This window comes from Anopheles coustani, chromosome 2 (genome assembly GCF_943734705.1).
Source record: "Anopheles coustani chromosome 2, idAnoCousDA_361_x.2, whole genome shotgun sequence".
Taxonomy (NCBI): domain Eukaryota; kingdom Metazoa; phylum Arthropoda; class Insecta; order Diptera; family Culicidae; genus Anopheles; species Anopheles coustani.
The window spans coordinates 14375394-14478611 of NC_071289.1; the positions used below are offsets into that span (position 1 = coordinate 14375394).

At 45.0% G+C, this 103218-nt stretch overlaps 3 protein-coding genes, 1 non-coding gene and 1 pseudogene across 5 annotated transcripts; 4 read left to right on the forward strand and 1 right to left on the reverse strand.

Moving 5' to 3' along the window:
* The first annotated feature begins 23970 nt into the window (after positions 1–23970).
* Positions 23971–24882, forward strand: LOC131262447 (microfibril-associated glycoprotein 4-like). Its single transcript, XM_058264450.1, has one exon. It carries the CDS (start codon positions 23971–23973, stop codon positions 24880–24882), a length of 912 nt encoding a protein of 303 aa, XP_058120433.1.
* Positions 24883–27909: 3027 nt separating this feature from the next.
* Positions 27910–31603, forward strand: LOC131262448 (equilibrative nucleoside transporter 2). Of its 2 annotated transcripts, XM_058264452.1 has the most exons (4): positions 27938–28032; positions 28127–28828; positions 28893–29440; positions 30285–31603. In XM_058264452.1, exons 2-4 carry the CDS (start codon positions 28255–28257, stop codon positions 30597–30599), a joined length of 1437 nt encoding a protein of 478 aa, XP_058120435.1. In that variant the 5' UTR covers positions 27938–28032; positions 28127–28254; the 3' UTR covers positions 30600–31603. The 2 variants fall into 2 exon arrangements, with proteins under 2 accessions (XP_058120434.1, XP_058120435.1); XM_058264451.1 differs by having other exon boundaries at positions 27910–28828.
* Positions 31604–37379: 5776 nt separating this feature from the next.
* Positions 37380–99514, reverse strand: LOC131266901 (1-phosphatidylinositol 4,5-bisphosphate phosphodiesterase classes I and II). The gene is made up of 18 exons (XM_058269588.1): positions 99251–99514; positions 72978–73124; positions 67877–68014; positions 55718–55851; positions 48885–49070; positions 48016–48213; positions 47764–47946; positions 47500–47680; positions 47033–47402; positions 45329–45483; positions 44426–44645; positions 44080–44237; positions 39798–39968; positions 39203–39719; positions 38146–38963; positions 37956–38065; positions 37709–37853; positions 37380–37604 (listed from the first exon to the last, which is right to left on the reverse strand). The coding sequence occupies exons 1-18, from the start codon at positions 99512–99514 to the stop codon at positions 37380–37382; spliced, it is 4320 nt and encodes a 1439-aa protein (XP_058125571.1).
* LOC131267210 (cleavage stimulation factor subunit 1-like) lies at positions 42092–43394 on the forward strand (annotated as a pseudogene).
* On the forward strand, positions 92010–92209 carry LOC131267907 (small nucleolar RNA U3). The gene has a single exon (XR_009178483.1). It is a non-coding gene; the product is annotated as a small nucleolar RNA U3 (small nucleolar RNA).
* Positions 99515–103218: the final 3704 nt, after the last annotated feature.

The following is a 103218-nucleotide window of genomic DNA, read 5'->3' on the forward strand; positions in this document are numbered from 1 at the left end:
CTTTTTGGCCCGAACGGTCCGGTAATAATTAGCCGGCGCGTAAGAGGCTTGCCGTAATTGCCTCCATAAATCAACGGGGGAAGAAATGTCACCGTGCGCACAAATTGAGCCAATTCTTGTATCCTGGTTTACGGATTGGGCTTCGATATTCGATCTATTGATATCAAACGAGCCCCAGCTTCTCGTTTGATTTCCTTTCCTTCTCAGTATTTTAATTGGCTTATTAGGATTCTGCAAAGCTAACGGTAGTGTTACTGTTTTTACATCAATATTGAACAAGTAAAAGAATCGTAACGGATATCTAATAACAGCGTATGCACCTAATTGTCGAAAGCATTCAACATTGAGCATTGAACGTATCCTAAACCTTAAATATATGGTGTCTCTACGTACAACGTCAAGAAACCTGGAAAGAAAGTCCACAAGTACTACGACACAGATTGGGAAAAGCAAATAATCGCCATATTTCATTTCAACTCCTTCCGACAACCGTACCAGAACGAGGAAAAATATATTACTCCCAGAATTATGGTGTCATGTTCTTACATCCGTCCCAGAGCGATAGGGATGTATGTTTTACAGTCTCGAACGGCTTCATCGTCGCTGGCATAAATTTCCATCCTCGTTCTCTCTCTTTCTCTTTTTACCCACTCCACCCACCGCCATTCTAGCCCGCCATCGCTTGGTAACACTTAATTTATGCTTCATTAAATGAATATGCAGATAAAAAGCAACTTCCTTCGCACCTATTAACGTCACATTTGCAGCCAAGAGAGTCTTAGGATATTTTCGGAGGCGACAGAGCTGGCCGTAGGAAAGAAAAAAAAAGCTCGCACTCCACTCAACGAATGGTCTTCAATCTTTGTGCTTGTTTTTTTGTGTGTGTGTGTGATCCTCCGCTATGATCACCATTCCTCGTTACGGTCAGCAACCGTTGGGAAATGGAATTACTCTTGCGCCCGGAAGCTTTCCCGCTGGGAGTTGTCCTACCGGACACCCATCGGATCCTCCTCCCAGCCAGCATAATAATGAGTCGGTCACGGTAGTCGCTTCGCCTGTGCTGTTTGCTTTGCCATGTCCATGGTCTCTGCATGGTCAGCCATGGTAAACATTGTGATCATCGCATTGGCCCGCGCTACACGCTTGCTCGTGCAGTTTGGTTATGTCCCCAGGGGTGAACGAAGAGAGAGAGAGAGGGCGAGAAAAAAAACCCCTTGGATCCACCCTCCAGCCGGAGGTGATATTGACAACGAATTCAGTTTGTAAAACACCGACAACAATTTGCTTCATAATCATGCATATTCATAAGGACCTTCCTTATGAAGTTTTTCCTTTTCCCGCTCCCGGTGTCGGAGTGACGCTTTTCACTTCCAGTAAGCTTTCCACCGGGGGGAGGGTGCAATCGGTGCTGTCGTTACGATGGTCCGATGTCGACGGCAGAGATTCGAAAATGTGTAAATGTCAAACGGAACTGCTGGAGGGTGTGGGCTCGAAGTCTTTTACAAGATTTCACTTTCGCTTTGCCGGAATTGTGCATTCGTTACAAATATCCTTACTTACCGCGTACTTTGGATCATTGTTTGCGGTGTATTCTTGCACTTTAAAATTTTAAAAAGTGTATAAAATAAACGGTTGTTTAAGAAACCCTAAACAATTGTATTAAAACATGCATCATGCATGCTGATGGATTCATTTTTTAAATTATGTACTTTCCAGAACAACGAAATTTTCTAATTTAACATCAAACTCCCCATAATATTCGTTCACCGTTTGAGTTAATGGTTTTTATTTTCTTCTTATCTAATTCCTTCCCCTGCTTCGAAGGCAAAAGCTCCCCAATCGTCGAGTATCGCCACGAACCGAACATCAATTTCTTCATCACGTCATCGAACCAAAATCAAATCTCCCTTTCATGGCACTGCATAAATAAAAGCCCCACGGACCGGGCTGGTGCGGATCCGTTTCCGTGAGCTGGCCACTTCGGAAGCTGGGTGTGCCCCAAGTGCTATTTGTGCCGGCAGCACGAAGAGAACGATAGTCAAGGTAGCGGAAAGGACATAAAAACCCCCTTTGCCGAAAAAATAAATGAAAAATCGGACAAACATGACACATAACGATGCCGGTCGGGAAATTTCGGGAGGGTTGGGGGTTTTGGAAAAATGAGGATTTTCTCCAGCTTAGGGAAACGAGTGCAAAACGTTGCGGCTGCCCGGGGAAAACCCCCGAACTGCTTCGCATCGGTTCCTGGACCTCGGCTATGGAGCAAATCCCGATGTGCTACGCCCTGCTCGGAATGGATTTGCAGCTCCGAGTTTGGCGGGATCGACGGGGAAGACGGCGATCGACGGGCCAGACGATGCTCCGGAAATGAAGTGTAAAGGAAAATATTAAAAAGCGATGAGAACCGATCGCCATCTTCGTGGCGCTCGTCCACCGTCCCAGGCGGGTTGTGATAGCACATCGGAGGTAAGTGCATTGGGTATTCCAGTGGAGGTATCTACAGCCGGCGGAAAACACTCATGAACATGGTTTTAGCAGGCATTCATGAAAAATATCATTTAAACAAATTCATTGTAAACTATTTTCTACCGATTTTATTTAACATGAAGAATGTTTGCCAATAATTGAAAGAGCTCATTTTTTAATATTTTTACACATTTGTGTTTCATTTATAAACACATCTATTTCGCTCGACTGCGAAACCGGCTGTTTTGGCAAATCGAGTCGTATCTCCTGTTAGTTCCTTCTCGACATACACTCACACACGGGCACATACGTACGACATGTGCATGACGACAAGAAGACCCCCCCTTTTGTCGAGGTGCAAATCCTCGATCTAATACTTTTATCTGTTCAATATATTTTCCTCCCCGTGCACCGCACTGAATTATGCATAACGAATCGAAACGAACCGTGAATACGCTTAGCAGAACAGAACGGTTCGTTACTGAACAGAAAGGATAGAACAGCATGGTTGCGGTTAGCAAGAAGGAAATTGGTTCCGAGCGTTCGTCTTCGGTGCGACGCGGTGGGAAATGAAATGCTTGCCAGCACTATTTGCATAAAACGATGGCACACGAGATGGCGTGCAAGGAACGGGGCAGAACCAGATTCCACACAAAAGTGTGCGCCAGTGTTGTTTTACCCCTGGAGATCGGACTCTTATTGAAAGATCTCTTTTGAGGTAACAATGGAACCCGAAGCGACAGCTTATGACCCATCGAAGCACCATTTATGTGACGGTTGATGGTGCGATTTTCCAAGCGCATGCGATCCTCTTGCGATGTTTGTGATGCAGCTTCGATTTATTTTCATATAAAAACTTACTTTAACAATTCCACAAGCATGATTTCCACCTTTAATTTATATGTTTCATATCAAAGGAGAACCATTTCAAGGAAAAGTAGCTCAGTTGCATTCGTAGTGCGGAATACAACAATAAAAGGTGATAAAATAAACAGCAAAATCAATTGCCAATAGGGTTATTTGATGCCCGATATTTTTTTCAGAAATCGTAGATTACATGTAAAAACATTACATACAATGGTATCACAGTACAATCCCCCGGCAAACGATCAACAATGACAATCCTTACAATCCCGTAGCAACCTACGTATCTCCTGCATCACATTCGGGGCTGCATCCGCCGATTATGGATAGGTGAATTTAAATCCTTTTAACACGTTCAATTAAAATCGAAACTTTTCAATTAAGTGAAATAATCGTTTTAAATGCCATTCCTTCTCAGCCCTCTGGTGCGAGGGCTTTATTATGCCATGGCTCCGAATGGCCGGACGAACAATCCGTTTGACGACGCAAGAGGCATTCAGGGGAGAGAGAGAGAGAGAGAGTATGAAAGGTGAAAGTGGAGGTCCATTATGCAATGGTGAAAATAAAAGCATCAGGTATTAAGAGCAGGTAAAGCGTAGGTTAATGCTCAACGCGAACAGGACAGCGGAGTTCGAGTGCGGGACTACGTTGGCGTGTATAATTAACAGCGTTTTGTTGTTTTCCATTCGGTTTACAATTTCGATATGGTGGCCGCCGGGCACTCCCCCCCCCACCCATGCAACAACTGTCTGGCATGTCGGGCCGAATTGATGGACGGACACGAAGCAGAGAGATGCGTTTGGTGAACGGAGGATGGAGCGCGTGAGTGCAGCGGAAATTAAAATGCACCAAATGCAGCCCGATGCGATGGGCAAAAAAAAAGTGCATGTGGAAGCCATAACCAGATCGTTATTACCGATTGTCGGAACAGCAACCGAAAACCGAACCCACTGCTCCCGGCTGCGTCTGGTTCTGCGGTGTGATGAAACAATGGACAGAAGGAGTCTGTGGGGTGTATTTTTTTTCTTTTTTTGTATGGAGCTTGCCACCGGTCATGGCATAACATGGTCACTGGCAGGAGGAACAACAAAAAGCTACGCCAGACTCTCGCCAGCGAGATGGGTGTGTAAAAAATCATTGAAAACAGGTAACAAATATGTTTTTATAACAAGTAGAGCAATGGTACTGCAGAGCGGGGAGAGGCGTGGAAATGCTTTTGTTTCGCATCATTAACATTGTGTTCGGGTCGCTAGGGTATTACGAAAAAGCGGACGAGAGGACGTACAAACGTTGTGTGCATTTGTGGAATCACGCGATCAGTGGAAATCAATGTTGAGAGATAAGAGAAATGCAATTACGATGTTGCTATTTATATATTGTTAATTTTGTTTTTTTATTCAAAAATAGTTCAACAGGGAAAAACCAAAAACCTTCAAACTTTGCAATGTATTAAAAACTATTTTATTTGGTAAAAAAATTGGAATGGAATATCCGATCAGATTCACAATTCACAATAAAGCGTAATTGTGCAGTGAGAAAATGATTATTCATTCTTTGGTTGCATTTCAAGCCCAGCCCACAATTATTTGATCGTAACGTTTTTCTCCGTATACCTACTTAAATTATTCCGTTTCACGTGCATCATCATAAAGATGCGCGCCGAGACGCAAAACATAAATGCAAATATTTCGCACGCACCGAAATTCGAATTCATTTGGATTAAATCAAAGGCACGCGCGGCTGCACTTTTACAGCCTCGTTGGTGGAAATAAAATTTAATCATAATCCAATTATTTTTTATCCAGAGGATAAAAGAAAACGGTAGCAGATTTAAAAATAAAAAACAGGTGACTAATGCTCGTATCAACATCCGGACAATTGTTTATAGCTTTCCATGTGCATTTATTCATGTGCCTCCTCTGCACACGCCGAAAAGCCTTTCAGCGAACCGATGGGGATGGAAGGAACGAAATGAAAATTAAAGAAAAAACTAAACCTTTGCAGGGGAAATGGAAACAAGAAAAACAAAAAAACGCACACGCACAGCTAGGGACACAAGCTGACATTCGACACAATTCGTTCGGCAATGGAAGAAAATAAAAATACACTAACTAAGGCAACCGGGCGTAAAGGTACGGAGCGTGTTCGCTTTCTCGTACCTTATCCCTCGGCGTGCGCCATGACTGCAAAAGCTATCTTTTATGACCCACCAGTAATAAATATTTCATCGTCCAATCCGGACCCGTTCTGAAGAACTGCCGAAAAATCCTCCAACCAGCAGCTGACTTAGCAGAGGGAAACCAACAGGCTTCGGCATTCGATTCTGGCCAGGGGTGTAGTGAGCGTAAATCCTACCACAAAACGGATTCATCTTGCTTTTCCGAGCGCCGGCCATGGCTCCCGGATGTGGAGCAGTGCGACGGCAACGACCGGCCGGGGATTTGCAACGGTAACTCTCTGAAGAGCACCGATGAAACCGGATGCAATTGAGGTGCCCATGGTGCTAGGCGTAGATATGATATAGCACTTTCCAACCGATCCATCACAATGGAGGGCAAGAAAATGGAAACTCGAATTGAAACTGAATTTTTAGTTTCCCACCGGAACAACTTCCTATCAAAGTGGAACGTTATCATTTACAGGGTGGATACATTTTTTCTCTTTCAAGTCTTGTAAAATAACTTCTAAAGTTTTGCATTGGAAACCAGTAAGCACGCACAGAACGTGGCTTGCAGCACAAATGCTATCACTGGTAAAAAAAAGATCCCCCATATTTGAATGCCTTCAGCGCTTTCAATTTGGCTTTGTTTTCCGGAGTTTCTTCCTTCTTTTTTTCCTGTCGTTCACGCTCATGGTCACTTTCCACACAACAACTTGATACGGCTCGTATATTTTGCCTGGGTTTGTTTCAACTATTCCATCATTTTTCATTTCGTCCATTCATTCGCCACCATTGCCCTGCATTCAAAGCGGATTTGCTAGGCGAGCGCAGTGAAAAACACCAATGGAACTGGCCAGTACCGAATGCCACAATAAGAAATAAACTCCCGTAACAACGGGAGTGAAAGAAAAACTGCGAATCAATGCAGGGGAAGAAAAAAATCCCACTCTCAAAGCTGAGGTTGGGAAAACAGAAGCGGTATTAAGCAAAACCCAGAACAAAAACTACATCGAACGAATGGAAGCTGAATGGTGAGCAATGCAGTGCCTCCATAAATTATTTTCCCTATCTGGAATTAAAACAAATAAAATTTGATAACATAAATCATTACAGATAAAAGAATGCACCATGGGAACAGTATTATTAGCGCTCGCTGCATAACGAATGCTGGATGACACAGGAAGGGGAAAAAATACTATCCAATCACACAAAACCCACTCACAAGCGCACATACACATGTGCATGGAGGTGGCCGAATAGCTGAAATGGTGCGCCACGTGAAACATGACAGGAAACATAAATGGCCACACGGCGGACACGAGTTCGCTAGAGAAAAGCGTTGCTGACAAGTGGCTCTGCGGAAGGCTTGTGAAAAATGCATCCACACAATGAATACAAGATGGGAGGACGCTGGTAGAACGAAGAAAAAAAGGCAACACACAGATGAGTCCGGTGGGGAGGAAAAAAAAGGTGAACCCTGGTGCATCGTTGTGAATAAAAGAAAAGTTTCATATAAAAATCCAAAGGGTGATGAAAAATGGCAGCATGGGAAAAAAATAAAGTGCAGAGAAGCGGACAGCCAAATTGAAGTGAAATTCATAGTCATTATTTTGTTCTCGTTCCTAAACAGACCAACAAAACCAAACTCCGGATGAATCTCCCAGAATTGGTGCATTCATATTGCAACCATTCCCGGCGTCCTTCCGTTTGATGGACGTGCATGTAGCAAATGCGGGAATAACGTAAAAGCTGCTACCTCTCTATTCAGGTCCGACAAAAGCATGTTATATTATGTTGTTTCATGCTTTGTTACGTACGGCTGTAGTGAAAACAAGTCCATAAATGAGCACCCCAAACATAACCACGTGGAACAATTCAAACAGGATACAATTACCAAACCTAACCACTGACCATACACGGACGTTCCGTTTCTCACCCAAAACCTGCAAAAACTATCCGTTTGCTGTCGGTCACCGGGTTCGATGGGCTTTTGTGTTATGTTTTGTTTGCTCAATGGCGTGGTTCTGGTTTTTTTTATTGCTGCGAATGACACCACCGCACTGACTGAAAGAATAATCACCGATATGTTCGAAAGCCGGCCCAAACAGCATCCCTGAACCCCCGCCCTGGAACAAGTGCCATTTTCCATTATCTCCTGCTGGGAGATTATTATTAATCTGTCTACATAAATATGTATACAGTTTTTTTTTTTTTTTGTATGTTACCATCTCTACCCCGAACTCCCCGAGTGCTTTATGTTGCTGTCCGCTTATCGGGCAAACAAGCGACCACTTTTCCGGGATGCGACATTTTTTCAGCTACTCACACATTTCACACCAGTGGAGGAGAGATTAATCAATTTTTGGTTTTATATTGTAAATTGTTTCCTTCGCGTTGACACATGATGGGTAATCTGTTTGTTTGGGCATTCTGAAAGGCATTGACGACTAATCCACGAACTTCAATAACCTTCAATGGAGGTGAATTGTTCTATGATTTTAATTAATTTTAGAAAATTTTGTGTAACATCTGGCCTTGTTAATGTTTGTAATGGATTTTAAAAGAAATTAACATCTTCTTAAAACGCTGTTGCAATTCCTCTAACAGACTCTTATTGGGTGGTAAATATTAACTAAAATAATATACTTCCCTCTTTTGATAATCACAGAAAATCACACTCTAATAAAAATATACCATTCAGTGGACTCTTGGAACATCTGAAAAAGTAAACTAGAAATTGATTTCAACGAAGAGATGAATTTGTCAACTCAATTTTCAACACCAGTTAACCCGTTGCTTCAATATACCTTTTTTACCTTTTGAAAATGGGTGGTTTCTAAGAAACTTCTGTGTAATCCCTTTCCGTCCATCTCTCAGCCTTTCGTCCGCTCTCTGGCACCCAAGTATGTTTACTTGGCGTGAATTTGATTACTAAATCCACCCAACTTCTTGTTGCAATATTTACATAGCGTTACGGTGTCGTTGAAAAATCCATTTCAATTCCGTGCGAAAGAAAAACAGATCATAACACCCCACCAATGAAAACGTTGCCAAACACCTCCGAAGCTGTTCAAGTTTGATTGCTGCGAAGCCGAGGGGGCTCCTCTGGTGGGTGGGTGGATATCTTGGCGGTACGTTGTGTTGCGCGCCACGGGAACATAATTTTCAATTACCAAACATACGTCTATACTGTATTGGGTTGCATTGCAGGGGCGTTAAGAAGCTGGCAGCATTCGAGAGGAAGTAAAATAGAAATCACGCGCGAGAGGCAAATTCAATGAAGCATTCAAAGAAAACATTAGCAACCGCATAAACGTACAGCTTGTGGGAGGAAAGGGCTTTTCTCCCCGTATTTCACCCACCTTCCCGGAATTCAAATATCTTTTGCGTACTTAACAGTGGATAAGGAAGCACTCGGGGAGAAGGGCAAAAGAATAAATATCAATTAGGAGCTAAGGATTTGGGCTTTAATTCTATTATCCTAGTAAATAAATTAAGCATAATCCAGTACGCGGTAACGGCCACGAAAGAAAAGACTGTGGAACTAAGGAGGGCGCACGGAACCTTTCTTCTTACTTCTGTTCACTGAAGATACAACATAGGATGTCTGATGTAGTGAGGAAAAAGTTTGTGCAATCACCGCAAAGCGCTGAATTCAACAAGTATTAGGATTCGGAGCGAGTGAAGCTGCTGGAATTATCCGGTGGATGTAATTTATGCACTCCACCATCCAACATTGAGCCCTGACCAGCTACTGGCTATTGAAGCAGCATGGCAAAGATCAAATCTATTGCATTAAATCAACGGAAAGGACCAGTTCACCAGTAAAGAGCGAGGCGGAAGCGAAGAAAATCCCTCTTTACCCAGAGGGGCCGAAAAAGAGGTTATAAAAAATCTGAGATTTCCCAACTGGACACGGGAAAAAAAATCCCAGCCTTCCAAATCCGGGAAGCAGCTGCTTAACCCCGAACGGTTTGCTTTATGGCACGACATATTTCCACCCAGTTGCTCGCAATAATTTCCACGCTCTACTGGCGCTAACTCAATTTGCTATATATCCCTTTTTGCTTCAATGTTGTGTCGGGAAAAAACTCGCTACCTAACCCTCAGACAAAAAAACGTGCTGGAATCATGCGTGAACATCGCTCTGTGCGTTTGTTACTCGAGGGAGTTTACTGCCGGAAGAGCCTTTCCTTTCCCGGAACGTGACCTTCGATCAAGCCCGGGTTGAAAAACTGGGCAATAAACGACTTTTGTCGGTCCCTCAATGTGTTGTTTCGAACGAATTCGAAGCAGCCATAGTTTTCACCGATAAAAAAAAAGGCAACGTTGTCGGTGTGGAAAGATAACGAAATCAAAATATGCCCACTGCGATGGGATTTTGATTAGCTTTAAAGTTGATCCAATTTTCGCTGGCCCGCTGGCAAAAATGGCGGCCTGCCTTAGGGAGGAACGAAGCACAACTGGCCACTTCGGCTACGATTTACGCTCGGTTTTTCCTCCACCAACTCCGGTGGGAATTTGCACATCGAGAAAAATGCCTTTGCGAAACTTTTCCAGCGCGGCATCAACCACCAGGCGCCTCCATGTGGAGGGGACAATCCAATTCCGGGGCATAGTTTTTGTTTCACTCGTCGCACAAAAGCGGGTAAAGGCGGCAAAAGTTACCACCGACCGAACTGTCAGGCTCTAGCTCCACACGTCCCGGAGGAATTGGATTCCGGAGATCTCGCATTCGATCCCATGCTCACCACTTCTTCCGATCTGCCGATTGATATTAACTCACTTGGTGCCACAAACAAACCAACCACGCACCAGCACTCCACAGTGAAGACAATTCGCTATCGTGGGTAGTATTTTTCCTTCCCTTTTCGCTATCCGCTCCCATTTGGGAAAATCGACACCGGGCATGGGAAAGTTCAGAAATTGAATTATTGACAGCGAACAGTACCACGGGGATTTGCTCGAGGCGCTTCGGGCCACGTTTTCTCGAGTCGTCGTCCTCGGGCACAGTACGTATCGGAAAAGTGATCGTTAGCGAACACCACTTCTCAGGGAATATCTTCAAAGTTGTTTTCCACCGACATCACTGTCCGTTTGATTTTCTTCTCTTCTTCCCGCAGATTTTAAGCATTAACTTTGGCAAAGATTAACTTTTAACAAAGCGCTCCAGAGGATGCCAGCGGAACACATGAAAAAGAAAAAGCTCGTGCGAAAAGCAAAATAGGAAAAACTTCCGAGCACATCAAGATCGATAAAAGGACTTTTTTTCCGCAAAACACATCAATACATCCATCGGAGAATGCGCCAATCTTGGCGCTCCCGATGGATTTCCCACCCCCCCAACGGTCGATTGTTGTTGATGGAAAACTTTTCATCATTTTCACTCACTTGCGCACTTAGTATGCAACGGGTACGATGCGGATGGGACGCGTGTGCGACCATTTTCTTTGCGATTTTCGCCTTTTCCCAACTTGGGCCGGTTGAAGGGCGAAAAACGGCTCCTTCGGAGACTCTATGACTCCCCGCCCTTTGGCCCAACCCCCATCTCCGTCGAGATTTGACGGAAAAGCTTGCAACAAAGGCGAAGTTTTATGATACCTTTCATCATTCATCAATGTGACGTACACGAAGGCAGCACTGGAGGTTTCGTCCTAAGTCCCCGGGGAAAGGGAGAATGAAGCTGGCAGATGTTTGCTGGGGAAAACTGTGTTCATGCATCGTGCAGTGAAATGGTGGCCTCGACCGTCTTTTCTTCTACTTAGAGCTAGACGACCATCTTGGCGACAACCCCAACCCAAGCTAGAAGTAAGTTCTTTGCCGGGAGAAATGAGTCTGAGTACTGATTGAAGGATATTTTCATGTAAATTTTTCCTCATTCACACCACCATTGCATACATGTCGGGGGCTGCAAACATTCTTTAGAAGGTTATGCAAGTAAGTTGCTTCTTTGGCGTGCAAATGAATACACGCTGGAACACAGATTCGTATCCCGTCGGGGAAAGTTGTTTCGTCGAAATTTTATACAAACGGTTTCTTGACAATGGAAAACGAAATGATCATGAATACCTAATGCGTGCGTTTATACACAAAAAAAAGTGAGACGAATCCTTATTCAGCAGAATTTAATTCAAGTTTGAATAGTATGAAACTTGCATAACTTAACCAATCTTTAATCAAAGTTCTGATATAAATCCACCGGAATCATCCACCCCGCATAAATAAGGTTTACCAACCGAAACCGAAAGTAAACATTTTGTTTCAAAGCCCTTCATCCCCCCCCCCCGGTTTAGGCAAAAGTCCATCATCCACATTTTCAAAACTAGCATTTTCCATTAGCCGCATTAGTCACTACAACAGACCAACGGCAAACAAAGCCTGTTTTCTCGTCAACCCCCAAGGGTACATCGGGCGACAAATTTATGCATTCGAATAATTAAAATTAAATTACCCTCAAGTGTAATTCGTTTAACTTTCGCCGGAACTTGCTCCGGTCAATCCGGGCGGCGGAAAGGTTTGTGCACGAATGTTACTCGAGATGCTAGTTTATTAATTGCATTACTTTCGGACCGGCCGAAACGGCAAACAACGGCCAAGCCGGAGAAGGAAATTCCCAAATTCGTTAGCAGCGGATAAATAGAGAATAGTAAAGATTATGGCAAATGGAGCACACTTCATTTGAAAAATCGCAACAGCTCTCGGCAGTACAACGTGCAAAGTGGTTCTTATTTAACCACATAGGTTCACTGCTCATGTGTGTAACCTTACCTGAGCCTTGGATTGCAGATGAAGTTATGACATGTGAGGTTTATGCAACCGAAACTGAATTATACAAGTGCGGCATAGTTTCGCTGCATCAAACAAGCTGCAAATAGGAAAGCAAACACATCCTAGCTTCCCCCTGCATTAGAACCTCGGAACCACGTGGCACGTCTGCCATGCTCAATTTGCACGCCGGCCGCCTTCCTGGGCGGGCATCTTCAGCAGGCAAAGTCAAAGTTGAGCCTCAGCGCTCGGTTGCTCCACAAAACCACAAACATCCGTTACCAACCGGGTGGACCAATGTGAGTGGCGTGAATTCGAGATGGAAAGTAAACCGAAACAAACCTCACAAACCGTGCGCCTTGCGGGCGGTACCGGTCTATACAACAGCGTCCTGCCGAGAAACCAGAGCCATCCAAAGTCGGTGTGCATTCCAACGAAATGTGATCGCCCTGGTCCCCAGAACCACCGAGCGCCGTTTGCCGGCAGATATGAATACACGTTTCGCAATATTTATTTCCTGTCCGCCTGAAGGGCTAGAACCGGTCGGTTGGAAGCATCTCGACTCCTCCCCTCCCGGAAGAGCCCACCAACCGGAGCCGCAAACCGGAGCTCGAGAATGCGACGGCAAGGATCAAATTGCATACCGTTCCGGTTGCGGAGATGCTCGGAGTGTAACGCTATATCTTCGAGGAAGCGGGGCTCCTGTCGTCCGATGTACCGCCCGCTGGAATGTGCAGCACCGGAATGCTGGTGAAGAAACAGGAACAACTTGGAGTGGCGGTTAGACCTCGTGGTTCAAGTGCTCCAGTGGCGTCACTGGGTGCTTTGTGACATTGCGTTCCCGGAACAGTGTTACGGCACGATCCATCCGTTGTAATATCTATTTACCTTGGGTGAGGAGCTGTTTACTAGACCTGAAGGAATGTTGTCTTGAGGAGAACACAATCCGAGCTACACTGTACTTTTGATCGTATTCATCATACAGGAAGCTAAAGAGGAAAATCTAGTTTCTATCATCGCTAAAATCAGTCTAAAATTGATTTGAAAGAGTGTGTTATGAAGTTGGTGAACACTTGCTAAAAATAGGATTCACAAAAATTCATAATCACTTGCTCGTAAGCTAAAATATGTTTGTTTTCTTGACACGCATTATTTGAATTTTAGTCCTCTTTTATCGAAATCTCTTTTAATTGTCTATGATCAACGCTTTTTTAGTACCTTTTTCGCTTTTTTCACTTTCTCAATGAAACAGATTGGTTCAATTTTTAATTTCTATAATTTACTAATTTATGTGACAACCAAATAAATTTAAAATTATAAAAAGGTGCTCAATGAAATCAGCTGAAACAACTTAAAAAGATTAAATGTTCACTTAGCTTCATGAACAGATCTCCATGCACCACTTGACACACTTGTTTCGCTTCATATAACAATTTTCCTTCTTTTGGTTTCACTTCCATGAACGTTTTTGCGACATTATAATTCCATCACCGACTTATTCATACGAGTGGGAGAACCTTGAGGAAGGACGAAATGGTTCAGAGAAAGGACATACGACAAGGTTTATGAAAGTTGCACTGCTGGTTTTGTTTGTCCATTTCCTTTTGCCTCCCAGCCATCGATTCCTCCCCTGCTGCAGCTCGAATTCCCACCAACTTTCGCCAATCCATCTGTCTCTCTCCCTCGGAAAGTTGTGCAATCCAGCTGCACCCGACACGTCCGCCCGGAAGCGCGTAAGTTTTGCGCTATTGTGTGCGGCCATAATATAGTGATGCACGTATGGGTTTGTTTGTTTAGTGCGGGCTGGTGTCGCCCGGCGCAAGTGTGGCGCATTCCTTGGAGTCGATTTGGGACGCCACGGGCCAAAAGTCACACAGCACAACCTCCAAACTACGATTCTTCGCTTCGCAAGCGGCTCGTACAACTCAGTTATACTTTGCACAATCTACTCCGCCCTTAAAGAACGTGGCCAGGGGAAAACCATGGACAAAGCTTTTGAGAACCACCAACTTTTCGGGGATGAACTTTCGAAACACTTTCGCAATACCCGACCCAACGCACGCGTCCGCTCAATCTAGGAATCGCAAAGTTTGGCAGCGTTTGATTTCGTGATTAATTTCCTATTCATTCTCGGGAAACTATCCCCATCTAGGTAATTACTCCGATTGTGCCCCGGGTTTACTGGGAAGGGGGTTTTCGGGTAACTCTCCGGGGAGAAAGTTCTGCGACCAAAGTTAAATATATTCAATCGAAGGAGCGTGCAAGTTTTAGGAGTTTTGAAGGAAAAAAGATGATGGTTCGAGACAATCGATGTCAAAAATTAATGCTCGCAAGCTTCGAAGATGCATTAAGTTTAATTTTAATATAACTAAACTTAAATAATAAATCGTCAGGTACATTATTCATATGGCTTCAACCAGTATGATAAAATAGTGACATTTGAATAAATACAATTTAGATGCTAACTGTAACCGAGATTGTAATTTTCGAAAGCAATCTGAAGCAGCAAATCTTTCTCGCTGTTCGCTCGCCGGTTCGGAGCTGGAATGAAACAATCATTGCGTATCAGCACGATTATCTCCCATGCGTACCGCCCATCAGCGGTTTATTGGGTTTCCAGGGAGGATCATTATATTTTTTTCCCCATTCAAATCCCGTCGGTAAACCACCAATTCGCCGCAAAGCTAAGATAACTGGCGCTTTTCGTTTGCCGGTGCGCCATTTTCATTCCCGTGCTCCAATAAAATGAAACCCCAATTTCAATTTGCTACAGCAAATAAAAATCCACTCGCAAACGGAACGCTACGCCATCTCGCAGGATTTACATTTGATGGAAAGGACAGGACACTTTTCGTTTTTCTTTTCTTTTCCCCATCTTTTCCACCACCCGATGGAACCGAAGGCAAACCGGTGGAACCGTTTTTCGCGAGCTGCCTGCCATCCACTTCAACGCTCCTACCGGGGGTTGGTGCCGCGATGCTTCTTGATTCCGCGAACGGCGAGCTTGATTCTCTTCACGGGGCTCAACTGATTACTGCCGCGCAATGGGGCCGAACTGTCGCGACCAGGCGACATTTTCCAAAACCCGTCCCACACGTAACAAAGAGGAAAAATTACTACCCTTGCGACTGGCCAACAAGAGGAGGGAGAGAGGGGGCAAGGAGACAGAAAAGCTGGCGAGCAGAAAGCAAAACAAAAGTCGAAAGTTTGCTCCCGGGTAGCGGAGTAGAAAGTAACTTTCATTTTCCTACAGCTGTCCACCGAACCAGCCGTCCGTTTTGATATCCCTCCGGTACTCATTGCCCAGCCCCACCTTGCCCGCGCTCTCGAACAGTGACAGTCGCGAGCATTCGTTCCATCATCGGCCCTGACAGACTCATTTGTTGTGTTTCAATGGCGCCCCGAGAAGGCGTTCTGCGCGCCCTTCGATTGGAGACATTTTTCTTCGGCACGCTCTTGCCACTCGATGCCAAAATGGTTGATTACTTTACCGAATGCGAAATAGCAATTTATGCGAATGTCACAAACCATGTCAATGGAAATTTTACCCTCCCACTCCAACCCCCCCGGGACACCTTCGGGATATCCGTTGGAATGCGAATGGGAAGGAAAGAAGTTCCTGGGAACGATTTCTAATTAACGTTTGTTGGCATATACTTTTGCATGGTTCCATTTTCCAACGAACAAGCTTCTCCGGGGGTAATCTGTCTAAGCGAAAAATTTTCCCAAGAAAAGGCACAGGTGGTTGAGGGGTGGAAAATGAAAAATGTTCTTTTAAAATCACAGTTCGGTTTTGGGGGAGGGGAGATATCCACCTTCTGGCGAGGGAACGCTTGTCGAAGAGCTCTAGCATTTCTTGAGATTCAGAAGCAATTTCATTTGATTGCTTGTTATTCTCACCTATGCCCCACGTGGTGGCTTTCCCTACCCACCACCGCTTCCCATATGGGCTTCAGTTCTAGCAAGTTCGTTTAAATTGCAAACGGAAAGCCGAACCGATCAAACCACGTGTGTGTTTCCACAACATACCCGGTTGCCAATGGAATTAAATTCCAATACCGTACCGCACACGACCTGTTGCCATGGTTCCGGAGGGTTGCAAAGAAGCTGGTGCTCATTTCGTTTCACCCGACACGACGATGGTATTACGGGTGGGAAGCTGTGTACCGAGGAACGCCTCTTAAGGTGCAGGCCTTGAGGTAATGTGCGTGTTTTCCCGGTAAAGGTTTCCCCATTATCCGACACCGTTGCCGTTGCGTTTCCTTTAAGAACGATTTCACCATCTCGCAGCCGAGACGAACGAGAAGCTGAAGCCGTGTGTGATGCGGTTCATTTAAATTGTTGACACAATTTTCCTCGACAACAACGGGAAATCGCAGTGGAAATTGGCAATATCGAAAATTCTCCCGAAGGTTCAAATACCTTCGATTGGCTGTTGTTAATGATTTATTAGAAAAAAAAACTTTATAATAACACGTAGCAACTATCAATAAAATCTTCAAACGATTTGCTGCCAACTTAAAATAGCACACAGAAATGCACGATCGTGTGTAGATCGAGCCTCGCTTCATTAAGCTCGCCAAAGCAAGGAAAAAATACTCACCTCACTAGCAATAAGTACTGCAATAAAATATACGAAAAAGCTCAACAACCGGCATCGAAATGGAAACAAATTTCATTCGGCGGTAGTGCAATTTCGAGTTTTATTTCATTTCCGAGCGCATTTCCATAGGCCCTCGCCGGAGTCGCTTCCGAGCCAGCTCACCGTCGAACTTGGTCGCGTAATCAATGGAGCTCATATTGCGCCACTCGTGGCCTGTTCGCGTGCAGTTAAGAAGGGTCTTGCTCCTTTTGATGTTCCAGCCTGCCGGAATGAACATAATCCTTCCGAAAAATAGGTTCGAAACGGAATTTCCAATATCGTGCTCCAAACCCGAACGATATTAAAATCAATCGAACGAGTGAATGAATACGTGCCATTTCGCTATTTTTTTTTTTTTTTTTTTGTTGTTAAACCCTCCTAGACTCAATGAAAAGTGACCCAACCGGCTGTGAACTGCAGCGGGAAAATGCGCGTTTGCGCCTGCAGCAAACTCGAATGTGCTTCATCTAGAGGTCTTTTTTTTGTGCTAGTCAACATACTTTTAGTGATGATGCTGATGAACACAAGCGAACAGCAGTGTGCAGTTGCACAGCGAGGCGGTTGCATCCTTTCAAAGGGAAGCCATTTTAAGTTTCTGAACTTTTCAAATCAGCACTTTCCGCAAGTGCTTGGGCGTACAACGACGCACTCTACTGTGGAACGCGAAAGGCTACGAAAGAAATTGAATTTAGTTTGAAAAGCCTTTGTGGAGATGGTGAATCTGGTGAAAAGAATTGTGTTTCGAATTTGTTTCACCCTCTTACCCTGCATTGTGTTTTGTTATTTGTGTTCCAATGATTTGTTTTCCATTTATTACACAACTTTTGGCTGATAACATATCTGTACATAATGTAGATCTAATCTAATTAAATTTGATAAAGGATCACAATAAAAACCACAACAATGAATCATATTTCATGCTGATTATTATTGCATATTTTTCTGAATTAAGTTATTTGAAGAATTGGGTTCTTATTTTTTCATGTCATGAAGTTTCGGCATTGAGAAAACTATTTCTACCCAAATATACACCCAAAAGTTATTGTAATGAGCATTATCAGTTTTAGATAATTCATTGATAATTCAATTCATTATTGCTTTTCAGCACTTTATAATCATATTTTCTCTTATTTCAAATTTATTGTCATTCCATTTCAATTTTCAAACTTATTGTCATTCCATTTGATCCCTTGCTTTATTATAACCAAAATTGAAATATAAAGTTACTGAAGGCCTTTAGTTAAAAACACAAATTCATGTGCATTCGGTAAAAATAAAAAAAGTATTCTATTTATTTCACCCTTCCTTGGATCAACGCAGTTTAACCTGCATCATATTACCGAAAAGTGAAATTGCTTTCGAAATAATCCACTCCATCAAAGGATGAACGCCAGCAGGATTAACATACTGGCCCAGGAACCACCCAACCATGAGCAAACTCTCCCGAGCTTCGAGCCATTAAGCCCCACAAGATAACCGTCAGGCTTGCGGTGAAGCTAATGGCGCAGGCGGAAAATCATTGCCAACTGCAACTGCAGCAACACCCCTCCCTGTGCTAAGCACCCGGTTCCCGGTGGCAGCAGCTTAAAATCTCCACCACAACGAAGAGCCTAAGTGCAGTATAAGTGGGCAAATTTGCTCACCCTCAAAATCCAACTTTTCTTGGCTCCGCCCGCGTGAGCTTAAGAAGTGCTGGAAGAAAGGACACACTCTCCAAGAAGCTAGCAATCGTGCCATAAAACAACGCTTCCCCTAGATCCTGCCGAGCAAGAAAGATCCGCAACTTTATGGTCCAGCAGTCTTAATCTATTATGAAACTTTGACCACTTCAGCAGTGTGCTGTGTTGTTGGTTTTTTGGTGAGTCGGTCCCGTGCTCATTGCCGGGTCGTAAAGCATAGGCCATCTTTGAGCCCGGGACCGAAAAACGGGACCAACGGACCGAAATCCTGGCGAACCTAGATAAACACATTACGATGGAAACTTTCCGTGCTCCGGCTTCCTCCACACGGGAACTTGCGCTTGTGGTTCCCGAGCGTGGAGCGCATTCGACTAGTTTGGCTTCACTTTCTCATCATCGCTAATTGTAAGCTTCTTCTAAAATTTCCTCCTTAATTCTCAGAAGCACCCCGTGAGAATGGTCCGTGGAGCAAAAAGGACGAGTTTGTTGTTTGACTTTTACTGTATTCCGAAACGAAGGGGCATCTCGGATCGGAAGTTGTTTGTGTTTAGAAGTAACGGCCAGAAACTTGAATGAACTTACACTCCATTTAATTCTACCGTTATTGGGAAAAACCAAAACTAAGCTTGGCGGTGTTATACCTCACAATAAACGATATTTTTATGTGAAGGCCCCGTTAACATCAACCCCCAAGACCGGGACAAATTTCCAATTGCTACACGTACCACCGCCGGCACCATAACCGTAACCGGGGACAATAACCTCCGACATGTACCGTTGATTAGTTCGTGGAACTTACGCGATTGAATCATAAAACCATGTCAAACATGTTTTCGGCAAAGTTTACTACCCACCAAACACCGACGAGGCTTGGGCGAACGTGGGATCTTTGGGAAGTGCTGAGCACCTTCGCCAAAGCTTCAGCCGCCCTAACGAAAACCGTCCGGCCAGCAAGCGGTTCAACATGTAGGTGTCGTTAAACTTTGCCGGGTCTTGCGCAAGGTCTTGCAAGGAAAAGCCTTCTCCCGGGGTGAGATGGAAATAAGCGCCTTCTCCAAACCGTCTCAACGATCCCCTGGAGCGAACGGGAGGAACACATTTTAAACCACAACCTACGCGGGCACCTTCAAGCCAGGCCGTTATCTCTGATAGCCGACCGGAGACTAATAAGCGACGAGCGTGATGGTGATCCCTTCGAAAGCCCTCAGTGGATTAGTGACCCGAAGAAGTACGGCGTTACTGAAAGGTACGAACCGGTGGGGGATTTTGGATGCACGATCGTAAAATCGCCAAATTGGATACGACCTTTGTTTGGAGGATGAAAAAATAAAATCGCCCCCAACCGATTGGGTTGGCGCGAAAGAAAGGAAAACAGTCGCAACATTGCCACGGAAGTGGAGAAAAATCCAATAAAATATTCAAACGTTGTAGTTACGGGACCGGCGTCAAGCAGACGAGGTACTTCCAAACTCAAAGCTCCCATTCTTTTCGTTGAGGTGGGTTTTAAAATTTTATTTTCAATTTTCCATCCCTTTAACTTCGCTTGAGTGAATGTGGGGATCGCGTGGCTTGCCCTCGTGTGTATAATCCTGGCTATTTTAAACCCATCGGCACATCAATTCTTAAGCACCTTCAGGGCAGAGGATTTCTCCCCTTCAAGTGAAACAATTGGAACTGGAGTGGTAAAAGAGGAAGCGGGTGCGAGGGGAGGAGTTTTGGCATCAAATCACCCTTTTCCTACCGCTTTAGATAACAGCTATCGTAGCACCCGGCTTATGCCATCACCGGCAAAACCACTTCACTAAACGATCCTTATCTTTACGATCGTTCGTTCGTGCTAATAGTTGTGCGGGTGAGTGGGGGAAGAGGAAGTTGGGGAAACATTCAAGGGAGTCAATCGGTGCCAAGCGGGAGGCTTTGTGGCGGGCTCGTCGGCGAACCTGCTGGAAAACTTTCCAGAATGAATCTTCCACCAAGAACCCTTACCTCAACTTTGATTGCTCTTTGACATAAAAAAAAAGTTTGCAAACACTGAGTTAAACCTGCCGGCTGTTAAAACGGTACGACTTAAATGGTTGGCATATTTTTGGGTGCATAATTATTCGAGGCTGGTTGTTTGTGCCGCCGAGATTTTAGTGTATGTCGATCGTTGGAGTTGGATATAGATGGAATAAATTAAAATCTTCCTATTTTAAGAGCGATTTAAACCGAAGTATTTTAAAAGCCTTGGTTAATTTTCGTTGTATGGTAATTTATTACAGCAAATTACTTAAGCAGTATTTCTACTGAAAAAAAAGAAGTAAAAATGGTGTTTTAGTTTAGCGTTAACAAATCAAGAGTTAAATACATACACAGTCAAGATATAGAACTTCATACTAAGGCTGCCTCCTTCTAGCTTGAATAATAGAACATTAGGATTAAAAGTGTAGTGGATTGTGACTTCTACCATCATATTGTTACCTTAAAACGTATAGTAAACATAAATTTGAATACAGAAAGCTTATCATGATTTTGTGATTTTGTTTATAGTATAATATTTTTCAACGCTCCATCTATCTGGGTATCATCTCGGACTTGTAAGTGTCTCATATTTTGTTCATCTCCACGATATTTGACAGCAAGTTGCAGCTCTTTCAACCCCCCCCGGGAATCTGATCGTAATTTAATTTCCTTCGGACCTCATGGCGTGCGGATCACATTTCATGGCGCGCTTGTAATGCAATTCTACTCCTTCGGCCAGCAAGCGCAAGCGAAAGGCTGAGTGAGTAAAAGCCGAACCTCAAAACTCTCCGCGTTTGGACGTTCAACGTTTAAAACGGGGGCGGTAGACTGGTTTCGAAATTCCGTTTCAATATTTCATGTCAAAGTGGAACGAACGAAAGAAGTAAGGGAAAAGTATTCACGCAAGAAGGGAGAAGTGCGGGTGAATGAAGGGTTGTTCCACCGGAAGGATGCACATCAATTTGAATCCTGAACCGCGTGAATTTTCACCTTCCGCAACCAACCCGTTTCTTGAACATCCCAACCGATCTTGGAAGGACGGAACAGGACGCACGGTCCAGTGCGGATTGGGCGGTTCAGAAGGGGCTGTGAAACTTTTTTTCCACCCCCAGCAACATGGCAATTGGCATTTGAAAAACTCCCGATAGACAATGCGAGACACACGCGTAAGAAAGCGCGTTCCAGCGAGCCACGGAACTGTCGAAGTCGAAAAGAATACTTGCACTTCAACTTTACTCTTCGCACAGTGGTTGATCTTCGAGAGCAGGATGGTCAATAAGATGTTTTAAGTGATTTGGGACTTATTAAAATTATTTTTCAATGCAAAAAATCAGAAGTGCTATGAATCTAATTTTTTACTGCATTCCGATTTTTTACGGGACCACTGCATAGCTTATGGTTTTTTGAACATACCCAATTTGTTCCATAACAAGGCAAATTATTTTTAAAATATGACAAAGTAAAAACAAAAGTCAAATATTTGTTTTGAAAATAATCACACCACTTAACTACAGGTTAATAAAAGATACATCAAGCTTTTGAACGTCAAAAGGGCAAAACGCAACCAAGTGGACCCAGTTTTGTCAGTCTCCTTCGCATAAAGGCCATTGTTTGGCGTTGGAGTGCGAAAGGAGCAAAGAAACACAAGCATACACACGCTCCCTGACCCGACATCCAACTCCCGATGGGAATTTCCTTGGCATGGCATCGATTTCAATTGGAATGGCGCACGGAAGAACAGCGACCGATGCGACCAACAGCGAAGTCGGCTCCTCCGCTCTTCAGCCTTCGCTCAGGATGTCCCGGTAGCAGATGAATGGGGAAGGAGCTTAAATTTATTACCAACACTACCGGCACAGTCTATTCTACTTTTTATCGTATCTGCGCTCGGTTCCATTCTACTGGAGGCAGAACTTTTATTTATTACCACTTGTTTGCAAGCATCGCGATTCCGATTAATCGAAGAGACGCGTTCCGACCCCCCGGGGGCAGAAGGAGGACGCTGCCAATAAGTTGGAAAAATTGGTGACAATGCTTCTCAAACTCACACCGTAAGGGTTGAGCGAGCAAGGAAGTGGCGCAGCACAGGGAAGCTGGGGGCCAACTAGGGTGGTGGGCGGTGGTTGAGTGGTCTTCCGAAGGAGAGCAAAGTTTTCTCCACCAAAACGTCAAAGACTGCTCGTCGTGTTTTATCGTCTGTCCTTCCGGCGGGGTAGGAAATGGCGGAACGGACCAAATCAACCGATGAGCGAATTGATGGCCCACTGATATCGTCGACTTTATTTCTTTGCTAACTGATCGACTGACCGGCGCTTCCTCCAGGAAGACTCATTACTTTCTTTTCTGTTCTACTTAATGAGCACTGTATAATCAAACACGAGCGGGCTTCTGCTTTGGTAAGTTACTGTTAAATTAAACTACACGAGAATAACCTTGTGGAATAGTAAGAAAAAACTTCTACACTCTAATCAACAAGTCATCCATAATCTTCAACTTCATTTATTTGCTTCCTCAAACTTAGGACTTAAGACAAACGTAAAAGCTTTCGTCGTCTTCGTCATATGAGTCGTTTGAAGTTGGATTTTCTATAGTAAGAAACAATGAAATAAAATTGATAGTCAGGTCTCTTGAACAAGCTTATAACATAATATACAGGGATTTTCAGATGATATCAAAACAGCAGCAGCATTATTTCTAACTGCAGCACATGATATTCCAACTGCGTCTGTTGATTTTATTACGCGATCATGTTTATTATAACTTTGTCAGTTACCTCAAAATGAACTATGATTTTTTTTTAGATAATTTGTTTGATGAAATCCTTTCCCTTTATATCCAATCCATAAGGCATTTATCCATAAGGCCAGAGTGTCAACGTTTAATTAATTTGATTGAAAATATATCGGTTTAATTCTCGCCATAAGGCAATAAAACAAATTGGGCTTTCATCATTTTTCTTGCACCTTATACTTTCAATTTAAACTGAAAGCGCATTGATTAGTTTAATCAAAAGTTGATTGGATAGATGAATATCTTTTACACATACACATATATACTGCCAAATCGACATCATTCCCATTGACGAAAATTTGGCTAAATGCTTGCCCGAGGGACTATAAAACAGATCTGATCTTAGCATTCAATCGTCAGACTTAGAAGTGCGTCAAACCGCGTGGAACTGTGTAGCGCAGCCATGAAAACCGGCGTGTATTTATTGTTCTTGTTTTGTGCCTTGTTTTGGGCCACTCAACTAACCTCGGCGACTGATGGATGTCTTAGTTCGAAACAAGAGGAAATGGATAGATCGTTGAAGGTATGATATTTTAGAACACATAACGAATCACCGGTGGTACAATAGAAGAGGTACAAATAAATACCCGTTCCAGCAGGCGATGGAACATGCTGCCATAACGCGAGATGAACTTCTTCAAAGCAAACTGGTCAAATTAGAGCAAACTATCAACGTCACGGACGATACCTTGAAGGAGGCGATAAGACACACTGAATTCAAGCTTCTGAGTACACTGGAGGCCCTGAAGAACGACCTGATCGGTAAACTGGATAACCTTCAGCAGAAACAGCAAGCAAACCACGCCGGGCTGGTAGGTGACATGCAAAAGTTCCTCGATCTGCAAGCAGACTTCATTAAAAACTATACCAACCAAGTAACGATTCCTGCGTCGTGCAAAGAAGTGCCAACAAAAGTGTCCGGTAAATATACGATCCAACTCGAGCCCCATCAGCACATACCTGTGTACTGTGAGCAGGGTGTATTTGGAGGTGGCTGGATTGTATTCCAATACAGGTTCAATGGATCGGTGGACTTTTTTAGAAACTGGGTTGAATATCGCAATGGCTTCGGCAGCCTTGACGGAGAGTTTTGGCTTGGACTTGAATTTGTTTACAGGCTTACTTCATCGCGAAAATACGAATTAATGATCGAGCTAAAAGATCGCCGGGGAAACTATGGATACGCTAACTACGACGAGTTCAAGATAGGCAGCGAGACTGAATTGTACAGCTTGAAAAAGTTAGGGACGTACGATGGAACGGCACAAGATTCACTTTCAACCTACAAAGGTATGAAATTTAGTACGAAGGATCAGGACAATGATAATAGCGAAAATCATTGTGCCATCAGACACGGCGGTGCCTGGTGGTATCGTAGTTGCACTAGTTCAAATCTCAACGGGCTTTACACGAACGAACCGTTCATTAGATCGAGAGGAATGTTTTGGTATAGTTTTAAAAACGACGAGCGTGATTTGGTACTTACAAGGATGATGATCCGGGAAGTCAATTAAAAATGTTTTAACCAGCATGAGATATGCTCACTGAACAAGTATCAACAATTAATAAACAGGAATTACAAGTAAGGATAAAATACTTACTGGAAATGAAGCTCACACATCTTATGAGTTTTTGTGCGTTTACTGTTATCTGCGAAAGAACAAAATTAATACAAGTTAACGAGTTATTGATTTTGATGGCAATCAGTCCATACCGATCAAATTGAATGTTTTGAATAGGAGTTCCTCATTGCGTGTTGTAGCGACATCTAGGAAAAAAATCAGGAAACTATCATGTAATTGAAGAGTAATTTATAAGAAAGGCATAAATATACTCTTGAATCAAGTTATTTGTTTTGAAAAGCCCTTTTATTTTAGCGGTAGATGTTAAAAACTCATTCAGAGACTAAAAAATGTTTAGTATGCAAGTCTCAGCCTACGGTATTCGAACTGCTAATATAAACGGGAACTCGTAATCAAAACAAATAGTTGTCAAAAAATGTAAACAAATAACAGATGCAGTTTGCAGTAGTGGTGGGGAAGTTGAATCCCTACAGGGATTCGAATCTTTCGATTCAAATCCATTCTGAGATCCGGATCTCAGAACCCGACTCCCTATCCGTCATATCATACATGCTCATCTAATGCCGATTTTTTATATGATGTGTTTAATTCAATTGCCGCTGCCACACAGACCGCGTTCCGCAGCGCGTTGTCAAATTTGACAACGCAGAAACTACTCGATTTGCTTGATCCTAGCGCGTTTTGCGTAGCCGCGAAACCTCTCGCTCTATCTCAAAGATGTCCCGTTCTACCGAAAGCTCTGATTTGTCTTTTCAAAACAATTCAAATATTCAACGTTAACTATGACGGACAACTAAACGAGCGTTCTAATATTCTCGTTTCAATGATAGGGAAACTGTATTAGGTCGTTATAAATTTACACTTATATATGCGACGTTATGTTTTCCATTCTATGAACGACAACGTTTACTGATAATGGTTTTATTATATTGGTAAGACGTGAACGAAAGGAAGGGATGGAGACGTTGTAGTCAAACAAGTGGCTAGAGCTATTGAAGGAATACATGGCGCAGACAAAATGGATCATTCTGGGAGAAATGTGTACGGCTGGTGGGAATAAGGAAAGGTGACCTTTCCAGAAGGATATAGGAAGGGACATAGAGAGGAATATGGGACAGGAGATCCGGAGCGTCAGTGGAGTGCAGGAGAAGTTGGGCGATGAAAGTAGCTTGAGTGTTCCGGTGGCGAGTCTGAATCTAGGATAGCCCCAACAATTGACACCGCGACTCGTAAGGCGGGAGGGAGGAGGCATTGCTGCCGAAAAGACGCCTCACCGCTAGACGCGTGAAGCGTCTCTGCAACCCTTCTAACCGTCCCACGGTAATGACACCTGTTAGGGTCCATACCACGGAAGCATACGCGAGCATCCGTCTGACCCAACAACAGTAAAGCGCCAGCAAGCAGCGCGAGTCCCGCACCTCCGACGCTAGGCGAGATATAAGCCTGCCCGCAGAAGGACAAGGTGACATCCAGCCACACCCCAAGGTCCTTGATAGCCGACACCCGCGACAAAGCTACCCTACCAATATAGTAGTCGTGGGTCACCCCAGCGGATCGACTGAAGGATACAACACAACAATTAAATGTGCAAAGCGGTTGAGGGATTCTTGAAGGAGTATGAAGTCGGAAGGAGAGGATATGGGAAGGAATAATTTTACATCGTCAGCATACAGCAAGTGCCCGTTATTAGGCACCAGACCAAACACCCTCGCTGATCTCCATCAGGTTGCAAGTGTGGATGTCACAGGAGGTATGAGCAAGGCCCGTAGGGCCAGGGGCCACCGACTGAGCCTGGCCAACGAAAACGCTTGGACAGTGCATGATGAAAAGTTTACAGAAGCCTTGAGGAGAGAAAGCGGTCTCTGCGGTGAGAGACATGGAATGGGAAAGGCGGGAGGAACCGGCACCCAGCGCGGATGTTAAAGTACCCCCAAACAAGAAAACACATCGAGGGAGTTAAATAGTTTCTAGAAGTATTTCTTCCATCCTTTTCACCATTGTCAACACGGGAAAGTAAAATCAAATTAAGAAACATTTATTATTCACACGGAATTTTGGAATAATAAACAACTAAAAATATCGCGAATAATCAAAACCATCTTAACACGAACAATAAACAATAACATGGTATCGTTTATTGAATAATTAACTTCATATCAATAATTGTAACGTCCCTTTTTTTGAAAATGAAGGCATTTCTGGTGTTCAAAAAAGTGCTCGATCCAAATTTTTTGACAACGCGCTGCGTTGTCATTCCCATACAAAACGAAAAACCCACCATTTCTGGGTTGAATACTTGACGCGGTTTAAAAAGCTCTGGAGCGGTAGAGCTTGAGATGCTGCGGCTACCGCGGTGTGTGTGGCGTGCCCGAATGAATGATTTACATAAGAATATCAATATAGTTGACATTATTCTTCTAATTGTATTCAAACAACACGAAAAATCTAGTCTTTTTTGGGAACATGCAGACTAACAGATTTACCCGAGTTTATTCTAAGTTGAGTAGCATTTAATATGTTTCAAAAACAATTATGACAACGTTAACATTCAAATTGAATGCATCGTGGGTCACTGAAACAGTGAAGCAAGTCCTTTGTGATGTTTTTCCGCACTTTCCCGGCGGGGACTTTATCGCGGAACGAACATGTTTGATGTTCTGATAACATTTTTCACAAATAGCGCCTCAGATTTGGCTGATATCATGTATTTCAAGCTAGACAGGTAAGTAAACTGGTGCTTTGCGTCCATTACAATATATCTAACGTATTTGAGATATTCAATTGGCCCAAATGAGCTGTTTTATTCACAGGTTCAAGCTTGTAAGAGCCACCACTAGTTCGTAGTGAATCCCAATCAGTCAGAACAGCTGAGTTGAAAATCCATGATAATTGATCATTTTTGTTGCATCTTGCAGTTTGCAGTCTTCGCTTTGTCTTGCGTGTCGACGGATGCGAAAGTGCAGCGTGCATCGTTACAATCAGAAAGTGATTAGAAACCCCGTAGCGGAAGCAAAACGTGTGCCCTTCACTGACTGTATCTAGTGGCAGTGTTGTGTTTGTTATCAACTTGCTTAATCAGCAGTGCCTCGACATAGTAGGCAGGCGGTGGAGATTATCGGACAACCATTTTGAACCCCTTTGTTGTGCGTGAATGTTTATGTTTCGGTCGGGGTAGCAATGTAGTGTGTGATGCTCCTTTGCAATCGATCCGTTTGATGACTCAACATCGTCCCGACACGGCACCAGGAAACGCCAGTAGTAATCGGATCACCGTGTGACAAACGCATTCACGACCGAACAGTAATGGATTATGCAACGAACTCCCGGCCCCTGCTGCAGGACACCGACGATCGGGAAACGGACAGCGACGCGTTCCTGGACAATGCCTATGCGGGCTCTATCAACGCCTCCAGCAGCAACATTCCCGACGCTGCGAGAGAGCACGCCACGGAGACGCGCATCGTCGGATCCGGCCAACAGCTTCGAGTTGCCCCGTCCGACAAGTATAACTATACCTACTTAGTATTCTACCTGATGGGCATGACGACGATGGTACCATGGAACTTTTTCGTTACGGCCGAAGACTACTGGCAGTATAAGTTCCGGAATGTGACCACGAACAACACGTCCCAGTTGACGCCGCGTCAGTTGGAGTTTCAGTCGGACTTGAGTATAGCCGCGTCGGTGCCGGGAGTGATCTTTCTCATTCTGAACGCTTCCGTCGGCCACAAGATACCTTTGCATTTCCGGATGATTGGATCCCTTGTCATGATGCTACTCATCATGATCGGCACGACCGCTCTGGTGCGCGTCAATACCGACCAGTGGCAAGATGAATTCTTCCACCTTACGATGCTGACTGTCGTCGTCATTAACAGTAAGTCGAATCGAATCGAAATTTCCTCATAAAATCCTCACACAACTCACCCTTCCATTTAAAGGTTTCTCGGCCATCCTCACCGGAGGTCTGTTCGGTATTGCCGGTCAGTTTAGTGCCAACTACATGACGGCCGCCGTAAGCGGCCAAGCGCTGGGTGGCATCTTTTCCGCCCTTGCCAACATCATAACCCTCATCTACGCCTCAAATCCCTCCACGACGGCGTTTGTTTTCTTCACCGTCGGATGTCTGGTGCTGCTGTTCTCCCTCGTGGCCTACATCGTCATGTCACGGACGTTGTTTTTCAAGTATTACAGCTGCACGAAGACGCTCATGAAGAGCTCGCTGGAGGCCGATCCGGCCGCGAGGGATCTTTGTCCACGCGCGGAACCACGCGTTTTTACCATACTAGGGAAGATCTGGCTCTATGGATTCGTCGAATGGCTGATCTTCGTTACGACCCTATCGATCTATCCGGCCGTCACGGTGCTCGTCGGGTCGCAGAACCATGGGCGACCGTGGAATGACGTGTATTTCCTGCCTGTCGTAAACTATCTGCTGTTCAACACCGGCGACTATCTTGGGCGAGTTTTTGCCGGAATGTTCGAGTGGGTAAGTGAAAATAAAAGATTATTGAAACTTCTGAATCGTAGTGAGCTATTTTTGTAGTAGGCTAGCAAAAGAAGTAAGGAAGCCTGATTTTGGTTTTATCGTTTAGTGCAGGGATGTCAAACATGCGGCCCGCGGGCCACATGCGGCCCGCAAGCACATTGGGTGCGGCCCGCGACCCCTTTGAAACATTACATCGAAAGAAAGAAAATAACAAATGCGGAGCAATAAGTTAGCTATTGTAATTATATACCTTTACTTTTCTAAAATTTTTACCAAAATACACAATAGTCTTGAACTGCAACATATATTTGATACAACGATTGAGCAACAAACCCTCTCTTTTACTCAAAATTGGTAAATTTTATAAGAAGTAATATAATATGAAAAAATGTGAAAATGTAAAACTGTTAAGATAAAACCACATTGATAAGAACATATTTTCATCACTTCAATCAATTATATGGTTTGGCCCGCGAGCCTATTTTGGGAGAAAATGCGGCCCGCGAACCTATTTTGGGAGGAAATGCGGCCCGCAAGGTGAAACGAGTTTGACATCACTGGTTTAGTGTTTGCGTTTCTTAACAAAATTATCGTAAAAAATTAAACTTTAATTGTACTCATATTCTACTGAATAATAACAATTCACGCATTCGCAACAGTTTTTCTACATTTTAAGACCGGTTCCACATTCCAAATATTTTTAGGTGGTAACCAGTCGACTCAGATGGTGATGTAAATAACATACGAATAAAATATGAATAACATTGCGTGTCGTTAAAGGTTCAAAATGATCCCGTTTTGTTGAACAAATTGCCTCTCTTTCTCTTGTGCCATTTTTCTTCAGCCCTGGAACAATCCCATCCTGATCGGTGTACTTACGATCGCCCGGATAGCCTTCGTGCCGGCGATGCTGCTGTGTAACATTACGCAGCACCACAACTTCCCGGTGCTCATCCATTCCGACTACATGTTCATCGTGCTGATGGCCGCGTTCGCCCTGTCGAACGGGTACCTCGCAAACATCGCCCTGATCGGGGCCCCGCGAGTCGTCGAGGCGCACGAGAAGGAGATGGCCTCGTCGATGATGGCCGCATTCCTCGGTATCGGACTGGCGTGCGGGTCCGCCATCAGTCTGATGATAATCGAAATGATCAAGTGATACAACTTTCCGGAGCGGACCGTTTAGGAAACCGGGCGGTCGCACTCCATTCGTTCATAGACCAAATACATCTACTATATATAATTATACAAATAATAATCTATTTACAAACGCAAACGAAAAGACAGAAAAGGTTTAGCGGCGGTTCCGGGCATGCTGTTTTTTGGGCCCGCTGCCACAACGAAGCAAGAAACCCACGTGAAAAGAAAACAAACCAACGTCTCGCGTCGATATTATGTTAGTTGTAATTGTTATCACACTCGCCATTATCAACTCTTGTTAGACATTCGGGGGCGGTGAAAGTGAAAGATATTTCTTGTTCTTTTTTTGTATTTCCCGTTGTTAGTAGTGTGAAAGCAGAAGGGATGACAGATTTACATACAGGGTGACTTTATTTTTCAACCTTTAACTAGCGTTTAGAGAGGGTGAGAATAGCGAAAACGTGCACCAATATGGTGACAAGAACGAGAAGACGACGAAGAAAAACTGTCCAATATCGGTAGGAATAAAAAATAATGTCTAATGATATACACATGCGTACCATGTAAGGACTCCTATTGAAGCGATTCTCAAGAAGTGCATTGAAGCAAACTGACGCCACTAGCAAGTAAAATGGGACTGTTAAAATTTAGCATCTTTTTTCGTTTGTAGTAGGCTGTTCTTCACTGGAAGAAAACGATTTCAAATGTTCGCGTTGGCATAGAGTATAATAATAGCGCAAAGCTTTTATTTAATTAAACTTTCTGGGGAACAGGGCATGATAGCTAATATAAATTTAATTTATTCAAATTCTCAGTCTTTGGAACATGAAATCAAAATTGATTACGTATAATTAACTTTACCCTAGTGAAGTCAAGTCTAATTTTCGACTGTCCCATTTTGCTTCATAGCGACCAATTTATCTATTGAAAGGGGAGTAAAACAAAATACAGGCAATATTTACATAATCAAACCTGGAGGAAATAAAAGTAATCCAATAAAATAAATCGTGGTTCAAAAACCGCATACGCAAATACTTTGTCCGGCTTATGGTGTACCGTTTGTGGAAGAGTTTTGTGCGTCACTCTCGGCTCGACGGGGGCTGCCCGTGACCGAGTTCTGGCCGGGGTGTGTTGACCCGATTATGCTGGTTCATTACGCCGTACGGGTAGTGTGCAATTATGGCACACTTTGGACGCATCAGTCAAACACTGTTACGCTGATAACGATGGAACCCGCATAAGAGGTGCGATCAGAACTGATCCGCAACAACCCCGTGCGTGGCACCGAAACAACGATTCTTTCATTCTTAACGCGACGAACAATTAGAAGCGCACAATCCGTTCCATTCGATTTGAATGTTATTTTTATTTGTTTAATGTTTCATTTCATCACAACAATAGCTGCTTCAAGGGGTTTTGAAGGAGAACTTTTACTGATTCAAATGTTTGTGTTTCTGTTTCCAGGTTTTAACACCGGTGACTCAACCAATCTCTACGCGGAGTAACCACGGTGTGGTACCGCACCTAGTAAGCCATCTCACTTTGACCACGTCCATTCGGAACTTTTTTCTCCAAGCTTTCTTTTTCAGGAGTTGGTAGATTATTTGCCTTATTCATGGTAACAACACCCAAGACCACCCGAAACGGTATCAGTTATATTGCAAAGAGCGCACGGAGCGACACGCGCCCAACCTGGGAGAAAAGTGTAAAGCGGCCCTTTTTGAAGACACATGAGATCGTCGTACGGTGGATCGATTTCGTCCACTGCGATCGGGTGTGATTTGAATATCGATAAGATACCGGGCCGCCCGCCCCGGCAAAATTGCCCATAACTGCCGTTGGGAAACAGTTCAGTCAGTCACGGTTCGAGTTGATTTTTCAATTCAGTTTCCTTTTCAAATCTGGCTCTGATCGAGCCCGTGCCTCCGTTTTTCCCCTTTTGCCCTTTTTTTGTTTGCTTCAATATGTTTTCAACTATCTCAACATGCTAAATATATCTATATATAAGTTGTTTTCTTTTTATCTTCTTTTGCTATTAATTATCTCATATCTATCGTGTTACACATTAATACTTAGTGTTTCGTTCTAGTGGTATTTTTAATGGTTGTGTTGCTGTAATCCCCGGTTTCCCGCGCCGCAGAACGAGATTTGTCAACTATTTGCTATGAAACACCTTACATAGTTTAGTATAATCAATAGCTATCATATCATCCCCCTTGTAACCCAAACTGTCCCACCTTCCGGCATAGGAGAGAGAGATAGAGAGAGAGAGAGATAGGGAGGGACCTAGAGGGACCGAGTGACCCCGCGAGATAGGAAAGTGAGTGAAACACAGCGGTGCTGGCACCTTCCCAATGATGGTTGGTTTCCCCTGCCCTAACACGTGCCCTCTTCTCCGTGTCCTCCGCATCAATCACATGGTACGCGCCTCGGTTTCTGTGTATGTCACAATTAGATACTGTCGTCGTCCTCGGATGCACGTGCTCCGCGGCGGTTTTTTGTTCCGGCCGCCGGGAGTGTGACCGATTCGTAATGTACAAGAGTGTGTGTTTTTTTTCTTTTTGTTTTGCTTGGATCTCGTTTGGATCCGAGATGAGTTAGGATGAAGGAGATGGAACCAAACCAAACTGCGATACGGGTCAAGGAAGGAAGGGTTTGCAGTCTCGATGACTAGAGGCAGGGGGACAAATCGGTTCGATTGCCGCTTTTTATGCATCTTTGCCCTCGAAATCGATTATTCTAACGTAAGATAAATCGCACCTTTCTACAAGAGCGTACATACATACAAGAGTCATATATTCCAAAGTCTAACGTTAATGGTGTTTTCAATGGTTTCCTTTCGTCCAACGTCTCTTTTCATTTCCAAAGTCAATACAATACAATTTGAGTGTTGGCCGACATTTCTAAACTTCCTCCTTTTTGCCAATCCCAAACATCACGATAGTTTTTTCCTTAGGCGAAACGTGGTGTGTGAAAGCAAAAAACCCGGGATCGTAACATTTCGTTTTACCTATCGTAGGCTCTCTGGTAGAAGAGTCGATTATCGTTACCTTGATAAGTTGATAAGAGCTATGCTTCATGATTGGAGATTTCTTTTGTGCCTTCTCCGGCTCCGGGTTGTGAAAAAGATGGATGAAATGGTGTGAAGTGATGAAATTGATTTTAAACATGAGTTTTGTGTTTATATGGTTTTCCTTCTGCTTCTTCAAACGTTTGTCGTATTTTACGTACAAGGCACATAGAGATAGAAAGTGTAGTTTTTCGGTAAACGGTTTGTTACGCAAAACTTTTGCCCCCAAGGTTTTTCTTCCCTCGAACGCGGTTCAAGGGTCGTAAAAGAACGTGAAACGATACGTAACGAATGGATTAAGAAATTAATGCGTTCAGCACAAGGATGAAACTCTGCTGTCTACGATTCTAGTTAAGTTCAGCTGCCTTATAGAAGTGGTTCGGAGCGGCCGGTGTTTCGGGCTGTGTGCGAACCCCGGCGACCTCGAATTACAATACAGGAAAGCGCTTTGCCTTTCTCATAAGATGACAGTGTGGTTGTCAATGATTGTCTTCGTTTTTTTTCTTTTTACTAGCTTAACACAGGCATTAAAACTTTTTGTTAAAAAATGGTCGCTCACTGCTTGCAAAATTCAAAATAACGCATTGAAAAAAAAAATTAAAATCATTAAATAATAATTTTTTAAATAAAAAAACACTTTAAACATGTTTATTCGAGGTTTCTTCTATGAAGATCCCTAAAACAGTACGACGTATCAGCCCTGATCCGTTGCGCGCCACCGTCTCACGAAGGACAACATTTGGGAAATGTATAATTTTTCTCAACAACTAACTAGAAGATTTCCCTTGAAACACAGACGACGTACACCCCCAAAAAAACACGCACGTGCACATACACGTGGTTCGAAAAGGTTGCCCAACATGCACGTGCCATGATCACCCAGAAGGAGAGATCACCCCAGTTTTCCGGATGGTCGGGTGGAGGGGGGTTTTAGCTACCACCATATGTACACACCTCCCCCTCCACTTCCATCCTCCTCGGGTGATCCTCACGTGCACGCGGCGGTGCTTTCGTCATGCCTTCCCTGTGTTTACCCGGGAGATAGAGGTGGGTTTATCACGTGATTTTTTCTTGATAGCGTTCACCGGAAAATGTTGTCACCTAGTTTAACGGCTAGATTTTTGTTTTTTTTTTAGTTTTTTTTTTTGCTTAAATCTATTACAATCTTACACGCTAGTAAACGAGACATCAACGACGAAGAAGCTGCCCACAAGTGACACGCAGCAGAGCAGGTTCGCACCGCGCTTTGCGTGCCGAATATACGATTTCGAACAGTCACATTTATCGCACAATATGGTAATACATAGTAAGTAGAGTGTTTGTTTGTTTGTTTGTTTGTTTGTTTGTTAGTAAATCCATCGACCAAATCCGTTTTCCCATGATCATCGTGCGCGTTCGGGATGCAAATTGCTTTGCCACGCGATGCAATGGTAAACATTCAATTCAAATAGTGCGTTGCTATGGTAACGGTTTTGTTCAATTTCCTTTCCGATCAATTCATAAGGTTTGCTAATGATTCTTCCAGTTGCAAACTACCCAATCCCATTTGTGGATTCCGTTAACGGCGAGCCACGTGTTCCATCGCTCCGGGAAGCTATAATACGATGAAAGGAAATGATTTTTCCATTACCATTAATCCATCCATATGTTTTGGGTGTTTAGCAATAGATATATAACATCAATATTTATAAAATGCATTACGACTCTATAGAGCTATATCAATAAATAAGTTTGTTGCGCGTGTTGTTTGTGGTTTGTGATAAGTATTGCATCGATCATGCTGCTGCCGTTTTTTCCCTTTTCTTAAGTTATTGCGCGTTTATAGTTATGTGCTACGTTTTCCAAATTCGCCTTGCATTTTTCCCCAAAACAACCTCAATACAAACTTTGTGTTTTTCGTCTTCTTCTATTAAACAGCACAATTTGGTTGAATGGAGTTTTATCCCTGTCTCCTTCATTTGACACTAGATTCAGTTCAATGTATTCACAAACATTCAGTGGAACGAGTATGGATAAGTATGTACGATTGTTAATGTACCGCTGTGATATTTCTGGAGCCGTCGCCAGCGATCTGTTGCTATTCGCATCTCTTCACGATGTACTGATTTGTTTTTGCGTCTAAGCATTATTCTCTTTAGCTTTTGTTAACATTTATCATTCATTGTGTTTGAGTGCGTGTTGATTATGATTTTACTTCTGTCTATGCGATAGGTTTCGCTGTTGTTGGTGTGGTTTTCGTTTTATTTGAATTTTAAACATACATGTAATCGTACGATTGCTAACTGGTTTGTTTTCTTTTGTTTCATTTTTACGTTAACATGGCTCAAATCCTACCTTTCGCTCCGATTCCGAGGTCGAAGGAATGCTACAATTTCAAAATCATCCAACGCTTCATTACGTTAAAGCTTCACTGCAACCGTTTGTTAACTTATTCGAGTATTATTAGAAAGTGGCCGGAGAACCGAACCGGTTCCACAAACATCGTTTAACGTTGATCATAAAAAAGGGAAACAAAGTTTCCCAAAATTGCCAAAAAAGAAATGCTCGGTCTTAAACAAGCAGAATACCGGTAAGCAACAGCTAATTTGAATGCATTGCAAATATTGTCCAAGAAACATTACCAAATTGTTGCTTCGGGAGCATATTGCACGATATGACGGAAGCAAAACCACTGTCTCAAAGCACTGATTATTCGACATGCTTACTAAAGGACTACAGTTAGGTTAGTGGAACCCTTGCTGGAGTTACACGCGATTTTGTTGGGTAACAAAATTGAACGAACAGCAACACAAAACGATAGGCGATGTTTTCTGTTCTCCCTCTTAATATTTTGTTTTTGTTTTGCTAAATGTTGAGATTCTTCTGCATGGTGAAATCATAACTGTCCCAAAAGAGAGGGACCTACCATTCAAATTCAGTTCGAGTTAGATCGGTTCCGGTTTTCTTTTCCCAAAAGAGAAGGAATCCGCTGCGCAGGTTAAGTTTATGCGGGCGCTCTCTAGAAGGACGATTCCGCACTGATGGCCATCGGGAGATCCTATTCTTCTTCCCTTAACTGCCTAATGCAAACGCATATGGTAACATATGTAACTATAGTGGTGAGTACAACTACTTTTTTTTTCTTCTACGCATTTCCATTCGCACAGCTTGTCGCTTAAAATACCCGTTAAGTTCAAGATCTATTGTTAATCGTCTGTTACTCTACTCTAGCGACTCCTTCAGCAGTGTTTCCTACTAAACAAGCTCCTTCCCATTTGTTGCACCAAAAAGATGGGGCCGGTTACTGTTCACTCCCACAATTTCTTAATGCTTTCATCAATCGGTTAACATCTTACATTGCTTCGAGAGAGAAACTATTTGACCAGAACAATAATCGAACCAAAACGATCGGAAAAGCACATGAAAGCACACCTGGTACAAGCACGTGTACCGATCAAACTTATACGCGCTAAGAGTAACTCGCGGTTCTAAAAAGGCAGCCCGCTACCACGTGGCCGGAAAACTACCGACAAGATACAATTATTTACCAGTAATTAGGCCAATCAAGTTTCATCATTAAGTAGCTAGTAGGTATAAGGAGTTTTAAGAGTTGGCATCGTAGTGTCGTAAGTAAAAACAAGAAGAAAAAACAAACGTTACACCTTCCTAACAACCGGTTCACAGCTACGGCCACCGGAACGATGCTTTCCCTCCAATCGTCGTAGGTCCTGTTGTGGTTTACTTTCGCTGCTACGCGTGGGCGTTGTTAACGTTATTCTCGTGGGTTCCGGCAGCAACACCACCACCGGTGGCACAAATATTTCCACTCGACAGCGAGGTCGCCGGTGGATGGGTCGTGCCAGCGGCACCGACCGACGAACAGCTGGTGGTACTGTTGCTGGTATTCAGGTGCGCCAGGAATGTGTCCGAAATGCAGGCATGAGATTCCGCTTCCTTTTCCAGCATTGAGCGTGCCTGCGAAGGAATTTCCACGAAACGACAGCAGGGAAAGAGACTTAATTCCGGTCCTTCGGAGTGCTTCAATAATCAGGAGCACGATTTTGTTGTTCTCCTTTTACCTTCGCCTTGTGATCCTCTAAGCCTTGCTTTACCGCATCGTGTTGACGCTGCAGATCGTCCTGCTTGCGTTCGTACGTGGCCGTCAGTCGTGTCCGTTCCGTGACTCCTTTTTCCACGAGCGTCGAGTCCACCTCCCGCTTCATGCTGTTGGTATTTCGAGAGGAAAAGCGATGGTGTTAGGGGATGGATTATAGCAGCAAGCACACTCATTATGCTTCCACATGCAACCAATTCATTCGTGCTTACCGTTCCAGCTCGTCCTTGTCCTTGTGGACCATCGCCAACTGCTTTACTTCGCTTTTGCGGGACAACTGCAGCTGGCGCATCACTTCACTCGTTTCGCGCTCTTGTTGTGTCTGAAAGGGGAAAATAAAAATCACAGCGTGTTATTGCATCTAAGCAACCGCGAATCGAAACCATCCCCCGTCTCGCTTACCCGAAGCTGCTTCATCTGTGCCTCCTGCGACTGGCGCAACAGATCCTCGGCTAAAGTGTAGATGATTTCGTGATACTTTTCCAGCACATCCCGATAGCTGCTGGCGTGGTCACGACAGATTTGCCTCAGCCGCTCCGCCTGTGCGTCACCCGCCACGTCACCCGCATCGGAGGAGGGCGCACAGGGCGGCACCTTCACGTTCATGTCGGCCATGTTTTTGCTGCTGAATCGCTTCACTAGCTTGTTGCCCATGGCAAACTTGGACTTCTTGACCTGCCCATCGACGCCCAGGTCGGTGCTCTTCTGCGACGCGTGTATTTTCAGCTTCTCCTTGTCGTGGCTTTTCTTCAGCGCCTTCAGTTCCTTCTCGAGCGCTTCGCGCTTCTTGCGTATCACCTTGTCCTCGAAAATTTTCTCCAACGGATCGGCCACGATTTTTCCACCATCGTGCTGATGATTTGCCGCGTCACTCGAACCCATGCCGGATGTGTTGGTCGTAGTAGTGATAATGGGTCCACCACCACCGCCACCGCCTCCCCCGGACAACGCAAATTGAGTGGTGGTGGACCTTGCCGACGGTGACATGGAGTGATCCTGGGAGGAGGATTGTGCCACCGGCAGGGATACCATCTTGGTGATTGCCTCGAGTGGTACCTCCCGGTCTCCATCGTTCTCGCTAGTCCCTCCTCCACCTGGTGTGGCCGACGATTGAGTGCCACCCACTTGACGCTGCTTAGCTGGGCTGCCGCTGTTGGCGTTGCTTTCGCTCGATTTCACCGTTTCGCTCTTTTTGTTAACACCTAAGGATACAACGACAACTGTCCCACGTTAGGAAAAGGGGTAGATCCAATAGGGGAGCGGGGCGGGCAAACAACGCACGGGAAAGAAGCCAAACAAAGAGGGGTACCGGTAGGGGAGAAGAAAACGATAAATAAATAAAGCAACGTCGAAAGCAAACGCAACGCAAACGTAACAGACAAAAACACCGATGGAAATCAGTGAAGTGGCAAACGAGTGAACAACACCCCATGCGAAACAATGTTTCATCCATCCTTACATGAGTCTTCCTCGGTCGGTTCCATGTCCTCCTGCAGGACGGCGAGCTGCTTCGAGCGCTTTTCCTGCTCACTCTGGTACTTGATCGGGTTGGCCAGCGCTTCGGCAAAATCGGACAGCCCGTCGGGGACGTAGTCCTTCACCACGATGCAGAGGAACAGCGTCGCCAGCGGTATTGGTTGGCCGACTTCCGTCCGCAGCGTTAGGTGGCGATATCCCGGACACAGCCCTATCACCGGCAGCACCCGGTGGCCAATCAGCTTGCCGCCCTCCTCGTACGCCGCTATCCGTATGCTGGCCAGCTCGGGCAGGACGACCTTCTTGAACACGAACGGTTCCTCGTCGTACACCGGGTTGATGCCGTTATCGCGCACGATCTTTGTGCGGAATTTTTTGCGCACTGTGTCGGCCGGCAGGCCGAACATGTCCACCTCCACGTACGTGCCCACCTTCTTGTCGGTGAGAAATTGGCCCGATATCACCGTCACCATGACCGTGCCGGCAATGATACCATCGACCTGTCGGAAGAAATAACATCTCCACTCGTAAGCCGCTTACCAACCGAGGGAAACCGTTGAGGACACTCTGCTCCTTACCGTACTCTCCGCGAACGGATCCAGCCGGCGGTCTTTGCGGCGCATAAATTCTGGCTTCAGCAGATACCCGCAACGGTGGTTGTACTCGAAGATGCCCAGATTCAGCTGCATCGCTAGATCGAGCGTTTGGTAGTTCAGGGCCACCAGCTGGCAGCCGGCATTCCAAAAGAGCTGTAAAAAACAATAATCCAATCCATGATACTATAATTCCACTAATCATAGGACACCGTTCTCTTTACCGATATCTACAGTCTGCTGCAAGTAAAATCGGACACTCGAAAAATGAGACGATCTGCTGTCTTTCCGCAAGCCTACAGCATTCCCGGAACCGAATGTTGACCTTCAACGTATACATTTCTTTTTATCAACTCTTCCTCTATGTAAGAAAATTGAAAACGGAATCAAAATCTATTGTTTTACTGAGATACGGCCCAAAATGTGGGTGAAGACCCGAAAAGCGGACACGCAAGTAAAATCGGACAGGTAGTTTTCTTTGCCGTTTGGTGCACTTTAAGTGGCCGCATGTCGTTCTAGCAGCACATTTATGAGTTGGCCACTATTGTTCTTTGCATTTATTTTATAGGTACCAACATTATCATTAAAAAACCACGCAAAAAATAACAATAAGTTGGTGTGTGTGCAAATAAAAAATGTTACTATTTCAGTGTGGAGTATTTGCAATATTTTTGTTTAAACTTAACTGACAATGATTGTTTATCATAATTTACTGACACAATTTACTTTTTGTAATGTAAATAATCCAAACAGGTGATTAAAATTCAATATTTTCTTAAGTTTTCACTTGTAGCGATAAAAACTTGTAGCCGTTTTGGCTTGCTTCCGACTAAATTTTTGTAATTTTCTTTACATAAACTCTGCAGTTCATGTCTTTAAATTTTCTCAAGAAGTTTTAAATAGGTTTGTAGTCATGCAACCACCAGCATAAGTTCCTACAAGCGCTTTGTTACCCACAAGTGTATTGTTATTAGATGGCGGTAGTGAGCAGTTTGGGTAGTTCAATAATACCCATAATCTAGCATCCAGTAATGTGTGTTTTGAATTATAATCTTGATAGAATACAAAAAATTACCTCAAATGTTAGTTATTAGGTTCTAGGTTTTGACTTAATTTTGAGAATATTGATGTAATACACCTTTTTCATGATGCCGTGTATGACTGCAGCTTCCCAGGGACTTCGACGGAGTTACGATACCATATGATTGATTAATCATGTCCAAACTTCAAAATTTTTTTTACTGATATGAAAGCTAATGGATAATACCTTTGACTATGTAAATATGTTTGATGAATTTTCTTCATTTAATCGTTGTTTTTTTACTTTATTGACTCTTCTTTTCATGTTTCCAAGTGGGTTACTGGGCTATGGTTCATTGATTTGGTTAAACCAAGGGCTTCAGTAATGAAATAAACAAACTTTCATTTCACAAGATTATCCAATTCTATTTTGCGTTCATCGCAGCTAGTTTACCTTCATGTTTGGGCCATCTTACTGATCATAATCTGGGCATAAGCCCATCTGATACTAACAAGTTTAAGTTCGTTGCTTCTGGTTCAAATTTGAGTATTTTTGTTTCATCATTTTGTTGTCTACCTTGCAACTACAAAGAACAATAGTGGCCAACTCATAAATATGGTGCTAGAACGACATGCGGCCACTTAAAGTGCACCAAACGGCAAAGAAAACTACCTGTCCGATTTTACTTGCGTGTCCGCTTTTCGGGTCTTCGCCCACATTTTGGGCCGTATCTCAGTAAAACAATAGATTATGATTCCGTTTTCAATTTTCTTACATAGAGGAAGAGTTGATAAAAAGAAATGTATACGTTGAAGGTCAACATTCGGTTCCGGGAATGCTGTAGGCTTGCGGAAAGACAGCAGATCGTCTCATTTTTCGAGTGTCCGATTTTACTTGCAGCAGACTGTATTAACAAATTCACAGAGGTTGTTCTTTGTATGCAGAAAAGAATATCTTGAATTTAATTCTTTCATGAGTGTTGGTTTTTAAATAAAAAGTAATTCTCGTTTAACAAAAGTTGCATAAATTACACAAAGACTTTCTAAACTAAATTGTGTCATGTTGCCAGCACTACTTATGTTGTGTAAACAATTGTTTGACATAAGCATGACATTTTCCTCGCATACTTGGATTTAACGCCAGAATTGTTTCAGGTATCACTTTGTTTCAGATCAGCGATCAGGGATAAACTAGAATCGCAGGACTACAGGCAGCTCACTAATAAATCTTGCAAGACAAAAACGATACAGGAACAACGATGTACTCGAAGAAGAATCTCTACCGTTTAATGATAAGGTTAGTGATCGTTTTAAGTAGAGGGTGCCCACGAGGGTTTACTATTCTTTCATTTTGCCTCTTAGTCAACTCTATTACGACGGCTTTTTTGACGCGGCGAAGGAGGTAGCCAATGTGATTGGACCGCACGAACCGTGTGCCCCGAGTGATAGACTGATGGCCATCGTCAGCCAGTCGCACCAGATCAGACCATCGAATGAAAACAATTTGTTGGACGATCATTCATGTGCGTTGGATCTAGAATACCATGCGGAATCATCGACGTTAGTCCCCGAGCCAGCCACCTATGAAACAGCTTACATAACAACCCATATGCAGCCGTGTCGGGCTGGTTGCTTCAGCACCGATGGACAGCTGGTGGCAACCGGAAGCGTTGATACCAGCATAAAGGTTTTAGCGGTAGACCGGATGCTTTCCGCCTCTGGAGGCATGGGACCGGGACAGGAGCAGCCTTGTCATCCGGTGATCCGTATGCTGTACGATCACACGGACGAAGTATCGTGTCTGGAGTTTCATCCGAAGAACCAAATTCTGGCATCCGGATCGCGTGATCGCACGGTGAAGTTGTTCGATATCTCGAAGGCAGCGGTGAAGAAGGCCTACAAGGAGCTGTCCGACATCGTTGCCATCCGTTGCCTTGCCTTTCATCCGACCGGCGATTCCATGGCCGTGGGAACCGATCACCACGTTCTTCGCGTGTATGATTTGCAAACAGCACGTTGTTTTGTCAGTGCAAGCGTTCCTTCGAAACAGCACCAAAGTGCGATCACGTCCGTGCGCTTCAACGGTGCGTCCACCATGTATGCCACCGGTAGCTTGGACGGTTCAATTAAATTATGGGACGCTGTCAGTTCCCGCTGCGTCAACACTTTTCCAGCCGCCCACTATGGAGCCGAAGTTTGTTCGATCGCTTTTTCGAAAAACGGCAAATATTTACTCTCTTCCGGGAAAAATTCTTCGGTGAGGCTGTGGGAACTGGCGATGAACAGGTGTCTGAGAACCCGGTCGCAGGCCCATCGTTAGAACAGCACTATGGCGCACAGGCCATATTCAACCATACGGAGGACTATGTGCTCTTCCTGGATGAGGCCACCAACACGTTATGCGCTTGGCATTCCCGGAATGGAAGCCGCTGTCACTTGATGCCACTGCAACACAAAGCACCGGTCCGCCACATTGTTCATTCGCCCACAAATTCTGCCTTTCTCTCCTGTTCCGACGATTTCCGGGCACGTTACTGGGTTAACAGAACAGAAACGCACTAAAGGCGTAAGAGCGCCTAGTGTTTTTATATTCATTATATTCAATATAAAAAAACTCACTTTTTTAGATTTACGACCGCACAGATTCATTAAAATCGAATTCGGAAGATCATAGACAGTTTTTTTTAATATAGCCAAAAATCAAAATCTTTATCACGATGTGAGTATCATATTGAGGTTTCATTGATAATGGATTAATAAATATAGAACAAATAATGTGGAGCACATTTTCACATCTGAAGTTTGTTTTATAACGAGCGCCAATGGTTAAGTCGAAAACTCGAGTCGTCGTCAAAAACAACATTTTATGCCATGAATAATGGTGATAATTATATTACAATTATCTTCAGAGTTTCGTGATAACAAAAACACCAATCCTCAACCTTGTTTAAAAAAAAACCATGTCTAGACTCTAGAAAAAGTAGTTCTATAAAATTTGCATGTCATTGGTCTCTCGAGTAAGCATCAGCTCGCTTTACGCTGAAACCACTCGAATGAATATTTGCATCAACACCCTCAGTTTTAAATCCATCGCAATCCTACGAGTTGCTTTCAGCTCTTCAAAAAGTTCTTCAGTTGTCTCATTTTCCGCCTCAAAAACTATCCCATCATCATACGTATTACATCGTGGTATAAATGAGAGCCACTCCTTCCGGCACCTAGCCACGGCCAGAGCCACGGAACTTACCTGAGGCATAAAATTGGAGCTGTCGAAGCGTGTTCCGGCCGGGTACACTCGCGACAGTTGGTGCTTGTTGTAGTTGACGAACTCGATGGGTCGCTCCTTCAGCAGGGTGGTTGCCTGCTTCTCGTCGAACGAGGACATCTCGTAGAACCGAGCCTTTTCTGGAAAACGATTCGCGAGAATGTATTGCAATTTCCTGCACGCAGCTCGTCGCCGAGCAATTAGGGTGGCAAATGGTACGATATGGCTCCAAGTGGCTGCCGAGTGCAGCCATCTCGGGGAAAATGCGACGTGACGCGAATGGGATCTGATGGGTGGAAAACGGATGGGATCTTCGGTGCAATCTTACTTTCCGAATTTTCGAAGCTGCTGAAGTGCACCGGCTGCACGTAGTTAACGAGGGCGGAGATTTCCGCACCGGCCTCCGTCTCCTTCGTCTGCTGCACCTTGTCCGCCTCGGTGGCCCCGATCGGGCCGGCCACCGCTCCCGGCATGGACTCGTCATCGCTCTCGTCGTCGCTGTCCGTGTCCGACGAGCCGGTGCTTTCCTTTGAGCTTTGGCGAATTTGCTGCATTTGAAATCGGGGAAAAGTACCACAGTGTAACGTGAGTGTAAGCATTCAGCGAACATGCTAGGACGAGTCTAAATTTAAACGTGCCAACTACAGCGGCGAGGTTTTGCGAACGGATTACACATTCACAATGATGTTGTTTCCTTGAACAAATTCCTCTCCGTTCATCAGCAAAGTTCGTGCTTCAGCGAACATCGCGGTGGTAGATTACGGAAGCGACATCCGTGAAGGATGAAATTAGTTCGCTAAACGAAAGCGGACAAAGGAGCAGATAGCAACGCCGGACGCTTTTTCAATTTCCTCCCCACTCCTTCCCCCATCCTCCGGAAGAATTTAGGGAGGAAGTAATCTGCCCGGACTTGACAAGCACTTGCGTTGTGAAGCTATCGGTTTCGATAAACTCGCGACCAGCAGATGCTATCGGATACGGTTGAAATGGTTCCCGGCTTCGGAGGGATTAAGAACAAATTTCTCGCGTCGAAAAAACTTCCGCTGACGGTGAAGAAAGCTACCCGAGACGGTGTGCGGAGTCGGTTGGATAAAGAAGTTTATATTTATTCCCTCGAACGCAGCAACCCGGATGGGATGGGGTTCGCAATAGCGATGTGGTCCAGCTGCGTGGGAGCTCGCATGAAAAGCATGTGCGAGTTTCTGACGGGGTTTGTTATACGCAAAAGTACCTGCAGTGGTGGTGCATGGTGCGGAATGTCACCGTTTCCGGTCGGTGGCTGCTGTTGCATTGCTTGTGGTGTTGTGCCGTTGTTGACGGCCGTGGTGGTAGCGTTGCCGTTGGAATCATCCTGCGATTGCTGCTGCTGCTGTAAGCTTGCATTTGCTGCCGGTGACGGATGATGATGATGCATTCGAAGCGAAAAGTAGGCCAAGAAAACCCGGGAGGTGTGGTGTGCGATACGAGAAAGACAAAGAGAAGAGAGAAGTAGACAGTAAGTGAGGGGATACGAGAGGTTCTTTTTTCTATTCTATCGTGCTGCAGCAAGAAGAAGTTGATGAAACGAAACTCATTTAATAAATAAAGGACTCACTCCCCCAAGATTTTCCCAAGCACCGTGCGCGTGTGTTTGTGCATTTTTTGCGTGCGAGTGAGCGTGATAAAAGTTGAGAAAGCTTCCCATTTGGTGGCACACACATGATGGTTGTACCGACAAAAGTGCCACCCCACCCCAATGGTCCAACATGAAATTCTATGCACTCGATTCTTTGCGTTGCATTTGGCACCCGGAATCCGGCGGGGAGGCCAACAAGAGCACTTCCACAGTGAGATTTATATTGGCGTGGATTTTCCCATCCCAGTGCTCCAGGGAATGTTTGCGCAACAACTGCACGTACTGCGCCGCACGAACGTGCACTCCATCAAGCTCAGGAGCTCGGTAATGGAACTAAATCGCAGTTCATCAATTGCTAAGTGGCCAACGACACCATCCGCCTTCGTGGTGTTTAGGGGCGGGGCGAACCGTCTTTCCGACGACGGCCGTCTCGTATGCAAATAGCAACATTCGTTTGCATCAAGCGGGACCCGGTCCAGAGTCCAGGGCAGTTGCAAGCTGGTTAGCATACCCGTACGGTTCGACCCCGGGAAGCACCGGGTTTGCAAATGAAAACCTAACCCCTAATCCGCGTTCCGAGCATGGATCAGTGTCGTTCGGAGCATCGCAGATGAGCTTTTTCCCAGCGTATATTTATTCATTTTAAAATATGTCCCACAACGGGGCCAAGAGATTCTGGCGATGCATCCGAGCTCTGGAGCATCGACATGCCAGTAAAGCTGGTAAAAGAATGTTGGCAGTTGATGTATGGTATTTGGTTGAAAGCCAATGAAGAAGTACACTTAGAGAAAGAGACATTTTGAAAAATGACAGATTCGGTTGGGTTTACGTTTGCTTCTTAATGTAAATTGCACTATAGTGATGAAAAGATTCTGGATATCTTTTCTGTTTATGTCTCTTTAACATTTAGCATAGAAAATGTTACATAAATGAAACGTTGAAAAAGAAACTTTCATCCTAATCAATAAGATTTCTACCTCAAAGTTCAATCATGCTTCTCACAAGCCTTTTCTGAATTACCGGCAAAAATACAAATGATAATAAAAGCAGGTCAACAGACTGCTGCACACGATCTGTGGCTTTTGATGTGATCTGATGGTGAACCATCGTGTGACATTTCACAAACCATAAGCACATAAAGGCACATCAGGAAAAATCGATTTGCGCACTCATCTGAAATGCGGTGAACCGTGCAATCATCGGCACTTGCACACATGCACGCCATGCTCGTTTGAGAGAAAATGGAAAAAAACCCGCATCAAACCCCCGGGTGTCATTATTCGGACATTAGAAACAATCTAGGTCGAAGTGTGCGCTTACCTGCATTTGTACTGTTGTTGCTGGTGGCCGCGGCTGTGGTGGTGGTGGTGCTACTATTGTTAACTACTGTGGCATTTGCATTCCCCGTGGTACCATTATTGCCAACATTGTTCGTTGGGGCCGCCGCCACCGCAGCAGCACCACCACCGCCCGGCGGTTGAGACTGCTGCGGGCTGCTAACCACGGTGGCCGCCTTTTTATGATGATGGTGATGATGGTGGTGATGTTTTTTCTTATTTTTAATTATAATCTTTCGCTTCAGCAGCGCCGGCGGCGGCAGCTCGACGTTCGATTCGAGCGGATGGGAATCGAGCGGCCGGTCCAGCAGCATGTCACCGAATATTTCTCGGCAATAGTTTGCTATCTTTGCCTGCGCGGTGGTGAGGACAAACAGAAAGAAATACGGAAAACGGGAATCGTTCATTAACGGTAGTGCCGGCGACTGTCCAGCTGTCCATCACACCTACCTGCTGCCTCGGGTTGCAGTGGTTCTCAAAGCTCAGTATCACAGGAAATTCCGACGTCTTGAATGCCGTCTCCGCTATTGCTTCCAGTACGTCCTTGGCGCAGATTTCCGGTACGAAGGTGTAGCCGTGCACGATAACGGGCTCCTCAGTGCGGCCGTTCCAGAAATCCAACTCGACGCATCTACCCCGCAGCAATAAAGTACAACAATGAGACAGTCAGGATGGTTCCCCTTATCGAAACCCGGGTTCCGGGTGCCAACGTACCTACAACCGGCCAGCAAACTTTGCCGATAGATCTCCACCGAACTCTTGCCGGTTAGCTGATGCCCGGTCAGATAGGTGTTGTGCGACGAATTGATGAAGTAGTGCGCCATCGGTTGATCCATATCGTCGGTCAAGTCGAGCTTGGTAGCTGCCATGATAGGATTATCCTCCGACATTAGATACCTGCAAGGGATGGAACAGAAATCACCAATCGCATCGGACGTTCCGGGAAAACGGTGTCCGTAAACTGACCTAAGAAACCCATCGAAGCTCAACTGGCCCTTCTGGGCGTTGAACTTGTTCGGCTCGTACTCCTGGATGAGATCGCGGGCCCGGGCCGTGTTGGCGTACGGATGCAGGATTTCGTTCAACCGCGGATCGCGCTGGGTTTTGTTTAAAAAATCGACTAGCTGCGACGTGGACATGAGACGTCGCTTCGACGTACCGACTCTGTGGGATGGAGGTGACGAGCAATGGAAGGGTAAGCAATCGAGAAACAAATAAGACAATCAAATACCCTCCCACAAAAAAAAGCTTCATTCGAAGATGAATCTTTCAATCTAAACTTCTGTCATTTTTAGTTTCCTACTTGGCTTGATCCGATCGTAGCGGGATTGTTAATCAATCTTCGTTCGAATGTCGCATCCATCGATTTTCCTCGCTTTTGCGATTGCTGGCTGAAGAAAGGATTGTTCCATTTCTCTAGCCAACATTTTTCTAGGCGGCTTCGTTCGACATTCAACCATCGAGCATCGGTTACATTCGATGAATTCTTAACGACTCGAAAGGATCGTTCCCCGTTCGCGTTGGATACTCCGAAATGAATCAATCACTGTCGCACATCGAGTGAAGAGTCTTCGACTTCGTGACCCGGTGATGCGTTCGATCTTGGCCGATTACCATCTCCCTTTCGCACTTCTCGGGTGGACGGTGTGGTCTTGTCGGAACTATAATCAATATTTGTGGCTCTCGGATTCAAGAGCGTCGTATTCGTTTCGGGATAAACCGAGCTGAAGTATTCTTTACCTTCACGCTTACCCTCCTCGCTCAAATGTCACTCTGTTTACACTTCTTCCCTACCAGCTTTAACCGAACAATTGCTTCAAATTGTGCACACTTACAGCTCATCGTACACTTTCTCGACTTCAGTTCTTTGGGAAAGATTTTTGTACAGATTAAAAAAGTCCTCGAACTGGAACTTGGCCAGCGCCAGGGTATCGCCTTTCCCGGACGGCAGCCCGGACACGTCCAGCGCCTTCTCCACGCGCCGCCGGTCGTCCTTGTTGGTGGCGAACGTTTTGATGATGCTGCAAGAAAATACCAGACAGAAGAAGAAGCAGAAGAAGGGACAGACACGGGTTAGAAATAAAGATTACAGCAACGGTTAGTGGAAGATGAATATGCAAAACGGTTCCGGTTGAAGGAGTAAACGAAATTCAAAGAAAACAAAACCGGTAATCCGATCAACGTTGGCGGTTGGTTTGGTGAGCGATATTTTATTTTTCCCACCGCCTGCTGGCGTTTTCTTCTCCCAATGTTTTTTTTTTTTTTTTATTTCAGTCAACGTCACTCAGTATCCGACACATACCGCCTGGATGGTTTTGCTGGCAAGAAAAAAATTGTTATGATGGTTCAAAACTTTCACGTTAAGTTGAGTGATGGTTCCGGAACAGGTAACAAGAGAATCGTATCAAATATGTTCTCAAATGACAAGCAACAATAGACCAATGAGTTGAATGATGATCGACTGAACACTGAACAAGATATACACACTCTAACAAGCAGGAAAGAAATATATAATATCAACCAATCGTTAGCCACTAGGGTTGGTAGTTTGTTTGAGACACATTAGATTTTTTGATCGAAACCCACCCTATCGATGGATGAGCTATGGCTAGACTAAGGCACACAAGAATGAGCGTCATTGTACGATAATGAAAGTAATATATTTTCTTTCCCCAAAAATCGGTTGACTGTTTCGGAAGTAACCAATTTTGCGCCAGCTTCTACCACTCAGAGATAAGCTCGTATTGAAGGAGCACGTTTAGCGTGTGGTTCATAGTCAGTCTTTCCCGATGCCTGTGATCATCTAAACAAAGGAGGGAGGAAAAAAAAACACATCACGGCTGGTTGACGGGTGAACCTAAGTTATAACCGCTTGTTCGGCCCTCGTGGGAGCGATAACGCCACCGAAGTTGGTTTCCCATATTGCCGCTTAGCACGTAATAAACGTTACGTTACTTCAGTTGACACCTGAGTTAATAATAAGAAAAAAAAAACACAAAAAAAACACCCAGACACCCCTCCGGATGAAAGTGGATCCCGTTCGTCCCCGAAGGCTCGTGACTTCCGATAACGACCAGGCGCCTCCATTAAATGGCAGCGGCGAGCCTAGCTAAGCCGCCGCATTACAGGTGTCCGGTGTTTATTTTCGTAAAAGCTATACCGGGTATGAAACGTAATATGATTTTAGGTGCTTCCCTTTCGGTGTTTCGGAGCACGGAACACGTTTACCGCTTCGACGTAACGTTGTAACAATAGATATCGGAGGGTACGCTTTTATTTTCCAGCACCGCACTAAGTGTACCTGTTCTATCTTTAGTTCGATTTTGTTTGAGCTACCCAAGATCACAAGTGCACAACAAAAATGGTACCACCGGGACAGCGGTCCATTGCTGTGAGCCTTCGACACGACACGGTATAAATGAAACTTAGACCAAAACATGAAAAGGGCTGCACGGTTGATGTTTTGAGAGCGGACAAAATAATACAGAAATAGCCACACAATATCGGGGCGAGCTAAGAAACAACTGTTTACCCTTTCAATAGTTACTTTCTTTGTTCAGTTTGCCTCCTATCAACTTCATATACTCTCTTCTTATACACTTCAATATGTTTTTCTCGATATTTTTATATTGCCTCGATGGAAAATAAACAACAGCCCAACAACATCTGCCATTTATCACTTTCCACAACCCAATATGCTGCGAAACTCGATTTTCTTTTATGTTCTAAAACACCCGAGCCCAATAGCGTGTAGGTTGTGGAAAGACTATGGGTTACACTTGGAATAGTATAAAAATCCGGTTTGTGGGCGCGATTTTATTGTCCCCAAGGATATTTCACTGCAAAATGGAACCCATTCTGCGGTGCACGTATATCCATATTAAATATGGGCATGTCGTGAAGGGCACGACCGTCTGTGTTTATTGGGTGTGTGTGTGTGTGCTTGTGCATTTTTTTTCTGAATTTTTAGGAGGAAATCCCTAAGCAGAGGGTAATTTTTTTATGGAAATTATGTAATAGATAAAAAATGATGGCCATTGACCTACTTAACATTAGATCGTTTGTTTTCGTTCTGTTTTCTACAGAAATTCCCCCAGTGATTGATAAAGAAAGCATGCTTTGTAAACGTTCCAATTCCGTCCAATGCCAGCCGTTGATTCAATCGAAGCAAATCGCAAGGATGGTGTTAAGGAAGTGGTTAAGGTTATTACTTTTCTTACACCCCTACCGCACTCCTTCCCTCCAACCTATCCACCCTACCCAACCACAAACCGTATTCGGGCATCGATTTATGACCTCCCAAAAGCGTGCCGCTCCCTTGTGAGTAAAAATTAATGATCAGTTTGCTTCGGGATGCTTTCCGGCTGCCCTGGAAAACCGACTCTCGACCGGAGCGGTGAGAGTTTGCTTGTTCAGATTTCCCACCCCAGGCTGACCGTGGGCGCAGACCGGACTATAATTCTTTGTCATAATATGAAATTATGTAGATAAATTTATGATTCCTCCGGGCAGCAGCAGCATTCGGGGCGGACAGGTCGATTATTATTCAAGTGAGCAAACACGGCCCTGAACAAGTCATCAATTAAGCTCAAGCTTAGGTTCATTGAGCCAATAGACTTAGGTGCCGCTGTCTGGATGCCGCCGCGGTGTTTGTTTTCCTTTTATATTCGAGGCCTATAAAATTGATTCTTACATTTGTAGATATTTTCCTCGTACTAGCAATTTACGAGGTCCTCCGTGAATCAGCTTACGGTTGTAAGCGGACCACGGAACACAACTGACAGCCGAGGAAAGTATCATTTCAATTTGCATTAATGAGATTACAAGCCACCAGGCGTCTCCATCGGGCAGGAAACGAGCAAGTGGTTCTTCGGGGCTGCCGGGAAAGCAACCTTAAAAGTTATTTTTCGTTTTTATCTGAGTTTACATTTTTTTGAAGAAAATTATACCTGGCTTTTCTCTCTGCCTTTCAACGGCACTCTTTCGCCGTTCGAAATATCGTATTCATGAGGGATCCGAATATTCCTGCAAACATTAGTCCTTGTTGTCCATATTTCATGTTCCATTAGTATTATGGTCTCTAGACTTCAGACTTCAGCTCCCGATCAAGTTGTGACAATAGAGGGCACCTTAGAAAACATTCGACGTAATGCGTTGCAGTATTTTTTTTTTCTTTTCACCAAACTGACGACGTCGAGAAAAACTCATCAGCTTACAAAAATACATAATGAAATCGTCCGGTCTTCATCCCGTCCGCCACGAATATTTCATTGCCTTCTGGACCCATCCGTGTACGGATTGCCTTCCGTTGAAACCTTACCACCAACCCCGTTTATCCTGCTCATTACCACTCAGCCATTCGGCCATCAAAGTGTGTTCTTACTCATCCATTAAAATGTCCTCATTTTCCGTCTCACCAGCGCGTCATCCGGTGGTGAGGGCGCTTTAGCGCACAAAATCTTATCACCATTATGCACAACACATACCACTCACACTCATTTTCCCGCTCTCCCTCTCACTCTCTCCCTCTCTGGCTCTTCCCCCCTTCCGGTCACAAACGGGGCTAAAAATCATCATCATCACGCTCGTCATGCCACTGACCTGGGGATGCTGTAACAGCGAAATGTGTGAGGGGAGGGGGGGGGGGGGAGGGGAGGTTGTTTGGGCGTCACAAAACCAAAAAGGAAACTTTGGAAAAGGAGGGAAGCAGCCTTTGCGCACAGAAGCGTCATTTTCTCTCGCACGGATGTACCCTTGTACAGTGGAGCCTTTTTTAAGCAACTACCTGCATCGACATGGAGGGCCCAACGAACGAAAAAAAAAACGACACAACGGAACCGGACCCACAAAAAAAAAAACAAGGAAAAATGGAAAAAGATTCCATGTCGTTTAGTTTATTCGTTCGCGTTTCAGCAGCCGCAAGCTGATGATGAACGATGAGTTCGCGGCTATTTCACCCCGCACATGGCACATGGCGATAGCGATGAGAAAAAATTGGCCTTTTCTCACGTCGCTTCTTGTATTTGCGTGACTTTGCATAACTTTCTGTCAACCCGCTAAGAACCGGCCGGGCTGCCGGAGCGGTAGAATAAATACATTTGTCAGCGCTATTTTACGCTTGGTGAAAATTGCAAACCGGGGCAACGAATGAGCCCGAAGAAAAAGTGCTGCCGTTGGAAAATGGGCGATCTGGGTTGGATGTGCTAGGAAAAAAACGTAAGCCAATTCTATGGCCGAAGTAAAGGGGGCATCGAGGCAATTTAATTTTAACAATCTTAATGTGGGAGAGCAAGGTCAGGAGAATTATTCTCAGCGCACCCTTTTGATCGAATTGTGAAGATTACATCTTTGACGCTGTCAAGCCTTTTGTGATGAAACATGCTGAATTCCTGCAAGGAGTTGGAAAATTTCAAAAACTACCTACTCATCGAAAGAATTAAGGGCAGGAAGTGACCCGCGGAGCCACTGGCTATCCACACCCCAAAGTGAACGCATCTGCGGCGAAACCTGACCAACCGCGCCCAGCTCGCCAGGGCAAGGCGCGCGTTTCCTCGGCCGGAAGCCGATCGATCACCTTCGCTAATGTAATTCTCATGTTCCGGTCGAGCGAAAACCCATTTAATAACCTACTACTACCGCAGCACGCATACGAGGTGGCGGGTCCACTCGCGGCCTGATCAAACGGGCACTCGACGAACCAACCAGCTGAAACCAATTTGGTACCACAAATACCGTCTGCATACTGAACCGCAACACAAACACACACACACGGATAAACACAGCCGGGGGTCTGTCGACGGTACTATCGACAGCGCGTGAGATATAGATAATCCATCTGCCCGCTGCTCCGGGTTCCCCGTTCCAAATTTCCCGAGCAGGATTCCTCGCTGAGGTTGAGGATTCTTGCGCCCTGCGGTCATTCCTTTGTTGCCCGCTGTCATATGTTTCGTTAGACCTTTTTCTTGCCGATTTCCTGCACTTAACTGACCTTTTCTGCCTGCCTGCCACACCTCAATTCCGAGCGTATTCACAACTCCCAACCGGTGAGCCTCGAGCCGTTTTTCTGGACATCGAAAACTGATATCGATTTCCGTGCAAAAAAAAAAACCAAAGCGAACCATTAGTGGCTCGGATCGGAAAGGAACGTTCGGTGGAAGCTAGAAAACCTAGAGCCCAAGGGATAGCGGCTTTGAGTGAGGGGTTTTTGGAAAACGCACAAATTCCATCGAACATCGCAGGAAAGTAAAAAGAATTTCAACAACAAACTTTCCTTTTAACAACCAGTTTCTATTTTTCTCGTTTAACAGACCGCTTGCTTCAGCTGGAATGCATATGTTTGAAAAAACTTTTCAACAAAGGGCTCAACAAGCAAAGTTAACATGATTTCATAGTGCTTCTGCAAAATGCAGTGATACTTGCATAAGACCAGATTTTTCAATCAATATGGTTTTCGTAAACATTTCGTAAAGTCATTGTCACTATAATCTTAGTATTCTTATTATCTGCATTACATGCAAACAACATTTCAGTAGGATGCGTTATCTACATGAAAGATGATGAATTATGTAATTTATTTTACAAGTAGTAACCACATTTATGTGAGGTTCTTAATATTGCCGAGCATTAAAAAGAAAGCGTGGCGCTAGGCGCTGCGGATGCTGCTGCAGGCTGAACAGATTCCATCGTAACACGCTTTCGCCCGGGCGGCCGCATCCGCTTTCGCATTCCACTTAAGCTCCCATCACCGCACCACGCTCGAGCACTTTGGCCGCGAGCGGAAATTATGTAAATTCGTCTTCAACCAACCACAAACATTGGTGGCGCCCGGGCAGCATAAACCGCCTTTTGCCGGTTTGCTGTCGTTCGACGACGGGCGACGGCCAGATGGGAGATTTCGTTGGAAATCAAGAAGAATCGGAGCTAATTTAACAAGATAAATTAATACGCTACGGGTGAGGGGGGGGAGGGGCTTTGGGAAAATGGGCGGCTCCCGAAGCGGAAGCTATGACCGAATCCTACATTGAACGGCGATAGATATTTAAATAACGTCCCGTAGCATGTAGCCGTTCCGTTCGTTCCATCCGAAAGCATGCAACACCGCGAAAGCATAACAAAAAGCACTGGCGGGAAAACCCTCGAGCTTTCTTTCACTTTCCTCCCCCCGGGGAATGGGAAGTGAAAATCAAAACTGTAAACAAACAAACAAAATTGGTCCGCAGCACCGCAGCAGCGAATGGAAAGTGGTGTGCGATTGAGACGTGAAACGAGATGAGATAAGAAAACCTCTTCCCTTCCCATCGAAGGAGGATGGGAGGGAGCGAGGTTGGGGGCGGCGGCGGAGATTGTTCCGTAGGGATGGAAGGAAATTAAAAAATAAAAATCAAATCAAGCTTCCGCCCCAAGTGGCATGGATTTTCTTTTTTTTTTTTCTCTCTCTCTTATTGCCACACCGATGCAACAGGACGTTGGATGGAAGCAAGTTCAGTGAAGATGCGGATTTCGCAACCGCCACCGATGGGAAATGCAAATATTTCCCCCATTCCGTCCGCTTTTGCTTGCAACTCTTAATCATTTCCAGCACCACCGTTTGGTTTCCGCGCGCGGGGCCGAGTGAATGATTTTCCGTGGAGGGCGAAGGGGAGGACGTACGCGGCCAACACTAACTTACTTTTTCACCGGGATCTTGCCGGTCTTGTCGACCTGCAGACAAAGTTTGGTGTACGCCTTCTGCAGAAACATGATCGCCGGTCCGTTCAGCTGGGTCAAGTTGTATGCCATTCGGATCAGCTCGTCGCACCATAGCTGGAAAAAACCGGAAAAAACAGAGCAATAGATATAATTAATGGTGTTGGTTAGAAAAACGCGCACTCGTTGGGAAAAGTGGGTGGAAAAATAAACCAGGTTGATTAAAAAAAAGGAAAAAATGGAAAACAACATTTGAATCAAGAGTAAAATAAATAGAAAACTTAAACACGATGAAATATAAACTCTCGCCTCCAGACGTTTTGGGGGGACTGGCGGAGATTTTCGCGGACCATTTCCGTATGACGTTATCGTGAATGAAAAATGGAAACTAAAGTAACATAAACACACTCAAACACATACACATAGGCAGGCCAACCCTTTTCCCCAAGAGTTATGCGGAACGAAACTTTTAATTAGTGTCATTTTTCCATCCTTTTTGTTCCGCCGTTTTCCGCGAGAACCGCCCTCGGGTTCGTGGTTTCGATTAAGCCGTATCGTCGGGCGGATGAATCGGGGGACGGAGGGAATTAAGAACGTTCTGCGGCCTTACGCAAACGGTGCCACTGTATGTGCGTCATGGATTTGCGGTTTTTCACTGACGTCAGCAAAGGCACCGGTTCGGGTTGACCGCGTCGGGGCGTGGAGCCCATTTTCCGGCAGTCCGCACGCTTATTATGAACGGTCCTTTCTCCGGTACGGGTGGGAAAGTTAAACATGGCCGACACCGAATCGTAACCAACCAGTTCAATGGCGAATGTGATGTTTACGTCAACGAAGCCAATTGCATTTTCAGTCCATAATATTGATGTTGTCGGTTGAGCAATGGGGCGGTAAAATTATTGATTACGCTTTTCCAATCCAATTCACGAACCAATTTCTACCGGCTACAAGCTCATTATCTCTGTGTGTGTTTGGTATATGTTCAGGCGACTCTGTAAAATGGATCCAGAATCCAAAGGATAAAGTGATCATTCCAGTGTTGCATCAAATGCATTCCTTTCCGCCATATTTTAAGATTAAAATAATGCTGCAGCATGATCAAAATATATGTAGATAAGCCATTGGTTTTCTATGTGCTAACTTTTACGTCAAAACTATGGTTGGCATGAGAATGAATGAAAAATTGTTTTATTTTAGAATCTGGGTATATTTTAGCAAGATCTTCCTAAGATACATGATGTATTGAGTATAGATTTAAACATTTTCAGATTGCACTGACATTAAACTTGCTAAACACGACGTTGAAATTCAATGGAATGAAAGGCCACACATGCCACTTTCACTCGGTCACACACAGATTTCGTAGAAAGTCAATATTACGCGGAATATTTCCACCGATTTTCCCATGTGGCACATACCATACACCAGTGCACGCACGCGTCCCACAACGTCCACCGCCAATAACCCAACCGATCAGAGCAGAACCCGTCCCACCAGACATTCGCATTAACTGTATGGAAGTGCAATTTTTCATTCTCGTAACGTGTCACCTGAGTGGTTTTTCCAGCTGCAACTGTCGGAATGGCGGAGAAACCACTCCGCGGAAGGTGCCTCGGAGAACCTCGGTCATCGACAGAAGTCAAACGATGCTAAATTGTTCGACAGCACCCGGGTAGCATAAAGGTTCAGTTAAAGTGAAAAGCACCGGGTAGCGAGGCCCGCGATAGCCTAGCAAAGTGCAGGCTCACACAACGGCGAGTCGGTTCATGGACCATGTGAAAAAGGGTAGAAAAAATGGCCGCCCTTCCTACGCTGACCTACATCAATGTTTGCCTTCCCCACTCATAGCGGACGCTGCACAGCAGGGTTCTGGTCGACCCACGTTGGTTTGCTGGTCAAAAGGGAAAACGCTACAATATCGTTAAATACACACTGCAATGGCGATGTCCTTCCGGTGCAGGAAGGAAATAACGTAACGTGGTACAGGGAGATAGCACGAGTTGGAATGAAACGTAAATCGAACAGTCAGACCGTTTTGAATTGGAACAGTAGGGTTAGGGAGGACAAACTTTACACCAACTGGAAGGCAGCTTTCATTTAAAGCGAAGTGAGAGTAGAATAACGCTTCACTTCCACCAACTGGCCACGGGAAAGTAGCGGGAAAAGTTTTTCTTCCACCCACTGCACTCGACTCGCCATACTCGTCCACGTTGCTTCACATCTCCATGTAGCCGCCGGCCATCCCGGAAAACTATCTACGTCCACCTGCCATTAGATATGCTAGCAAACATGCGGGCGGAATATGCGAAATGTTTACTCCGGCTATGTAGCATCAAGCGGGACGGTTCTCACCGGAAAATCCACCCGGCACACGCTTTATGAGTGACGCAGCAGGGGGTTGTTAGCCGAGATAGGGACGACCGGCATCCACGATCCGGTGTTTTATCTCAGGAAGTAGCAACTTTCCAATCGAATTAAAATACCGTCGTACCGGAAAATGACCGTTTCCAGATCCCCTTCGGGCGGGCGCTCGAAGGGATGTTCCTACGCTCAACTAAACTAAATTAATATTCATGGTTCGTTTTGAAGGATAGTTGAATCTCTTACAATGTATGGTCCTGTGGAGAGAGCAAACAATTATGATTACTTTATAAAATCTTACCACGCAGGATTTTTTACGTAAAACACTTTTACTTTCTCTTTGAAGTTTGTGGTAACTAAGCAAAACTAAACTAAACTGTTCTTGTAACTTATGCCTTTGAACCTACGTCCGGCAGAAACAAAACGCTCTACGCATTATAATTAAATCCTGTGTTTTTCTTCTGCCTACATATCCATTAGCCCACATAATACGGCACTCAGGAAACGGCCTTAAATAGGTTCACATTCGATCAACGAGCCTGATTACATCCTTTCTCTGGTGCATTGTTGATGGAACACCGTGCGTTGCACGGCCCGACCGTGCTTATCTTGCGTCGACAAGCGTCGTAAATAGGGTTATAAATATCCAATTAGAAATCCCTCTTCGCAACGCTTCAGCACCACACAGCACATGGAAAAAACACGCACTCCATCCTGCTGGCTGACAAAAGGTAGCTCTAATGGATCCTGTTAGCCTGCAATTGCAAACCCAAAGCGTTTAAATGAGTTCACCCGTTCTGCTGGATTGCATGCCAAAGGATGTGCCTTCAAGAAGAAAGTTCCGTTAAAGACTATTATGTAAGAGAATGGGTTTCCCAGGCTGAGCCCGGTGTGTTTTTAGTGAGAATTTCCATCGGACCTATCGGAGGCCGGCTGCTTGTGCAGCCGACTCGGTTCACCGGAGCGTGCACACCGTTCGCCTGCGTAAGAAGACGCATGTTTTCGATTCCAACGGATGGATCTGACGAGTCCCCATGCAGGGCCCACGAATATGAGGCCTCCTCCCCGGAAAATGCCTACCCTGCACGCTATCGTGCGCCTCGGGCGCGTATGCCCTCAGGGGTCTGGTGCTACCATCCGACGCTGTTGCTTCTGCAACTGACAGGCCGGCTGCCAGATAGCACTAGAGCAAGCTGGCTCACTGGCCGCCATTTTGAAACGCGTCCTCATCATCACCACGCGACCCGTGGGATGCCGTCAAACATCGCTCGCTTGAGGGAACACCATTTTCCACCGGAACGAACAAAATGAACACAATCCCGGCGGGGACATCCGATCCTTTTTCTCTCCCGCCCGAAGCTTTTGAAATCTACCCGTCGTTTCAGGTGACGTTGGCTTTGTTGGACACACCGATAGGGGGGGGGGGGGGGGAACGAACGACGAAACAACGACACCATCCAGACGCGCTGATTAAACGGTAGATCCTACGCAACCGTCGGCGAACCTTGAACCTGTCAGCCTCAACATGGCTTTGTCATATCCAATAGCATGTGTTTTCACACAAAATCGCATGCACCTGCGAATACCAGGCCGTGATTGAAAAAAGTTCACCACACATTCGTTTCCCATCACTATCAACGTTGATTTGGCATTACTGAATACGCTGGGAAAAGTATAAACAAGATGGCAATATATTTAAAATTAATTGTAATTATATTTAATTTGCTAATTGCTGCATGAACGAGCACAGCTTCCCTCTCACAATAAAACCCGGTTAACATGAAAACACTTAGAGGAGAGTTAATTATCCACCGTGTTCTTGTTACCCTTTTATCCACAGCATTATCCTTCGCCGCGAACGGTTCCACGATCGATACTCAAAGACTAATTTCAAGAGTGAAATTAAGCAGCGAAATTACAAAAATTATTCCCCAGACGAGATAGCAGGAGTTCCAACTTCGAGATCATCCGTGCACACTCGCACACTTAAGCTGTTGCTATCCGAATGTGATACCGCTGCCGTTTCGATTGTGACCGAAAAAAAAAACATCTCGAAACATATCTTCTCCCTCGATGCCGTCGACGCAGACACCGAAACTTTCCACCAAGGGCAGAGATAAACATTAAATTAATTATTTAACTTTCTTCATTTATCATCTTTCGAGATGGTTTCGCTCCGCTTGGGCCAACCAAGGGGCGGCGGGTGGTGGCGGCGGTGCCATGGAAAGCAATCCGAAACAAGAAAGCCAGCCCTCCATTTCGAAACAACACAGGCTACTTTGCATAATGTAGTGCCTTGTCGCGGGGTCTCGGAAGTCAGCAGGGCATAACATTCACGCGAAGTTCTGGTAGTGCGCGCGGTGCGAAAGGTGCCATTTATGACAAACTACTACACCATTAATGTTGAACATTTATTACCGCAATTAATCCTTTCCTGAAATGTGTCCATTAGGGTAACTCGTGGTAAAACAGCCATTTCACCGGAGAGCATTATGACTTTTATTTTAACGCTGGCATGCTCGAGCATGTGGCCAAAAATATTCATTGGACAGCGAAAAGTTTACTTCCGTCGTTGAGTGTACCTTCCGTCCAAAACCAAACTGCTTCCAGTGTCCGGCCCCGTTTTCAAGCCGCATCTATAATGTAGTATCTAATGAAAATGAATCGAGTACGAGCTGTGACCTTTCTGTGCAGGAGAACATTAGCTGGTTGCGTTCGGTAGCACTCATAATAACATCCATTCCCGAAACGCATTTGTAACGCTTCTGTAATTGCTACAATCATGTCGGTCTCGGTAAATCTTTTTTCCTTTGTTTAACATTCCTACTAAGACAATCAACCCCCGGGTGAATGTCAACTCGTGGTTCGTCAAATTGTGAAATTATTTCGAAAAACATGGCTCCCTTTTTTTTTGGGGCGAAAACCATAACCGCGCACAAGCGTTGGCTAGGGAATATATATTATTCAACCGATGGAAATTGTTTCGGAGAAGAACAATAAATATTACACAACCGCCCGCCTTTGAGGCACGGGCTCGGGAAACGGGTGACTCGTTTCACTTCTCATTAACTCTGCATGAAATTGAATTATGGCCGGAGAGAGTCTCGAACCGTCACGCCGAGACCGAACGCCTGTCATGATAACTGCGATGACTTGTTTGGGGGTTTTCCACCTACGCAAATATCGACGCAAAGTAATGACATACCCCGAAGGTGCGTTGTACCCTTTGCTCAACTTTCTTCGATTGAAAAGTAGCGGTGTTTGTTCTTTGAAATTATGGGTAGGGCTAAACCATTCTCGTCACGAATGCGTATCGATTGTTCGTCCTGTCATGAAAAATCATTTTTTTTAGCAGCCCTTTGCCTTACATTTCCTTCGATCAGATTATTCCTTATTGAAAGCAATCACTTTACTACTAAATGCGTTCCACTCGTCACCACAAACCACATACCTGATTCGTCTGAAAATGATCATGATTATCGTATTTATGTTTTCCTCCATCGAACTGCACGCTAAAATCACAACACGTCCCCCAGTCAACACCATGGACTTGGACGGCTCTTATTCAATCGAGTGCGGTCCATCATCACGTACCATCTTCTTTCCGAAGCAATTCAACAGCAATCGCTTCCGATTCCATTACGTGACAAAGTCATCTAAACATTAGCAACCGGTTCATTGTCCGGTAGTAATTACAAATGGGACCCGTCACAAGCCGGCGCACAAACAATCTGTCTGGCGTGTAATTATGTTAGATTAAGCGTTATAGACAACCATCGAATTTGTTCTGCTCTGGTCCAACGTTCGAGGGCATTCGAGTACAAATTGTGCCCGATTACCGGGTTCTACAAACTATGTACATTTTTGTACCATTGTTATGGTTTAAAAAAAGTACTTCCGAGCGATGATTTACTATTCGAGTACATTGCCACGATCTATGGCAGCAATAGACAGTTCATTTCAGACGATCAAACTGCTAGTGCATCCACAAAACGGTCACAAGCCGACATCGAGCGACTGTTACCATCCATGACCCCGGATAATCATTTACGATGATTCATTACTCTTCGTCATGTTCATCATCCTTCTCGTAATCAACATAGAACCACTTCAGGCGGCAAATCACCGTCCAGGGCGGCGGGTATCCTTCGTTGAACCTTCGACCCGAACGAGCACAACCCTCTCCCTCGGTTTGTGGCCCGGGGGCAAACATTGCTGCCAGACATTCGGTCCGTCTAATAAAATGACGTTTATGCGACCCATCACAGTCGGAAACGACGTACGAGGACAATTGGTCCGAAGGGGGGGGTGGCTGGTCTGTGTCAGGGAACCGCTTGGGGCTGGGTTCCGATTCGAGGTTTCGTCTTATGGTCCACAGTACGTCGGTACGAGTGAATAAGCGAACGGGCCGGGAAACACGGGTGCACGAATGAATAACTCGACGCTCGTCCCAACATGAAGTGCATGGCAGGAGGTGGAAGCGAAAGGAAATAAAAAGGACAGATCCCCAAGGGATAAACATTCCAATGAAAATAATGTTTTGCTGTAGCTGCACACGAAAATACAACACCGTCTCGGAAGCGACTCGTGAAGGCGGAACGTATGGCTTCCCGAATGTTTCGCAAAAAAAACAAGTTAAAGTACACACGTGATGCTTCTTAACCGGTCTCGTCGTTCCGAAAGAAGCAAAACTCCAACGGTAAAACAAAAATACCTAAGGCCTGGATGGAAAAGCACAGCAAAAACAAAAGCCAGGGAACAAACAACCAGCCCGAGATCATCGCGTGCCCAGGGTCTGACTTGTTTACAGCAAATGGGGCCGATTTTGGACAGCCTTTTCGTGCACTTTCGTGCCCCAATTCGCTGTTATTTGTGCTTTGTTCTTGTGCGACTCTTAATTTTAGCAAAACACACCGTTCTTTTCTTCGTGCCGCAAGGCTTGGCCGATCTTTCACTCGGAGATTCTTTTCGAAAGGTGTACATTAACGAAGCCAAGGAAACTAAACACCTGTTTACTGTTATTTCACTTGCGAAAAATTCTTTGAACAAAAAAGAGTTTTCTCTGAATATGTATCGAACGGAAAAGTAATGAAAATATTCGTGTAGATCATATTGCTTTTGCTATTTTAGCTATTACAGTGGAAAAACATAAAAGAGTAGAGTTGTGTAAATATGATTCAGATTAATGAATCTGAATGAATCTCTGCCTTTCGTCTTTCGTTGAGAGATTCATGAATCCCAAACACACACCAAATGATAAAAAGTCACCGGCCAAAAATGGGTTGAGGGACCCCTGTTTTTTTTTTTGGTCGCATTATCCACGCCTATGAAAGAATCGGGAAGATTCATGATAGATCCATGAAAGATTCATGAAGATTCATGAAGGTTTCGAAAGATTCATGAAGCTTTGAAGATTCATGAATCCCTCCGAATGAATTCTAGGTGAAAGATGCATATGAATGAATCTCGTCAAAAGATTCATTAAGCACAACACTATAAAAGAGTCTCATTCTAACACATGTTTTCACATTGAGTCAAACTGCTTTATCAAATTATACCGAGGAACAACTTTGCTCATTTCGAAACCATTCTCATTTTAGAACGTCATACAAGCCGGATGTGTGTTCGGATTTAATAGTCGTTTGTTGCCCGCTGGTGCTATGCCGGAACATTAGCTACTGACGTCCATCCAGGGTGTCGGTAGAATTTTTCCCAAAAGACCACGACAATATTCTCAGCATCGTCGGTCGTCATCGTTTTTTTTCTCTTTTTCCCTCCGCGCGCTATGCTCAACAGCCCATCGATCATCGACGCTTCCGTTCGTCAGCGATCCCTTGGGATTTGTGCGAAACATATCTGACAACCATAAACCGTAACGAGCTCCGTGCGGCCAAACGGACCAAAAATGGGAAAGAATAGAAAAAAAACATTATCGCCTAGAAAAGAGACCATCCGAAAGGTCGCCCCGCCGGAGCTCCTTTCATGCTAGGCAGGAAGCGGTGAGCACTGAAAGCATTATCAGACGCAACGGCAACAGGATGGCTGTCGGAAATGTTTTGTCCTTGCTGGCCAGCCAACTCTCACACACACACACACGTACACAAGCGATAAAAAGGACCACACGGTTCGGCCTCGGTTCGAGAAGACGAATGGCCACTAGCAGAAGCATACGCCGGAAATCCCTTTGCTACCCGAAGCGCCATATTTCTGCAGCCCGACCCTGTCCGACCCCCCGGCGGAGTTCCATTCCATGTCAGGGTCGTTAGAAAATTCACGGCCACGTCTGGCCACTAGCTTGTTTCGCGCGGGCAGCCCGCGGCAATCGGGACGAAAATGACCCGCTGTGACACTGTGATTGAATCGTAAAAAGGAGCTTATATTGTTTATCGTCCACACTGGACACAGGACTTCCGAACGGGCCACTCCTCAGGACGGTCCTCGATGGTTTCGGTTTTGCGGGCGCGAGCGGGCGTCGGCGTAATCAACACAAAGATTGCCTTCATCTTTTTTTTCTGCTTCTCCATCTTCAGCCTTTCGCTGTACCCTCGGTTCGCGGAACCGTGCTGGAAAATATCCTCAGGGCGGAGTATTCCCCCCCCCCCCCCCACCATTCGACACCGGCAAAGGCAACGAAATCGATGGCGAATCGACGGCCATCGTCGTCGTCGTCGGGATCATCGGACAGTGGGTGATCAATTGACGGGTTACTTATTCTGCTCCTTAGGACATCGGACAGGAAGGGCAAAATAAAAACGAAGCAAAAGGTCAACGATGTTGAGCGTAAATTATGCCTGCGAGCAAATCAGCGAAATGATCGATTCGACGGCGTTGTTTATTTCCTCGACGATTGGATGCAATTGAAATTTAATTCCATCTTGTTGTTTACTACATTGTGTGAAACAGAGATGACTGACAGACTGATGTTTTGATGAGACGGGTTGAATGATAGGGAGATTTTGTATGCTAATATCCTTCACGTTTATCATAATTTCTTTTCCATTGGCATATTTTACCAACGAATTCCTAACTATTGTGCTCTTGGGAAAAGTGGAAATTAATTAAATGTTATCCTTCCTATTCATTTCCACTGTTGCATACAATCATTGTCTTTATAATTCCCTAGAAATCTTTTATGGTGTTGCATAAGATCGGTTGGCACTAAGTGCCGGATTTATTTATTATCATTCGAGCTTGCAGATCCTTTTCACGCTCATTTTGTGCTTCAGTGGAATGAACAATTCTCAAGAGGCGGTTCGGTTCGGTGGCGGACTGAAGGATCCCTTTTCTACCGAACCGTTTCTCGCCATCGTACTTCAGAAGGTTCGTCCTATTCGTGTATTTCTTTGCGAACAAGCAATGCAACACATCATGGAGTTAAAAAGTGTTTTGAAGTGTTACGAAAGGATCAATGGCTTCGAGAGCAATCGTAATATCGTGTGTATAAGGTGACGGTAAGCCGTGATACGTTCTTTACGAAGCAACCACACTTCAAACAGTTGTTCTGAGAAACTTGTAACTATTACTTTCAATCCAAGCCCAACTGTGCCTCCCACAGGGAATGTAAATGCGTAAAGTTTTTACATTCCTTTGATTCGGATACAACTTCTTGTCCGAACAATAACAAACCCTACGGAAACGAGAGTGTTCGATTAGGCGGGCAATACCTTGGAGGTTGGGTTCGAAGTTGGGAAAAGTTTACGCCGGCCAGCCTGGAAAAAGCAACTAAGCCTCACACCCGAAACTTTTCCTACCTCCTTCCAAGCGCTGCCCTCAAGGGCCATCAAACTGTCGTTACCTGTCAACGGGGAGCGTGGGCCTTGTAAAACCTAGGATTTGGCGAATATTTCCATTAAAAAGAATCTGATCACCCGAAAAGTTATGGGGAGTAATCTTTGTCAAAGGCGTAGCATTTGTGCCGCCCCTATGATGAAAGATTTCGATCGATAGAAGCATAATTTTGACCATTCTGGTCGCGGTCGCGGTAAGGACAAACGCGAAAAAGGGAGGAGTGTAAAAGTTTTTCTTTCGGTCAACACCGTCTTCCGCTTGATTGGAGCCAGTTTTGAGGCAAACAGTTGGAGTGGATAGCAGCACTTTCCATAAGCTAAGCTGGAGTGCAAGAAAAGCCTAAAAACCATAACTCAAGCGAGTCGCACCAATTCTCTACACCTGCCTTAAGGTGAAAATTGTCCTTTTAGAGACGCGTTACCTGCTCATAGAGCTTTTGGACACGGTGCCCAATAAACCGTCCCAAACATAAACTTTTTCCTAACTCCTTAGAAATAAATAATGAGCGTGCGAAAACCGTCCGTACCGCAAAAAAGCGAACCGAATCGTTTGTGGTGTAAAGGGCACTTGCCGACATCTATAATCGTGCTCAATTTTTCAACGGAACCGTTTGTCGTTCTGCGGTGCTTGCTTGTCCTTCCTTCGGCGCTAAAAGATTCGCCGAACCCGATCAGCAGCTTACAGGGTGGAATTATAGTGATGATGGTGATGATTGGAACAGAATGTTTGAACGATGAGGTTGGGAAAAAGGACAAAAGAGCCCTCGTTCTGTATTCGATCAATAATTGAAATAAATTGAAGGGTGTCCCAACGGTACCTGGGTTCAACGCGAGTGATGGAGGTAAGCCTGGTGGGTTACCTCGCGCATGGCGTGGAAAAGTCACATCGAAATACCGGAAACGTAAATGTGCCTCCGGCGTGCCACAACACAACCCCCAACATCATCGCTCTTGGGAACACCTGCACGTCCCGTAGCTATGCAGACTACTTCCGGTGCGGAGCGGTAACTGACACCGTGACAAAACTTGGACTCCCAGCGTTCCTCTGTGGGCGCCTTTTTTGCCACTTAGCGTGGCAGAATCAATTGCGACCCATATACCACTCGGGCCAGCCGTTCATTTTCGTTTTCATGAGACAAGCGAAACGGACTTCCGCTTCCGGCAAAAAGTCAGCGATAGGCCGCATGGCAAATGGCGGTCCCAACGAACTGGTATTCCTGGCACCTTTTTTTCCCAGCGCAAATGATTTGGTGAAACATGGAAAAGAAGGAAAGAGAGAACGAAGGAAATCCTGCCGTCAAACAGAACCCACCACCGCGGCGAGTAAAAGCGGGAGCGGAAAATGAAAACGATCATGAATATTGAATCCACGAATGTCATCAATTTTCGTCGAGCCATTTCTTTTGCCAGGCCCGCGGGCAGCGAATGGAAATAACCGCTATCGGGATTGTTTTGTTTCACTTTTGAAGTTAAACTTTGTCGACCCTTTGGGGCCAAAAAAAAAAAGAAAAAGGAAGCTCGTTGAAATTCAACGTAGCGCCTGCAGTGCATCCACAACAAGTTGTATATTATTTTCGGTTCGCTTTAAAGGACATTCGAATGGCGGGGACGAATTTTCAGTTCACCGCTTTTCTTCGGCGCTAGTACAAAAATTTAGCTTTTACCCCAGCTAGCGTACACTTTTCCAGCCGCCATCGCAAGAGGGTCCTTGGAAATGGATCCTTATTGCTGCTTGTGTGTCGGTATAAAGCGGACGAATTAGCATGGGAAATACGATCGCAATTCACAAAAGTCTGAGCGGGGGATCGTTAATATTCAATTCCCGATGCCGAACCGCAGGGACGAAACAATTACTGGTCTATTGAAAGTTTATCCATGAAACGCAATACACTACGCCACCATTAGGACACCTTTTCACCAAGCTCCCTCCTTCAGCGCACAGGGAATAGCGGATTGGTTTTTTCACATCCATTCGACGGAAAAGCGGTACTTACCCGAGCGATCTCCTTTCGTGTGCAGCAAAAGTTGATGAAATTGACGTTCACAAAGTCGGCACCGTAGCACACGGTGACCGTTTTCTCCTCGAGCGTGTCCTGGGAGCCCATCGTCACAATTTGCCGCAGTTTAATATCCTGTGTGGAATGGGAAAAACCGTATGCAATGAAATTAATACCGAGTTAATTGGCCGATCATCAAATATAGTTCGATGGTAATCATTCGCGACGCAGCTCTTTTAATAGGTTGCCCCGCATCGACAGAGTATCCTTTTTCGTCCCACTTGAAGACGAAGAGGTTTTGATATGACAAAGGTTTCCATACGGGTGGTTCGCCGTTCTTACACATATGAAGAGGCATCAGATAACCGAACTCAATTTGAATTTGTTCGAGATAGATAAAATTGAAATGAATGTTGAAATTGGATAATTAGCTCAACCCGTGGAAAACTACTGGATCTGACAGATGACGAAATGAATTAGTTGGTGCGATAGAAAAGCACACAACAGTTAGTAAGGGTTCGAAATTTAATCGTATCCTTCCATTGCCCAATCCGCAGCCTAGCCTAGGTACGTAAATTGTTATCGAAAAGGCAATCTAGTGAAGTTTTCACAAAATACGACTTCATTAGCGGGTCTGTTCTTCTGTTTCGGGTCGACCTTATGCGACGGAAAACGTTTCTATGCAAACAGCACCCCGCCCGAGAAAACCCCGAAGAAGCTCTCTACCCGAACCGGTTTCGTTTTGTGTCAACAAAGTCTGCAAACTCCGTAAGGATAGCGGTCTTGCACACCAGTGCCAGTGCCCTTAACTTTCGTGACAAAGTGTTTCGAAACGTTCATACCGTGCGACAAACAACACTGTTGTCGCTCGAGCAAATACGGTGCGCTCAATATTACATCGGTAACTTGATTTAAGCAACTCAATAAAGTAAACATAAACTCAAACATGCATGCGCACGAGTTACCCCATGCAGATTTCCACCAAGAGCTAGGGGGTACTATCCTTCTTCCATGTTGAAACAAGTTTTTTCCCTTCCAACCAATACCAAAGGACCAGTTTCGCTTTCATTCTTTTCCCATACTTCAAAGGCACAACAGTAGTTCGATGAAGCCATCTTACTTGTATCATCCGGTTCTCCAAGGGATGGGCCGCCCCGAAGGCAACGGGAAAATACTGACAATCAGATCAGACCACCCTTTTGGGCGTTTTTTTTTCGAACATTCGTTCGTTTTCCACCTGTCGTCGCCGACTTTGATCGATCAATTTTACCGAAGGGAGCAGGTTTTTGGTTTCTTTTCACCGAACGAACTTTTTCCACCCCGTGCTGCGACATCCGATCGAGGTGCCGTAGCACTTTGCCCTGTTCACCCCACCTCCCCACCCCCAGCGGGGGGAGGTATTCGTTTTTTGGCAGTAAATGAAATATGATACACCGAGCAGCGAAGTAAGTGAGTGTGTGCTCGAGAACGAACTTTCCTTTTTCTTCTGCGACGGAAGCGAAGATGCGACCGAGAAACACTAACGCACATGGCGACGGAAAAGCTACAAAGTGCTGTTTCCCCGATGTCTTGGGAACGTTCATCAGTGAGATATTGAAGGGTAAAAAAGAGGTGTAAACGTCCCAAAAGAAAATGGAAAGCGAAACGAATGTGTACATGAAAAAGAAAAGTCTTCCATTCATGCCAGCTTCGAGCTGGGGCAAAATCCTACATCAACGATTGGGAAACCTGTCACACGGATACAATTTTATCAATTTGTTCACATAACGCTGCAAACCAAGCGCATTTGGCATCCTCTCAGGTACGCTCGAACATGCCAGTCAAGGAAGGAATTTCCCAACGAACGGTAAAGTTGGTAGAACGGAAGGGTTCCCTATAAATTTATGCCCCACACTCTTGCGTTAGAAAATCCGACAACGACCTGGTTGAGTTGTGTGTGTGTGTGTCTGTGTGTGTATGTTGTTGCGCCTTCTAGAATCCTAAACATCATTAGGCGGGAAAGCTTACTTTGCTAAACGGTTCCCTTGCCCTACACAAGGACGAAACACTTGCGTACCCTTTTCCTCGATGTAGGGTGTTTTTTATCAGTTCACGGTGATTTACGAAGAGTTTGTTCTCGTGAATGGGAAAAAATTTGCATGCGGTCGCATAAATCAAACCGAAGAACAATTGAAAATTTCAAGATGCTCCTTTTTTAGCCGGCGGGGTAAACCAAATTTATCATTTTTCTCTTTTTTAAGCTTCTTCTTTATTGGGCTTTTGTTATTCAAGCCCTTCAAGATTTGATTAATTGATTGATAAATTAATTTAAATAGAGAGTCAAGAAAGGTTGATTGTTTACAAAACTGAAAATCGATAATTATAACTTTTAATGCTCGTCTTTTGTATCTTTAAAAAATACCCACTAATAACAGAAAACCATTATAACTTTAAGGAACACTTCCCTATTTTATCTCAATCATAATTATGATGCAACCGCTTCTGCGACCTTTTTAACTCTTTTTACGTCCACGCCCTTCTCCTTCCGCACCCTGTGTTTTATTTATTCCTTAAATTAAACCAAACCTGAAGTTTCGTGATAAAATCGTCACCTGGTGTGATAAGGCTGCGGAGCCAAATAAGACACAGGCACGTGAAATGATGTTATCTTTCTTACGCCACTTTTCCATGGGTTTTAAGGGGACAACAGCTAACTTTGAACGAACCTCTCTCTCTCGGCTCATGGTGATGGAAACAACAATAAAACTGTAGCGAGCAAAATTGAAAGGTGTACAGAGAGAGAGAAAAGTAACATTATACAGCGACCGGGACACGTTGGAAAAGGGTAGCGGAAAAGCATATCTTATCAAACACCGGCGCCCCAATCTATTAAGCTAATCAAAGCCCTGAAGAATCTCAAAGGATTAAGGTCCAAAGGATGGCACAAATGAAAGGATTTTTAACGAATATGAACCTCCGGCGGGTTAACCGCCGCGTCGGTGGTACTTCCTTCTGGGCGTCCCTTCATGAACGACCAACGTTCGTAACGTTTCAGGATGGGGTCATCCAAAAAAAAGGACGCTTCACGCACTCCGCTGGGACATTTCCGAAACGGTGCGCGAAGCTGTAAATGAACGGTCCCTCTCCCCAGAAGTGGTTCCCCCAGAAATCACCGGGGGGGAAATAAAACACCAACACCACCATGAGAGCGGCTGCAGGTGGTGTCTCATCATCTTCCGTTACCAGAAAATCCGGGCGGCCGTTAGTCTTTGCAAAGCTTATGAACGAATGTTCATCCTCAACGCAATCATCGCCAGGATCATCACAGCAGAGACGATGCCGTCGACCATGAAGTTAACAACATCGTTGCACCGTCGGACACACTCGTAAGCCGCCAAAGCAATCTTCAACATCATGGCTCTCTCTCTCTCTCTTGAGGGTTCGGTGGTGCGAAAACCGGGGAGAAGAGTGTAAAAAGGTAAGCTTTTCATTTGGGGTTTCCTAACTGGGTTTTCATTTCCCCCCCCCCCCCCCCCCCCCCATTTTCAACGTCACGATTCGCTGCCCAATGAAAATCACTCCACCCTTATCAAAAAACGCAACTTAACACAAGCTATTCTCGTTATCTTCCACACCTCCTGGTGGTCCTTCCGCCTGGTACTGCTCTCCAAAACTTCGGCCAAGCCCATGCAAGCGGCCACAGCCAGGATCTGCGCCGTGGGTAAAGGGCACGACTGCTGATAACGATTTCGTTCCCGTGCCGCCTCAAACCGTCCGTGTATAATGTAATGTAGGTGTCTGGTTGTAAAAATGGAATATAAAGTACGGCAGTTAAATTTAATTGGATCAGAATGATGATGTACGCTGTGGGGGAAAAAACGACGGTACGAATTCCGTCCCCGAGGGGGGGTGGAAGAATCAACAAACCGGGAGAAAACCAGGCGAACACCAACCGCGACGAGAGGCTACTGAGCGGCTAGCGAGGCCGGATGTAGGGCTAAACGTTGAATGATCGCATAATTAATTCGAGCCTATTTAGCCGGCCATCCTCGGCCGAAAAATAAGTGTACCACCCTTAGAGCACACTCGAGACTCATTACGAGGTGAAGTGAAGCGGAGTAAACGGTGTCGAAATAGAAGAAAAAAGGAGTTTCCCGCAGCTTCACCTTCGTAAACTATCGTTGGGATCCAGTGTGGCGTAAAAGGATGACCAACAAATTTCCTTCGTCAACACCGTAGAAGTTGACTTGATTTCAGGCGGACGCTTTCCATGTTTAATTTGTCCTTTCTGCATCGGTTCGAAGTGTTGGAGGTAAAATTTGATTAAGTTAATTAGTCTCTACTTCCGTCCTACGCAGATCAACACTTTCTAACGTAATTTAAATATTTTTCAACATCACACAGAGGAATCCATTTTATTTAATAATAAATATTTCTAAGGGTTTCAGCTAACTTACAAGGAAACATAGCTTGGGTCGCATTACCAAAATAAACCGACCGTCGGTGGGAAATTGTCATAAAAACCCACGTAAAGTATCGCATCCCCTTAGGGACCGGCCGGATCGAAGGCCGAGGAATCTTGACATTTACCATAAATTATTGCCGAACCGGTAAAAAGGCGTGGGAATGATTTCGCGACTTTTCCGTTCGCTGCTGAAGCACCGGCAGCGTCCTCCTACGCCTCCTGGAAGATGGCGGAAGTTATTGAAATTTATGGCCAACGCGTGAGCGAGTGGTTGGGATTGGCACTATTTACTTGCACAAGGCATGCGGTTGTGATTGGCGCCCGAACTACAGCGATTATCGTTTACGAAACCAATTTACGCAATCGATGAAGCAGAATAAAAGAGAGTAAGGGGGTGTAACTTTCTCGAAACATTGGGATAAAAGTTGGAATTAACAGTTTAATTGCTTTGAAAGCGGGAAAAAGGGAAATGGAACTAGGGAAAGTTCGCAGGCTAATCGTGCTACGAATTACATAATATTGCAGCACATTGCACAATATCTGACATCTTCCCGTGGAATAACCACGACGCTTTTCTTGTCCGTCGGAACGAAGCACCCTTTCAGGACAGAAATGGAAGTAGGGCCCTATCAAGGCACACTTAGCAAAACTTACCCTCGGCTTTTTGGCATACTGTCCGGTCCGGACGTCACGAATGGTGGCGATGTCTAGCATGTCCATCTCGTGGTTCTGATCGACCCAGTAGAGAAAGAAGCCCTTGACGTCCACGCGCAGTGTTACTGGTGTGCCGATACACGAATCCTGAAAATAGATCGCGACGAAAGGGAAAAAGAGATAGAAAAACGTAAGAAGAAAGAAGAAACACGCACATCCAATACCGCTCTGACTGCTATCAGGCGCAAAAAAGCCGATACCGAGCACAACTCTCGCCGAGAGTTTATTTTATCGGAGCTTTTTTAAGGGATTTCCCCCTAACTGTTCCCTTCCCTCTCGCAGGGGTTTTTTTTTATCGGTTGCGAGTTTTTACAGAACAAAAACAGAACGGACGAAAGCCACACTCACGGGTCAGCAGCGCACTGGCTAAAATTATCGCTAAAAGCTTTTCGCAATAACCTCCCCATTTTCACCGTTCGAACCCGAGGGCACACCCCGAGCCGTGGACGGCGGCCAATTTGGCCCTGCAATCCAATTAGGTGGACGTTGACCACTTTGGCCACGGGTTGGCGAAAGCGCGCCGAGTCTTGATTTTACCATTTGCATGCAGTGCACGAATGCGAGAATCCTTTTGCGATCATAAGGGATGAGAAGTCGTAGATGAGGAAAATGGGTCGCTTTTTTGGGGAATCGGGAAGGAAGCAGGAGGCCGTCTCAAATCCACCAATCGCATAATTTTCAATCCCAAAACAATCACCTTAATGTGTCCAGGGCAAAAGTGTGACAACTTTCTCGCACCAATTAAATACAAATATCTTTGCAACTCGTTGCTAAAAACGTTTCTAAATAAACTAAAAGAGAAAGGATCTGAATTTAGGATTTATAAACTTCCATAAAATTTGAGCTTTTTCCAGTTTAGAACGTTGTTACTACTAGTTTCACAACTTTCCAGTGGATTAAGATCGTATTAGTGTGGACTAATAACATTAAAGCCGAATAATTCATGAAAACGGTGAGGAAATAAAAATAGTACCACTTTGGTTTTTTGTTCAGCAATTGAAGATATTTCAAAAACTAAGAATTTTTAAGATATTAGTAGTTAGTATGGAACCCAAACTATGGAAATTAAATTTTATTAGTCGTGTGTTCTTTAATTTTCCAAGTCATTTAGAAGACATGGGTCAGGAACAGCATCGCTTCGTTAAAACCGAGCCAAACATCAAAACTGACCATGATATAGCCCTCTGTTCCCTGAAACTCGGTTTTAAAACATTTAAAAACAACGTTTCTTAAGAGAAAAGTGGTTACTTAAGCTTTAAAAGTTAACTCTATCATATCCAGCAAACCATGCCCGGAACAAACAGCCCTAGCTTTATCGATCCTCTCCTAACCACATGCCACCGGCCAAGATAGTAACAACGGGGTCAACTCCCCCACCGCCCGGCACGATAAGCGTCGCCCGGGGCTTTTTCGTACGACTTCCGGCCGGAGGAAATGGCCACAGAAAAGCGGAACCAAACGTGGTCGTCGAGCCGGCCCTCAAGACCCCAATACCCACGGGCCGGCGGCCAACGGAATATAACTAGTTGGCGTAAGCACTCGCTCTTTGGTCGTTAATGGCTTATCGAGGTTTCAAGGATAACCACAAAGGACACACAACGACCCGCCCAGGGAGGGTGGGGGGGGGGGGGTGGTTGGTAACGGTGGCGATTATGTTGCTTCCTGCCCATGGATTAGATAAGCTCCCCTCGCCAGTGTCATGCCGGGCGATGCGAGCGCGCTGCAGACCATCGCGTTAAGCAACGTTATCCGGGGTCTGATTGATGTCGCTTTTCAGGCGGAAGAATTATGCACAATCAGCGGTGGAATTAAGGAGGTATTAGGGACGTGACGTGATCAATACAAGTACATAATACGTTGGTCTTACTATGGCTACCCGAATGTTTGGTAAACTATTTCAGTATACCAATCGGTTTTACTTAAACAACCTCTTCATGAAGGTATTGTAATCAAACTCCCCATACATCATCACTAGGCCACGAATATTTAAACATGAATGTTATAATACCCCGTCGGCGGGATGTGGTTACGGTATGTGTGGTTTTAGTAGAACGGTAAATTTTAATTAATGCATTATTTAACAACGCTAGACCCATCAGGGCAAACCTTGGCCACCTTACTCCCTTTCGCACCTGTAATTGCGAGGAACGCTTTCCGTTAGGGTGTAGGAACGAAAATTGCGAACGTATCGTGTACCGTTAAGGCACATCAAACAGCTCACATACAAAGCCACGATCGAAACAGAGAAGATAAATTACACTGGCGAAAGATATGATGGCGAAGGTAGATGGTAATAAAGGTACAACTTTAATGTACAACTTTTAACCGTATAAAAGAACCTTAAAAGGAAGGCTACAAGGTAGCTAGGTAGACTTTCCATGCTCATGTTGATTCTTTCCCGAGCCCCCACACCCAGCCTTCACGGGACCTGCCTTTCGCCTTGCAACACACATGCAACGATTGCAAAGTTGCCGCTCGCACGTTAACTTTTATTCTTTTATTTAACTTCCTCCACGCTGGAAACATGTGCCACCATCATGACAAACTTTGTGCTCAGTTATCCTTCCGACAATCCACATCATGCCGGATCCCTCGACGATGGTCATGCGCTTTGCACGCGTCCATCCCCGGCCACGTACGGGCAGCTCGCAAAAGTGAGCAATTAAACGGTAGGTGTTTGTTATTGCACCCCGTAGGTACGGGTATCGTGGCGGAAAATGAAACTCCGTTCGCGACAGTTCAAGGGTCAGCCGGTGGTGAAATTGTTGGTGATTTGGAGGAGAAAACTGTTGCCACAACGGAACGAAACAAACATCAACCAAAATACAAACGCATCGCCACTGGGTTGTACGTGCTGGTGTGCCGGTACCTTTCACACCGAGCCATTTCGCGAAATCCCCAGGAAGACATAACTTCTGCAATCTAATGCGATTTCTCGGAATGCAATAAATGGCGAAACCAGAGCAGGGCGTCCTTTTCCGAAAATCACATTGTTGCTTCGTGCGCATACCTTTTTTTTTGTCGTAGAAGCTAGTGTTTGCTTCTAAGCCGTTCGGACTTTGTAGACTCGTGCTTGTAAAAATGCACACATGTTGATTTATGGTGCCACAAGCACGTGCTTCGTGAAAAATCGGTGGTGAAAATTCGAACACCTGTCTTTCCTAGCCCCAGAAGGGGAGGAAAATGCACACCATGCAGGCATACGTTATCCAGGGAGTATCGATATAACAACGGCAACCAGTTGAACATCACCGTTTTGATACGTTTCGTCTATCTCTTTCTTTTTCTCTCTCTCTATCTTTGCTTGTTGATACCATAGTATGTTCAAAATATCTTTTGCTTAATCTACACGAGGTGCAAAACTCTGAAAACACAGGCGAAAATGTCTTTTTTTCGCTTCGTGTAGACGTTGCTATTCGTGAGCCGATGCAGATGTAAGCGCATTCAATGTTGATTTGATTGTTTAACTGTAAAAACTGGGCACAGAGGTATTGTGTACACCGAAATCTTATCAACAACCACTGTACATCATCACAAACAACTATTTTCCATCAGGCGGCACTCTATACCAGGTGTGCAAATTTTTGCAAATCTGTTTTTCACTCGCCGACCGAAAAACACATTTGCGCTCATTTTGACAGTTGACTGACCAACTGACAGCATTTTAGCGTTTGCAAAGGTTGCTTTGTGCCTCGTGTAAACGAGCCATTACAGAAGGATTGATGCAATTCCCTCCGGAGCATAAGCATAGTACGTGTAGTACATTGTTTGTCAAAATTGAAAAAGTTAATTTTCCGAGAAGAAAAGAAGAGTTGTTGGAAACGTTTCGGTCCAACGAAGCTAGCTGAACATAAACGTCGCCGCGACGGCGATGTTTTTAGAAAATATAAAAAGGATCGAAGGATGCGCCTTCGATCTCTTTTTCAATACGGAAGACGGAAAAGCCAGACGATTTTTTGGCACAACGAAACACAAAACGAAGATTACGTGTAGAATAAAGTTGTTTAAGATAAGGCAAAGAAAGCTGGTTGTCTTTCCTTGCTTGATTCCGTCAACTAGAGCGCTGTTCAAGACCATCTGTCTCTAACAAGAGTCAATTTAAAGCTGAATGAAAAACCGTACGAGCACGATAGTGTGATATTTTACATCATAGGAAAACTGTGTTGAATCAGCTTAACATAACTCATTAAGCAGGTTTATGAAACCACTCTCAGTGAACGTCATAAATCGGTTCCCATTGTTTAGCACCGGTTTCCCGTCACTTCGCGATAAGAAATTGCTTCGGCTCAAGGAAACACGCAATATTGATAAACTTTCTTAGAAACCGCCACAGCATTCCACGACTCTGCACTGTTTGCTCTTCTACCACTATCCCGCTTCCGTACGGATTTCAATTACTAAGCTGCGGCAGCGGTTTCCGGTTCATCTACCGTTGGCTCTTCGGAACTTCCTCTCCTAGAGGCACTGGCAGAAGATATTCTAATATCGTCAAAGCGGGCAAGAAAATACCTGGACCAGGACGTATTCTTTGCCGTACTCTTGCCAGCCCGCATTCCTCGCGACGGTCTCGGCCGGCTTCGGCTCTTCGCCGGCTTAGCCGGGTCCCTAGCAAAATGGTGGTATTACGTAGCAGATGTTTTGAAAGAGATAAATTAATACTCTTGGCCCGCCGAGTAAAACGGTGCTGATAAATTAAATTCATTACAGCTATTGTTGTGCTGAGCTCTGCATTGGCACGGCACCATTTGTAGAAGCTGAGCCACGCAGCTAGATAGGTTTCAAAAAGGCCCTTGTCAATCTACGGAATGACGGGCGGGGTTGGTTATTCACGAAAGTTTGCGTGTAATTGTTCCGGCTGGTACAAGGGTGGAAAAACCACTTACGATCATAACGCTCATCGTGAGACATGACTTTTCTATGGAACGTGGTTGTACATATTGTAACAAATCGATCAATATCGTTTCATTAACATTCTTTATCTACTTTCATTTAAAATCAACAAAAAAAATCACCACCTTTCACTTAAATAAAATATTTATTTAGAAAAAAAAAAACAGATGCGAGCTTTCCAATCAAAGATAAACACGGAAGCAGTCAGGAAGCGAAAACAATTGACCACTATTTGTACCGGGCCAGAAATAACTCAAACGCCTAGAGGCTACGGAAAAAGTCGTCTCCCGAGCGATGAACGGGAAGCTAGGAAAATAATTTACTGTCGTACCACTTTTTGTTGAACTTTGTCACCATTCTTGGCCAGTGGCCGGGGTTTCCGGGAACAAACGCAGCTTTGTTTTTGTTTTTTTCGTTGTTGTTTCTCAAGCACACTCATCCGAGGGTCCTTCTCTTGTGTTTGCGAGTTAAGCTTCCTATAGCTGGTGCTGGTTGGTCTCAGGTTTCCTGGGAGATTCCGTCTTCATTGACACCGGCGGGTCCTGAAACCGGATGAACACGGGCTAGCGGGCGATGAGAGCACCACCTCAGGTTATCACAAATCTTGGCTCCCTTTTGTCAAGACTAGAGCAAACAACGAACGGCAAGCCAGCAGCCTGCCTGCCGGAATTTCTATTCCTGCCTGCATCTATGCAAACAATCACCATGAGGGGTCGGTGGAAACCTGAGCGCCCCGCCCTCGCCCTTCGGCTGAAGGCCAGCAGTTATCTTTCGTTTAAGAAACTCATTTAAAATTCAATTGGTAGATCCATTAAAGATGAATGTGTAATTTATGCCCTCATTCAATACGCTCAGCTTCAAACGCAACAAAACGTCCATCACGTTCGTTCACGACCAGCTCGTTCGCTTCCTCGGGTATCGGGGTTGTAACCGTGCAAAAAGCGCATGCTACCTTCGCTAGCAACAACAGACAACCCTCACGGTGCGTTCCGGTGGAACTAAGGATAGTTCATAGAGTTTCATTCCAGAAAATTCTCATCCCCATTTATGCGGTCGTCGTTATCGCACCCGGGAGTATTGTTTCCGCAAACGATAAAGAGCAAAGGATGAGCTGATGCTACTCTATGCTGCCGGCATCGTTTATGCTTCAGCAAGATACAACAACAAAAAAACGTAGGTAAGTATATCCCTTTTAATCTACGGATAATCGGATTTTTCTTCCCCTTTGTCTGCAGCACGAACGTCCAAAGTGACCAACGCCACAAACAGATGTTACGAATACGAGTCGGATAATCCTACTGAATAGTGAGAAAAACTTTTCCACCACCAGCAAAGACACCGAACAAAGAGCTTTTGTGCCGTTTTTAGTGTAGTAGAACGAGCTGGCATGTGTTTCTCATGTGCTTAGTTGAGAGTTCACCTCAATAAACAAACACTCCACATTTATGCACTCGAAAGGGAGTAATCAGATCATTTAACAGCACGCAACAGCAATCACTCGTCAGCAAATTCAGCTCGCTTTTGTCAGTTCGTTAAAACAAACCCGATGATGCACGATAATTTATAAATTCGACACGCCATTTCACTATCGGGGGGCGGGCGCGTGCGATAAAAATCAATAAAACCCGCCTAAGATTAATGTGCAATAACATTTCGCTCGACCGTTCGACTGTCGAATCGTTTCGGCTCACTCGATGATGCACATTAAATGGCTCCAAAAACCCGGAAATGGGGGAAGGCGAGAGAGAATTAAATATCCATACAAAACCCCCAGGCTCATATCGAACTGAATTTTATCGGCCGTCGATGAAAGCGTTGATGGATGGGATCGCGTAACAAAAATGAACCCAACCCGGCCTCGGGGGGTGGGGGGGGGGGGTTTGCCCGGAGGGGTGAAAATGTTAATTAACCAAAGATTCGATCACGGTCCATCTGCCACATTGTGTGCGCCACGACCCGTTCACATCCATCATCGCAGACGGTTCGCTGGTCGGAGGGGGGGGGGGGGGGGGGGATGGAGAAAGGCGGGGGCAACGGTGCACTATACATGTCATACTTGAGTTATTGCCAATTGATTGATTTTATCGTGTCGCTTTTCAATCACATCCCATCGAGCGAGCCGTCGAAAGCAGAACCGGGCGCGTTCTTTCTCGGCGCTGACATGAGCGGCTCAAGAGAGTGTCGAGATCTGGCCGATTCGCCTTTGACGTGAAGCTGGACGCCCCCCGACTGCTGATGAATGAACTTTTGTTTTATTTCGCCTCGGCGAATCATTTCGAGCACTCGGAAGGGATGGGGGGGGGGGGGGGGGGGAAGCTGTGGGTAAAGCAGCCTCACCCGCCCACTAATCAATGTTCCATATAAAAACCGAACCGTCGACGAATGTCTACGCCCGGTCGGCTCGGCTTCAGTTCGCCGACGGTTCGGCGAATGAAAGCGATGTGCTGCTAATTGATTCAATTATCTCCATGGCAAGGATTTGCGTTATCCAACCGTCGTTAGAGGGCTTCCGAACCGGGCGGGAACCGGGTTGATGGAAATGGACACCAACCCATCCAGCATCCGGCGAGCCGACGATGCACGGGCCGATGAATATCGACGAAGGGGCCGCAAAGCTGTTGTTTATGGATGAAACATCCATGTTTTTCCATTCCGAAATAATTCCATTATGCTGTTCAATCAAACGCAAACCCAACAGCTGCACTTTATTGTACTGGGGGAAAACATGGGGGGGGGGGGGAGGGCAGGGCAAGGTTATGCTGCACGCTTTTCCCTAACGAAAGTCCATGCGGTCATTGAAAAGTTTTACGCTTTTATGTAAAGTACGCTCGTTTCATCTCGTCCGTGGGCTCATGCTTTCAACGTTTAATGGGTAAATTATGCAGGCTTTCTCGCCAGAGCCATAAAACATAAAATTCTCCTTTCCATCACCAAAAGCAAACAAATAACAAGTTAAGAAAATGTTAACGAAAATACAAGCATCCCAAAACACAAAAAAGGAAGGAAAAATGAACGAAAGAAAAACCCCTAATGCAAATGGTCGTAAATGGAAATGGTTAAAACACATTTATAGCACACGCATATGTGAGGGCCCGGGGTTTTCTTTTCGTTTCAAATTGTCACAGTATTTATCTGTTGCGCATCCCCAAAACTGCTGTGCTTGTGGTTCGCTCTTTGCCGGCAATGATAATAAAACATGAAAAATAAAACACATCGTCCACCGAAAACCCTCAACGACGCACACCCATTATCCAGCACTAAAGGCCGAGCCGAGCATTATGTCGATGATCGTTCGGGTTGGGCGTGCAGTAAATCTGACCGACTCATTGACGCCCATCATCCAGAGAGTGAGGGTCAAAGGACACACACACACACCAACACATACGCGCAGGCGCTAAAAAAAAAGTAAATGTTTCACTTCCCATGGCCGGACTTTATGGCGAAGGCTCGTTTTTTCCAGCAAACCTCACGCCCGGTCTGGGCACTCTGACTGTTCGAATTTTCTCTCCTCTTCAGCAAAATCCATTATCATCAGCCAACCGCGAGAACTGCACGTGACGGCTTCCCAGGCCGGAAGGGATTTAAAATTTATGAAATTTCCCCACCAACATGGGCGGTGACTCCTCTACGCGTCGACGACATCGACGTAAGGAGAACCCTGAAAATGAAAACGGAGAGAAAAAACAACAAACCACGGTGTTGAGTTCCGCTGCGTTCATCGGAGGTGATTTTGGCACGCGGCTTGTGGCACATGTGAGCGAGTTGTGTGCCGTTCCGTTACCGACACGTCGAGGCCCAAGATTATGATCCATTATTGAGCAGCGAGCTAAGTGCCGGAAAACGGGCTGACCCCCACCCCGCGGGGTGGGTGCTGGTAGCAAGGAAAATGGTGCGTGCGGCGAGGGATTGTATCGCTTCAACGCCGCAGTAAAAGCGGCCTAATTGAATCTTTACCTTCTCGAGAATCCCGGGAAACACACCCCAAAAGGAGCAAGGAGTCGGCGAAGCGAGCAAGCGGCTGGAAGGAAAGCATGGAAAACCCCGAAGGGGGCCAGCTGGCTGCCAGTAGCAGAAACACCGAAACAAATTAATTATCCTTTTAATTGGAGATTGGTTCGGTGCCGCCGGGATTGCTGCTGTGGGGCTTTTTTATGGACTCGTTTCCATTTTTCCGGCTTGCTTGCGGGGCAGTTCCCATATGGGTGTGGATGGAGGCTGCGGTTTCAGATTGATTAGGCTTTTTACATCAGGCTTGGTTTTGTTCCAAACGGTGTTTCCATTTGCTGAAAGCCAGACATCAAACCACCACCCAGCAGAGTTCCTTTCCCATTCAAATATTCCTAGCAACTATGCACACAAATAAACATGACACTTTTTCTCATTAACATCACTCGTCCACAACGCTCCAACAAATCTTCCGATTAACGACGAACGGGAAGGGCAAACAGAGCGGGCAAAAAAAAAAAACAACCTGGACAGAAGTAAAGCGGCACCGAGGCATCGGTCCTACCATTTCGGGCTGAGCATCCAACCTTACGCGTGTATGTCTTTCATTTCCAGCGACTTAACGATCTGTTTCGGGGCCATCACAAACAAACCATCAAGACACCATCACCATAATCAGGGAAGCACACACCGAAACACAAACACACACACACACACACCCTTACACCAGACGACAAATGCCATCATGTGACTTTCGATGGCTCCTGCAACTGCCATTCGGCGATGGTATCAACGAAAATAATTAGCAGTCATCAAACTGGGCTTCGCCAAATATTGACCGACCGTCACGAGCATACGGTGAGAGGTGAAACAAAAAGGGGGGAAGCGGGGGGGGGGGGGGGGGAAGAATTCTCTCCGGTCGGATAAACCAACAGAAGACGGAAAAATTTCAATTTTCTGCCCATCCGACGATGGCGGGAGAGCGGCCGGGGGGGGGGGGGGGGGGGGGGGGGTGTGCTTCTGCCCGGCAAAAGATTTGCGATAATCGATTCCGATCTGCTGGTCAACGGAAAACCGAACCTGTGAAGAACCATTACAAGGCGGGAGAGGTAAATAGAAGGAAATCGAAAATGTACCACACAAGTGTCTGACTTCAACTCGACAGCATTTCTTAACAACAACGACAACAAGAAGCCACAACAGTTTCCACCGTTACACATTTCCAAATCCCAAAAAACGTATGGTTTGAACCGTAAACCTGATCGGAAATTGAATGCGAAACTTTAACGAAATGGTACGAGATGGAGTTATTTGTTTTAACCCAGTTCACGTACGAACGAACTCTAAAACGCAATCGGAAGTAGAGAAACTGAACGGAAGTGGAGAAAAACGTGCTCGAAATGTTCATGTCAACCACAACTAAAAAGAGAAAAACTTCTACCCAAAAACGATGCTCCGCTTGCCAACAAACTAAATCCGATGTTGGCATGTAGTTAAATCGACACAAAAGTTGGTTCCACCGGATATGCACCGTTCTCAAGTTTCTTCGTTTGTTTCTTGGCTCGTGCAACGCAAAAAAAGACTTGGATAGTTCTCCTCGTTATCATCATATTTCTCTGAGCGAAAATCCTTGTTCGGGTGTTATTCCCGCCTTACCAACTATTTCAACTGTACCGACGGACGGTATATTTTCCTTCAAACTGACATTTTCATAAGATAATTTGATTCAAAAACAACCACTTTGGCTCCGGAAAACATCAAATAAAATTTTACCAACCATTCCCGTGTAAACAGTTCGTGGCGCAAACCTTCGTTGCAACGCACTATCCAATGGTGTAAGCTACACCATCAATAAAATACTATACCCGAACGCCGGACGGAACATGAACTTCATAACGGATGGTGTAACAGGCCGGAGGCGGGGGGTTTAGTTTGAAACCTTTTTTTTTCCTCCAAACCATTTACATTAACGCACGACGGTGAAGCTACTATCATAAAGGCATCAGATGCTCGGCCATTTCTTTTCCTCCTTTTGCGGGGAGCAAAAAACTCGAAAACATTCAACCGAAACATTCACTCCCAACTAGACAAATGGTACATGTCAGAATGGATTAATTGGAAGCTCCATAAACAGCAACGCACCGAGCCGTTTCGGTGCGGTCCTGGCTGGCGGGCTGGACGTCCGGATGGCGGACGGGTCGAATTGTTTCGGGATTTTTCCTCCTTTCCCTTAAAATCTCATTAACAAGGGATACATTACGACCGGCAGCAACTGGTTGGCAGCCAAAGTCTAAATATTTGGACCCGCCGTCGGACGTCGACAGCGTGTTGGGGCGGTTGGCGTACGAAACGAATGCCTCAATGAAAACACGAAGCATCTTCCTACGCATGTTTGAAAATCATTTCCGATTTTTTAACCACGTTTTAGATAACCTCAAAATCTGCAGTGAATAAGTGAGGTTAGTTATTTAGGTTTACATAATGCTTGGCACGAATTTTATTTCTTAAGCTTTTGGTTTAACATCCAATAATCGTGGAATTTAGTTGTTAAGGCTTTCTTCATTGAATCTACTACATATTTTAGCTTTTTTTATGTATGGAGTTCTGTGAACGCTAAAAACTAGACCAATACTGAACCGTCGCTTCTGAAACTTTTCACACATTCAGTTTAAATACTGCAGATGTTGTTGAAGGTTTGTTTGATCACTATTTTTTGATAAAATCATCTAAAATTTACAATTCAAACACAGTTTTACTAACACAAACAAAACAAGCATGTAAACAAATGTAAAGGTGTATCCAACATAGTTACCCTAAGGTTTGTACATTACGGGGAAATTGATGAAATATCAAACATTTTAAATATGCCGTTATTGTAACTATCAAATTCAATTTTTTATTATTGTAACTATCAATATCTTTCAAGTATTAGTTAAAACCATAATTCTTTTCTCAATCCCTTCGTCACCGAGCAACGCCGCGGGCGTCAAGCTAGTATAAAATATATTACAAAAATTTGTCCTCTATCGCGGCGTAATTCTTACTACGATTGAGCACCTTATTCGCCTTTCGTTTCTTCTCCATCGAATCGAATTTCTTGTAGGCGTACAAAACACCACGCCGTATTGCGTATAGCAATGTGAAGAAACAAACCACGTCATGCTGCAGTCTAGACACACAATCACACTTCAAGTGCACGTCGTAGCCCTCACGCCCACGCTCGAGGTTCACGACACACAATGTAGAACAGTAAGCGCCTAGTACGCGCGTCCCACTCCACTGCTCAGGACGAAGCAGGAGCAGCAGCCAAACGGCGACACCAATAATTCGTCATTTGATGTAATCTTAATGGCACTTTCCTGTTGACTTCCTGCCATCCCACGCAGGCGACTACGCCACCCACACCCCCGCACGCTTCAAGTTGCTCCCTAGTTGGCCCGTAATTAACATCGTATTAATAAAACATTTTATCACCTTTGTCCTGACCGAGGTCGCCCAACGCACCGATAAAGTGAAATAGTGGGGCAAAAAAGCGCCATCCTACACGAGCACGTTGAAATAGTGACTAGGGATATTTGACTTTTTCACACCATTCGATTCCAGCCGTTGGTGGGGGAGGCGTTAAAGTATCAACGAGGGAGAGAGAAAGATAGAGAGAGTTAGGCAGAAAATGTAAATTTCTTGCTTCAATCAATTATGCATCGCCGCTCGGGAACATCGTGTTCTTGCCGTTTTAACCTGCCCTTCGACCGGCGTAGCGACGATCCTTCCGTAATCTTACCCAACACCCAGGGGCTCCCGAAACGCGAGCGACCGAGCGGGGAACGGGAACTGAATTAAATGACATGCTTAATCGTGTATGTTCACGAGCACCACCGACAAGGCACGATAAAGCGGAGCCCTTCCAGGGCTTATGGCAGGTAGCGTGAGGTACCGAAACTTGAAGAAATAATACAGAAAAAAAAAACACCAACGTAGGTAGCGTCTCGTTTAGACTTCCTAGCGAGCGCCGGTTGCCACGTACTCAGTGCGGCATGGCACCTCGGTGTGAACCACCGGGCGTCTCCATCGGCGTTAATCTTCTGTTGCTAACGAGCGCAAAGCCCAGGAGGAGGCGGCTGGTAATAGGCGCACATGAATAACGTGTTTATGGCCCTATGACAGGCAATTGTTTCTTCACTTGTAGCCGTGCCACAAATCATTCCGCGCCGAAAGGTTGCTTCCTTTCCCTGCGTTCAACGAGTCAAACGACTCGACGCCATCGTTCGATTGTTGCATAAAACACATTGTGCCGATCGCATCTGTAAGTCTTCAGCTGCAATCTACCCGCCTTCCTTTGCTGCTATTTCCGGATGTATGCAAATCACGATCTACCGATTATGAAACGGGTTACGGGAAGGAAGAAACTCAATTGGCCCACCCCCCCCCCCCGTTTTAAGCATATTCTTCCAAAAGTGTCTTCGATTGTGAAGAAGTTTACTGTATTTTATCATCTTCGTTCATCGCTGCCCCGCTACAACCGACAGGCGACGACATTCAACAATCCGGAAACCCTTCTTTTCCTCTTCGAAAAGCGAAAAACGGTATGCAAACACACATAAATCGTCGTAATCTGCATACGACAAGCGCCACAGATAAGCGAGCCAAGCGGTTCGTCGGGAGGCGATGGAACAATTCATAACGAATTATGAATTTTAAGCACAGATGCTGCACACATCTGCTATTCATAGGACACGGGTGCCGTGAATGTGAAGGCCATGTTCGTTTGGTTTTTATGCAAAGCGGACAAAAATAGTGCTGCAAAAGAATGAGAATAAACCGAAGCGCGGTTTGACGTTTTCGATCATCCCATTGTGCTGAGATAGATGCTTTGGAAATGTGGCTTCCAAATGGAAGTTTATAGCAGCTTGCGATTGTTATTCTCTGCGGACCTCAAAACGCAAACCAACTTTAAATTGGGCTTGTTTAACCTCATTTAGCAAATATGCGGCTGTAAATTCTTTCTTGCCAAACTCCACCAATTGCGTCAAAACTGTCTATTTATGTGCGCAGTAAGAACATCAAACCGTAGAGTACGTAAATTTCTTCCAAATGTATCGGAGCAATCAAGAATCCGGCCAGAGATCAAGTAAACACGAACGGAAGGCCGGTAACAGCAGCAGTTTTTCGTTAAATTGAACTATCAAAATACCGTTTCGCCGGGTGCACGTTCGCCAAACAAGCATCCAAGCCTACCACCGACCATTCACGCTTCTCTTCTCTTGGACAGAAATGACCCATTTCCGCCGAAACAAGCTCTCCGCGGCCGTTCTACTAAACGCCGGCGTCGGGCAATCGATGCATAAACCCAAACACAGATCAAGCGTCCCCCTCCTCGTGAGAGGAAGGTAGCAAGCGAACCGAGATAGAGGTAACGATAATCGTGAAATTAAACACGAAATTTGTTTATTCCCCCCGCGAGCTAATGGTTCTATTATGGCATACTATTTCCAAACGCTTCTTCCCCCCGCCTTCCATGCCGTGCCAAAAGCGAGAATGTCTATCGCCACAACAAGGCCGAAAATAATCGGCCGCCTTCGAACACGAACACGCGGCTCGGTTGTGTTTCATTCAACAATCTGCACGTTTCCGCAAATGGCACGACTTCACGCACTTCCCAGGCGAACGACGGATTCTGCGGAAACCGGTCAACCCACTTCCAGATGGACATTCGCCGGGAAGAACACAACGGAAACCGTTTTGCGTGCATTCCTACGCCTTCTTTCGTTTGTGGGAAACCTTTCCGTAGCTTGGCACTAATCAAACCTTGGATGACCATCCTCCAATGGAGCGTGCTTTTCATAAATACCTATTTTCCGTTGGTTGGAACTGAGATGTTTGCTCAACACTTTCCACGGCCGGTGACCAATGTCATCGATTTAAATTTTCTTCGGTTTACGGTTCTTCAATAACCGACCAACTTGTTTCTTTAACCGACACGCATCATTGTTTGTCTTTATTGTTTCTGTTTCCAACACGTCCGATAGTCTATTGATTTTGTTTCCATTTTTCCTCTCACAAGATCGAAATCTAGAGGATTCTTTCCAGTCTACAAAAGGAAAGTACACGAGAAAATAATTAACTTCTTGAACAAACATAGCGTATAATGTTTGTATGATATTTTGTAAATAATTTCCTCAATATGAGAAGAGTTTGTTTCTAATTAAAAAATAAATGAATAACAAAATTGTTAACTCTTCTCAATGTAACCAGGGACTTTTCTCATAAGACAAACAAAAATTCTTTAATATGCTTACATAATTTTTCAATGTTTTGTGTTCAGTTGAACATTTTAGCAAACTCTTATTTGCACTAAGAAATATGAAACCTTTTTTTTTCAACCATTTTAACATAATCAGTTTGCCCGCCCTTTGTGAGCCTTCACAACAACATATTTTTCTCCAACCATCCTCAAACCGATTGATGTGAACGGTGATGAAAAGATTGTTCTACTCTACACTTACGTCTTGATTTCACCTCTCCCCACTCCCATACCCGCGTGCGTGTGCATTTATCTTTAGTTTTTTCCTTCATCTGGCCATTTGCTCGACATTCTAATTTTATTTTCCCTTGAACCATTCCGGTAGCGGGCGGTGCACACTCCGTTTTCGTCGTCTCCGCCTTGCCCTCCCCTCACTTTTACAGCGCAAGGTTTTTTTACTTTTCCGAACGGCATTTTATTTACAACACCCGTAACAGGTGTTTGAATTTTATTAATAAATAATTTATGTCACGGTTTGCTCACAATCGTGCCGGGTTAGCCGGGGACGCAGCAGATTGTTTGCAAAGAAAAAGAAACCGGTCGGTTGGCGAGTGGATGCAGATGTGCAGGGTGTAGGGAGGGAGGGGGAGGGAAACATTAGAACAACCATGTTGTGGTTATGCTGTGGAGATTCTGCTTCTTCGCAGCTAGCATTTCGTCCCTCTGCCCGATGCTTGATGTTCCCTACACCTCCTCCCTCTCGTTTTTCCCGTCACCCGTGCAAACCAGGCTTAATTTTATTTTGACGACAACAACGATTTGGAAAAGAACAAGCCAAACCAGTGGAACAACAGTGCGCGAACGCCAGCAGCCAATGGGGCGGGGGGGTAGGAATTAATTAAACAATTGTTCACGCTTTGCCGACGGCATTGTGGTTTGATGGTGATGGGAATTTTCCACTTGGTGCAAGTTTTCCCTAAGACCCGCTGGACAAAAAAAAATGAAAACAATAATGGCGAAACAACTACTTGTTGACGAGGACTTCAACGTCCTCCGACTGGCGATGCGAAGAAGGAAAACGCCGCGCGGGGAATGGAACAGCAATTACGAAGTTTGGTCGTAAAAAAACTGCCCAACAACTTTCTGTCAAGCAGGGGACTGATTTTTACGGATTGAGTGAAGGCATCTTGAAGGAAAATGGGGAGGCAGAAAAAAAAAATGCGCATGACGCATATCACCGCAGCTCTTTTTTCTTTTCCCATCATGCTCATCGCCATTTCCAGGGCGCTTTTCACGCTCCGCGCTCGATGTCAAGAGAATTCGAGTATGGCTGAGTTTTCACCAACATCCTCGCCGTGAGATAACGCCGGCCGCCGAGGCCGCTTTTCCAATCTTCTCCCACCACCAGGCCCGTGGCACGTGGGAACACGCTTTCATTTGCATCATCCTCACTCGATTCGGCATGGAACAGTGACATTTCAAAACTCGCCCGGTTGGCATATGTACTTCGGGGGGAGCAATCAGGCGCCAGCGGAAGAGCCGAAGGGCACCACCGGCAAACCCACATTTAATTTGGTTATTAGACCCCGGCCCGACGTCTCGGTGGGCACGGGAGCACCATAAATAATGCTTTCACCGAAACAATATCGTCAGCTACATTCTCCGATTTTCTTCCGAAGTGCCCGCTTAGCAGCGAGACATGCCGCGCCGGTTATGAACATTGTGTGGCTATTGATTGAAATTTATTCATCCCCGGTGGATTATTTACGAGCATAAATTAGTCGCATTTATGCAATGCTGCACGAAAAAGTCGTTTGTAATAATGGCAGACGCACCATTTATCTCCCCAACACCAGCGATGGTAAATGGGAGTAAACAAATTGTGATCATTTGGAGAAACTGTCCAACATCAATAGCGCCTTGCGTATTTCACCAATTTCATTCGTTCGCCGCGATCCGGCTACCTTCTGGGGGGGCCACTCGTGACACTTTTCGCAACCCTGCAGCGGAACAGGTGTACATGTTTATAAATAAGCGTTCTTCCCAGCCTTCTCACAGCGCATTGCCGCTCACTTTAAAGTCGCTCGATGTTGATCGTGCCGAAGGAAAAATAAAGTAATTCAAAAACAAAAATATCATCCCTCCGCGCTTGAACTGTGTGGCTGCAGGTAACTCGCCCCTCTGGTGCTAATACGAACCCTTACGGAGCAGCTTCATTCCTTTTTCGTTACGTTCCAGTTATTTCAGGTTTCGTACACGCTTCACCACATCGTCTCCCTGTGAATCCCATCCCGTGTCTATCCCGTGTCCTGGCCGGGAGCCGGGAAAGGTCGTTGTTCGTGTTCCGCCGGCTTCAACAGTGGCGCTTGCTCACTCGTTCGGTCGCGCCTTGATTCTTTTTTTCTATTTTTGCATGTCCCTTACCGTGCTTCGGGGTACACTGAAGCGGAAAATGTCTTTCCCGACATTCTGGGGTCCATCTTCTGCTGCTCGCGACAGGATATTTTCTCCCCGCTCCGAGCAACGGCGGGGAAGTCCAAGAAGTTCACCCTCCTCCCGACGCCGATTCGGGGCGCGGTCCGCCGGGACATTGCCCGCCGGATGACGCGAGTGCAAGCGCCTTTTCCCTCACTTAAACCAAACGACAGCTGGAGCGGAGCGTTTGACTTTCATCTTCCGCGATTTTTTCTCGTTCCCGGCGAGCGCCATTTCCTGCTTTATTACAACTTTTATGAATCTTCTTACCGGGGACGCGGTAACAACGGAATCCGTAAAGAATATTGCGGCCTCGGATAGCAACTGTACGAGGGCGAATAATCAAGAATGGAATGTGGAAATACAGAATCGCCGCCGTAATCCAACCGACTGATGATGAAAACTATGAGCTTGTTCCTCGAGAATGAAAAGATATTTGGTGGATTTGCTATTAAAACCATAAGCTGACATGCAGATTTCGTGTTCTTGAGCATAAGAAAAAAAATCTGATGTAGATTTAAGAATTATTAAGGTGTTTCGAACCATCTTTTTAAAATATTGGAACAAATGGCGCTTCATAAAAACTATTTCTAAATCATAAGATTAAAACCAAGATATTGTTGGCAAAACACATGGCATGAGCAATATAAAACTTAAACAGTTGTAAGAACTTTATAATAACCAAATATTTGAGTAATTGTAAAACAAAAAATATTGTTCGTTTTCTCATTGAACATCACCACCATCACATTTCAAAAATACAAATAAATTAAACTATCATGATTCTTCTTTTTAAGAAAAGAAAATTTTCAATGCACAGGGACTATGTATTCCAAGAAATTGTTCGCGAAACCGCGCAGCGCTAAGCGAACACAAAAGAGAAACACGTTTGTTTGGTTCTGTGAGAGACCGCACTCTTACTCTCTCTCTCCCTCTCTCTCTTTCTCGGTTTCTCTTTAAACCGCTGCTTCGCTCACGAACTGTCAACATTGGACCGCATGGCTGCCTGCTGCCACATGTTTACGGGGTAAAACCACGTGCGGCAAGGCAATGTTTTGATTTGATTCCGTAGCTAATCTAGAAACCCTTATCATTAGAAAGCTACACAACACATATAGACCGTGTTTAGTAGGAAATGGAATGGACACCATATGAAGTAAGAAAAATGTATTGGATGAAAGAAAAACAATATTCATTTTGTAGGCAACAAGAATCATACAACATGATTCGGTCAAGAAAAACATTGAACCGTCTTCGCAACATACCCAAGCATGAACGGTGCGTGAAGACGTCAAGACGAATGTCTTCAACCAATACCACGAATGACGCGTGGACGGGAAACTTACTCGCGCGTCGCTATACATCGCTATAGCAGCATGTCGGACGATGGTACGGTGGACCGTCGGAACCGTGTTTGAGCTAAGACTGTGCTTCATAGGATCATTTCTATAGGCTAGTTTTCATCTCTACTTTCGCAAAGTGGAGTAAACTCAACCCACGATGATGAGTCGAAGTGTCCGTCCTGGAGCGTGAAATTAGCAGACTTGGCTGCGTCTCTGACGCGTCGATCTTGCTTTGATGATCGTTTTCCTTCTAAAGGGGCGGACGCATTCTGAGTGGTGTTTTTGATAAAATATACCTTAACAAAATCATTACTGACCTCCGACTGTTTAATAAGTAAGAAAGTAGATTATTACGAATGATTGGGAAATATTATTATGATTTGTAATAAACCAATTTTCCCTAATTCTAAAGAGGTATTTCTTCAAACACGTATTACTCATATTTGCACGTAGTTAGGCTTTCTCGTTCACGCGGCAAATGTGCGCCTTCATCATGACGAGCTTAACGGTTACAATCGTAATGGTGAAATACGAGATGCGAGTATGAGAACGCAAGAAGCAGGAAAACATTCCTTCTAGTCCAAAGTAAAGAATGTTATCGGCATTTCTCACTTTGTCAATATGGAGCCATTTTCATTTAGTCATCAAAAAGTAAATCATACCCTGTTGACAATATGACTTGAATAAGAGTTTTACTAGTTTTGTTATTCAAGCTAAATTCTTCCCCACAACAAACTGGATGATTCATCGCCATCTAAAGATAAAGCTCGTCCGTTTCATTTTATTTAAATCAACATAACCTTATCCTAAACTTTATTTGTGTTTAGCAACATCATGATATTCGTCGAAATGTTCCTATCTTGTTAGATTTATGAAATAAAATCAATAGATCGATTTACTGATGACAATTTGTAAATGGAAAATCAACACGTTCGTGTTAATTAAACAGATTGTACACCAAATACGATTAAATTAATAATTGAATTACGTGTACCCTACGTACGAGTTTCAGGCGCTGGACACTAATTTTATGATTCCCTATCGCCTCCGAAAATGTGGGTTTTAGTTGGGAAGATAATTAATTTTATTTGATCATTTTGAGCGGCAAATTGAAACCAGCCCAATTGATTGGATTTCTTTCCTGGTAGCAATCAACATGCCCTTCTCGGTCCCCTTACGTCCCGTTAATTTAGTATTCTCCTACACATGGCAAACTTTCCGAGATCAATCACAAAAACCAGGGAGTAGTTGAAATTTTATCCCACAATATCTGAACATCGATGGAAAAAACAACAACCCCTAACGCTGTTAAGCCCATGTTGTCAACCGTTGATTATCCAATTGTGGCCAATCATGCTGGTTCTTGATTTTATATTTTGCTTTCGAGTCATTAATGGTATTGACTGTTTTCGGCGAATGAAATCAACCCAATGTGCCTTGCTTCATGGGATCAACGCTTCCAAAAAACATCGTGTCACTAGGCTGTGTCCTGACACTAGCAGCCGTACGAGCGGTTTGCATAACTGTTGGTAACAGGAAAAGACCCTGGCCTATCAAATCATCGCTTACCCCATACGGTAAATAGGAGCGGGGTGAATGGTCTTTCAATAGGATCATTAAAAGCAAATTTTGTGGACCATTAGCATGTTGTTTCGAAGGTTACTCAGGACCAACAGCACGAGAAGCAGTATGCTCGGCAGCTTCTCCAACATCGACCTCGAATACTATGATACGGGAGTAACAGATGTTGCAACATTGTCGTGGACATTATTGCGATACGAATGAAACATTACATCTCATAAGCAGACCATGCTTTAAAATCTGGAACAATGCAGCCATTTTGTATTTTTCTTCAGAACAAACAACAGCTTTGCAGAAGTATACCGGGCAAGGGTAGAGGGTCATGCTCGTAAGCATTCAACGAATGTGTCAGAAAGCAAAGATTAGTGTCTGTGTGTATGCTATAATTTCATATCCAGTCTCGACCATAACCACATTCGGTGTTACCACGTTCAGGTACGTATTTCATTACCGTTTCAAATGTACAACCTCCATTACTATCGTTCTCGACGCAAGGACTCGCAAGAAAGTTTTCATTTCACCCTAAAGAACGTTTCCATGTTTTCCGTCTTAGGACCTCGCATCGCATCCCATTAGCATTAACATATGCTCATTCCATTCACAGGGTGTACAGTTTTTTTGCTTTTGCCAGCTTTTCTAGTCAAAAGTTTTTCTAACCCGCCCATTGTGCCTGCGGTTTTACCGGGAGAGTCAGGGAGTTTGCTGTCAAAGTTGCTCCTTCACGTCTCTCAAAACCAATCCCCAGAATACGAGATAATGTCGACGTCAAGGAGATGGAGCTGATGCACTGCACAGCATAACGCCTCGAGAACAAGGGACAAGGGAAACAGCACCCAGCAGATCGCATATCCCTTCACAAGGGGACCCGATTATGATGCAAATGAATAAGGTAGATTCACTGAAGCAGTACATCCATAGCGCCTATGCATCCAAGGTTCTGCCATCCACTTTGAATTCCCCATTCATGTCACTTTGCTTTCCAACACAGCTTTATCATATACCCTCTCCGGGCCAGAGTACGGGTATTCGTACGAAAGCTTGTTCAACATAACCTCACTTCACTCGCTGACGGTGACAACGACCGTTTGGTGGCAATGGAAAGGACAGGGAAAAAGGAAGGCAAGCAAAGATCGGGGCGTCCCGGCCCAGGGCGTGAACGTTATGCCCCGGAGAAGAAATCTCTCTGCTGGGGGATTTGTTGTATCAACAAGAGTATGTAAACACTAGAGCAGATTCTGGGAGCCCAAGAACGTATCGCTTGTATAGAAGCTGCTGCTGCTGATGATGATGATTCTGATGATGATGATACTTTTTCTCAGGCTAGCTTCGGCAAAGCTAGGAAGCGGACACATTTGACTTAAGCAAATGAAACACGAAGGCAGACGAAGCACGAGGACAAAGGAATGCAAGTACCGACCCTTCCGATCCAACATCCCCCAGGGGAGAATCGATTGTAGTCGAGCAGAGGGACGGCTTGAGGTAGAGATGGGAACCAAGATGGGGTGGAAATTGTAACACAGTATAAAATCTAGTTCAAGAGCATATTTTGTGGAGCTCGTTTGAAGTGGCTCGTTTGCTTCTAACTGACGTGCGCATAAGGACTCCTTAGTAAGGATCGCAGTCTTTTAGAGGATGGGAAGAGTAGTGCAACGACCATACTATGATCTACAATATGGTAATGTGCAGGAGAACGAATGAAAAAATTACACCACACCCTGCATAACCTTATCCATTACCTTTTTAATCGGCATTTCAATCACTTCCAACACTGATGGATGATATGTAATTCCCTAAACTGTTCTGTTCCATCGTGAAACTGAGAGAATCGATCTTAGTTGTGTTAGAATGCTGTCTTACAGATTTAATGTAAAATTACGATTACAACGATTCGACAATACTTTTTCAAATTTGTTAGTGATATTGGAAATATGATTGGTATTTACCAACCATGAAAAGAACTCGCTGTGTTTCAAACCTCAAAGTCACAGCGTGAAAGGTTGAAATTTTGTCGACATTTTTTACAACAAGTTCGCTCTAGGGTATGATCAAGAACTACCAGTAACTTATTCGCCGCACCAAAATGTACACTCATGGTTTGGTGACTGACTTTAACGTCATAATAAGTGTATCGTAGCACTTTTTAAACATGCAAGCAAAGATAGCACAGAAAGAAACCCCAGTGAATAAGGGTCGGAATTCAGTTAACGTCATAAATGAACCTCTTGTTACACATACATGATGAACAATCGATTGAATCATTAGAATAAAAAGTATAACTTGAGTTATTAGTGTTCAAAGAAGAGAGTCATGCACGACATTGTAAATTTGTTATGAGTGATCATAACTTTTAACGACTAAGAAGGCAATTATTTAGTTAGAAGATAAAAGATCCAGAATAAAACTTATAAATAATAAAATGTATCATGTGTATGTGTCGCTATTGAATAATATCTCAATAGCTAACACCGGGTTTACAAAGTGTACTGAATCGATAAACTTCACCCGAAGCACTAATCATACGTGGAGGAGAATTTATTACACTATCGACCAAGTCATAAATGAACCTCTTATTACACATACATGATGAACAATTGATTGAATCATTAGAATAAAAAGTATAACTTGAGTTATTAGTGTTCAAAGAAGAGAGTCATGGACAACATTGTAAATTTGTTATGAGTGATCATAACTTTTAACGACTAAGAAGGAAATTATTTAGTTAGAAGATGAAAGAACAACAATAAAATTTATGAATAATAAAATTTATCATGTGTATGTGTCGATATTGAATAATATCGCAATAGCTAACACCGGTTTTATAAAGTGTTCAATAAACTTCACCCAAAGTACTAATCATACGTGGAGGAGAATTTATTACACTATCGACCAAGTGCATGTTCAACCAATCAACCTAATGAGCTGCGGCGTTCGTGCGTAAATTGAACAAACAGAATTATCCGTTGTTGTCAATATCAAAGACTAAAGCTCCTCGCTCGTTGCTGCTCCCGTTTGGCCCTCGATCCCCCGCCAGGTAACCCGATAACGCCCGACGAACGGACTTGCCCGCGACACGTGGCTGCGAAATGGTGAATCGCAAAATCGATCGCACCGGAATGCACGCAAAATGGTGGCGTGTTACGCGATACCACCGTGGCGTAGTGCACGCAGGGCGTAAGGTTACTGCGGTTTTCCGTCGGCCACAGCGCGGCAGCATCCCGGCGTGGACCACCATTATCGGGCACGGGACACACGTTGCGAAGCGTTGTGTAACCCGAGGCAGGCCGACCAACACAGTTCGATCACGGAATGCCGGGCCCGGTCGGGTTCGGGTGTGGATTTTATACGGGGCGGCTTAGCTTTGCGGTTATCAGGCGATGATTCGCAAAAAAGTGAAACCGAGAGCGCATCGGTGTTCCCGTGCCATCCTTTTGCAACCGGCGTCCTTCGGAGGAAGGGAAAATGTGCCAGTATTGCCCGCCTGGTGAAGCTCATTTACGGGCAAATGATTGCAAAAATCATCCGACCGGCGCTACGTAAATCAACTGGCGAGAAAAACTCATTGGCAAGCTGCGTGCTTTGCTGGTTGCTCCAGATTGCAGACCGACTGCGCTGGTGGAAATGTTGATTAAAAATCCTACAGCCATTCTCATTAGAACCGCAGCCATCGTTCTGGGCAGAGCGCGCATCAAAGGCAGGGCAGAAGAAAATTGAAAATCCCCCCAATCCTCCCCAGCGAGCTGGCCAGAATGGTTTTTCCACTGATGAAAACTGTTGCTCCGGCCAGCGGAGCAAATGTGCACGAGCAACAGAAAATCAATAACCCCAACATAATGTGACTCGTCGCTAGCCCATCCATCCCGGGGGTTGGCGGTCCGGGGAGTTTTTCGAGCGAGCCGGAAACTGAAAACCACCACCGCAACACTCGCGAGCCTGGACCATCCCGTATCATGTGCAGAAGCATTGACTCGCTTTTCAAAGGTCCAATCAAAACCATCCCCATTCCATCCCGGAGTGCCATTCTTCGGGCTGTGCGCTTGGGGGTGGGCCATTTTCCATCCCGGTACTATGAGCACTGGAGAGCTCTCGAAAATCCTAATCGGCTCCAACAAACCCACACACACACACACACACACACACCCATATGGCACACTCCGTTCGCCACTTCTGGGTTGCCGTTTCGGTTGATTGGACCGCTTTCGGGCGAAAAAATTCTCCCATAAGCCGTAACTCTCATCCGAATGGCGTTTGGTACTTTTTGTAGAATTTTTTTTTGTATTCCGTTTAGCCTAACGCGTGAGTCTGTATCGACGCACCAGTGAGGAAACGTTTGGACACACCGGACCGGAAAAACAAAATGTTCGAGGTACCAAAGAGCGATTGAGGGTAGTAACAATCCTTCAAGCGAGACGCTCGGTAACACTGCTCCGTTTAAACGACCGACATAAATACCCAAGGAAGTAAACGGGGGGCGGGGGAGGGGGCCGCACACCTCGGCGAAACTGCAATTGGTGTCGTTTTGGTCAATGTATGGCGATAAGAAATAAGGGGGGGGCATCATTTAAGCTAAAATAAAAGAAACCGAATGCCAGCTTTATGCGCACCGTGAAGGGCCGTGAATTATCGGCCACCGTTCACCGGAAGATCACCGATTCACCGAACAATGGGCAGCATACTTGCTTTCACCCAACGCGACCGAGGGCTGCAGTTAAGATGTCAGCCGTCAGACGAGAACGAAACAACAAATGCTGACCACACGAACCAGCCGCCGCCAATCGGTGACATCAAAGTCGAACGGGCACTGATTAACTTGTCAAAATATTGCATCCTGCTCCGAAGACGGCTTCTATCAAATGGTTCGAGGGGAACCGTGACGCCCCCGATCAGGACCGGCTTGCGTTGCGGAATAAACAGCACGTCGGTTCCGTTTATCGTCCATCAAGGGGCAGCCGTCAAATAAGGCATTCAGAACACCTATCCGGTCCGGGAGCGATGCATGGGAGAAATAAATGCAAATAAAATTCCACCCAACAAAAGTGGAAGAAATTATTCCACCATTCAGTCACTTCTCGATACTCCCAATCCGGGGGGAAAATTGTGTTAGCAAAGTGATTTTCATCATTTTCCATCGATTGTTAGTAACTCATTCGCTCTTTTTAAAGAATTGAATAGCGATTCAGTTTCCACGACGCATGTTTTTTTAAAATTGAGTACATCATGATACTTTCATTAAATGTATGTTCTAGTGTTGTGCATAATGAATCTTTTCGCGAGATTCATTCATATGAATCTTTCACCTAAGATTCATTCAGATGGATTTATGAATCTTTGCGGATTCGAATCTTCAAAGCTTAATGAATCTTTCGTAATGAATCTTCATGAATCTTTCATGAATCTGTCACGAATCTTCCCGATTCTTTCATAGGCGTGGATAATGCGACAAAAAAGGGGGTCCCTCAACCCATTTTTGGCTGGTGACTTTTCAACAGTTGATGTATCTTCAGGATTAATGAATCTCTCGTCGAAAGATTCATGAATCCCTTATAATGCAGAGATTGATTCAGATTCATGAATCTGAATCAGATTTACACAACCCTAGTATGCTCAAACATATTTTGATAACGATTCATCAAATAAGAAAGAAAAATATTATTCACCAAATATATGACTCATGATATATTGAAAGAAGCCAGCTTATTTGCGCCTCAGTAAAATATACACCCATTGCTTCTGGCACTTACCTCGTCCCATTTGATGAACTTCTCGCCGTCCTGCAGCGCCTTCGGGACGTCCATGACGCCCAGCTTGACGGCCGTTGGATTATTCATGGCCACCGCCATGCTGGCCGGGCTGGGCGTTTGGGAGGAATTGTTGCCACCGGCGGCGCCGGCGTTGCCGGATGCTGCGTTGCGGGGCGAACAGGTCAGAGGGGAGGACTGCGACTGCTGCTGCTGCTTGCCGTCCGCACCGGGCGTTGCACTTCCGGCCGACAACATCGAGGCCATCGTTGGCGCCCTCCGGAGATTGATCGTCGATAATTCAATCAGTGGCCAAACACAGGATGCCACACACACGCACACACACACACTCGCGCACGCTGGCGCTACCGAAACACGAAACACTCACACTGCGAAGGTTACGAGAAGGAAGGATCCTATTTTTTTTTCACCGAGAAAAAGCACACGCACAACCTTCGAAATTACGGGCGAAATGAATCACTCAACTTCACAAGGTCACGAATGTGGCGAATTCCCATTCCCTGGGCTCCGGGGGCGTGGGGTTGGAAAGCTTACGCACCGCACGTGTGGGAGCGCCACACAACTACAATGGCAACCGGTACGCCATTGTGGCGTTTTAATTAATATTTACACCGAATTGGAGACATTTTCAATTATTCACCGAACCGCCGATCCGCCCGTCACCCGTTTCGGGGCAGTTGATGAATCGAGCCCGCGGCCGTTCCAAAAAAGAGGGTTCAATTTGACTTTTTCAGTTGAAACTTTTACTTCACACGCGGGCAAAGCCGATTTCGCACTGCATGAATGGGTCTGAAATAATGAAACGTTGAAAAATGAAAATTGAAATGGTTAGCACAGGTTGAAACGGTGTTATTTCGATCCGGAACGAAACGTGTTTCTGTTTAATTCTGGTCCACCAAGTGTTTTGTTTGTTTCGTACAATTCATCGAAGCAAATGAGGTGCACTATACTCCCTTAAACGACGCATTAAGTCCACGAAACATCCCTTCAATATCAAAAACCGAGTTCTCCCGCGGGATCGAAGCAGAATTCATCAAGCGAAGTGAAAAAGGCCTGAGTAGTACAGAATGGGATTGGAATGCACCGAAGTGATGAACCGTTAGCGGATGAAAGGAAACCAATGCAAATGCAATTTAATTTATGCAAACGACAGCATAAACCCCGACAAACACGCCCATCGCTACTCATCTTCGGGATCCGCTTGCTTTCTTGCCATTCCGAGGAGCGCATTAATGGTCTGATCGAACAGGGGAAAAAAAGCGATCGGGGAAAACACTCCAACCAAACCGAGGAAATATTTAGGTATTGGAAACGTCAAAAAAAAAAAACAAGGCGCCAACTATCAACCCACCAGTACCAGGCAGCCATTAGGCGACGTTCTCCGGCGGGAAGAAACTAATTCAATCGTGAGTGATGGCGGTGGCACTGATTTATGGTATCTTGGAATCAACGGTGGCACGTTAAAAAGAAAATAAATTGCGTCCTCCAGCGAACGTCCATGCGAGCATACAACCGGCAAAAGGAGTGACGCCACCTCGCCGAAGGAAGTACACAACGCGTGAAGATCGAGATAGAAGCGAAGAGTGAAAAGAAGAAGAAGTGGGTATATTTCTCCACCGAGCGCCACAATCTTCGCAACCGCCCAGTTTTCTCTTTCTAAGGCCACCATTTGGGGCCGTGAGGGAGAGAGTAAAATGTGTCCCTGTGCCGCTTGTTGCTACCAACAGCCCGACATCCTGTACACGGTGGTGCATGGCCAAAACCTTCGCCAAAACCACACGAGTCCTCGGCGGGAGGGTGAAACAGCTACCGTTCTTTTCTCCAACTTGGACTCACACCTTACGGGCCCAGATGGCACCAACAGGAGCTTGGAGCCGCTAAGTGATTGATGATGAATGGGCCAGTCAGTCGTGCGGCCGGATGAGAAGATTTGATTTGCGACGCATGAATGTTATGGGTGGGTTTATTTTTTTCCCCCCCCGTCGAAGCGTTCCCTCCGTGAGGGAAACGAATTTTAAAACCGTTCCGTTACACTGACAGCCAGACGGATTCATTTTTCACGTTCACGATCACATGCTAAGTGTGCTAACGCGAGTATCGTATTGTAAGCCAACAGTGAGTACCTAGCTTTTCAGGACATTCGTTACGAAAAACATATTTGTTATTTGAATATTTTTAAAATTCTTGTATTCATTCGCAAGATTAAAGATATTACAATTGTTTTAATCAATTTTCTCTAGGATAATATCCAATATGTTCATATTTACATAAAACTTTGTCTATCTCTGAAAAAATTGGAATTAATAAATTTGTTCACCGAAAGTGAAACGTTAATAGATATACTAAAAAACATATAACGTGAATTTGACGATCTATCCATGGAAGGTAAATTGCACGAAATACCTAATTTGCATAAAAAAACAGAAACTATTTTTCGTCAAAAGAAAAACATCTTACGGTGGGTAAAAGAAGCACAAGATCTTACGAAGTGAAAATAACTTCCTTTTTTATCGTCGGATCTAATAGATATGGAATGTTTACCATATTTCTTCTTCTCAAACGCAAAAATGAAATTTATCGGCGAACGCTTGTACCGTGTGAACCACCCAGGTCAAGTGGCAAAATATCGCACCACAGCAAAAACCGGAAACGACCCGAACGCTTCTAATCCGCTTGCGCTTCGGCACTTTTCATCCAAAATTATCCCTCGTCCGAACCAGCTGGCACCCCCATATCGCCTGCTTTAAATTATCCTTCTCACTTTCACGGCACCGGCACGCCGGCTCATCCGGTCACCTGTTCGATGACGACGACGGCACGGTGACGACGGTAGGTATCCGGTTTCTTCGCCGCTGAGAATACACAAAATAGCATCTCGTCGAGCCGGAACCCGAAACCGGAGCGATGATGGTGGGGGGGGGGGGCAGATTCCACTAATAAACCTATCAACGTGGACGTCGCCGTGGAGCTGAGAGTTTTGTGAAGAGTCTTGGCGCCTTTACGGGTGCGTGGTGTCGATGTTTCGCTTCACCGGACCGGCAGTAGTTTGCACATGTGCGCGAATGGATGCGAGCCCATCCATGGGGGTGCACCGAATGGGAATCGCAAAATTGTATGCCAGATTGCGGGATTCCATCGGGAAAGTTTACACTTCAGGCGGACATGATAAAACAGAAACGTATCTACTTCATTGAGCAATCACCCAACGGACCGAAATCGAAGTGAAAAATTGTAAAACAAACGGCTTTAGTGCCCGGCAAAAAAAAACAACAAGAAACCCCAACTCCTTGTTAACCCTTGTCGTTGCTAGGAGACGACGGCAGTTGCTCAAGCGAGCGCTTCGGTGGCTAGCGAATAAGAAAAGGTTTTCTACATCGTTTCTACACGTTCGGCTGGCTCAAATGGGCATGAAAATGGGCTGTTACGTTTTTGGGTAGAATTGGGGATGAAAAACGCCATCCCATCCGTGGGGCGACTCAATTGCAATGCCATTTCGCAACGTACGTTTCGATTCGATTCCCACGGAAACCTGTCGAGCGTAAACGCAAGGGCTCATATATTTACCATTGGACTGAGGAGAGAGGGAGAGAGAGAATGAGAGAGAGAGAGAGAAAGAGAGAGAGAGACCTACAAACATCATAAACACGAGGCATACGAGGATGCTGTGTGGTTCGGGGTTTTGCGAAAAAGGTGTGTACTGTCGCTACCATAAACCGACCTGCTGCGCTGCGTGTCTTGCGGCCAACCTGCAAAACCCTGACCCCACGACCCGCCCCCGGGCCCACTTTGACGGATTTGAAATGGATCCATCATCATCGAGCCTCCCTTTTCACACACGAGCTGCTTTCGAGAGCTGTCGGGGCAAAATCGCGGACGCAAAGCAAGTTCGCAGCGAGGCAGCGCCTTCTTGTCAACGCCATTTATAGAAACACGAGCTCGCTGACGTCGGT

Coding starts and splice junctions, on each gene's coding strand:
- LOC131262447 (XM_058264450.1), top strand. CDS start 23,971: ATGGAACATGCTGCCATAACGCGAGATGAACTTCTTCAAAGCAAACTG.
- LOC131262448 (XM_058264451.1), top strand. CDS start 28,255: ATGGATTATGCAACGAACTCCCGGCCCCTGCTGCAGGACACCGACGAT. Junction 28,829..28,892: donor GACTGTCGTCGTCATTAACA/GTAAGTCGAATC, acceptor TTCCATTTAAAG/GTTTCTCGGCCATCCTCACC. Junction 29,441..30,284: donor TTGCCGGAATGTTCGAGTGG/GTAAGTGAAAAT, acceptor ATTTTTCTTCAG/CCCTGGAACAATCCCATCCT.
- LOC131266901 (XM_058269588.1), bottom strand. CDS start 99,514: ATGGCCTCGATGTTGTCGGCCGGAAGTGCAACGCCCGGTGCGGACGGC. Junction 47,403..47,499: donor ACTGCAACCCGAGGCAGCAG/GTAGGTGTGATG, acceptor ACCACCGCGCAG/GCAAAGATAGCAAACTATTG. Junction 38,066..38,145: donor CACAGATGAAGCAGCTTCGG/GTAAGCGAGACG, acceptor TTCCCCTTTCAG/ACACAACAAGAGCGCGAAAC.